We start from the raw sequence: 144,179 nt of genomic DNA, 5'->3' as shown, positions 1-144,179 counted from the left end.
AAAACCAAACCCTCCTAGTTTCTGCTATTGTTACCAAGACCCAGGACACTGGAAAAGAAATTGTTAGAAATTTTAGATCTTCAGACACGTTCAGCCTTCTAACCAGCCTTTCGAACGACCTCCCATTCTCAACGATAAACCTCTGATGAGCTACAGGGGCTTTTCCCAATTCTCCCTCTTAAGTGGCTTGGAGACACATTTCCCCAGATCAGGGATGAATCTATTCCAGTACTAATTGACACTGGTGCTACACTCTCTGTGCTCAACCCCACTATTTATTTACTTTTATTTTTTAATTAATTTATTGGCTGCGTTGGGTCTTCATTGCTGCTCAGGGGCTTTCTCTAGTTGCGGTGAGCAGGGGCTATTCTTGGTTGTGGTTCACAGGCTTCTCAATGCAGTGGCTTCTCTTATTGTGGAGCACGGGCTCTAGGCACGTAGCGTTCAGTAGTTGTGGCATGCGGGTTCAGTAGGTGTGGCTCGTGGGCTCTAGAGCACAGGCTCAGTAGTTGTGATACACAGGCTTAGTTGCTCCATGGCATGTGGGATCTTCCCGGACCAAGGATTGAACCTGTGTCCCCTGCATTGGCAGGTGGATTCTTAACCACTGCGCCACCAGGGAAGTCCCTTAATCCCACTATTTAAAGTAGCCCCTGCCTCGGAGGACTGAAACAGTTCAAATAGTGGGAATCTCTAACATACCTCAAGAGATTCCTGTCTCTGAACCTATTCCCTTTTGTTTAAGTCCTTTGAGAGATACATGCTCCGAAGTTACTCTGCCCCTATCTATCTATTAGGCCAAGATTTCTTAGAGAAGAATCATTGCTGGGATTTCTTTCTCCCAAAGGGAGAAATAATTCTAGAAATAATCCTAGGACTTGACAGTAGTCATCAAAACAGCCCACCAGGTGAATTAAATCACTCTGACGTCTCTTGTTTGTTCCATCTCTTATGGTACTAGAACTGATTCTGGAAACACTGATCATTTGTTCCTGTTGAATCAGCTACCACCACCCTTCTTATGGGAAAAAGCTCCAACTGATATTGGCAAAATTCACAGCGCACCTCCCATCAAGATTCAAACAGACGCCTCAAAGTCTCTTTCCAGCATTAATCAATACTCTGTAAGTAAAGAAGCCTTTGAAGGCATACAGCCCATAACAGAAGATTGGAAGGCTCAAGGCCCAAGTATCCCTGTGCTAGCCCTTGTATCACCCCGGTATTGTCCATGCAGAGACCTAAGGGCTGCGGGTGGAGGTCTGACCAGGACCTCTGACCACCTTCTTATCCCCCAACCCTCAGACTTACTACCATCCATTCCCACCAGAAGTAAATTCTTTACTGTAATTGATTTATGCGGTGCCTTCTTTAGTATTCCAGTTGACAAAGCTACCCAATACCTTTTTGCCTTCACTCGGGAAGAAAAACAATTCATCTGGACGGTAATGCCTCAGAGTTTTACTGAGAATCTTTTTATTTCTCACAAATCCTGAAGGCTGATCTGGATAATATAAAGCTCCTTAGAGGTTCTACTTTGTTGCAGTATATGGATGATTTACTTCTTTGCTCTCCTCAAGTGTTCTCACAGGAAGACAGCATCTACTAGCAACACTTTTAGCCTTAAAGAGACATTCTGTCACCAAAGAAAAATTGCTGTTTGCCCAAACCCAGAGAGACCTTTTTATGCTAGCCATCCTGACAGGTATAAGTGATACCTCACTGTGGTTCTGATTTGCATTTCTCTGATGATTAGCGATGTTGAACACCTTTTCATGTGCCTGCTGGCCATCTACGTATCTTCTTTGGCAGGATGTCTATTCAGGTTTTCTGCCCATTTTTTAATCAGGTTATTTTATTTTTTTTGATATTGATTTCTGTGAGTTGTTTACATATTATGGATATTAACCCCTTATCGATCATACCATTTGCGAGTATTTTCTTCCATTCAGTAGGTTGTCTTTTCATTTTGTCAATAGTTTCCTTTGCTGTGCAATGTTTTTAGGTTAATTAGGTCCCATTTGTTTATTTTTCTTTTGTATCTTTTGCTTTAGGGGACCACCTGGCGAGAATGTGTTACAGTGAGATGAGAAAGGAGTTAAAGATGGGACACTGGGAACAGCAACATGTAACAGACAGCGTTTTATGGACTGAATGTTTGTGTCTCTCCCTGCCCCCAATTTGTATGTTGAAATTCTAACCCCCTATGTGATGGTGTTTGAAGTTGGGGCCTTTGGGAGGTGATTAGCTCAAGAGGGTGGAGCCCTCGTGAATGGGGTTAGTACCCTTATAAGAACAGACAAGATAGCCCCCCCCACCCCACTCTCTCCTTTTTCTCTCGCTCCTTCTCCTTTGAGAGGGTACAGCTAGAAGGTGGCTGTCTGCAAGCCAGGAAGCTGGTCCTCACAAGAGCCCTGAACTGCTGACCTACTGGCACCTTCATCTTAGACTTTGCAGCTCCCAGAACTGGGAGAAATAAGTGTTTTTTTAAGCCACCCAGTCAATGATATTTTTGTTATCGCAGCCTGAACTAAGAAACAGGGTGCAGAAGTGGACTGGCTTGGAAGACAGAGGAGGGGCTGTCAGAAAGATGAGACTTGAGTCAGGAAAGAGTGATGTGCTAGACAGATATCAAGAAGAAATGCATCAGCAGTTGAGACTTCAGTGCTTGTGCAGGATGCAGGAGAAACGTCTAGCCCCGGCAGGGGAAAATCTTAAGGTAAAGAAGGAAAGTGGGAATGATCAGAACACAAACTACACTCTTGAGCTACGCTCTAGACTCTGTTAAACTTCCTGATTACATTTCTACTTGACCCATCAATCTACTGTGTGAGTGTGGGGTGTGTGTGTGTGTGCACGTGCCTGTGTGCGTGCGTGTGTGCGTTTGGGGGAAGGACCACTCTGCATCTCCTCGCCCTCAGCTCCCTGCGCACGTGCCTGCAGTCCTCTCCTGCTGCACCACGGGAGGCCAGGCAGTATGACTCTGGGCAGTGAGGTGTATAGAAATATTGCAGTTTCCTCCACTTTTTCTTCTCTCTCTCGTCTCACCCTTGCTGTTGGCAGCACCAGCCTTAGCTCACCTTTCTCCTTTGGGGAGTGACTGGCAACTTCCTACATCTGCCTGGGATTGATCTTGTTTATTTTGAATTTGTCTTCTTTGGGACACAACCTGATTGCCTGATTGTCTCACTCATAACTAGTGTCACATGCAGATTGACACTGCATGGGATCACCCCTGAGCCATTTCCCAGTGCACGAGTCCGTGCGTGATGGTGGAAGCTTTAAGGATGGGACTTGTCGGTGTTGGACTAGAATGTGGCTGTAGGTTCCCTCCAAGGCACAGAGCAAGGGCTGAGGCATTCTGTAGGGTTCCTAGGTTTGCTGTACATGGTATGTGGAAAAAATCAAGGTATGCAAACGATAAACTCAATGTAACTATAAAATTCGAGGTTTACAACACAGATTGTTCTCTAGGTGAACAATCTTGTCCAGGTCCCTTTAAAGTGTGCTTCTACATCCTTTGGTTTGACAGTGGGGACACTCTCAGGTGCAGGCCTTTTATCTGTAGTCACGATTAGACAATGTTGGTGATGTTTGTAATTGTCAGGTATTGCTCAACAGTGCTGCTCAACAAACCATCCCAAAGCTCATGGTTCATAAAGGTAGTCATTTATTTACGTGTTCACGTTTCTTGCTTATGGGTCTGTGAGTCATCCGGAGGCTTTGCTTCAGGCTGAGTCAGCCGAGGGCCACGCCTCTTACAGAATCTGATTAGAGCACTTCCACTGATCACATCACCTCTCCTGTCCAAATCAAGACACATGGCCAAGCCCAAGGTCAGTAGAGCATGGAAATGTGCTCTGACCCAAGGGCCAAGGGGAGGGGTGTGAATAGTAAATTCATCCTTCTGAATTAAATCCCGACTGAATAGGAATTTAATCCTTCATGGTGCTGGTGCTCAGATCAGAGACCATTTTTAACAAGTGAAATAGAGAAAAGGTGTCTTTTTTTAAATTTTAAACCTTTTGTTACAAAACAAAATACAGACACAAAATTTTCTATACAGAAGCTACAAAACATTACTGTTAATATTATATTACTAATTACTAATTATTAATAAACGAAGGACTAGATCATGTTCATGATGGAAAGACTCAATATTGTAAAAATGTCTATCTTCTCCAAATTATTTACAGATTCAATGTTATCCCAGTAAAAATCCCAGCAAGTTTTTTTTTTTCCTGGAAAGTAAAAAGAATCCTAGTTCTTAAAAACACAAGATGATGGAACAGCCCTGTAATTACTTATTTACAATATCCTACATTATACAACAAAAGTCTGAAAATAACAATGTAATACTACCACTCCAGTACTCAGAGTAGTTTTTTTAAATGCCTGTGCATGCACCTCATTCTTGTAACCCTGTATCTTAATTGATGGAATACATAACCATTTCATGCTACACCCTTGTTTTTAACTTCCATTTAGTTTTAGTCCTACATGTAACTATATTTTTAATGCTTGCCACCATTCCTTATGGTGACAGCTCTCTAGTTGCTTTGATTTCCTGAAGCTCATTTTCTAGTAGATTCCTCAGGTAGGGCACATTGATAATGGTGTGTGCCCTTTATATATTTTTTAAAGCTCTTTATTGGAGTACAGTTGTTTTACACTGTTGTGCCAGTTTCTGCTGTACACCAAAGTGAATCAGCTGCATTTATACATATATGCCCCATCCCCTTCCTCCCATGACTCCCTCCCACTGTACCTATCCCATCCCTCTAAGTCATCACCCATCATCGAGTTGATCTCCCTATGTTATGCAGCAGCTTCCCACCAGCTATCTATTTTGCATCTGGTAGTGTATATATGTCAATGCTACTCTCTCACTTCATCCCAGCTTCCCCTTCACCCCCGCCCCATGTCCTCAAGTCCATTCTCTACATCTGTATCATCTGCATCTTTATTCTTACCCTGTCACTGGGTTCATTTGTACCATTTTTTTAGATTCCATATATATGAGTTAGCATATGGTATTTGTTTTTCTCTTTCTGGCTTACTTTGCTCTGCATGACAGACTCTAGATCCATTCACCTCACTACAAATAACTCAATTTCATTCCTTTTCATGGCTGAGTAATACTCCATTGTATACATGTGCCCAATCTTCTTTATCCATTCATCTGTCAATGGACATTTAAGTTGTTTCCATGTCCTGGCTATTGCACATAGTGCTGCAGTGAACATTGTGGTACATGTTTCTTTTTGGATTATGGCTTTCTCTGGGTATATGCCCAGTAGTGGGATTGGTGGGTCATATGGTAGTTCAATTTTTAGTTTTTTAAGGAACCTCCATACTGTTTTCCATAGTGGCTGTATCAATTTACATTCCCACCAACAGTGCAGGAGGGTTCCCTAGAAAAGGTATCTTTCAACCAAAAACCTTGTTCCAACTGTAAAGAAAACCCCTGAGAAATCTCGAATCACTACCTTAAAAAAAGTGAATACAAAGTACAGAAATTGAGGCAGTGATTAAAAATCTCCCAACACACAAAAGCCCAGGACCAGATGGATTCACAGGCGAATTCTATCAAACATTTCGAGAAGAGTTAACACCTATCCTTCTCAAACTCTTCCAAAATATTGCAGAAGGCGGAGCACTCCCAAACTCATTCTATGAGGCTACCATCACCCTGATACCAAAACCAGGCAAAGATGTCACAAAAAAAGAAAACTACAGACCAATATCACTGATGAATATAGATGCAAAAATCCTCAACAAAATACTAGCTAACAGACTGCAACAGCACATTAAAAAAATCATACACCACGATCAAGTGGGGTTTATCCCTGGGATGCAAGGATTCTTCAATATACGCAAATCAATCAACGTGATACATCATATCAACAAATTGAAGGATAAAAACCATATGATCATTTCAATAGATGCAGAAAAAGCTTTTGACAAAGTTCAACATCCATTTATGATAAAAGCTCTCCAGAAAATGGGCATAGAAGGAAATTACCTCAACATCATAAAAGCCATATATGACAAACCAAAAGCCAACATTGTTCTCAATGGAGAAAAACTGGAAGAATTCCCTCTAAGAACAGGAACAAGACAAGGGTGTCCACTCTCACCACTGTTATTCAACATAGTTTTGGAAGTGTTAGCCACAGCAATCAGAGAAGAAAAAGAAATTAAAGGAATCCAAATTGGAAAAGAAGAAGTAAAATTATCACTCTTTGCAGATGACATGATACTATATATAGAAAACCCTAAAGACTCTACCAGAAAACTGCTAGCACTCATTGATGAGTTTAGTAAAGTAGCAGGATACAAAATTAATGCACAGAAATCTCTTGCATTCCTATACACTAACAACGGAAGAGCAGAAAGAGAAATTAAGGAAACTCTCCCATTCACCATTGCAACCAAAAGAATAAAATACCTAGGAATAAACCTGCCTAAGGAGGCAAAAGATCTGTATGCAGAAAACTTTAAGACATTGATGAAAGAAATCAAAGATGACATAAACAGATGGAGGGACATACCATGTTCCTGGATTGGAAGAATCAACATCGTGAAAATGACTGTACTACCCAAAGCAATTTACAGATTTAATGCAATCCCGATCAGATTGCCAATGGCATTTTTCACAGAACTAGAGCAAGAAATCTTACGATTTGTATGGAAACGCAAAAGACCCCGAATAGCCAAAGCAATCTTGAGAAGGAAAAATGGAGTTGGTGGCATCAGGCTTCCTGACTTCAAACTATACTACAAGGCCATAGTGATCAAGACAGTATGGTACTGGCACAAAAATAGAAAGGAAGATCAATGGAACAGAATAGAGAACTCAGAAGTAAGCCCAAACACATATGGGCACCTTATCTTTGACAAAGGAGGCACGAGTATACAATGGAAAAAAGACAGCCTCTTCAATAAGTGGTGCTGGGAAAATTGGACAGCAACATGTAAAAGAATGAAATTAGAACACTTCCTAACACCATACACAAAAATAAACTCCAAATGGATTAAAGACCTACATATAAGGCCAGACACTATCAAACTCCTAGAGGAAAACATAGGCAGAACACTCTTTGACATACATCAAAGCAACATCCTTTTTGACCCACCTCCTAGAATCATGGAAATAAAATCAAGAATAAACGAATGGGACCTCATGAAACTTAAAAGCTTTTGCACAGCAAAGGAAACCATAAACAAGACTAAAAGGCAACCTTCAGAATGGGAAAAAATAATTGCCTATGAAACAACGGACAAAGGATTAACCTCCAAAATATACAAGCAGCTCAGGCAGCTTCATACCAAAAAAGCAAATAACCCAATCCACAAATGGGCAGAAGACCTAAATAGACATTTCTCCAAAGAAGACATACAGATGGCCAACAAACACATGAAAAGATGCTCAACATCACTCATCATCAGAGAAATGCAAGTCAAAGCCACAATGAGGTATCACCTCACACCAATCAGAATGGCCATCATCACAAAGTCTGGAAACAACCAATGTTGGAGAGGGTGTGGAGAAAAGGGAACTCTCCTGCACTGTTGGTGGGACTGTAAGTTGGTACAGCCACTATGGAAAACAATTTGGAGGTTCCTTAAAAAACTACAAATAGAACTACCATATGATCCAGTAATCCCACTCCTGGGCATATACCCAAAGAAAACCATAATCCCAAAAGAAACTTGTACCATAATGTTTATTGCAGCACTCTTTACAATAGCCAGGACATGGAAGCAACCTAAATGCCCATCAACAAATGAATGGATACAGAAGATGTGGCATATATATACAATGGAATATTACTCAGCTATAAAAAGGGATGAGATGGAGCTATATGTAATGAGGTGGATAGAACTACAATCTGTCATACAGAGTGAAGTAAGTCAGAAAGAGAAAGACAAATATTGCATGCTAACTCACATATACGGAATCTAAAAATGGTACTGATGAACTCAGTGACAAGAACAGGGAAGCAGATACAGGGAATGGACTGGAGAACTCGAGGTATGGGAGGGGGCGGGGGGTGAAGGGGAAACTGAGAAGAAGCGGGAGAGTAGTACAGACATATATATACTACCAACTGTAAAATAGTCAGTGGGAAGTTGTTGTATAACAAAGGGAGTCCAACTCGAGGATGGAAGATGCCTTAGAGGACTGGGGCAGGGAGGGTGGGGGGGAATCGAGGTGGAGGCGTCAAGGAAGGGAGGGAATATGGGGATATGTGTATAAAAACAGTTGATTGAACCTGGTGTACCCCCCAAAAAAATAAAATAAAATAATAGAAAAAAAAAAAAAAGTGAATACAGTATTCCTTGCTTTTCACATTTAACATATTCTTAATAAAATGAGTAAACTTAGAGGGGAAAAAATTACAAACAATATTATTCATCAAAATTCTACTCACATATAACTGCAGTGATACAAGTATTATGAATCTGTAACAATACAAAAAAAATCACTTAAAAATGTGCATATTTCATGATATATGGTATTGCTGTCTAAGCTTCTAGACCGGTCAGGATGCATGACTGACCCTGCCAGGATGGAAGGGGTCTGATGTCATCACTTGCCATGAAGGGCCTGGTTAGTCTCCTTGAGGGTCAGTCTCTGCAGCAGCTGCTAGATCAGCCTCAGCAGGAGGGAGCCCGTGGTGAAAGGCAGCTGCGTTGGGACATGCCTGGCTTTCTTCTTGCTGCCTTTGCTGTCCTATCTATGGCCATCGTGCAGAGGCTGGGGTAGCTGAGGACAGAGGCTGGCTGGCGTCTCCTAGCCAAGTCATCCTGTCTGTTCAGTTTAACGTCCTTTCTAAAGGGATGCTCTGTGGAGGGCATTAACATGGCATAAAAGATCCTCACACTTTATCTCCATGCCCTTCCTCCAGGCCTTCTTGTCTCTGATATCCCAGATTTGCTCCTTCCAGGCCCCATCACCCTCCGAGCCATTTCCACTGCACGAGTCTGCGTGTATCCTGGCTTTGAACCTTTCTCTCACTGGTCCATTGGGATATTTCCATCCTGCTTGGTCTCCTAATACCCACCCCCGCCAAACCCCTACCTCCAATGGGTTGGAGCGAGGCAGTGCTCCTTTGCTGACTTGTACCAACACTGAGCCCTTTCTTATTCTGGGCCACTGAAAATCCCTAGCCTACCCCGGCACACAGTAACTGGGGTGGTTGCTAAAACCTCGGGAGGCACTGAGGGAAGCGGTATAAGGAAGGGGAAAGACCAAGGTGTGGGCATGTCAAGTCTTACCTTGAGCAGCTCCGTTGGGGTGGAGGGGGCACTCTGGAGCTCAAACTGTATCACTGAGTTCATTCCTTGTACTCTGATTCAAACAAACACAGACCTGGAAGGTGGGGGATTGGCTGAGTCAGGCAGGAAGGAGTATGGGGAGAAGGTCACAAGTATCAGCTGCTAGCAGTCCCTTGCAGCAGCTGGGGTGGGCGTATTAGGGGGTAAAGGAGATCTGGGTGGGGCCCCACCAGCATCTATGATAACCTAATTACAGTTTGAGAGATACAGGAAAGAGAAGTAAAAACAAAATTACCCGTAGTCCCATTACCCATGGAGGCAACACCAGACATATTTTGGGTGCATGTCCATAAGCTCTTCTCCAAATGATGTTGTTTTAAATTTTATTTTATATAGTTATGATTATGTACAATTTGTTCCCCTATTTTTAAAGGCCTGTATCATCAGAAGCACTTCTCAATCATAAACGTTTTTAGAAACATAATTTTTAGTGTAATACAAACATGTAACACTTCTCATCACAATAAGTTTAAGAGTTAAGTAGCAAATCTCTGATTTCACTTGCTATTTAAAAAACTAAAGATGTGGACAGGGCTTTTATGAGCATCCAGGTTGACGGCTGTCACTGGGCAGGTATGAGCAGAGAGCAGGGGTGCTAGCCCAAACCTGCAGGACGTGGAGGGTTTGTGCAGAGAAGCTTATGCTTCCTGGTGCTGTATCCATCAAAACAGCAAAGGGACTGTATTCACAGGTGATATGACACCAGAATCCAAAATCTGAATGTCTACCTGGGAAGGTAGGTAACATGAACAGATGAATATCAGGTGAAGGGAAAGGATGCATGCCCCAAGGAGGAACTGACAAAGCACATTGTCATGCAACATCTTCTGATTGCTTTAGCTGGAACCCAGAAGAGAGAGAGAGAGTGTGTGTGTGGGGGGGGGGGGAGGGGGGAGGATCTTGGTAAAAGAAACTCTTGGAAATGTGTGAGATCTTAGTTAAAGAAACTCTTGGAAAATTAGGAAGAAAAGAGAACTTTCTTCACTTGATGAAGTGTTATATACTGAAAGAATTTATACTTGTTGAACTATGTGTTTAAGTGTATAAACTTTATACCTATTGAAGAAGCTTTATGTACATTCCTCTTAAAAGAAATATAAAGCTGTTTTTCTTTGCTATAAGGAAGGTTTTTCTATTTCTGTATTTGGATTTATTAGCCTTTCTTTGAGGCGTAATTAGAAAGGCTTCCCCTACTCCAAGGCTCTATTTGAATTTTCTTACATTCTTCTTCTAGTACTTTCATGTATTTTGAATTAAAATTTCTTGTTTTTCTTTATGAATTGAATTTATAAATAGAATTTTCTCATGTTTTTCTTCTAGTCCACTTAAATCTTCTATTTATTTGAAGTTTGTTCTACTGTTATGAAAGGTATCTAGTTTGTTTTCCTATTGTCCCAGTTCCATTAAGTAAAAATCCCATCTTTCCACTTCTCTGCTGCAGAGCCCTTTCTTACTCTGGGCCACCAAAAACTCCCAGCCTTCCACCCACTCTGCAAATAGATTGGTTGGTTAATACTGAAATAAAATCCAGATAGATTTATAAATGAAATTTTATATGCTTGCTCCAAAAATTTTCTGCAGGAATTCAGACCTAAGATCCATGAGAATCTAAGTCAATCTTCAAAAGAATACACTGATGACTTTCCCACCAGATGCTGAGAAAACTAGAGGCATATCAATTTTGTTGATCTCCTTGGCTGCTTTCTCTGGTTTTGAGCATTTTTTATTATTCCATTTTATCTCCTCTGTTAGCATTGTATTGATTTTTTTCTACTGTTTTCCTCTTTTCAGTTTTATTAATTTCTATTCTAATTTTTACTGTTTCTTTACTTCTGTTTGCTTTAGGCTTAAATTGCTCTTCTCATTTCTGGTTTCCTAAGGTGGAAGCTCAGGTTGTTGACTTGAGAACTTTCTTCTTTTCTTTCTTTATTTTTTTTATTTGAAGAACTTTTATTGAGATACAGTTAACAGACAATAAACAGCATGTATTTAGAGTGTACAATTTGTTATCCCAATCTCCCAATTCATCCCCCCGCCAACCCTCCCCGCTTTCCCCACTTGGTGTCCATGTGTTTGTTCTCTACATCTCTGTCTCTATTTCTGCCTTGCATTTCCTCTTTCATAGTTGTTAGCATTTGCCTTATATATTGAGGTGCTCCTATATTGGGTGCATATATATTTATAATTGTTATCTCCTCTTCTTGATTGGATCCCTCGATCTTTATGTAATGTCCTTTCTTGTCTCTTGTAACATTTTTTATTTTAAAGTCTATTTTATCTGATGTGACTATTGCTGCTCCAGCTTTCTTTTGATTTCCATTTGCATGGAATATCTTTTTCCATCCCCTCACTTTCCGTCTGTATGTGTCCCTAGGTCTGAAGTGGGTCTCTTGTAGACAGCATATATATGGGTCTTGTTTTTGTATCCATTCAGCCAGTCTGTGTCTTTTGGTTGGTGCATTTAGTCCATTTACATTCAAGGTAATTACTGCTATGTATGTTCCTATTACCATTTTCATAATTGTTTTGTTTCTGTTTTTGTAGGTCCTTTTCTTCTCTTATGTTTCCTGCTTAGAGAAGTTCCTTTAGCATTTGTTGTAGGGCTGGTTTGGTGGTGCTGAATTCTCTTAGCTGTTGCTTGTCTGTAAAGCTTTTGATTTCTCCATCGAATCTGAATGAGATCCTTGCTGGGTAGAGTATTCTTGGTTGTAGGTTCTTCCCTTTCATCACTTGAAATATGTCATGCCACTCCCTTCTCGCTTGCAGAGTTTATGCTGAGAAATCATCTTTTACCCTTATGGGAGTTCCCTTGTGTGTTATTTGTCATTTTTCCCTTGTTGCTTCTAATAACTTTTCTCTGTCTTTAATTTTTGTCAGCTTGACTGCTATATGTCTTGGCATGTTTCTCCTTGGGTTTATCCTGCCTGGGACTCTCTGTGTTTCCTGGACTTGGGTAGCTATTTCCTTTCCCATGTTAGGGAAGTTTTCAACTGTAATCTCTTCCAATATTTTCTCTGGTCCTTTCTCTCTCTCTTCTCCTTCTGGGACCCCTATAATGTTGGTGTGTTTAACATTGTCCTGTAGGTCTCTTAGGCTGTCTTCTGTTCTTTTCATTCTTTTTTCCTTATTCTTTTCCACATCAGTGATTTTCACCATTCTGTCTTCCAGGTCGCTTATTCACCCTTCTGCTGTTGGTTTCTTCTAGTGTATTTTTCATTTCCATTATTGTGTTGCATATCTCTGTTTGTTTGCCCTTTAATTCTTCTAGGTCTTTGGTAAACTTTTTGATCTTTGCATCCAGTCTTTTTTCAAAGTCCTGGATCATCTTCACTATCATTATTCTGAATTCTTTTTCTGGAAGGGTGCCTATCTCCTCTTCATTTAGTTGTTTTTCTGGGTTTTTATCCTGTCCCTTCATCTGGTACAAAGTCCTCTGCTTTTTCATTTTCTCTATCTTTCTGTGGCTGTGGTTTTCAGTTCTACAAGAAAAAATACTGCTGATACTGCTTGATACTGCTGTCTGCCTTCTTGTGGAGGAAGCTATCTAGGAGGCTTGTGTGTGCTTCTTGATGGGAGGGACTGGTGGTGGGTAGGGCTGAGTGGGCAGAGCTCAGTAAGCCTTTAATCTGCTTGTCTGCTAATGGGTCGGGCTGTGTTCACACCTTGTTGGTTGTTTGCCCTGAGGCTACTTAGCACTGGAGCTTACAGGCTCTTTGGTGGGGCTAATGGCAGACTCTGGGAGGGCTCACGCCAATGAGCACTTCCCAGAACCCCTGCTGCCAGTGCCCCTGTCTCCTTGGTGAGCCACAGCTGCCCCTCAACTCTGCAGGCAACCCTCCAACACCAGCAGGTAGGCCTGGTTCAGTCTCCTATGGGGTCACTGCCCCTTCCCCCTGGGTCCTAGTGAGCACACTTTTTTGTGTGCCCTCCAAGAGTGGAGTCTCTGTTTCCCCCAGTCCTGTGGAGGTCCTGCAATCAAATCCCACTGGCTTTCAAAGTCTGATTCTCTGGGGATTCCTCCTCCTGTTGCTGGACTCCCAGGTTGGGAAGCCTGACATGGGGCTCAGAACCCTCACTTTAGCGGGTGGACTTCTGCAGTATAACTGTTCTCCAGTTTGTGAGACACCCACGCAGCATTTATGACATTTGATTTTAATGCGATTGTGCCCCTCCTACTGTCTCATTGTGGCTTCTCCTTTGTTTCTGGATGTGGGGTGTCTTTTTTGGTGAGTTCCAGTGTTTTTCTGTCAATGATTGTTCAGCATTTAGTTGTAATTCAGGTGCTCTTGCAAGAGGGAGTGAGCCTCTTCTTTTCTAACTGATACATTTAATGATATAAATTTCCCTCCATACATTTTGGTAAGTTGCATTTTCATTTTCACTTCAAAATATGTTTAAGTTTCTCTAGAGGCTTCTTCTTTGGCTCACAGATTTAGAAATATGTTGTTTAATTTCCAAATATTTGGGGTTTTCCAGATATTTTTCTGTTACTGATTTTGAGTTTAACTCCACTTTGGTCAGAGTACATATTTTGTGTGATTTCCATTTTTGTAAATTTGTTGTGGTATCTTTTACGGCCTGGTATATGGTCTCTCTCGGTGGATATCCCAGATGACTTTGAGAATAATGTATATTCTGCTGTTTCTGGGTGGCATATTTCATAAATGTCAATTAGATCCACTGGTGTGTTGTCCAGATGATCTGAAGCCTTGCTGATTTTCTGTTTGCTTTATCTGTGCATTACTAGTGGAGGGATATTGAAGCCTCTGACTATCATAGTAGATTTTTCTAGTTCTCCTTTCAGTTCTGTCAGTTTTTGCCTTATATGTTTCAACTTTTTGTTGTTAGATCCATACACGTTTAAAATTATGTCTTCAGAGAGAATTGACCCCTTTATCATTAAGTAATGCTTCTCTTTTAACCTGATAATCTTCCTTGTCCTGAAGTCTGTTTTGTCTGAAGTTATATAACTACTCCAGCTTTCTTTTGATTAGTATTAGTGTGGTATATCTTTCTTCATCCCTTTGCTTTCAACTTGTATCTTTATAGTTAATATACAAATTATAAATGTAATATATAGTTGAGTCCTGTTTCTTAATCTATTCTGACAATATCTATGTTTTAATTAGTGTGTTTAACCATTCACACTTAAAGTGATTATTTATATAGATGAATTAATGATTTCTACTGTTGCATTTGTTCTTTGTTTCTTTTTCCCCCTCTTTTTCTGTCTTCTCTGGTTTTAACTGAACATTTTCTATGATTCTATTTTGTCTCTCCACTTATATTGATTATACACCTTAAAATTTTTTTTAATGGTTGCTCTCGAGTTTACAATATGTAGTTACTAATCTAAGTCCACTCTGAAATGACACCATACAGTTTCATGTGGCCTGCAGGTACCTTATAACAGAGTGTTACTAATTCCTTCTTCCTATTCTTTGTGACATTGCTGTTATTCATTTCACTTACCTACATGCTATAATCATATAATACATTGGTGCTATTATTCTTTAAACATACAATTATCTTTTAGGTCAATTAAATAATAAAAATAAAAGATTTTATTTTATCTTCATTTATTCATAATATTCTTCCATTCTTTACATAGATCCAAAGTTCAGACCGATATAGTGTTTTTCTTCTCTCTGAAGAACTTCTGTTAACATTTCTTGCTTAGAGGGTAGGTTTACTGCTGATAAATTCCTTCAGTTTTTGTTTGTGTAAGAAAGTCTTTCTTCTTTACTTTTGAGGGAAATTTTGCTGGCTATAAAGTTCTAGGTTGGTAGTTTTTTTTTCCTTCAACACCTTACATATTTAACTTACACGTTCTTCTTTCTCACATAGTTTCTAATGAAAGCACACTGAAATTCTTATCCTTGTTCCTTTATATGTAAGGTGTTTTTATTCTCTGGCTTCTTTAAAGATTTTTCTTTAAAAATTTTCTCTTTTTTTTTTTGTCTGATTTTTTGCAGTTAGAATATGGGGTGTGTGTGTGTGTGTGTGTGTTTGATATTTATCCTGCTTGTCGTTCCCTGAGATTTCTGAACCTGTTGTTTGGTGTCTGTCAGTTTTGGAAAGTTATTCTGCTCTCTACTCTCTTTCTTTACCTTCTGGTATTCCAGTTATGCATATGATACACATTTGAAACTGCTCCACAGTTCTTGGATGTTCGGTTCTGCTTTTCCCCCCATCTTTTCCTCTTTGTACTTCAGTTTGGGAACTTTCTGTTGACCCATCTTTAATCTCATTCATTCTTTCCTTGGCTGTGTCTAGTCTAATAATTAGCCCATCAAAGGCATTCTTCATTTCTATATGGTGCTTTTGAGTTCTAACCTTTTTTTGGATTCTTTTTTAGAGTTCCCATCTCTCTGTTTACATTACTCTGATGCATGTTTTCCAACACCATCAACTGAGTTGGGAAGACTACCACACTCACAACACTTCTGACCCCAGATGTGTGGGGTTTTTCCCCCCCACACAAAGCAATTTTCCAGTTCTCAGTGGATGCTGACCAGGTGTCTTATAAATTAACACAGTTCTGACACTATCTACCTGGAGATGCCATCTGATCCTACAGGTTATGGACTCAGTCCCATAAGACTGCCCCCATTTCAGATGACAATTGTAAGCACAGGTTGTCACCTGTGTTTCTGACCAACTTGCTTGAAATTGGAGGTTCCCATGACTCCTTTTTCCAGTTTGACTAATTTTCTAGAATGGCTCACAGAAGTCAGAGAAACATTTACTTACATTTATAAGCTTATTATAGAGGATATTATAAAGGATTCAGATGAATAGCCAGAAGAGGTACATAGGGTAGAGTTGGGAAGGGTCTGGAGTGCAGGAGCTTCTGTCCTCTGGAACTGGGGGTGCCCATCCTCCAGCCATGGGGATACAGTCACCAACATGGAAGCTCTCTGAAGCCTGTCCTTTGGGTTTTATGGAGACTTCATTACAGGGGCATGATTGACTACATCATTGGCCATTAGTGATTGGTTCAACCTCCAGCCTCTCCTCCTTCCCCAAAGGTTGAAATTTCCAACCCTCTAATCATGGTTGTTTCCCCTTAGGGGCTTTTCGAAAGTCCTTTCATTACCATAAACTCAGATGTGGGTGAAAGGGACTTGTGAGATGAATAATAGGACACCCATTTCATCTTTATCACTTCTGTCACTTAAGAATTGTAAGGATTTCATCAGCTCTATGCCAGAAATGGGGAAGAGAAATATATATGTCTTTAATATAAATCACAGTATCACAATTACCCATCTATTTGTGCCTGTTATCTACTTTTTCCATTAGAGCCCTTAATATATTAATCATAGTTATTTTAAATTCCTTGCCTGATAAATTGAACATCTGTGTCATACCTGAGTCCGGTTTTGATAATTACTTTGTCTCTTCAGACTGTCTTTTCTTGCTTTTTGGCATGCTTTGTAATTTTTGGTTGAAAGCCAAACATGTTTTATTGGGTTATGGGAACTGGGGTACCTAGGCTTTTGGTGTGAGGGTTGATGTTAATCTATTTAGGAGCTGGGCTGTATTTAATGTTTGCTGTGGCTCTAAGTGCTCGAAGCTTCAAATCCTTTTTGGGCCCTTGTTTTTGTCTCCCCTCTGATCTTTGGATTTTCCTACGTAGTCCTTCTCAGGGAGAGCATTTTCAGCTGTAATCCACTGTTTTCCTTCCCCAGCTGCAGTGCTCCCAATCCAATTCCTTGAAGCCCTGGCCAGAGTTGACTATTTTTTCCTCTTAGGTGAGACAGTAGAGCTGGAGGTGGGTAGAGTGACCTTCCTCCTACTGAGATAAGGCTTTAGCGAAGTCCTTTCCCCTGGAGAGTTTGTATAGGGAAGGCTCTGGGCTTATTTTGCAATGACCCCTCTAGCCCAGAGCCAGGAAGGGCTCTTTTCCAGAACTTCACTGTGAGAACCTTCTGGAGGTAAAGCCCAGTTAGTGTGGGGGCCTTAAGACTTTGATTCCCAGGAGTTTTTCACTGTCATGCTAGCTCATCCTCAGCCTCTAGCATTTTGTCAAAATTGCCATGTAAGTGTTCCTTTTGCCTTACAGCTCCCGTGGTTTCTCCTCCAGGTAAGCAGATCATGGCTGTGTCTCTCTGAACCATCTTCTCCAGGATTTGGAGGGAGTGGTGGTTTGCCTTCAGTTTTGTTCTTCTTCTTTTTCTTTTTTGTTTTGTTTGTGTTAATTTCTTTTTACTGGGAGGTTTAAATCATTAAACTAACGATCTCGTCCATATTTTGCAGGAAGATAATAAACCACATGCAGCTATAATCACATTTAATCCCAAAACTACACAGAATTTGGTAAATTGCTTTTAAAGATTCCATTATATTTTATTTTATTATTTTTTTCTTAACATTTTTTTATTGACGTATAGTGCCGAGACCAGCTTGGCAACTCAGGGCGAATGACGGGTGCCACAAAGCATAAACACAAAGACAGACTTAAGAGAAAGATGGGACCAGGGGACTCAAGACCTCTAGGATCAAGAGCCCCGCTGACTCATCCCACCTTGCTTTTATTGAGCTCTCGGCATTCAGAAGTAAGATAGCATAATGTTCCCATGCTCCCAGTTACGTCCCACAATCAATGTTTTCTTTGAAGTAAGCAACTTTCTCCTTGTACAAAGGGCCTCACATGTCTTTTGCAAGAATAGCAGAAGAACAATCAGTGTGCGCGCAAGCAGCTTTCTAACTTGCGCTGACCTGGCATTCTAAAGTCCGCACGCTTTGCTCCTCCACTGCACAAGCAGGATGTCCTGCCCCCAGGTGCTCAGCCCACCTACTTTAACTAGCCATATTTTCTGTTACATTCTCAAGGCTTCAGAAAAACATCTGAGTGTTTTCCCACAGTATAGTTGATTTACAATGTTGTGTTAGTTTCAGGTGTACAACAAAGTGATTCATTTTACATATATATGTAATATTAAGTGTGTGTGTGTGTGTGTGTATATATATTCTTTTTCAGATTATTTTCCCTTATAGGTTATTACAAAATACTGAATATAGTTCCCCATGCTATACAGTAGGTTTTGCCCTCAGTTTTCTGATAGGTCAAAGAAAAGTAATTTATTTTCAGTTTATCCACATTTTGTTGTTTAAGATGGGAATGATGACTTCATGTCAGAGATGAAACCTGACATTTAGAAGATGAAACCCTAGGGGCTTCCTAGGTGGCACAGTGGTTAAGAATCTGCCTGCCAATGCAGAGGACATAGGTTCGATCCCTGCTCCAGGAAGATCCCACATGCCACGGAGCAACTAAGCCCGTGTGCCAAAAAAAAAAAAAAAAAGTTAGAAGATGAAACCCAACATTTGGAAGATGAAACCTGAAACCAGAAGTTCAGTACTGTTTTTTAGAGCATAAAGACCCTTAACATCCATGTTCTCAGCTACATGACTTCAGCCAAAATTTCAAGATGTCAAGAAGACTTACCATTTAATAACCTATAACGTATAGCATACCTAGTATATACATAGTACTTTGCAAAGTGACTGAAGCATAATGTACATTCAGTACATATTTTTGAAAGGAAGAGATAGAGAAGTTAGAAAAGAGAAAGTCAGGAGGAAAGAGAGAACATATAGGAACCAGAAGGAGAAAGAGAGTCAAGATCCAAAGTTTATCCAAAATTATACCAAAGTAAGTGGCCTACGTAGAGCATACTGAGTAGTAACATGAGTGAAAAAATCAAAGTATAACATTATATATATATTTTTGGTATACTCCCAAAGGCAGGCAAATTCTTTTAGATAACAAAGAATTAAAAGAATATTCTATAAAAATCCATAGCTCTAAATAATTCCACTCCCCACAGTGGAATAGTAAAATATCCTTAACATACAGGTTAAAAAATGTCAACTCAAATGTGTTATAAAGAGATTTCAAGTGGTACAAGACACATTGCTACAAACTAGAAGTTTAAGGTCAGAGTTTACCTAGGGAACATAGTAGAAACTGATGTTTATTGAGTGTTGGTCTCTCCCAAACCTTACATTAGGCATTTTATCACTGTCAACTCATTTAATCTTTATGAGGAATTACACAGGAGGAATTACAGTCATTTGCAGAATTGGAAAAGGGTTTCAGAAAGTTCAAATCATTTGGCCTAAGTTGCGAAGCTAAACTGATTTGAATCTCCACCTGTGACTTGGGAGAGCCCATGGCCAAGGTTACTAATGCCCATCTTCCCACGTTTAGAAACCTCTGCAGTTATTAGATGGAGTCATGGCTGCTGTAATAAAAGCTACAATCCCCAGTCTCACTCGCATCTGACTAAGAATGTTTGAAGAGAGTGTTGTGTGGCTGTTCCTAGAAATATCTTAAAAGGCAAATTGGTGCCTCTGTCCTTTTCATCCTTATCCCCTCCTACATCTGCTGCCTGGAAGGTTCTATGATGGCTGCCATCTTGGTGGTGATGGTGGTGGCCACACTGTGGGGATGGCCGAGGGAGGAGCTGTCCGTAGCCCAGGTTGCTGGAACTTCATGGGGCTGAACCCACCTAGAAGGCATGGTGCACTTGCCCCTGGCCTTTCCCACGACAGAGAGAACACACGCATAGCTCCTAACTCACTGTTATTTTCGATCATTGTTACGGCGGAACCTCATTTTTAAACTAATATAGACCTCAGGACCTTGTCCAGCAGAGCTGCATGTGGCAGAAATGAAAATATGTGGTGTAGGTTCAAGTTCTCAGGTGGGAGGTGGCAAGGGCTCAGAACCGTACATACTAGGAACCTGGTGATCCTCGTCTGGCGGAGGAAGCATTTGGTTCAAATGGACCTTACTCTTCCTTGAAAGCTCTGTCGCTGCTAAGTGAGATTGTAGCATGAGGCAAAAAGGTAAGACAAACTCAGAGTTTTGCTCTGACTTGGATGTTTCTGCTGCTTTAAGTGGAGTCTCCAAGAGGTTGAACCCAGGCTGGAGAGCACTCGTGTGCAAGTGGAGGTGTAAGGGGACAAAAGTCTGTCCCAGGAGGCCCTCTCTACCTGCAACCTAGAGCCTCGGATGGTTGAAACAGCCAACACCCACTGTATCTGACAAGAAGCCCTTGGAAGTGTGGATTCCAGACAATGGCCTTAGCAGAAGTGAGACTGTGGTCCTAAGCCTTTTCCTAGCATAGAAATTAAATGTTGTCTTCCAGACATGGAATCTAGCACAGCAGCAAACATCAAATGATAGGTGTGGCTTTTCTCCTAAAGCTCTGCTTCAGGTGGCTCCCAGAGAGTCTTCACTATGAAGGAGGGGGAGAGAGAGAGAGAGAGAGAGAGCGTGCACATGGGCGAGCACAGGTTGGGGGCAGGGGAGAGGCAAATGTCACTGTTACTGATGTCAGTAACAGCACAATCTTAAGGCTTAAAGCTTTATCTGGGCAAGATCTTTGGCTGTAGTTTAAATGCCCAAGGAGTTGGCTGCAATACGTTTACCTGAAGCCTACTGAGGGAATTGTATTGGCAAAGCAAACAGAGGCCAGGCTCAAAACAGCTTGCAATGTTTGACCTCTGGTTTGAGGCTACACAATCTGTGCCGTCTTGAAGCAGGACATAGTCGGCACAGCTTACCTCAGATGTTGCCTTGGAAAAATTAAGCAACAAATAGGCTCCAGGACCATGGAAGGCAGGGGTAAGGGGACACTGCACAGAGCAGAACCTGGGGACCACCTGAGAACGAGATTCCTTTCTCAAGAGTCCTTGTGGTTCCTGCTCAGTGGGACCCCACCTCCATGGGACATGGCTGTGTCTCCTCTGCCCCCTCCTGTGTTTGAGTGGAAGTTTCTCTTTTTCTTCTCCTCTCCCCTCCCCTTTCCTTTTCTCTCTCTCATCATGGCTCTCTGCTTCCCATGCACCACTGTATATTGAGTGTGATGGGGGTAAATGACTCACCTTTTACCTTCTTGGTCATCAGACTATTTCTGGATCTGACACAGAATGCTTCCTTGCACCAGAAGTTCTGGACTTTGCAAGACATGCAGAGTGGGAAGGACTTTGAGGTGGAACGGGTCTGTGGGTTCCATCTGATAAGAGGATACATAGATATTTGGGGAAGTAGACTGTGACAGAACTGTAAGTTGACATCAACAGCTGTTTTTACCCTTTTCTGCAGTGATAGAACCCCGGCTCTTTAGCTGGCTCTTGCAGTGCAAAACAGGGACCACACTCAGCATTCACTGCAGGCTGGTTTCGTCACATGACTGATTCTGATAGGATGTGGTGTTTGAAGCCCTGATTCCTAGTGTGATGATATCTGGAGATGGAGCCTTGGGGTGGTAACTAGGGTCAGTTAGGTCATGAGGGTGGGGCCCTTGTGATAGGGTTAGTGCCCTTACAGGTCGAGGAAGAGCCTGATCTCTCTCTTCATGGCCACACACGGAGGAAAGCCCACATAAGTGCCGAGACCAGCTTGGTGACTCGAGGTGAGTGACGGGTGCTGCAAGCTTGAAGAAAACACAGACACAGACTCAAGAGAAAGATGGGACCGGGGGACTCAAGACCTCTAGGATCAAGAGCCTTGCTGATTCATCCCACGTTGCTTTTATTTGTTTCCTGGCTAACACTTCCCAGGTTAATCCCATAAACAATCAAAGGCCTCACATGACTGGGGCAATGATCTTTATTTGCCTCCTGGGTCTGATTTGAGCAGGTGTGGATCTGAGCAGGGTGCGGATTTGAGCTGGGCATGGAGAGCAAAACAGCCCTGGGGGCAGGAGACCTCTCTCAGTAGGATTAAGGGTCTGTGCCCCACCCCTGTTGGCCCCTCTGCGGCTGTGCCTGTCTTAGGTTGTTCCTCCCCTGAGGAATCTTACCCGTCTTTGGCTAACCAGTCATCCTGCAGGGCCAAACAGGGTGATATGAGGAAAGGTCTGTGCCCTACCCCTGTTGGCCCCTCTGCGGCTGTGCCTGTCTTAGGTTGTTCCTCCCCTGAGGAATCTTACCCGTCTTTGGCTAACCAGCCATCCTTCAGGGCCAAACAGGGTGATATGAGGTGTGCAAGTGAGAAAGGGGCTGCACCCCCAGAGAGGGTCAACCCTCTGCCTATGCCCCCATAGTCTCCACACCCCGCACCCTCAGCTCCTCCACTGCTCAAGCAGGACATTCTGAATCCCATCGCTTGGCCCACATACTTTAACATTTTCAGGGTTTCAGAAAGACTCCTGAATGTCTTCCCACACATGAGGACACAGAAGAGGGCTGACCACACGCAAGCCAGGAATGGCCCTCACTAGAAACTGAACCCGCTGGCACCTTGATCTTGTCCTTCCCAGCCTCCAGAACTGCGAGGAAATAAATGTCTGTTGTTTAAGCCCCCCAGTCTGTAGTATTTTGTCATGGCAGCCCGAGCTGACTAATACAACATCACAATGAAAACACCAAGCCAAAAAAATCCCCCCAAACCATGGTCACACGTTTTTCCCAACCAAACTCCTTCTAATACTAGGTGTTCTTCCTCATTCTTGAGCAGCATGCTGACCACAGGATGTGAGATGATGCCATCTGGAGGGCAGGGTGCCCACTGCTGGTGGCAGCCCTCGTCTCCCAGCCTTTCCAGTCTTAAAGCCTCCTTAGGTGTTGGGCTGTTGGTCATGGCTTCATTAGGATTAAGTTTCAGAGGGAAGATGCTGGGAAATGCACGCAGAGGACACTTGCTCCCCAGTGGTATTAAATCACCTTGTTCTTTGTCACCCTCTAGAATCCTCTCATTTACATGTGGTCTCTTCTCCCATGAGCACTTCAAGTGAATCTGAATTCATTTAGACAATTGTATGGGTACAGTAAAACCACAGTTAAATTTCAGGCCAGCCAAGATGCACTCCAGTTAGAAATAATTGCTCTTAATGCTGTTACAATGTGGTGGGTGCCCTCTATGCCCCAGACCTTTGTTCTGTGAAATCCCCTGAGAGTCTCTTCTTTATTCTTCAACTAACTAGACAGGCCCCCAGAATATACACTTTTGGAATTGTAATATAGGAGCAATATTGTGCCCCTCTCTTAATTAACCTTGTTAACTAAGGATTTGGAACATGAGTTGGTTGGTGTAAGTGGGCCTTTGATCCTCTGAATTCCCATCTCCGGCCGAGGAGAATGTCACCCTTGTGAAATGCTATGCCCTTTCTTCTTTAGCATACACCAAATGCGCTTATGATTCTTGTTTAATGAAATAACGTGTGTAAGGTGCTTCGCTTCATGCCAGGCGCAGTAAATATGAGCTATCGTTCTTATGATCATAAAATGAGTTTTTTTAAAAGGCTTTCCGAAGGGAAAGGAAATACAGGGGCAGAGTTGTCAGAGCCGTGCAGACAGCTCAAGAGAAATCAGTCCACAATGGATTCCAGACACCACATTCCCTGAGATGGTTGCCCCTTTGAGAGCATCTTACCCCCAAGATATTCAAACCCTCATTTCTTTTGACTTTCACAGGGTCTTCCAACGTACTTCTCATCCCTTCCCGTGCTCCAACAAAGACGGCAAGAGACAAAGGCTGCTGTTTCTCTTGCAAGGCAGATGCCCCCACCAGCCTGGGAAGGAGCTTCAGGGATATGGTAATTAACATTATTTCTCTTAATCTTGTTTTTATAGTTAATCTCTAAAGCATGAAAAGAGTTGGCCAGTTGATTAAACTGTAAGCATACAATAGATCTGAAATGAAGGCTGCCCTGATGAATGCAAATGGATAAAATTGTTCATTCTGTGAAAAAAATACCACTCAAGAACCCCAACTTGAAATACTAAATGAAGCACTTGAAATCACCCACATGAATATGATTTCTGGCTTAATAGGGAACAGTTCATCTAACTCAGTAGAATGTCGTTTCTTCAGGGTAAGAAGTAACCACTCTTGGATCTCTTTTAGGAAAGAAATGTGACCCTATTTAGAGTTTGGTCTAGGATCACTGCCCCTTGGGTCACCCAGGGAATGTCCAGGAAGGCTCCCTGACACGGTGGCCCTGGTTGTGCCTTCAGCAGGATAGCCAGGGCTGTAGAAGTAAGCATGTGTGTGGCTACTGTGGAGAGAAGGACATGGGAAACTGGCCTTTCTACACCAGGAGACAGTTTCAGCAAGGCCAAGGCTGAGAGCAAAGTGATGGGGAATCCAGAGCTGTGTCCTCTTGAGAGAGGGCGCCCCACGCAGGTTCAGCCCCGGCCACCTCCATTGGAGCCACCTCCGCAAAGGCCAAGTGAAGGCCAGTTCACGAGAGAGTATTATCTAATTTCCACATCTGTTGCAAGCAAAAGACAAAAATGGGCTTTTTTTTTTTTTTAATTTAAAAATCTCAACAGAAAAGTAGGGTGCAACATTATTTTCAAAGGCATTGGTTGAAAATACTAGTCCAGACAGCAGATGAAGAATGGCACTTGTGGTTTCCAGGTACATTCTGTCGGACAGAGACACTTCTTCTTTGAAACAGACATTATGTAAATTTGGGTATCAGGTGACGTCGGCTTCAGAGTCAGTCTTTAGTCTTTCTTCTTATTGCCAGTGAAGCCATCCATTACATGAAAGATACCCATGAACTCGACAAAAAGCACTCCCAGCTTGAGGGGCAAGAAACTAAAGAGAACATAAGAGTGAACTTCCTTGGTTATCATTCGCGAAAGCATCTTTAACCGGCTCCGCTGAAAAGCAGGGCCACCGACTTGTTGCAGAAGTCACTTCACACACGCCCACCTGAGCGTCCCTGCCTCACGGTCACTCGGGGCTTGTCCACCACGTGGGAGGACACTGGCCCAGGGTCTCTGTATTTCTCCTTGCTTTATTTATGGTATTCAGTCTCCAAGGCCTCACTACGCTCTGTAATGATGGATAGGAAACTGTGAAGGCTCGTGGCGTCCTGAGCCTGGCTTGCATCCTAGCTCTGTCCCTCACAATGTTACTGGGCTCTGGAGACTCAGTTCCTCCCACTGTCAAAAGAGGTCATCGCTCTTTCTTTCTGGAACCACTGGGAGGATTGGATGCAATAGCTCCTCAGAGCTTTGTCAAGACCAACTAAGACTGTTCATTTTCTCCGCCCTGCTCGCCCCGCCTCCATCCTGATGTCCACACCGCAGGGTGAGGAGAGGCACAGCAAACAAACAGGAGACTTGTCCTAGAGTGGGGTGAAGAAAAGAGCCCTGTGCTCATTGTACTTCTGGGGGGAAGCCCAAGATATCCAGGTGGTTCCTGCCCTCCCCGGCTTCAGATCTCTGGTCAAATGTTACCTTCCCTGTGAGACGCCCGTGTGGACCATGCTGACAATTAAACCCTGATGTGCACTCCTCCACCTCCTGCTTTCTGTTCCTTCAGAGCACTTATGACCATCCAGAATATCTTTCTTTTACTTTACTTTTTCGTGTGTTCCCTCTCCCGCCTCCGCCGCCCCCGAAGAGAATCTCCACGAGAGCCGGGACCCTTGTCCCTCGTGTTCTTCGCCATAGCCCAGGTCCCGGGACGGCCCACAGCGCATGGCCCAGGCTGCCTACTCCAATGCTGGCTGCAGGAACACCTGAAGGAGTGTGTGATGTGGTTCCCTGTCCCCGAACTGCTTCGGGTTTCCAAAGCCTTCTCAGGACCTATGCCGATCTCTCCCCACCTGGGCCCAGAGCTAACAGCTGTGAAAGTAAACGTAACCTCCATTTTCTGAGTCCTGGGAGGCACTGCCACTGTGCAAATTTGAGATCACATCAGCAAATGGGCTCAATCAGGGATCAAAATTCATTCGTTTAACAGATATTTTTTACGCGGCTCCTCTCCGCAGGATCTGGAGTAAGCTACTGATTGGACTGGCACATTACAGAAGTAAAAGAAGCAGATACTGTTACCTTTTTAAAAACATCAGGAAGTAGATAAACCTTGGCATATACAAGTACACTTTTTCTTGCAGGATAGCATCTACTATCTTCCTGGCTGCATATTCTGGTTCCAGAATCGGTAACAGAGAAGGACAGCTAGAGTGGAAGGGGATGGGGTATCAAAAAAATATTAAGATATTAATAAAAGCTATTCTAAAAAAATAAAACATTTGTAAGATTATCATCTATCTGCTTCTTTCCCTTCCCGATTCGACCTTGTTCTATTCTCCCTCCCTTATTGTCAACATGGTGAGTAATAACATAACTGGAATTCAAAATGGGAAACGATAATTCTAATTAATGCACAATATGCACATACGTGAGACCGTACTAAACAAATGGTCTAAACGTTGTAAAGCACATCTTTGAAAAGTAACTGCCAGGCCTTCCCTGGTGGTCCAGTGGTTAAGACTCTGTGCTCCCAATGCAGGGGGCCCGGGTTCCATCCCTGGTCAGGGAACTACATCCCACATGCATGCTGCAACTAAGACCCAGAGCAGATAGATAGATAGATAGATAGATAGATAGATAGATAGATAGATAAATAAATATTTAACAGAAGAGAAAAAAAGAAAAGTAACTGCCTGTCATCGCATGTGTGCAGACTTGATGTTCATGCCCCTTCGACAGTTTGTGGTCCTTCTGTGGAATCAGGGATGAGGGCAGGATGGAGTCGGGTGGTAGAAAGGGGGTGTGACAGGAGTGCCGAGGACATGGGGGAGCAGGTCAGGGCCACAGGGTGGCTGCGACCTAGACACAGCCTTGATAAACCACTGCTATTAAGCCTGATATCTTAAACATGGCCACATTTGAGGACAGAAATTCTGAAACCATTTATAAATCAGGCTGTATGCTGGAAAAATCTTTTTAAACAACTTTAGAAAATAGAACCAAATAAAATGGATGGCCAATCATTTTTCAAAACACAGTTTCTTTGAAATCAAAGGACATGCTTACCCAGTAACACAACCATCAAACATTCCGGTTTTTATAAAAAATGGGCACACAATAGTGGCTTTGATCCCCTTTTGTTTCTTGGCTAATGTTTCCATAAAAATCGATTCAGCAAATCCAAAGGCTGCAAACTTACTTGCACAATAATCTGAAAAAAGACAAGCGATGCTTATGTACACTGTAAAATTTTTAAACGGCATTACAATAAGGTTTGCCCATAACACGAATACCGACAGAGAATGGGACAGCAAGTTCAGAGTTCTTAAGCAGAATGATCTTGGTCTGTTCCACCTGGAAGGGGCAAGGAGCGAGTGGAAGGATCACGGTCACCTCAAGGTCGCATGACAACGACCACGACCACGTGGACTCCAGGAGAAGCAGGGCTGAGGGAAAGCATCCTGGGGGGTGGGGGGGTGGGGGGCAGTCACATAGTTGCCCGTCACTCCCTCCCAGTTTTCCTCCAACACGAATTCTTCCCCTTCTAGGAGACAAAGGACTCTGTCCCTTCAGCCTCAACTGCTCAAGTATCTTCAATGGCAGGGGGAGGAGAAGTGGTATCTGTGTCAGTTTCGAGCTTTGTGTCCTCAGTTACACTCACTTCAAGTAAAAACCTGAACATTCAATTTGCTGAATGGAGATGCTGAGAGAAGAGGAGGCATTTAGGTGGGCTTATCCTTTTCTTTGCCTCACGCATCAGAAGAGGCAGAAGATGCTTCCTTCCTGCTCTGGTGGGAAGCAGCTCCTCCAACCGGCAGGAACCAGGCTGCCCGAGCCAGGCGTGGGGTGGTCAGGCTCTGCTGCTGCCCGAGACGGTGGGAGAGCCAACAGAAATCGGGGGCAGAGGAGGGGTCCTGAGCTACCTCTAGGATCAGAGATGCAGTTCACTGAGCTCCTCCACCCCCGAGATTAGGATGTGCGGGTATGGCCCAGGGCCAGGGAGTCTGCATTCTAAGTAGCACACCTGGAGGTTCTGACACAGGGGAGCCAGCGCCCACACTAGGGGAACTCCAAAGGCTTACACCTATTCCTAATGGGAGCATGGGTAGGAGAGACGTGCATCTGAAGATAGCAATGTTGTTTCCAAAAGAAGAGGATTAATAGGAGCTGTAAATATACTTGTATTATTTCAAAGATCCGTGATTTCTCAGATGTAGGAGAGAGGTAATAAAACACCTGATGACATCCCAGGACAGACGTAGGGAATCCAGGGTACAGGGAGACGTGTACAGACTGCTATTATTTTTGGTGATTCTGGAAACCTCTCCATGTAGCTGAGACGTACTTGCTGAGACTAGTGTTGTGAACCTTGAACTCAAAAGCCCCAGGCAGTGCCCAGTCGGCCAGCTGGCCCATCTGCTACCTGAGTGTTGCAGTTAGGGTTCTGATGGGTGAGCTTCCGGGGGATGCCCTGGCGGGAAGAGCAGGGCTTCCTAGAGCCAGCTCCCCAGGGGGCGGCCTTCCCCAAAGATCCTGGTGTGTGTCTTTGTCCCCTCCCCACTGCTAATCTCAAGTCAGTCGCAAGGGAAACAGAAGCGACAACCACTTCCTGCATGTCTTCAACCAGTGGAAAAGCAAAGAGGTTAATTTCAGGTTTCTTGGAGTGAAGACATTTTCTCCAAACCCACAGCCAGGGGTGATCACTTAATGGAAACTCAGGAGGGATCCGGGTCCTCCTTACCAGCCTGATAACGGTGCCAGGTGAGTCTGGGAGGAAGATGAATATGCTAGTCACTCGTGTAAGAAATTTCTCTGGAGGGTCTCTCTCTGTCTCTCTCTCTTTTTAAACCCAAGGGGTTGCATAAGACCTAATGATTCCAAAGTGCACAATTCAGCTTTGTGGAAGTGGAAGTGCTGGGTAGTCTCGCTGGACCATGATGTTCTCACCCTCTTACCTTATTGGACACCCCTCTTCATCTCTTATCCTTCATGATTAGTGCCTAAGGTCAGTGCTGATGACTCAGAGCCTAAGGTCAGTGCTGATAACTCAAAGTTATACGAAACTCTGCAGTTGTGAAATATCACACTTCTCTTACCTGCTAGTCCATTTATTCCAGTTAATCCAGCTGCACTTGAGATGCAAACCAAATGTCCGTGGTCATTAGCGATCATAGCAGGTAGAAAGGCTTTATAAGTCTAAGAAGATCAAGGTAAAGCGTTTAACATTTTATACCACATTTTATATTTTTTTTTCAGATGTTTATATGATCATTATGGTTGAGAAAAATTGTTTAAGCTCGAAAAAATACCTGAAGGCACTGAGATATTCAGACAAGCATCTGGGAAGTAACCATCTTCACTTGTGTACCCTGTTTAAGTCAATGCTTTCCTGATGGCAATTCCAAGATTATTAAAAATAACTGATTCAGACTAATTGTTTGCTCATATTTGACTTTTAAAAACACAATATTAAGACAGTAATTGAAGCAGTATAGGAAAATCCTAACTGTGGCAACCACAATCCACAAACTAATAAGAGCACTGACGGGTGTGATTACTTAGATTTATGGGCCTTTTTTCCCCCTCCCTCGGTTTATATTTGAGTTTCAAATTTTTCCTGCACAACATTCACAGGACTTGCGGCTCTTGGCTTCAGTTTAAAAATATCACTTTGTTTTTAAACTTATCCCTACTTCTCTGAATACCGGTTTCTTGTTTTATTCCACGTCATAAAGGAGAATACCTGTTAGAGGAGACACACAGGGTGTCTCCGTACACATTACACAGGGTGTCTCCGTACACATTACACAGGAGACCTTCACCTTTCCTGTGGGCGCTGGAGAAAGAAGGTAAAAGAGGAACAAGCTTCGGGACATGTACTCTGCAACAAAGGAGTAGGGACTCAATGTGGAGAGTTGCATATTTATATGAAATAAATTTATATTCATCTTTTCAAATAGGAATACTATGAATAAACAAGAGAAAAGGGATCTCTTATAAAAGTCCAACAACCTCTGTTTGCATTGCCGTGAGTTTCAGAGAGAAACTAATAGAGCGTGCGAGAGAAAATCAAAAGGGAGCCAACAGCCCAGCATGAGCCATGGTGCCCTGAGTTCCCCGACGGTCCGTGATGAGGGACATCCCTGCTCCGTGGGATGTGCCCCTTGGGAGCAGGGTCACCAGGAGCGCTCTGGCCCTCAGCAGTCACGTGCCTACTCTGTGCAGGGGCTCAAAGGGCGCCTGCGAACTTGCCCAGGAAGAGAGTACAGAGTGAGGGGACGGGAAGGGATGACAGGGGCCGGGGAAATGCCAGCAGCTCAGGAACAGCTAGAAGAGGAGAGAGGAAGAGGAGAAAAAGGAGGCCTGGACGGAGACGCGGACAGACAGAGGTGGGGAAGGAACACAAAGCCCCGGGAGTGGACACTTGGGAGATGACATCCTCCTCTTCCTCCTGACTGTATATTCCATCTTGCGAAGGAGTGGGGCATTTGCAACAAGACATCGATCACTTGCGGTTGTTCCTGAAGGAACGTGGTGGCCCCTTAGCTCAGAATCTTTCCATCTTTCTCCCGAAAACTATACAGAACACCGAAACTACCACCAGCAGCATTACATTTTTGGTGAAACCAAGGGACAGAAAACCTACAGATGTCAAATAGCATGTGAAGGCTGTCACAGGAGAGCTGGGCCGGAGTCCCTGTGGTTGGTGTGGGGAGAATGGAGGGGGTCTCAGAAATCAGCAAACACTCACTCTGCGATGGAGAGAGCTGGCCGGGGTGGGGGTGGAGGGGACAGGCTGTGAGCAAGAGCAGGGAGGGGCAGAATGAGGGCGTGTATGTGGCTGGGAGGCTGACGTGACTGGTCTGTGCAAAGGCCAGGAAAATGCAACTCGACTGTGAGCACATCGCCTCAGAAGTCAGGGCGCTGCCTCTTAATGTTTGAGGCACATGGTCAGCAGGCGGGACTGGTGGGACGCTCGTCTCCCTGGTGAGGCACCGAGTAAAGTGACCATGTGTCTTGGTTTGCCCCCAACAGACCTGATCGATGCTTGCTAGTTATGCCTCCTTTCACCTGAGTTCCAGCCTAGGCAAACGACAAGGTCACCTGGTCACATCTAAGCACGGTCACTTTTAACTTCTATGGTCCCTTATCTCACTGGGCTGTATTAAGGCTTCTTCATGAGGTGCCCGGGGTAATACCTGACATGGGCTGGCCATCAGTACATGATTATGACATGAGGACAATTGTGTCTTTGTAGGATTTCCTGAGCAGAGGTGCTGGGAGGTGTAGGTCAAGTTGGACCAGGAGAGGACAGTTCAAGCCTAGAATTGAGAAGTCTGTGCTTTATTTAGAGACCAATAGTATCATAAGAGAGCAAGAGGAAAGTACTTTTAGGTGACAGAGTAACTTTATGATGAAAAGAAAAAATAATTACCCACAGATGTGCTTTGAAATTCACATCGAAAGACTTTTCCATAAGCTCATCTGGGCAGTCGAGGAACGTTCTGCCTGTTACGATTCCGGCATTGTTGATTAGGATGGAAACGTCGCCAACTTCTTTCTTAACCTGAATTGAATAACAAGAGCAGCACCACCAATGTAGCACAGGCAGACCTCCGAGATACTGTGGGTTTGGTTCCAGACCTCCACAGCAAAGCCAATACCGCATAAAGTGAGTCACAGGAGTTTTTTTGTTTCCTGGAGCATATCACACTATATTGTAGTCTATTAAGTGTGCAACAGCATTATGTCTAAAAAAGCAATATACAAGCCTTAATTAAAAATTTTCTTGCCAAAAAATGCTAACCATCATCTGAGCCTTCAGTGAATTGTCATAGTAACAAAGATCACTGATGACAGATTACCAGAACAAACAATAATAATGAAAAAGTGTGAAATACTGTGAGAATTACCAAAATGTGACCCCGAGACCTGAAGTGAGCAAATGCTGTTGGGAAAATGGTGCAGATAGAGTTGTTCGAGGCAGGGTTGCCACAAACTTTCAATTTGTAAAAAACCTTCAAATGGTAAAAAACACAGTATCTTTGAAGTGCAATGAAACTAGGTGTGCTTATAATTCTACATCATCTAGGTTCACTTTCCCATAGTTTTATATGCTTCCTGTCCTTGGTAACTCAGACTGAGTTAATTGCGCTAAAAAAAAGTATATTCATTTCCTTTGCAGAGTTTATGGTGCATCAGAGATCTAAGTCCCATGCCTTTCTACTCATTTCCCCTCTTCTTATGATGGTTCCAACACAGCAGTGCTACTTTCCTTCTACAGGCAGAGCTATTCTCATACTCAGTGATTAGTAACTTTGTCCAATGCTAAAATGAAGTATAAGCGGAACATCATTTTAATGAATGCCATGGCCCATCAGGCATGATAGCCACACCATATAAATCAAGACCTGGCATGCGTAGCGATGGGGGTGGGGGTGGGGCAGGGAGGGAATGGAGGGTGTACATATTCACTTGCATGTTTCAAACACACAGTCGCGCTCAGAACCCGTCGTCCTGTTTCCATCAGCTGGCTGGTTCTCTTCTCGCCAGCACAGACTTTCAGGCGTAAGATTCGGGAGAGGAGGATTGGAGAGGGCCCCGCCGGCTGCTATCACACTGGTGTCAATAACTTTAAGACATAAAAATTCTGGGAGCGCCACTGGAGCCTTCCCCTTAGAGCAAACCTTCAGCATGTGATCCAGACTCTATCAGAAACGAGCAACAGGAGTTTCCAGGCTTGACGGCGGGGGGTGGGGCTGTAATGTTTGTCTTTGTGTTCTGAATTTCATTCCTGTAATTTGTATCACACAGCAGGGGCCCTGTCCCCCTCACCCCCTCCAAATCAGAGGGCACCCCTGGTTGCAGCACCACTTACCTTTCTAGCTCTGTGTGTGCACACGTGTGGGTGTGCACGTGTGGGTGTGACCTGCCCGTACAGATGGTGCAGCTGGGCACAGGGAGGCTGCATGAGTGAAGCCAGGTGACGCTGCCACCCTCCACATCTGCTGTTACAGAAGGCCTGGGTCCCAGCAAGGAGGATGACATGTGCTAGGTATCTACTAGCCAACGAGATCTGTAGCCTGGCAATCGAGGCCAAGGAAAACTCACCTTTCATGTTGAAGTTTTCAGATAAAAGCACTGGAAATAATCTAACTTCAAGTATGATTTGGAGAGTGGCTAAAATATTTAGTCAAATCCAAGTTGAACAGCAGTTAAGAGGAGAAACAACGAGGTGAGCCCTACCTGGGCCAAAAATCACACGCCAGACGGGGCTGCGGGCTGGGAGACAGAGGCTGGCGTCCTAGTTCAGAGTCAGGGATGACGAAACTAGAGGTGACATCTCAGAGAACTAAACGGGTACGCGTATTGCTCCGCCACCTCTCACGTGAATAAAGCATGTCCTCATACACTTGATAAGAGAAGCATTAAACTTAAGCTTCAAAGCAAGCATATAGGGTGTTATTATTCACGACTTGCTTCTTTGCAGTACGGAAGACTGTATCTTTATGAATCCTACTTTAAATGTACTAGACTAAGCATCGCTGACAGCATTTTTCATGTGAATAACCTTCCTTGGTATCATCTAGTTCATATATAGGGTTATATCTTTATTTTTAAAGGGATGTTAGCCCAGGCTAACATCTCAGGCAGGATGCAACAGATTCTAGTTTTTATCTCGTTTTCTTTTTTGCACATGTTATTTTCTTCAGTTTGAGAATGCGGCAACGGTCTGTTCAACCCTGGCCTTAGCTGTGCCTACCTGCCAGCGGGGCTTTCGCTATGAACATCCACACTATGAAAACAAGAATCCACAGGAAGGCCATGCGTGTAGGTGTCTCATCTAACCTGCCTAGGGCAGCTGATTTCACTTTCCCAACTACTACTTACTAGTGGTGGTGGGCCACGGGGAAAGGTCTGCTTCTATCAGGGATCATGTGGTTTAAAAGATGAGACAACCCTGAAATTTGACTTTGGAAATCAGGAATAAACCTTCAGAAATTTTTAAAGATGCTACAAATGAATTTTTTTTCCTGTTGCACCTATGCAGTCAACTCGAGGTATACCAACAAAATCAATGCTGATTTGGCTTGTCTAACTAAATATAGTGTTAGGTCACCCACATGCCACATGAAGGATAAGTGACAACGACATGGCCCCTGTCTGCTCTTGTGTTTATTGTTCAGAATAATGTCTCATCCGGGATGCCAGGCAGCAAGGCTGGACTTTCTGAACTTAGGGCCAAGCTATGATCTAGGGACACGAGATTTCAACATTACTGGACTCTGTGAAGATAAAACACTGTCACACTGGCTCTGAAACTTTGCCCTTTGATCACTCCTCTATGGGATAAAATTTCTCTGGTACCTCCCCTCTAAAAGAACAAGAAGTGCAAATGGTTGGTTTATAGTATGAATATCTTAAGGTCTTTTGCGGGTCAATGTGAACCAGTCACTGCTTAAGAGTGGCCAGAGACGTCACTCGTAGCCGGTGGAAGTCAACGGACCAGGCGATCGGTGCTCCAAGTGCAAAGAGCTTAGTTTGTGAGGGTGGCCGCAGCAGACACCCCTGCACTTTGAAGGGTGGTCCCCACATTTGCCCGTGCCAGCTTGTCAGGTCTGGATCCCCAGACTCTGCCGGGCAGCCTGCGATTGGTAATGGATGCATAAAATGTAAAGACAAAAGACAAAACTTAGAACAAAAGAAACTCACTGGCCAGGGACCAGCAGGCCTCTCTGCTAGGGAGTGAGGTGAGAAGCCACAAGGGGATCCGGAGCAGAGCCGACAAGCTGTGCAGAAGCCTTCCTACAGGCTGGTCGCTTCCTTCCTTCCCACTAAACTGGGGGATTCTGAGAGCCGCAGAGAGCGACGTGTGGAGCACTCCTGCCAATGAGAGGACAGAGAAATCCTTCCGAGGGAAAAGAGGCGGCCACCCGACAGGACAGGTGCCGTATGTGCCTCCACTAGCTAAGAACCCCTGACCCTGGCCTCCTGGAGCTCTGGGCTTCCTGAAAGCCTTCTTTGTAAGCGCATTTGTATCATCACCAAAGGAGCAGCTGCAGTTGAGTCTTTAGGATGAATAAAATATTCTGATTTTCACATGACCACTTAAGAGAAATGCACGTTTCATGGAAAGCACTGTTTGGGGGTCAGGGAAACAGCTGGAGTTGCAATCAGACTAGATAAGGGTTCACATCCTGGCTTGGTCCTCTGCTAGCTCTGTGACCCCAGACAGGTTATTTAATAGCCCTGTTTCTCAGTTTCTTTACCCTCACAGAAGAGTGCTATGGCCCATCTCTTACCCGGTAACGGGGGCCAGCACAGCGCTGGTTAGAGGGTGTTCTTCAGATTCGACAGACTCGAGTCCCAGCTGTAGCTCTGCTAATTATGACCTGTGTTTCTCAGGTAAGCAACTTAGCGGCCCTAAGTCTCCGTTTTCTTATTTGTGGAGATAATAAGAGGAGTGCCTTTATAGGATTATCATGTAATTCACACAGGGTGCTAAGCATGGTGTATTGCATGTTGTGAGAACTCAAAAATCCTAATTCCCACTCTCCATTATCTTTTAAATTAAAGGGCCGTGGAGAGAGGCAGGTGGGCACTGAGGAAGGCAAGCAGACAAAGAAACTGATTTATGCCAAAGAATTTACAGAGTTCTTAGCACCCGCAGGAAACAGCAAGCCCCGGGGTTACCTGGTCGGCCACTCTGTACACGTCCTCCTTCCGGCTGCAGTCGCAGGTGTAGGCATAAGCCCTTGTGGCTCCAGCCTCCCGAGCCATCCTGCAGGTCTCCTCATTCCCTTCCTGGTTGATATCCCAGAGAACAAGCACCGATCCAAGGTGGCCGAACTTGAGGGCTAAGAGCCTTCCAAGTCCACTCCCAGAGCCTGTTATAAGTACGATTTCACCAGCAACATTCTTCCGTGGCTTTGGGATTAAGGCAAAAACCATAATTTCCAGCAGGGCAAACACTAATTTTCCTAAGAAAACAAACAATTTCTTGCCTGAGTGCAGGTTGAGCGCCATGTTCTGGCTGACACCTGTGAAGAAAGGGAGACTCGCGTAAGGACCTAGGTATCCATGCCCTCCGTGCTTGCGTATTCTACGGGGCTCACACTTTCTGCACTAGTGAAAGAACCCCAGAAATGTGATGTAAACGTCTCTCCTGGTAGCAGACTCTGTACGTAGAAAGGGGAGGGAACTCACAGGGACCGTCTCGGCCAACTTGCTTTCGCAGCACCAAGCTCATCACATATCCGTGTGCCCGGTAAGTGTTGTACGTGACAGAAATATTCATTAACCAGGAACTGTAACCATGCCCAAATTGAATCCAAAGGAGAAGTTTCCACTATTTCTCAAAGCTAACCTTTCTTCATAATAATCACGAGTCCTATAGGTTGAGTTCACGTTCAAAGTCTTGACCCTGTGGTGTTTGCGACACAACTGTTCCCTTCTGGTTTTATTTTTGCCTCCTTGTAGGTTTCTGTTTTTCCATTTGCACTGTTGTTCTTTAAAATCCAAGATTCAAGAGGAAAATGTAAAACCCTATTTGTATAATGTACCAGAAGAGGACTAATTAGATGTTCTAAACCTTTCCCTCCCCCAGACTTGCCATCAGCACAGGGTACCCATTCCCCACGCTCTGAGGCCCCTGTGCCACGTCACTTAGCACTCGGCCCTGTGATTGCAGGACATTGCAGGGAGATAGCTAGGCCCTGCCCATGCCTCGCTGTGGAAGCTGAGGCAGGCCACCTAGCCCCTCTGGGCCTCGGTCTCCTCACCTCTACTGGTCCTGTGGCCTCGGGTGGTCTTCCAGATGGGGTGAGAATGCCTGTGTGTGTCTGTGACCACAGTGCTGGCCTGCAGCATGTGCTCTGTGAAGTCACCTTGTTTCTCAGACTCACAACACTGCTCACCAGAAGGTACTCAATAGGTTTGCTGAATCAGTAAAAGGCCTCCCCTTGACAAACTCACACAGGGCTCAAAGCGTCCATCCTATCAGTTACTCACACTTTAGTGAGAATGAGTGTATAAGATGCTTTACTAACAACCAGCTGAGAAAGAAAGGAAGGTCTTATTTCCTCTGGGGACAAGGAGAGAAGGGGCAAATTGTGCTGTGGATGGGGGGCTTCCCTGAATGGGGTGGTCCATTGAGAGGTGGGGATGAGGGCAGAAGATGGACTTTATTAGTGAAGTGAAGCAGTTCCTCACTTACTTCGCAGTGTGGCTGAGGACAGGCTAGTCCTCATACATTCATCTGCAGGGCAGCTTGAAGCAGGGTCAGACTCGTGGGAAACTGTGACCTAAATTGTTGTTTCTTGATTCATTCTATAGATGGGACTGAGGACCAGAAGAATATGTGTGTGGTTTAGCCAAGGTCCCCGTGCTAGTTCCTGCAGGCCAGGTGAGTTCATGACCACGTTTACTGAACACGGACCCTGTGCAGGTAAGATGCTCTGCCCTGGGGCTGACAGGGTGGGCAGCCTCCCATAGTCTCTGTCCTGATAAGCTAAGCATTTAGTGAAGGAATAAATACATCGGTACAAGCTGTAGTATTATAAAGGAAAGTGGAGGGTGCTTCGGAGGGTAGACAGGAGATACACTTTAGATTGGGGTCAGGGGAGGAGGCAACAGGAGAGATTTGTGGGAAAGTGACCTTTGATTGGAGATGCAAATGATGAATGGTGCAAGGCGGAGCGATCTGGGAGCTGTGTGCCTGGCACAGGGACAGAAGACTTTAAGCCTTGAGGTAGGGTTGCCCTGTATGTCCAGGGCGTCCAGGGAATAGGAAGGCTGGCGGTGGGGGTCCTGGACGGTCTGGTCCACCAAGGATATTTCCTGCTGTGGAGGGCTGTGTTTCACCATGCTTTGCATGAAATGGCTCTCAGGCTCTCTGCCATCTTTGCTTGGATTTATGTTCACAGAGTAGCTTTTGGATGGTTGATGGGGCTTTCCAGGTCCTCAGGACTTGGAAAGAAGGTACCTTAATGGGTGAACAGTGGTCTTCAGACTCTTGTTTTAAACACACAGTCAGGGGGTGGGTTCCCTCAGACCTGAAGGAAGACGGTCAGACTTCCTGCAGTAATGTCACACCTTGGGCACGCTCTCCAGGTGGCAGGCAGCCTGGGCACTGCCAACACTCCTTCCATGAGAAAAACCACACCCGGCTGCTGTGCATGCCCCCTTTCAGGGACTCCACGGTGTACGTCCACGCCAGGAGGACAGCGGTTCACCTCTCTCCTCAGTGTCTGCAGCACCACGAGGGTGGCTGGAAGCCTCACCACTGTCCTGGCTGACATGAAGGTTGTTAGTGCCGGGGTTCTAGACTTCAGTCTTCTGCTGTCTCAGTGCCGGCATGGTGCAAACCCTAAGCCCCTTGTTAATCCCTGTCCTGGCAGATGTTCCCTAGGTTCTCCAGAGCCTGGCATCCTGAGGTCTCCCTCGTTTGGGGTTTAGGGCATCTGCTGGGTACCTGCACAGGTAGTGAGGTCTAGAGATTCAAGGTTGGGTTGGAATTCTGGATCTGCCACTGACTTCTCTGCATCCTTGGTAAAAACTGTTCCATCTCTTGTGCTTCAGTTTTCTCCTCTAAATAGGGGGATTCTACTAGCACGTGCCAACATTTATGAAACAGGGAAGGTGTGGAAGTTAAATGAGGTTAATACAGGTAAGGTATTAGGGAGTGTAATATGGTCACTGCTATCCCATATGAAACTTTTGAGCAGATTGGGGAAAATTTTTTTAAAAAGGCTCTGTGCACAGCCCTCTCCAGGAAGTGAGGGGGTGGGGGGGGCGGGGTCAAGAGAAGTTGGGCTGGATCTCAGTGTCCGCCAGGTTACACACCACTGTTACCCCCGCCCGCCCCCCCCGCCCCCCCCCCCGCCCCCCCCCGCCTCCGCCAACGTGGAAATCTTTCCAGATAGTGCCGGCACATGACAGCAAAATAAAGAACAGCCAGGGCTTAGGTCGGTGTTCCTGCTAGCAGATGAATTTTGGGTCCTCGGCTGTACCGAGGGTTAGAGTAAGTATACTTATGAACACAGGTAATTGTCCGGTTCTGTTTTAGTGTAAAGACTCCTCGTAGGAAGTCAGGAAGCATATGTATTAAATTTAATCGGGCTGAAGACTTCTTTGGTGTCTCCCCCATGGCTTACCCACTTACTCCAAAAGCTGAGCTAACGTGGTGCCGCAGAAACAGGTGACTTCCGCTTCCCAGGCCAGGGCGCGGCCGCAACTCTACCCTGGTAAGGGGGGCATGGGGTGAGTGCAGGGGGTGGCTGGGGAGGGACAGGCAGATGCACAGAGCAGCGGAGAGCAGGGCACCTGGGCAGAATGCCCCGAAGACGACGAGGGGACCAGGGATCAATCCCGCTCCTTTCCGGGATGGGGAGAGAGGCTACCGGCTCACTCTTCCGGGACCCGGGGCGCGCGGGCCGCCGAAGGGGTGGGGGCCTCGGGGACCCCGCATCTGGCGCCGCCTCGGGCTCGGCCCCGCCGCCCGGGCTTCCCGGCCGCGCCCCCACCCCACGAAAACCGTAACGCCGCCGGAGGGCCTCGCACGACGCGGGCCTCCCGGAGGTCCGCCTGCCCCCGGCCGGGACCTCTACAACTCACCCGGGACACGCCAACCTCGCTACAGCTCAGAAGCCAGCCTGGTCCGCCCTGGGCACCGCGTCACTGGCTCTCAGCTACGCGAGGCTCGGAGTTTATCCCGGCGCCGCCCGGAGACGAAGTCCAAGGGCGGGGCGGCCGCGGCCGCGCCCACGCGGGGGTGGAGCGCCCCGGCACCCCGCGCGCCACGTGGCCGCGCGCTCTTTTTTCTCCCAGGCCAATAGATGCAGAAGCTGGCGATTCTGTCGCGGAGACCCGGTGCGCGCCTGGATTTCGAGCTCGAGAATCACCAGGGGATGTAAAACTTGCGATTCCCAAGCTGGACCCTGGCTTATTAAAGTCAGAATTGCTGGCGTGGCAGGGGGGCCTGCTTCCAGCGATTAAAATCTCCCCAAGTTTGGGATTGACATGTACACAATGCTATATTTAAAATGTATAACCAACAAGGACCTACTGTGTAGCACAGGGAACTCTCAATGGTATGTGGCAGCCTGGATGGGAGGGGCGTCTGGGGGAGAATGGATACACGTATATGTATGGCTGAGTCGCTTTGCTGTGCACCTGAAACTATCACAACATTGTTAATCGGCTATACTCCAATATAAAATAAAAATTAAAAGAAAATGCTCCCCGGGTATTTTCAAAGCACAACCGGAGGTTGGGACCCCTCCTAGAAGAGAACGAGGGGACAGCAGATGCAGGGTCTGGTGCAGGAGGGAGCCAGGTCCAGCCTCTGCAGCCTGCAGTGCGGGGCACAGATGTCAGTTCTGGGCAGCGGCTGACTCCCGGCTTGTCATCAAGGTCTACCTGGCTCGGGCTTCAGCGTGTGGGCGTGGGAGATGGGTGGGTGCGGAGCTGGCAGGGCGCCGAGGAGAAGCGGGAGAAGTCGGTTCTAACAAGATCAGGTTGTGAAAAAGAAAGTCAGCAGTGCTTCTGATCCAACTGGTGTCTATTGAACGTCTTCTCTGTGTACAACGATCCAGAAGACAAAAGATTGAGTAGGAAGTCCACGAGTGCTGCAGGCGTGGAGGAGAGCTGGTTAGCCAACCTATATCTGGGACTGACCTGGGTGTGTAGGGAACTGCACATTTGTTCTTTATTCTGCTGTGAGAAGAGCCAGGTAGGTTGTATAAGCCTGGAGAACAGGGCAGGTGTGTGTATTCATTTCAAGTCACCAAGCATCACCCAAGGACATGTACCGTGGGGGCCTCTGCATGGCTGGGGGAACTGCAGAGATTTTGGAGGGGGGGTGAGACACAGTCAGGAAATGCATATATGCAGATGCTATAGACATGCAGGGTGGTGCCCCCTGTGCACGGAAAAGGGGCACCTACAGCCTGGATGAGGAGAGGTAGCTTGGAAGAACCATCCCCACTTGGGGACAGAATGGGGCAAGGTGTGGGAGTGACTCAGCGGGGAGTGAGAGTGGATTAAGGCACAGAAAAGTTGGGTGATGGACTCCAGGTCCATGGGGGGATGTTGGAAAACATCAGCCTTATGTCATCTTTGTGGAGATCTCATCTTCTGTGTCCTCTGTGGTTCTCTACACATCTTCATGGTTTCTCTGAGAAAAATCCTGGGCTGTCCCCCTTCTCTCTGGTCAGAAGTTCACAGTAGACCTCAAGAAAGACGTCTCATTAAAAAAAACAGGGATGTAAAGCAGTGGGGCTCTGCCATTGGAAAAGGCCTCCCTTTGACTTGGTGTTGGGGACACTCAGCGGATGACCATAATCCTGAAGATTAAGGATATACTTTTAAAGGGTCATTTGTGGCAAAGGCACAGTTTATGATGGTGGATGTAGAATGGGCTAATGAACATGGGAAAGAAAATGCTCTAACTTTATTCTTAGAGAAATGCATGTTAAATCATTTCTTGTCTTCCAAATTGGCAAATATTAAAAAAAGAGAGAGAGAGAATGTCTTCATATGGCGGTGGTATAAGTTATTTAAATCTGGAGAGCAAGTGTGTATCAGGAACTAGAAAGGTTTGTAACCTCTCACCTGGTTCCACATATGGGATTTATCTTTATAAAACAATCAGATATCATTTGTTGACTCCAGGAAGGGAAACTGGCCACTGGGAGTCAGGGGTTGGAAAGGAGAATCTTGACTGTATTGATTCATGGAAATATATTACTCTTTCTGGAAATATATTATTAAAAATAAACTGATCATTAATTTCTAAGAAATATGTGCGGGTGGAATACTCTACAGTCATTTTTTCATAAAATCATGTTTTCAAGGGTATAGAAAAATACTCTTCACATAATATGAGTTCAAAAAGCATAGTATAAGATGAAATATATGCTATGATCCAACTTTTCTATGAAAACTGTATAAATGCATTAGAAATACTGGTAGTGAATTTGCCAACATCTTGACATTTTTTGATTATTGAACAGTGGAATTTTCGTTGGTTTTTATTTTTTCTTTGTGTCTTTTTGTATTTTCCAAATTTTCTATTATATGCATGTTTTTATTTCATAATAAACAATGTTTCTTAGAACATATCTACACAGACATTTCCATTCAAGATGGCAGACAAGCGTGTACATTTTATATCCTGTTTTCTTCCAAAATTCCATTGAAATGAAAGGGAAGGTATGAAAATGTGAATACAAAAAAAAAAAAAAAACATAGTGCTAGAAAAAAAGAAAGGATCTATCAGTGAGGGCTGACTAGAGGTCGGTAAGCAGATGGATCCCATTTCCAGAAACCAGAGCAAAAGATACTTTAACCTAAAACACACCCGTGGAAGGAACTACAGAAGTGAGTCATTCTTCCCAACACAACCCTGAGTAACTGCAGTTCAGTAAATAAACACCAAGAGTGGAAATAGGACATACGGCATCCGGATGGAATGAGAGTCTTAATATAAAAAACAAAACACTGAAAATACTGAAATAAAATATAGAAAAATTATTTTGTAACTTGGGGCTAGGCCAGCGCCCTCCCCACCACCCCACCCCCCAGCCTCAGAAACCATCAATTATTGATCTGACTCCATAAAAAGTGTAAACTACTAGACAGTGAACAAATATCATAAGCAAAGTAAAATAGCAAGCAACAGACTAAGGAGAAAATATACTCACATAAAGACTCGGCTATTGATAGTTAAGCGTACTTAGAACATTTTTCTGAGGAAGGCAGTCAGAAAATTGGGTAAAGAAATGCATAGGCAATTCATAGGCAAATAAATACAAATGACTGGAAACATATGAAGAGTTGCTAGGTTTCACTAGTATCCAGGAAAATGCAAACTGAAAAAAAAAATCCTTTTTTTATACATTGATATCGAGATATTAAAAAGTTAGATAAAAATCCAGGGATGATGACGGTGTGGGAACACAAGTATTCTCATGCATTGGGCGTGAGAGCAGTCGCTGATGTATTCTTTATGGAAGGCAATTGGGGGGTAGCTACCATGCCTTTAACTCTGCTCTTTCACATCTAGGGATCGATCACATAGGAATATTGACACTTGGGCAGAAAGGATTCTCACTGAAGCTTGTTTGCAATAGCAAAAAACCAGAAACTCCTCAAATGCACATCTACTTCTTTAATCATGATGTAGTCATATAATAGAATTCTATGAAGCAGACAAAAAGAGTGAAGTTAGACCTCTGTATCCTGGCAGGGAAAGATCTCCAGGATATGTTCAGTGAAAAAAAAAAAAGTACAGTCTTAGTCCATTAAAGTTAAATTTAAGATTGCACTCTTTGTGAGTGTGTGTGTGTGTATGTGTGTGTGTGTGTGAATACAGATGGAAACACATAGAAGAATGGGTCTGAGGAAACACACCTGACTGTTCACAGTGGTTACCCCTAGGAGGGGACTGAATTGAGTGAGGGCCATTAACACAGGCTTCCCCTGTTAGGATATATGTTTCTTTTTTTAAAATTAATTTTTGGGACTTCCTAGGTGGCGCAGTGGTTAAGAATCCTTCTGCCAATGCAAGGCACACGGTTCAAGCCCTAGTCTGGGAAGATCCCACATGCCTCGGAGCAACTAAGCCCGTGTGCCACAACTATTGAGCCTGTGTGCCACAACTACTGAAGCCCATGCACCTAGAGCCTGTGCTCTGCAACAAAAGACGCCACTGCAATGAGGAGCCCACGCACCACAATGAAGGGTATCCCTGGCTCACCACAGCTAGAGAAAGCCCGTGTGTAGCAACAAAGACCCAACACAGCCAAAAAACAAATAAAATAAATTAATTAATTTAAAAAATTAATTTTAATTGGAGTATAGTGGATTTACAATGTTGTGTTAGTTTCAGGTGTACAGCAAAGTGAATCAGTTATACATCTATCCACTCTTTTTTAGGTTCTATTTCCATATAGATCATTACAGAGTATTAAATAGAGCTCCCTGTGCTATACAGTAGGTTCTTATTAGTTACTTATTTTATATATAGTACTGTGTGTATGTCAATCCGAGTCTCCCAATTTATCCCTACCTCGCCTTTCCCCCTTGGGAACCATAAGTTTGTTTTCTACATCTGTATGTTTTTTATTATTAGACTTTTTACAAATGTCATGCATTATTTTGTAATCTTAAAAACCAAAATAATGATTAAAATGGACATAATGTCTGTTCAGAAAACTCATTTTAAGAACAGATTGTCGGCGGCGAAGTAGAGAGACGTGGAGTGCATCCCTCTCCACAGATGCATTGGGAATTCACGGAAGGACACAGTGGTTCCCACAGAGAACCAGCTGAACACCAGCAGATGGCCTCGGACACCAGAAAGGGCTGCGGGGAGCCCGACATAGCTGGTAGGGAGGCATCTACGAGGGCTCAAAGAGGGTGAAGCGGCGGAGCTGTGGCAGACAGGAAGGAGTGAGAAACATACGGAGGGTCCGCAGCGCAGCTCAGCGTTCCCGGACCGAGACATCGATCCGCGGCTGAACGGAGGGTCCAGGAGCCGGAGCGTGGGAACTGGAGAGCTGGTTCAGGGGGAGAAACATTGTTGCCGGTAGGGTGACGGACCGAGAGGACAGGAGGGAGGAGGTCCGCGGAGAGGAGTGCCCGTCCCTGAGAGCTGCCCGGCCATGATGGCGGCTGGAGGCTGCAGGCTCCCAGGCGGGGGGGAGGAGCCGCGCGCATAGCCTCTCCCTCTCTTTCGGTGCCTCTGCAACAGGCAGTGGAGAGACGCCCTGTGGGCCACCTAAGGCGCTCAGGGATAACAAGCACCCTCAGGCACTTGGGCGGGGCTAGTTTAAAACTCCTTGCAACGCCAGCAGCAGGGAGGCTGCCGAGAGAAAAAAAAAAAAAAACCAGCATCAAAAAGAAAAAACCCCGAGAGAGGCCCAACTCTAAGACTTTCTGTGTACGCCTGAGCCACCAGCGCCCTCTGCAACAGGCACCTCCAAGCCTGACTGAAACAACAGTGCGCCACTGCTCACTCACTCCCAGGAGAAGGAGCCACTGTTGTACCCTCTCCCTCTCCACACACCGAGCTTACAGACGAACAATAAAGGAACCTCTGCTGGTCACAGAATAACGCAAAAAAAAACCCAAGGCAAGGAGAAGGACACTTACAGCTGAGATGCTAAGGAAACAGAAATAGTAGTATCAATACCTATTGAACTGGTCCATTCTGGGATCAGTTCTGGATTCTTTTTTTTTTTTCTTTCTCTCTCTCTTTTTTTTTTTTTTTTGATTTATTAAATACGATCTTAGCCCTAAGGGATCTACATGTTTTATAACATAATTTTTTAAGGATATTTTTTATTCTTTTTTTTTTTTTTTTTTTTGCCTTTTTATATACTTCTATACCTAGCTAAGTTTTTGGTAGTACGGACAAAATATCTCTCATACTTTCCTTTCATCCCTATCTTTTATAGACTTCTATTCCTTTCTTTTTCTTTGCATATTTCCAACCACATTATGCTCTTCTGTTCCCCTTTCTTCCAGCCATTTTAAGTTTATTTTATCTTAACATACTCATAAGCAACACTATCGGTCTGCTCAGACTCCTTGCTCTATTCTCCAGATGACGCACTGCCTTGGTATTAATATTAGGCTTTTGTCTTTATCTTAGTTCTTAGTACAGTTGTCTAATTACATTCTGAGAATCTCCATTCTCTCTGGTGGTACTCCAGCTCATTTCTATATTTGATCCTAGCTTACAAAACCTCCCTGGATTGATGTTTGTATGTGTAGGGTGTTATTTGTTGTTTGTTTGCTTTTGCTTTTGTCTCTGATTTGTTCTGTTTCAGTTGTCAATTTCTGCTGGGTTTCTCTCTGAATATCTGATAGCACACTGGGGTTCTGTCAGGTCTCTCTAGAGCCTTATGTCCTAACGGATTCAATAATTATGTGTCTTATACATGTATGTGTTTCCTAGACTGAATATTCGTTTAATCCAATACTTGGACATTAGTCTGAGGCTTGGACAGTCTTCTATAAACACCTCTATCACCAGGACAAGCAACCCCAAAAGCTTGGACAACCATGAGGAAACAAAGAAACCCCATGCAGGCAAAGGAGCAGGAAAAAACCCCACAAGACCAAATAAATGAGGAGGAAATAGGAAAAATGCCTGAAAAAGAATTTAGAGTAATGATAGTAAAAATGATACAAAATCTCGATAACAAAATAGAGAAAGTACAAGAAACAGTTCATAAGAACTCAGAAAAACAAACAGCAATGGATAACAAAATAACTGAAATTAAAAATACTCTAGATGCTATAACCAGCAGAATGACTGAGGCAGAAGAACGAATAAGTGAGTTGGAAGATAGAATGGGGGAAATAAACGCCACAGAGCAGGAAAAAGAAAAAAAAATAAAAAGACTAGAAGACAGCCTCAGAGACCTCAGTGATAACCTTAAACGTACCAACATTTGAATTACAGGCATCCCAGAAGAAGAAGAAAACAAGAAAGGGTCTGAGAAAATATTTGAAGAGGTTCTAGTGGAAAACTTCCCCAACATGGGAAAGGAAATAATTCACCAAGTCCAAGAAGCACAGAGAGTCCCATACAGAATAAACCCAAGGAGAAATACACCAAGACACATATTAATCAAACTAATGACAATTAAACACAAAGAAAAAATATTAAAAGCAGCAAGAGAAAAGCAACGAACAACATATAAGGGAAAACCCATCAGGATAACAGCTGACCTTTCTACAGAAACTCTGCAGGCCAGAAGGGAATGGCAGGATATACTGAAAGTCCTGAAAGAGAGAAACCTACAGCCAAGAATACTCTACCCAGCAAGAATCTCATTCAGATTTGAGGGAGAAATCAAAAAGAGCAGAAAGAGAAATTAAGGAACCTCCCATTCACCATTGCAACAAAAAGAATAAAATACCTAGGAATAAACCTGCCAAAGGAGGCAAAAGATCTGTATGCAGAAAACTTTAAGACATTGATGAAAGAAATCAAAGACGACACAAATAGATGGAGGGACATACCTTGTTCCTGGATTGGAAGAATCAACATCATGAAAATGACTGTACTACCCAAAGCAATTTACAGATTCAATGCAATCCCAATCAAATTACCAATGGCATTTTTCACAGAACTAGAGCAAGAAATCTTACGATTTGTATGGAAACGCAAAAGACCCCGAATAGCCAAAGCAATCTTGAGAAGGAAAAATGGAGTTGGTGGAATCAGGCTTCCTGACTTCAAACTATACTACAAGGCCATAGTGATCAAGACAGTATGGTACTGGCACAAAAATAGAAAGGAAGATCAATGGAATAGAATAGAGAACTCAGAAGTAAGCCCAAACACATATGGGCACCTTATCTTTGACAAAGGAGGCACGAGTATACAATGGAAAAAAGACAGCCTCTTCAATAAGTGGTGCTGGGAAAATTGGACAGCAACATGTAAAAGAATGAAATTCGAACACTTCCTAACACCATACACAAAAATAAACTCCAAATGGATTAAAGACCTCCATGTAAGGCCAGACACTATCAAACTCCTAGAGGAAAACATAGGCAGAACACTCTTTGACATACATCAAAGCAACATCCTTTTTGACCCACCTCCTAGAATCATGGAAATAAAATCAAGAATAAACACATGGGACCTCATGAAACTTAAAAGCTTTTGCACAGCAAAAGAAACCATAAACAAGACTAAAAGGCAACCCTCAGAATGGGAAAAAATAATTGCCTATGAAACAACAGACAAAGGATTAACCTCCAAAATATACAAGCAGCTCATGCAGCTTCATACCAAAAAAGCAAATAACCCAATCCACAAATGGGCAGAAGACCTAAATAGACATTTCTCCAAAGAAGACATACAGATGGCCAACACACACATGAAAAGATGCTCAACATCACTCATCATCAGAGAAATGCAAGTCAAAGCCACAATGAGGTATCACCTCACACCAATCAGAATGGCCATCATCACAAAGTCTGGAAACAACAAATGTTGGCGAGGGTGTGGAGAAAAGGGAACTCTCCTGCACTGTTGGTGGGACTGTAAGTTGGTACAGCCACTATGGAAAACAATTTGGAGGTTCCTTAAAAAACTACAAATAGAACTACCATCTGATCCAGTAATCCCACTCCTGGGCATATACCCAAAGAAAACCATAATCCCAAAAGAAACTTGTACCATAATGTTTATTGCAGCACTATTTACGATAGCCAGGACATGGAAGCAACCTAAATGCCCATCAACAAATGAATAGATACAGAAGATGTGGCATATATATACAATGGAATATTACTCAGCTATAAAAAGGGATGAGCTGGAGCTATATGTAATGAGGTGGATAGAACTACAATCTGTCATACAGAGTGAAGTAAGTCAGAAAGAGAAGGACAAATATTGTATGCTAACTCACATATACGGAATCTAAAAATGGTACTGATGAACTCAGTGACAAGAACAAGGATGCAGATACAGAGAATGGACTGGAGAACTCGAGGTATGGGAGGGGGCGGGGGGTGAAGGGGAAACAGATGAAGCGAGAGAGTAGCACAGACATATATATACTACCAATTGTAAAATAGTCAGTGGGAAGTTGTTGTATAACAAAGGGAGTCCAACTCGAGGATGGAAGATGCCTTAGAGGACTGGGGCGGGGAGGGTGGGGGGGACTCGAGGTGGGGGGAGTCAAGGAAGGGAGGGAATACGGGGATATGTGTATAAAAACAGATGATTGAACCTGGTGTACCCCCCCCAAAAAAAATATAGATATAATTATTAATAATCCAGACATTAAAAAAATTCTAGACAAAAAAAAAAAAAAAAGAACAGATTGTCAACACATTGTAAATCAACTATACTTTAATTTAAAAAATAAACATTTTAATTCCAAATCTCCAGGAAAAAAAAAAGACCAGATTGCCTTTGGGGATTGTTTTGCAAAATAGTGGGAGAAGTCTAGTCAACAGGTGACACATTCAAAATATATTTGTTCTACCAAAATGTATTATTTTGGGATACTGTTTGGATTTGGTTAGAAGGAGATTATAAAATTCTCAGAGAAGAACAAAATTAGCTTACAAATAGATTTGTTTGTTCCATGGCGAGAGGAAAGCACTATTATCTGGGACGGAAGTAGGAGACAAGTACATTTGACTCACCTGAGTGAGTAGGAAGAACAATACACATGAACAAGTAATCCAAGAGTTGAAGGAGGCAAGGGACGGTTGTGCTGACACCTGGTTGCGGAGAGTAACCGTATACCACAGAAACTCAGAAGTTTCAGAGAGCTAAGGCTCAGGGAAGACAGTGATAGGACAGGACACAAGGCTGCAATTCCCTGTGTGCTGTATTTCTCAGGGGGCTGGTCACCCACTCCTAATTCCACTTCTCACAGAAAAAGACAAAAGCATGGGTTGTTTTTGCGCCTCTATTTATCCCAATATCATTATCACCTCAACTTTTTTTTTCCGGTGTAATCTGAGTGTGCGTGACGTGGTGGTGAATTTTTGTAGGTCTGACCTGGTTTGTTGTGCCAAGGTTACTTGACTCATGTTGGAAGACAGTTCAGACACAGCCAGCATCTCACGACACGGGTTAAGTTTTCTCCTCTTCCTCTTGCCTTTCTCTTCTTGGATTTCTTTTCCCTTTTGATTCTGTCTTTGGTCAGGAAACACTGCCACGGAAGGGCATTAGCTGCCTGTATTGGCTATAGATACATGATCAGATAGGGAGAAAGACAGGCCATCTGCCTCCCACCCCAGCCCTGTAAAGCTTTATTGATGTGTAATTTACAGGCTATAAAATTCACTCATTTTAAGCGTACAGGTTGGGGTTTAGTAATTTACATAATAATTTACATATGCAAATTTAGTTGATTTAGTGTATTTACATAGTTGTGCAGTTGTGCATTATTGGGGTGCATCCCATCACCCTGATAAGTTGTTGGGAGCATTTTGAATCAAGAGTTTGGCTTAGATGTATTGTAGGGGATAACCCAGCTGCACTGTCTCTCTAGGGCTGTTCTCTAGGGGGAACTCCCTCCCCAGCCCAACACTCTAACAGTGTATCCTTTCTAGGATTCTGGATTCATGTGGACGTTTCCCAGTCCATCCTCCTGACTTTCACAGGCCTCATGTTTTTGTCTTTTCTCCGCACTGTACGAGCACCTAGGGGACCCAGGTACACCCCCCTCCCCTCCTCCTGACAAACACCAGCACAAGAGAGGCTTAACTCTCAGGATTTTCACTATTCTCATCCTCATCTATCCTTTTCAAAACATTTCTACCAATTGTTGTAGAAGATTAAAAAAATTTTATCCAGAATACTTAGATGCGTATTGGAAGGCTTTCTCTGGACATCTAGTTCCTCATATAACCAGAAATGGAAGTCATCACACTCATCCTTAAAACTCTTTTTTTTGGGGGTTTGAAATAATATTTAGCATATTCCAGGAGTCCTCCAGCTGGGTGTATGTGAAGACTTCAAGGAGGTACGATGCAGAGTGGGCTGATTTTAAGGGAATTAATTTCCAGATCTTAAACTCCACACGTGCTTGTTCCTAAAGTGATGTGCCCCAGACTCGCCTGTGCTCTGCTGGTTCTCCTTTCTCACTTTCCCTTATCATCACGCTGGTCCTGGGGTACAAAAAGTGGGGGCACTTCTCACCCTTTCTGAATGTTACTCATGTTTTGCCCTGGGATGCAAACCCCTCCTGGGTAACAACTGGATAATTCTAGAATGCACAGCTCCTGAGGAAGAGATGCACGAGGTCGAAGGAAAGCTGGCACAGCACTGAAGGGGGCAGTGCCTTTTCATCCACGTGGTCAACTCATGACAAGGCTTTCTCCTCTATCTCAGTGCTAGAATTTATGTATTTATTTTTTATTTTTATTTTTTTAAATAAATTTATTTTATCTTTTGGCTGTGTTGGGTCTTCATTGCTGTGCACAGGCTTTCTCTAGCTGTGGTGAGCAGGGGCTACTCTTTGTCATAGTGCGTGGGCTTCTCATTGCAGTGGCTTCCCTTCGAGAGCACAGGCTCTAGGCACATGGGCTTCAGCAGTTGTGGCACGTGGACTCAGTAGTTGTGGCTCACAGGCTTAGTTGCTCTCCAGCCATGTGGGATCTTCCCAGACCAGGGCTCAAACCCATGTCCCCTGCATTGGCAGGCGGATTCTTAAACCACTGAGCCACGAGGGAAGCCCTCAGTGCTAGAATAGCTTTTCAAGCAGGAATGTGAGCTAACACTCTCATTTTCAAATCAAGGTCAGATTTTTTTCTAATAGTACGTGAATGTAACTTTGCTTTGGCTCATTAGTTTGACATGAAGCACTGGCTCTGTCCTTCATAGGGCAGACATTCTCTATCAATTGAGACAGCTCAGCATACAGCTTCAAGGTTATGATGAAAAATATTCTTAAAGTTCATAAAATATATAGTACACAGGAAATTGCATCTTTTTTGGTCACATTTACAATTTTTAAAATGTAGGAATACTTTTAGATTTTCTCTTTGATTTCTTCAGTGACCCATTGGGTATACAGTAGCTATTGTTTAGCTGCACGTGTTTGTGTTTTTTCAGTTTTTTTCTCTGTAATTGATTTCTCTGCATCTGATGAGTTGGTTCCATTTCCTGAACTTGGAGAAGTGGCTTTATGTAGGAGGCATCCTGTGGGCCCAGCAGTGCACTGCCCTCTGGTCACCAGGGCTGTATGTTCTAGGGGTGCCCTCTGTATGGGCTGCACGGGTCCTTCTGTTGTGGCAGGTGACTGCGGTGAGCATGCTGGAGTTGGTCTGGCTAGTTGCCAGGCCATGACGAATGTGGAGGCTGCTGGCCCCCTGGTGGGTGGGGCTGAGTCACAAGGTAGCTGGCCGAGGAGCCCTGCGGGGCCCCAGGGGGCTAGTGCTGGCCCATTGGTGGGCGAAGCCAGGTCCCAGAATGACTGGCTGTGGGGCAGGGGGTCCTGGAACTAGTGTCAGCCTGCTGTTGGGTGGGCTGGGCCCTGACATGGGTGGCTGCAGAGCCACTGTGGTCCTGGGCCTGATGCCCACCCCCCGATGGGTGAGGCCAGATTCTGGGGTCTCTGGCTGTGGGGCCCAAGGGTCCTGGAGCTGGTGTCAACCCGCTGGCACGTGGGACTGGTCCCGGCACTAGTAAACCAGAGGGAGCTTCAGTGTCCTTGTGGTAGAACGAGCTCCCCCGAATGGCTGTGGCCAGCGTCTGTGTCCCCAGGGTGAGTTGCAATTACCTCCTGCCTCTCCAGGCGGGTCTTCAAGATCAGCAAGTGGGTCTGACTCAGGCTCCTGTCAAATGACTGCTTCTGCCCTGGGTCCCGGAGCATGTGAGATTTTATGTCCGCTTTTAAGAATGGAATCTCTATTTCCCAAGTCCTTTGGCTCTCCCAGGAGTGAGCCCTGCTGGCTTTCAAAGACAAACATTCTGGGGGCTCATCTTCTTGGAGTAGGACCCCCGGGCTGGGGAGCCTGCTGCAGGGCACAGACCCCTCGCTCCTTGGGGAGATTATCCTCTTTCCCGTGGATCTTGACTATACCGTGTCCCTGCCCCTCCCATACATCTCCTGGTGCTTCCTTCTTTATATCTTTAGTGGTAGATCTTTTCTGCTAGTCTTCAGCTTATTCTCATGTTGGTTGCTCTGTAAATAGTTGTAACTTTGGTCTGCCTGTGGGTGGAGGTGAGCTCAGGGTCTTACTACTCTGCAATCTCGGCCACGCCTAGGGATATATAATTTAAAAAGTTTTAGGGGTTATTCAAACAAGTTTGAAGACCATTGACATACGCCAGTTTTTCTTTCTCTAACGTTTGTGTATTGCCTTTTTCATTGCTTTTACAGTTACCATTTTATCATTTTATCAGTAGATTCACATGTTCTTCAAGAGATTTGTTCACACACAGCTTCCGTATTATCAAGTTCATAATCATAGGTTTTGCACATCTGCTGCTGCAATCTTATCTTTACAGCTTGAAAAATGACAGCAGTAAGACCCGCAGAAGCACCCTTTTTAGGTTTTCTAAGTGGGAGCACCTCTTTTCCAGAGTGGGAGCAACTCCCGCCCCCGTGAGGACCAGCAGCTGCCAAACCCGACTTCTCTCCTGCCCTGTGGGGATATCCTTCATCCTCTCTCTGCCCCCAGCCACTGGCTGCTCCTCGTGAGTGGGGAGCCCAGCCTGGCCTCTGCTGAAATGTGGCTGTTCCTGAGGAGGGGGTTCCAGGGCACATGGGAGGGAGAGGGAGAGAGGGCAGCAGGGCACAAATGACCCTGGACCCTGGCTCAGCAGAAACGGAGGAGGAAACTGACCTGCTGGTGTGTGGACAGAGGCTGACAGCAGGCAGTCCCATCAGGTGATGGCAGTGGGGGCAGCGCCAGGACCCCAGGTGGAAGGCTGGCTTGGACTTAGTCCTCACAGCCTGTTCCTGAGGCAGCCGCACAAATCTGAACTCTCCCACCTGAGCACCAGAATAGAACCTGCAGCTCCTTCCTGCCTCTTGGTTCAGGGAGGGCTTATTCGTCATTCCAAGACGTTTCTGAAACTCCTTCCAGCTGAAGCACGGTTCATCCTAAGATGACCTTCTCTTCTAAGAAAAGATAGTCTCTGTTTTCTTTTTTGTTTCACTTACCTTTGTTTTTTTTTCCAAATTTTGCAAAATTACCCTCGGATTCTCCTATTTTCCTTTTTTATTACTGAGTCTTGATAGTGAGTCAAAAGTATGTTCAATAATTTCACAAATTATTGTTTTGCACTTAGGTTCTCAATAAAGATTTATTACAGGAATGATCCCTAAATAGAGATTTTCAGGATTGGAAGGCATCCAGATAATTTATTCATTCACCGCCTTTGGTTTTCAGAAATGGGAAACTCCGCTTTTCAAAAGTCAAGCTAAAGTCATTTTTATCTCCAGCAGCTGTTATTATTAGAAAATTCATTCTTTTGTTAAGCCAAAGTCTGCCTCCTTTCCAGTATCAAGGAGAAGAAATGGCTACTATAAAAAATGAACTTACGCATAAGAAACTGCTGTCATTTTCCAAATCCTTGAAGTTTCTAGTCATCTGTTTCAGAGCCATCACAAACTTCTCCTGTCTCTTCAGCCTGTAATATTTTTTTCAAGCATCTCAATTAACAATGGCTAATTCATTCTTAAATATTCTTTGCACATATTTTAATTTTTAACATTTTGACTATTTTTTATTGCATTGGATTAGGAACTTTTGTAGGGTGAGTCACTGTCAACTATAATATTATTCTGTTGCAAAAATAAATCCTCCTTTTCCCACACTGACATACCCAAATGAATCTTCACCTCTCAAAACACGCCCATGAAGTGTTTTAAGTACAAGGAATGGGTGAGGGGGGTTCTTCACATGTAAAGTACTAGGGTAACTGGGGTTTTTGAGAACTCGGTGGAAAGAGCTAATAGACATGACCAAATTTCGGACACAGTAATTCAGTTTTGTTGCTTCTACTGGACAGATTTCATTGCTATATGTGAAAATTTGGAGCAGAGGTACATGGACAGCTGTTATATATTCTCAAATTTCAAAGATACTGAAATAGGAAGGGAAAGTGCAGTGCCCGCCAGGGAGTCTCTTTTAGGTTCAACTCCACAGGCAGACTCAAGGGACAGGTGTCTGCTCCAAGGCGAGAGGAGGAGCTGGGGAGGGGTGGCACTTCCTCAGACCAGGGAGCACTGGGCACAGACATCAGGAAACTTCTCAGGCGCCAGCTGCCAGCTGCAGTGCAGGGAGACGCACACAGGGCAAGTCCAGGACCTGCCGAGGCTTAAAGGCCTCACGTCCCGGAAGGCTCACAACTCCATGGGCCCAGCCTCCAATTTATCCTGGTTACCAGTATCTCCTACTCAGTCCCAACTGTGACGTCCTTCCCCATCAGGTCCTTAGAATTCATTCATAGCTCTTCTCAGCCTGAAGCTAGCTACCAATCAGTGGTCCTTTTCATCACAAGCAACGTTGCTTAGAAACATATTTGACATTTGACTCTTACCAGGTTACCAGAGGAACAGAGCTAGGATGTCAACCTAAGGGAACATTCTCTTGAAGAAAAATAAAAGGTGGGTTAACCTTTTACCCACAATACAAACGAAAGACAACAGAGAAACAGACTATGCAGTTTCTAAACACAGTAAACCTAGGAGATGGGAAGCCAGACTTCCAATGTTATTAACTAGGAAATAGGCAAAACCAAACCAAACTGCAGCCCCTGCGTGCCTGAAAGTTGTCAGGAAGATCTTATACCTTACTGTCTCATTTGCCACTGTGTTTCTAGTGCCACCCCTAGTAGGTCCTCAGGAAATACGGGTGGAATAAATGAACAACTGAATGCATAAAAGACCCTCCTTAGCCTGACGACTGAGAATAAGAAGGGCTCGAATTAGAAGTAGCAGGACCCCTCTTGGCTGAGTGAAGTGGAAGGTGACACAGTGAGGGGGTGCGGATCAGTTTCTTTAGAGATAAATGGCCGTTCAGAAGCCACTACTGAGGGTCCACCCAGGTAGACAGAAATATATTACTGTTCCTTAAAGGAATTAAGGAAAATTTATGGAAACTTATGGAAACTTAAGAAAAATTTAAATAGTTCTTTGAATACTTAGTTTAAGAAGGCAGAGAGATGTCAAAATTTTACAAAGGCGTTACCTACAAAACTGTTAAAAGAGAACCCATTTCCTGAAGATTATTGCATTTTTGGAATTTTTATCCCCTTTAGTTCAAAGAATTTTCTCGTTTGTTCTTCGTAACTTAAACTTACTTTGCATGAATGTAGAAATATTATGTCCCAAATAATGGGATAGGTCTTATATATTGAGTGCTTACTTTTTGGTTAACAAATATATACTTTACTTGATATTTCTTTTGTTGGTTTTACCGTTACTCACTAGCTCCTGACCTGTTAGAGGCAAAGCTAGGTTGCTGTCCTGTGGCTCAGCTCAAGAACATTTCCAAACTCAGAGAGTCATTTAGGAAGGTTTGCTGAAGGCTGGCAGGTGATGTGCACATTTGAATGAGTATATACCTTTTTTAAGGGGGGTGGCTCATATCATGTAAACAGATCCATCAGAGTCAAGGCTATTTTTTTGACTGATTATGAAAATAAATCTCCTCCTCAAACCAGCAGTACATAATCTAATGTGTATTTTTTTCTTACGGAATAAAGAAGTTAGGAATTTTTGGCATGTTCAGATACAAACAAATGTAATTAGTTGTGGACTTATTTTATTGAATAAGCAGATTCCATCTCCCTGCGGACCTTGATATGGTCTTCCAACCTCAGTAGGAATTAATAGGCAAATAGAAAAGTATTATTTTTCTTAATTGCAAAACTAAAATATTTCTTTATGTCTAATGTTGAAAAGTTATCCACCTAAAGCCCTGATTTACAAGGTCATTATTTATAATTACTACCTTTCTAAAAGTATCACATACTGTGTATTTAAAAAGTAAATTATGGTTAATTTGCATTAATATGTTTCTGTTAATACATTATATTCTCTGAGTTCATTGGAATGGCTGCAACATCCTTATTTACCAAACTAAAAAGTGATAGGGAAAACTGTCAAACATTTAATTTGAATGCCTAGGGAAATTATCAGTGTGTGAACCATGTCCTGGGAATTAGGCTGGCACTTCTGAAAGCTTCAGTCACCCTTGGTAGACTGCAGTGCTGCAGGCATGAGGAAGAGTTCCAAATGGCCTATCCTCACAGCACTTTATTTTATTACCACATCTGAGGCTTCAGCTACAGCTGTTTCCTCTCGGTTTCAGTCTGAACTTCATCAGCTTTCTTTTGACCTATCAACAAAGCCGTGGTCATGTCTATTCCAAGGTGCTCAGTCAGGGCGATGATCATGTTTGGAGATATTATTCTAGAGAAAAGCAGAGGAAAAAAAAATCAGAATCCTTTAAAAGGAGTCAGAGACATCTTTAGGGAATTCCCTGGCGGCCCAGTGGTTAGGACTCTGCCCTTCCACTGCACGGGGCACGGGTTCGATCCCTGGTGGAGGAACTAAGATCCCACAAGCCCCACAGTGTGGCCAAAAAAAACCCCCAAAACAAATGAGCAAACAAGAGACATCTTTGTAAAGATTACTTCCAATCACGCCATGTGCGAGTTGCCGGGATGCACAGTGTGCACGTGTCGCTGATGAGCAGGCTGAGCGAGAGGCACTGCGGCGCCAGCGCTGAGCGCAGCGCCACAGCCAGGGAGCCTCTGCAGTCCAGATGCTCAGGCCACAGCCTATCCGCGTGTTTTTTTGGTTGTCATTGTTCTGTTTGTTTGCGTTTGATGTGGACCATCTTTAAAGTCTTTACTGAATTTGTTGCAATATTGCTTCTCTTTTATGTTTTGGTTTTTTGGCCACCAGGCATGTGGAATCTCAGCTCCCCGACCAGGGACCGAACCTGTACACCACGCACTGGAAGGTAAAGTCTTAACCATTGGACCCCCCCACCCCCCGCCCCCCGCCCCAGGGAAGTCCCTTCGTATGTTAACTCACCGAGTTCTGTGGTAAGACTGTGCATATCCTGATTTACTAAACGCACACATGGTAGCAAAACTAGAAAGAAAACCAGACCCATTAAAGCACAATTCCTCGGGAGGGGGCAGGGAGTAGGGCCCAGACATCAATAGTTTTAAGTGATGCCAGTGTATACCCGAGGTGGTGCTTTAGTTCCTTGAAGACAGAGGAAGTGTGCCTTCAGCTGAGTTCTGCTTAGATCAGCTCAGTTCTGCTCAGCTCAAAACAACCTAGTGATTATTTATTGTGTGCTTATTCTGTGTTAGGGACTAAGCCTGGAGCATGGAGCAAGAAACTGTGTCCTGTCCTCGGGGAGTTTGTGCAATCCTGCATGGAGGACAGATGTCACACAAGCAAACCGCAGGTGTGGTGGGTGCTACAAAAGTCAGGGACAGATGTCTGCAACATCAGGGACTTTGACCCAGCCCAGCAGCCCAGCCATCTTCAGGCAGGATGAAGAGGAGGTGGCTTCTTAGAGCTTCCTATGTGCCTACATGTTCAGTGAAAGTGTGAATAAACCCTCAGGTCGCAAAAGTATGTTGAAGAAGGTATAAATAGTAAAGAAAGTCCTACATTTATTAATAACATAATTTTATAATAGCAAATCACTGGTTGTGTTTTCCACTCTGCTAGTAACTTATAGCAGGGGAGGAATATATCCAGATGAGCTTAAGATCTGTAATCAGATTAAAACTTTGTTCCAGCATTTATTAGCTGTTTAACCCTGCAAAAATGACTTATTCTCTTGAAGCCTTACATTCCCTAAGTGTGATAAAATGCGTGCAAGGCTGTCACGCAGAGTTGGGCACATACGGGCTCCTGATGAGTGTTAGACGTTATTCCAGAGAAGACCCTGGGCCTGGCCTGAATCCACCCACAAAGACTCCAGGACTCTTAGTGTGAAGTTGCAGGTGCTCTTTCACTAAAGAAAGTGAGGAACTTGCCAAAATTCCTTAATAGTTTTCCAGCAATGCACTCAGGTTTATTTGTCCTTTGTTTTCAAAATAGAATTTTACATTAACTGAACTAAGAGAATTCACCAAAAGAAACAAAAACAGAAACAAAAGCACCCCAAAAAACTGGCGTTCTATTTGTTTCACTTGAGGTTAATAATTTGTACTCTGTAAGACCCAATAGTTTCTAAATTTTTTTAGTGTCTGGAGTATCCAAGCACAGCTGGAAATAGTCTAAAAAATTGCCCTTGCACAATTTAAATATTACTTTTCCTTTATCACTAAAAAAGATATGAGGTTGCTTTCTTGCAAAAGACATAGCAATGATGAGACAATTTGTTCACAAATAACCAAAATGAGGGACTTCCCTGGTGGCTCAGTGGTTAAGAATCCGCCTGCCAAAGCAGGAGACATGGGTTTCAGCCCTGGGCCAGGAAGATCCCATGTGATGCAGAGCAACTGAGCCCGTGTGCCACAACTACTGAGCCTGTGCCCTAGAGCCCTCGAGGCACAACAAGTGAGCCCACTTGACACAACTACTGAGCCCGTGTGCCTAGAACCCGTGCTCCACAACAACAGAAGCCACCACAATGAGAAGCCCAGGTATCGCAATGAAGAGTAGCCCCCCTCACCACAACTAGAAAAAGCCCGCGTGCAGCAACGAAGACCCAATGCAGCCAAAAATTAAAAACAAACAAGTAACCAGGGCTTCCTAGGTGGCGCAGTGGTTAAGAATCCGCCTGCCAATGCAGAGGTCACGGGTTCGATCCTAGCTCCAGGAAGATCCCACATGTTGCGGAGCAACTAAGCCCGTGTGCCAAAAACAAAAACAAAAACAAAAAGTAACCAAAATGATAGAGAAGTCATTATTAACTTACTTTTTTTTAATAAATTTATTTGTTTGTTTATTTTATTTTATTGGCTGTGTTGGGTCTTCGTTGCTGTACACAGGCTTTCTCTAGTTGCAGTGAGTGGGGGCTACTCTTTATTTTGTGGTGCGCGGGCTTCTCATTGCAGTGGCCTCTCTTGTTGCAGAGCACAGGCTCTAGGCACATGGGCTTCAGTAGTTGTGGCACATGGGCTCAATAGTTGTGGCTCACGGGCTCTATAGCACAGGCTCAATAGTTGTGGCGCACGGGCTTAGTTGCTCCGCGACATGTGGTATCTTCCTGGGGCAGGGATCGAACCCATGTCCCCTGCATTGGCAGGCAGATTCTTACCCACTGCGCCACCTAGGAAGTCCCTAACTTACTTTTTTTTTTTTTTTAATTTTTTTAAATTTTTTTGGGGGTACACCAGGTTCAATCATCTGTTTTTATACACATATCCCCGTATTCCCTCCCTTCCTTGACTCCCCCCGCCTCGAGTCCCCCCCACCCTCCCCACCCCAGTCCTCTAAGGCATCTTCCATCCTCGAGTTGGGCTCCCTTTGTTATACAACAACTTCCCACTGATTATTTTACAGTTGGTAGTATATATATGTCTTTGCTACTCTCTCGCTTCGTCTCAGTTTCCCCTTCACCCCCCACCCCCTCCCATACCTCGAGTTCTCCAGTCCATTCTCTGCATCTGCATCCTTGTTCTTGTCACTGAGTTCATCAGTACCATTTTTATTTTTTATTTATTTTTTATTTTTTTTATTTTTTTGGGGGTACACCAGGTTCAATCATCTGTTTTTATACACATATCCCCGTATTCCCTCCCTTCCTTGACTCCCCCCACCTTGAGTCCCCCCCACCCTCCCCACCCCAGTCCTCTAAGGCATCTTCCATCCTCGAGTTGGGCTCCCTTTGTTATACAACAACTTCCCACTGACTATTTTACAATTGGTAGTATATATATGTCTGTGCTACTCTCTCGCTTCGTCTCAGTTTCCCCTTCACCCCCCACCCCCTCCCATACCTCGAGTTCTCCAGTCCATTCTCTGTATCTGCTTCCTTGTTCTTGTCACTGAGTTCATCAGTACCATTTTTAGATTCCGTATATGTGAGTTAGCATACAATATTTGTCCTTCTCTTTCTGACTTACTTCACTCTGTATGACAGATTGTAGTTCTATCCACCTCATTACATATAGCTCCATCTCATCCCTTTTTATAGCTGAGTAATATTCCATTGTATATATATGCCACATCTTCTGTATCCATTCATTTGTTGATGGGCATTTAGGTTGCTTCCATGTCCTGGCTATCGTAAATAGTGCTGCAATAAACATTATGGTACAAGTTTCTTTTGGGATTATGGTTTTCTTTGGGTATATGCCCAGGAGTGGGATTACTGGATCAGATGGTAGTTCTATTTGTAGTTTTTTAAGGAACCTCCAAATTGTTTTCCATAGTGGCTGTACCAACTTACAGTCCCACCAACAGTGCAGGAGAGTTCCCTTTTCTCCACACCCTCTCCAGCATTTGTTGTTTCCAGACTTTGTGATGATGGCCATTCTGATTGGTGTGAGGTGATACCTCATTGTGGCTTTGACTTGCATTTCTCTGATGATTCGTGATGTGGAGCATCTTTTCATGTGTTTGTTGGCCATCTGTATGTCTTCTTTGGAGAAATGTCTATTTAGGTCTTCTGCCCATTTGTGGATTGGGTTATTGCTTTTTTGGTATTAAGCTTCATGAGCTGCTTGTATATTTTGGAGGTTAATCCTTTGTCCGTTGTTTCATAGGCAACTATTTTTTCCCATTCTGAGGGTTGCCTTTTAGTCTTGTTTATGGTTTCTTTTGCTGTGCAAAAGCTTTTAAGTTTCATGAGGTCCCATTTGTTTATTCTTGATTTTATTTCCATGATTCTAGGAGGTGGGTCAAAAAGGATCTTGCTTTGATGTATGTCATAGAGTATTCTGCCTATGTTTTCCTCTAGGAGTTTTATAGTGTCTGGCCTTACATGTAGGTCTTTAATCCATTTGGAGTTTATTTTTGTGTATGGTGTTAGGAATTGTTCTGATTTCATTCTTTTACATGTTGCTGTCCAATTTTCCCAGCACCACTTATTGAAGAGGCTATCTTTTTTCCATTGTATACTCGTGCCTCCTTTGTCAAAGATAAGGTGCCCATATGTGTTTGGGCTTACTTCTGAGTTCTCTATTCTATTCCATTGATCTTCTTTTCTATTTTTGTGCCAGTACCATACTGTCTTGATCACTATGGCCTTGTAGTATAGTTTGAAGTCAGGAAGCCTGATTCCACCAACTCCATTTTTCCTTCTCAAGATTGCTTTGGCTATTCGGGGTCTTTTGCGTTTCCATACAAATCGTAAGATTTCTTGCTCTAGTTCTGTGAAAAATGCCATTGGTAATTTGATCGGGATTGCATTGAATCTGTAAATTGCTTTGGGTAGTACAGTCATTTTCATGATGTTGATTCTTCCAATCCAGGAACATGGTATGTCTCTCGATCTGTTTGTGTCGTCTTTGATTTCTTTCAGCAATGTCTTAAAGTTTTCTGCATACAGATCTTTTGCCTCCTTAGGCAGGTTTATTCCTAGGTATTTTATTCTTTTTGTTGCAATGGTGAATGGGAGAGTTTCCTTAATTTCTCTTTCTGCTCTTCCGTTGTTCGTGTATAGGAATGCAAGAGATTTCTGTGCATTAATTTTGTATCCTGCTACTTTACTAAACTCATCAATTAGTGCTAGCAGTTTTCTGGTAGAGTCTTTAGGGTTTTCTATATATAATATCATGTCATCTGCAAAGAGTGACAATTTTACTTCTTCTTTTGCAATTTGGATTCCTTTTATTTCTTTTTCTTCTCTGATTGCTGTGGCTAAAACTTCCAAAACTATGTTGAATAATAGTGGTGAGAGTGGACACCCTTGTCTTGTTCCTGTTCTAAGAAGGAATTCTTCCAGTTTTTCCCCATTGAGAATGATGTTGGCTTTTGGTTTGTCATATATGGATTTTATTATGTTGAGGTAATTTCCTTCTATGCCCATTTTCTGGAGAGCTTTTATCATAAATGGATGTTGAACTTTGTCAAAAGCTTTTTCTGCATCTATTGAGATGATCATATGGTTTTTATCCTTCAAGTTGTTGATATGATGTATCATGTTGATTGATTTGCGTATATTGAAGAATCCTTGCATCCCAGGGATAAACCCCACTTGATCATGGTGTATGATTTTTTTAAATGTGCTGTTGGAGTCTGTTAGCTAGTATTTTGTTGAGGATTTTTGCATCTATATTCATCAGTGATATTGGTCTGTAGTTTTCTTTTTTTGTGACATCTTTGCCTGGTTTTGGTATCAGGGTGATGGTAGCCTCGTAGAATGAGTTTGGGAGTGTTCCTCCTTCTGCAATATTTTGGAAGAGTTTGAGAAGGATAGGTGTTAACTCTTCTCGAAATGTTTGATAGAATTCGCCCGTGAACCCATCTGGTCCTGGGCTTTTGTGTGTTGGGAGATTTTTAATCACTGCCTCAATTTCCGTACTTGTGATTGGTCTGTTCATGGTTTCTATTTCTTCCTGGTTCAGTCTTGGAAGATTGTATTTTTCTAAGAATGGATCCATTTCTTCCAGGTTATCCAATTTATTGGCATATAGTTGCTTGTAGTAGTCTCTCATGATCTTTTGTATTTCTGAGGTGTCCGTTGTGACTTCTCCTTTTTCATTTCTAATTCTGTTGATTTGCATCTTCTCCCTTTTTTTCTTGATGAGGCTGGCTAATGGTTTATCAATTTTGTTAATCTTCTCAAAGAACCAGCTTTTAGTTTTATTTATTTTTCTTATGGTTTCTTTCCTTTCTTTTTCATTTATTTCTGCTCTGATCTTTACGATTTCTTTCCTTCTGCTCACTTTGGGGTTCCTTTGTTCTTCTTTCTCTAGTTGTTTTAGGTGTAAGGTTAGGTTGTTTATTCGATCATTTTCTTGTTTCTTAAGGTAGGACTGTATTGCTATAAACTTCCCTCTTAGAACTGCTTTTGCTGCATCCCATAGGTTTTGGGTTGTTGTGTTTTCATTGTCATTTGTTTCTAGATTTTTTTGATTTCCTCTTTGATTTCTTTAGTGATTCCTTGGTTGTTTAAGAGTGAATTGTTTAGCCTCCATGTGTTTGTATTTTTTGCAGTTTTTTTCCTGTAATTGATATCTAGTCTTGTGGCGTTGTGGTCTGAGAAGATGCTTGATATGATTTCAATTTTCTTGAATTTGCTGAGGTTTGATTTGTGACCCAAGATGTGATCTATCCTGGAAAATGTTCCATGTGCACTTGAGAAGAAAGTGTAGTCTGTCGTTTTTGGATGGAATGTCCTCTAAATATCAATTAAGTCAAGATGGTCTAATGTGTCATTTAAAGCTTGTGTGTCTTTATTTATTTTCTCCTAACTTACTTTTTAAGGAGAAACACAACATGCAAAAATTCAGGCATTATCAAGTGAATTTGCTCCTCTAGAATAGCATTTAAAATTTCTGGAGCAGCATATCCTGCTCCAGTATAGGCACTAGAAGAGGTACCTGGAATAAAAACTGCCAAAAGTTGTATTGTCAGAGTGGTATTTTTTTTGCTGCCATCGTGAGCACTAATTATTAAATTTTAGATATCAAGTTATTAACATATGTCTATAAATATGCAAACAGAATGTAAATGTTAGGAAATGCCTCATGCTTTCTCTCATGACCAATATTGGGACCAGTGCTAATACATTTCATTTCCTATGTGAAATGAAATGAGTGCACCCCTGGCCTTTATTGATTTTCTGCTGTGTGACGGTCTAGACCTATGGAAGGAATTGCTTTGAGTTGTTTTTCATTTTTTGTGGGTTTTTTTTTGTATTTTTCTTTTCTCTCTTTCAGTTCAAACATCAAGTAATTGTATACTATTAAGAAGCGAAATTGCAAAATTGTTTTACTAAAAGGAAAAATTTCCTCAGTATGTCTAATGTGTCTTTATTTTAGGCAGACTATTGTTACCACATTGACCAAGTATAGATGGTTGTGAAATCAGTTGGAGTTGAAATGGGATGAGCATGTAATAAAGCTCCCTTAGGCATTGCTTTGACATTTTATACCTTAATATCATGCTTCTTTATTACCTGAACCACACCTCAAAAATTCTCTTTATCTCATCTGATTATTGAAAGCTGATCGATTTCCTTAATTAAATGTTGGTAATTAGTCTTTATATTTTTTCTCCTAAAAGTTCCTTAGAACTATAGCCTAAAGGGTTCCAACATTTACTAAAAAACAGTTTTCCAACGAAGAAATACAAATGGCCAACATGTACATGAAAAAAGTGCTCAATCATGAGGGAAATGCAAAGCAAAACCACAACGAGGTAACAGCTCACACCTGTAGGAGCGGCCATCATCCAAAAGATAAGTGATGACAGATGCTGGTGAGGATGTGGAGCAAAGGGAATCCTGGTGAACTGTTGGTGGGGATGTAATTGGTGCAGCCACTATAGAAAACCTTATGGCAGTCCCTCAAAAAATTAAAAATAGAGCTACCATATGATCCAACAATTCCACTTCCGGGTATAGATCCAAAGGACCTGACATCAGGATCTTGTAGATATATCTGCACTCCCATGTTCATTGCAGCATTATTCACAATAGCCAGGATATGGAAGCATCCTAAGTGTCCACAGGTGGATGAATGAGTAAAGAAAATAATATTCCACCGTGTGGAACGTTATTCAGCCACAAGAAAGAAGGAAATTCTGCCATTGTGACAACTTGGATGAAACCTGAGGGCCTTATGAAGAGTGAAATAATCAAAGACAAATACTGTATGATGTAACTTGTATGTAGAATCTAAAAGAGCTAAACTCATAGAGACGGAGAGTAGAGTGGTGATTACCAAGAGCTGGAGGTTGGGGAAATGGGGAGATATTGATCAAAGGGTTCAAACTTCCAGTTATAATATTAACAAGTTCTGGTGATCTAAAGTACAGCGTGGTGATCATAGCTAACAGTATTGTGTTATATACTTGAATGTAGCTAAGAGAGTAGATCTTAAATATTCTCACCACAAAAAGGAAATGGTAATTGTGTGATGAGGTGGAGGTGTTAGCTAATGCTATGGTGGTAATCATTTTGCAACATATAAGTGTATCATATCAACACATTTGTACACCTTAAACTCAATTTTATATGACAATTATATCTCAATAAATCTGGAAAAAATATAATTGACACAGCATTGTTCATTTCATACTCTACCATTTAGGATTATTCATCTTTCTTTTTCTAGAGACTTTGTTTTTATCTTTCATGAATTAAGTTTACAAGGACCACTGTTTAATATCACTGTTTTCATTGGCTACCATATCACCTCCTCTTGGCTGGTTACATTTATTCTGTGATCTTGACCCTCTAGCTTTTGATACTTATGTTATGTTAAATTGTCAGAAAAAGTTTCTTAGCAAATGGAAAGGTCTCATTCTGCTTTTATCATTTGAAACTCTTCCTGCCATTCACCGCTGTCCTTTCCAACCAGCTATACTTTCTTATCTGCTTTGTCGACTGCTTAATTTCAGAGCTTTTTAATTCTTCTGTGTAGAGTTCTTTTGTAGATGCACTTCTTTCAAATTTTCTGGAAGTTTATTCCCAATAATACATTTTCTCTCTATGGCCATTCCTTCAGCTATTATGAATTTTTAATTCATTATTTTATTTAAAATATTTACGATAAAGAATTTCAAAGAAACAAAAGTAGAAGAGTATAATGAACAGTGATGTGATGGTAAATGGTGAACAATGGTTCCTCTGTGGTGAAAAATGTGTGTATGGTTTCTAACCTCATCTGACTTTACTCTCTACTTTGCTCACTCTGCTAAGACACAGCAGCCTTCTCTCAGGTTCTTTCTGATTCCAAAGGCTGTGTGCAGGGTACCTAGATGCTCTTCCCACTTGCTCTTTACCTGGTTAATTCCTACTTATCTGACTTTTGGGTCATTTTTCTGTTCATTTTTCTCCATTTTATTTTCTCTCTTTTCTCCTGTTTGTATATTCCCTGTTCATCTGTCTTCAAGTTCACTCATTTTTTTTTCTGCCAGCTCAAATCTACTGTTGAGCTGCTCTAGTGGATCTTTCTTTTCAGTTACTTTTCTTTTCCACTCCCAAATTTATATTCGTTCTTTTCCATTCACAAATTTACACTTGCTTCTTTTAAAAAAGTCATTATTTATTTATTATTTGATGAAACATTGTCATCATACTTTCTTTCCACTATAAAAATATGGATTCCTTTAGATCTTTGAATGTACTTATAATAGTTGCTTTGAAGTTTGTCTGCTAAGTCCAACATCTGGGTTCGTTTCAAGGTAATTTCCATTGCCCACATTTTTTTCTTATCTATGGGTCACACTTTCCTGTGTCTTTGTGTATCATACATTTTTATTAAAAAGTAAATATTTTAGGACTTACTAGGTGGTGCAGTGGTTAAGAATCTGCCTGCCAATGCAGGGGACATGGGTGTGATCCCTGGTCCAGGAGAATCCCACATGCCGCCGAGCAACAAAGCCTGTGCACCACAACTATTGAGCCTGCGGTTTAAAGCCCATGAACCACAACTATTGAGCCCATGTGCCACAACTACTGAAGCCCACATGCCTAGAGCCCGTGCTCTGCAACAAGAGAAGCCACGGCAATGAGTAGCCCGCGCACCACAACGAAGAGTAGCCCCCACTTGCCACAACTAGACAAAGCCCGTGTGCAGCAATGAAGACCCAACACAGCCAATAAATAAATAAATACATTTATTAAAAAAAAAGAAAAATTCATAAAAGAGTAAATATTTTAGATGATATATTGTAGCAACTGTTGTTTGCCTGTTTATTTATCCAGTCACCTGGCTGAACTAGTTCTGTGAGGTCTACCTCTCCTGCAATGTGTAGCTTCTGATGTTATTCCTTGAAGGGCTCCACCCTGGGCACACATACAGCCTTCCTGACTGTCAGGGACAACTGTGGTTTTAGCAGACAATCTTTGACTGCCTCTTCCTCTTAAGCCTCTAGCCGGCCTGCCTCTGTTTGTATCACATCCAGCTCTTATGCTCTAATTTGCTGGTGGGTTGTGCTACTTTTTCTTGGACGATGCTCTGATCTACACTCTTATCCAGTTGAAGTTAGGATCCATGGCAGAGGCAGAGAGATGCCAGTCTTCGCTGCTTACCATGACCCTGGCCTGGTGGAATCTCTGTTATGAAGCGGGAGCTGGATGTGATGAGAGACTGACTCTTCACTGGCTTTCTCACCTGAATTGTCCTCATCAAACAGGACCTGGGGGAGTAGCAGGAAGCAGTGCTGCCACCCTGCTGCTGTTACCAGCCTGTGTGGATCTTCCACAGCCCAGATCCTGGGAGATTGGGATCTGCCAGTGTTTACCGGCTGGTATGTCTCCCCAAAACAGGTCTTCTGCCACAGGACTGCTGAAACGACTGGTGCAGCAACCCGACAACAAAGAGCTGTTCTGGAAAGAGGAGTTGCTCTCTTCACCAAGAGCCTCTCCCCAGATCTTTCTTACCTAGTGGGAGTTGGGGTTGGAGGAACGAACACTGTCTCACTGAGTCTATCCTTTCAATATAGGCCTTCCATGGAAAATGGGATCTTCCAGTGTTTACCTGCTGCCAGGTGAACTACCCAGAGGAGTTCTTCCACTCTGGGGGGGTGGGGGGGTGGGGCTGAGGGACACGGGAATTGCCACTGGTTGCAAACCCGTGAAACAGTTATTCTACGAGGCAGAGCTGTGCGTGGGTGGGTGGAGTCCCTAGCCCCAATGCCATGGCGTCTCAGTATTCTTCCTGAATTTCCGTAGATTTTGTCAAATAAATATTTCTCAATGTGTTGCATGCCATTTGGTCAGTCTCCAAAGACTTTAAATGATTGTCTTTGCTAATTTTGACTTGCGTAGTAGACATTTCTTTGTGAGAGATTTTTCCCCTGCTCTATTCTGTCAACTCCACCACCTGTTTTGTCACTTTCTATTTAATTTTATGGTTTTGCTAGACTCTAAATACCCTCACTGGTTTTTAGACAAGCTTTTTGTTGGCTGTCTCTCTTTCCTACAAACATAGCTGATTTATAGCATTTGTTCATATAATCCCCTTTTTAGCACCTATAATGACTATACTTGCCCTAGGTCATGTTTATACTCTAGAGCAATATGGTATTATATATACTCTACTGAGTGGTTCCTTGGTGTAAAAGCCTTTGTATTTCATTTGCATCCTCATTTGGCTGTTCTCCCAAATGTAAACTTTATATCAAAATATCATCCCCCTAAACTTCCCTCCATATATTAATCAATTTTCCAAAATATTTTATCTTTTGGATGATTTTTACTTCACTATTGCTTTTAGAAAAGAAATGATCTGAACACTACAATGCTAAATATTTTAATAACTTCTCACTACCAACTTTTCTGTTGCATTGTAATATTCTGATTAGCAATTTAGTTTTATGTTTTCACAATACCATAGGCTCATGACCATATTATTATCCTTAAATTGAATAAACTCTTTAATACATATTGAATGTTTTCTTTTACTAAATTAGGCATTCAATTTATTTCTTTTGTTTTGCTTTTCATATTTCAAAACTTCAAAATGAAAAGATGATCATTGCCATATATTAGAACATTATTATAAGAGCAGAAGTTTCTGTTTAAGAGTTCACTTTCTCGGTTGTACAGCCATCAAATATTCCAGAGTTGGTAAAATATGGGCAAACTATGATGACTTTAATTTTACTTTTTTGTAGTAGTCTTAACTCAAGGTAGAGAGACTCTGCAAAGCCAAAAGCTGCAAATTTGCTTGCAAAATATTCTGAAACAGAGTGAAAAGCTGTTTGTGATAGAATGTGACAAGTTAATTTATGGAATTACTTTAAAAACTGAACCCCCTTCCCCTTTCTCTGGCTTATTTTAGGGGCAAAGCATGACTGTTAAAGTTATTTTTGTGGCCACTCTACTCCTGTATCTCCACACTACATACCCCCAACAACTAAATGAAAACTATTTCAAGTTCTCTTAACCAAGGACGACTACTGAGCCAACTGTCACCTTCTTCTCTTTGTTTTTTAAAGAGAAGAGGGTATCTTCCATTACCACTGACATTTTAAATAGAGGAGTGGAGCAGCAATGTAGATGGACCTAGAGATGGTCATACGAAGTGACTGTGCCAAACAGAGAAAGACAAATGTCATATGATATCACTTATATGTGGAATCCAAATTTGGGAAATTGGAAGCAGTTCTGACATTACAGAGTCAAATGTACTAGAGATTTCCCCTCGGTGCAGGAAGAGTTCTCTGTACCTTGGAAGAGTCCTAATTTCTGTGTGCTGTAAACTGGGGAATACAAAGGCACAAGGTCAAGTATTCACCCAACAATCTACTGATACCAGCTGTTCCTGCTATACTTGAAATACAGACTAAGTGACCGTGGTTAGCTTTAAGCATGGCAGGAAGGAAGGCCTTACAAGTCTGGAAGATATAAATACACAGTGTCAATATTCATCATTCATTTATTGTTTAATTTGCTCAATGAGCATGTGATCAATATACAGGTTCACTTAGGATGTGTTAAATTCTGTGACAATACAAAATCTTCACTGGTACCATGTAGTCACTGTTCTCAAGGATCTTAACATTTATTACGTGTTAATCTAAAAGAGATACTATTTGACTTGTTTTTGCTTTTCAGTAAATTCTACCAGTTGAATTAAATCAACATTTTACATTTAGAGGTTGGTAAAAAAAAGGTAAAAGCTATTTTTTCTAGTCTGTTGAGCTTTTCCATGTAGTCTTCAGCAATTTGTATTAAAATTTGATCACATTCACCTTCCTGGCTTTACCCTAAACAAGATTCCTCCTCACTGCAGTGGATTTATTGGCAGAATGGGAAAAACTGCTCAAGGAGAGGTGAATGTCAATGCAAGGAAAACATGCTCTGGTAAATAAAGTGCTTTGGAATTGTCTACCATGATTAGCTATATTCTTAGCTATTTTGGTAAAATTGAATCATTTATCCTCAAGTAAGGTGTGAATTCAAGGTTCTAAGTCCCCACGCCATGGAAAAGTCCCAGTTCCCTTAACCCTGTGCTCCTCTCGGGGAACTTGCCCTCCCTTTCTTCCCCTGACATTGGACTCTTTAATCTAACCTTTGTCAGGAAACATTATCCAAAACTTGAAATAAGGAAAAGAGATGACTGCATGACTTTCAACTTGCTAGTGCATTTTCTAATAATCTTGCCTGAGATTTACATAACTCTCTTAGCAATGTAACTTTGACTAATAGTTATTAGGACCCAGAGGTCTCATAATCCTGTAAGATTAGAGGTTAACATGTGGAAAATGAATGTGTGATTTTTTTTTTTTTTGATCCAATAGGAAAGATAATCCCAGAGGTAAGAGTTTAGTGATCTTATTTCAGCATTCTTTTTCATTGTCTATATAGATCCGGACTCCTCACATTAATTTGACAGCAGTATTATTCTTCCGGTTTTCTCATAAATGAGTTAAATAAAACCTTGACAGATAACGGTCACCATCTAGTTCTATGCGATTTATGATTTTAACAATGTCAGAGTTTTGGAGAGTCGACCAAGGTGGGCTTATATACAAGGAACCGGTAGAACACAAAAGCATCTACTGGGATCGAAGAATATCACCTTTGCTTTTGAGATCTTTTGAGTCTCACTAACCTTGTCTCAGAACTGCTACACTGATTGGTGAGTTTCTGCTTGGATGCAGACAATTGGCCTCTTTTGACATTTCATGTCCAAATGTGGTGGCATTTTCTATGTCCGTCTCTTGTGGTTACCACATCTTTGTTTTTCAAAAATTGAAAATTAAAAATATTGTTGCATCAGTCATGACTTCAGGCTAGTTGGAAATAACCAGGGCGGGTTATTGTCTTTCAGCACAAGTGTGTGAAAAATCCAGCCTGAGCCCCACAGGGCTTCTCCAGGGGGATTATCTGGTCGACCTCGTAGGATTCCAGCACTGGGTGCCTGGGTGTGGAGTCCCACTGTAGTGTCACTACGGGTGTCGGAAAGTCTATAAAATGCTCAAGAAGGTGAAGCTGAGCAACGGAGATGAACGTGTGTGCCAGTGTTACTTTTGAGGATGAATTTCAGGGGTTGAGGCAGTGATACTCCCCAGATTAAAGGGTGAGAAGGGACTTCCTAGGTGGCGCGGTGGTTAAGAATCCACCTGCCAATGCAGGGGACACGGGTTTGAGCCCTTCTCTGGGAAGATCCCATATGCCATGGAGCAATTAAGCCCATGCACCACTATTGAGCCTGTGCTCTAGAGCCCATGAGCCACGATTATTGAGCCCATGTACCGCAACTATTGAAGCCTGTGTGCCTAGAGTCCGTGCTCTGCAACCAGAGAAACCACTACAATGAGGAGCCTGTGCACCACAATGAAGAGTAGCCCCAGCTCGTAGCAACTAGAGAAAGCCCATGTGCAGCAACAAAGACTCAACACAACCAATAAAATAAATAAATAAATAAATAAATAAATAAATAAATTTATTTAAAAAAGGGTGAGAAGGTAGTGGCCTATAGCAGCCTGTCACACGGCTGAATAGGGGAGAAATTAAATACGTGATCAGAATAAGCAGTTATCTGCTCACAGAGATCTAACCAGTTGTAGGAGTTCAGTTTTGTTTTCCTGCACAAGGGTTTTTATTTTTCAGATGTACCTGTGTGTGTATTTGCTTTTGAACTGGGGCTGAAGTTGCTACCATTTTTTTCTGTGTTTGCAGTTGAGAAAAATTTTCCTTCACAGGGGAAGGTGACTGGCTACTTCAAGGTCTGTTTGTGTTTCTAGCCCTGTGTGTCAGGGGAGGGTTTTTTTTAGGGCATTCTAGAGGATAAATTTATCATGTAAAAACATTATTTGTTTCTGATATACAGATATCCACCATTAAAGGGAAGAGAAAGGAATGCAAATAAGTGTCTAGTGAACACTTAGTCATCAGAAATGTATTAATGAAACTTTGGGAAAGCATTTTTAACCAGAGAATTATATATGGACCCAGGTTTACATATTACTTACAATCGAGATAAATCTGTAAACTAATGACACTTATTTAATAAATAGCTATATCTATTTTCCCTGATTTTATCATATGTAGGATGTAATACAAAGAAGCATCAGGTTTGCTTGACTTTATTTTATTGCATTTGCTGTAAGACTCAGTTTTTCTTATGCAAAAACCTAATTACCCAACTTCTTAAATTTTTTCACCCTGTTTATGGGTCAGATAAGTTATCATTGTTTCCATAAAATATTTCAGGTTATGAATAAGGCAAATATGTGTTCAGTTAAATTGAATGACAACAAATGATGACTTTATTGTTAAAAAAAGGAATTGGTATTTTTGAACTTCAAACAGGTTTGCCAAGTATTTGGACTTAGTCTCTCCACCTCCATTGGCTTTTACAATTTTTTAAAATTATCTTTTCAACAACCTTTTAATATCACCAGTGATTGTGTTACTCCATAGTGTCAACTTAAATGATTTCAAGGCTTTAGAAGAATACTAAGTTGGGTAAATTTATGAGAAATATTTGGCTCCCCATAAAATTTTTTTTATAAATTTATTTATTTGTTTATTTTATTGGCTGTGTTGGGTCTTTTTGCTGTACACAGGCTTTCTTTAGTTGCAGTGAGTGCGGGCTACTCTTCATTGTGGTGCGCGGGCCCCTTATTGCCGTGGCTTCTCTTGTTGTGGAGCACGGGCTCTAGGCAAGTGGGCTTCAGTAATTGCAGCACATGGGCTCAATAGTTGTGGTGCTCGGGCTTAGTTCTCCGCAGCATGTGGGATCTTCCTGGAGCAGGGATAGAACCCGTGTCCCCTGCATTGGCAGGTGGATTCTTAACCACTGTGCCACCTAGGAAGTCCATAAAATTTTAAAAGACGTTAGAATTCATAGAGCAAAGTTATGGAGTCACTTAGCACAGTGTGGCGTGGACGAGGAATGTTGCCTGCTGTATCCATTGCGGACATCAGGCCATCAGCCACTTAAGCCGCTCTGACTCTGCCCCCTGAGGGGAGTCAGGGCAGAGAAAAGCAGGATGCTGGCCCTAGATAGTTAAGGTTCATATCAAAGGAATTATTTTAATGAGCCCAGACTCTTGCATCTTCCCATACACAGAAAAGCACTAAATTCATAACCTTGAGATGTCTGGCTTTCTTAAATTAACTATAATGTTTTGATGGTCTAACTGCATGTTTTTTTGTTTTTGTTTGTTTTTTTCTTTTCTTTTTCAAAAACTCCCATTTATGCTGGCTTCTCCCTTATCTGTTTGGAATAGTCCCTCAGAGCTATCTGAGAGGCTGTCTCCCGGGCTCAAGTCCTCAGTATATGCACTGAATAAAACATAATTCTCAACTTTCAGGTTGTGTATCTTTTTTCAGTCAAAAGTGGTTTGTTTTTTAAAGCTTGAATAGAGAAAGTCAGTTCAGTGTGGCACATTCCTTATCTTCTAACATGATTTTTAATTAAAAATTTTTTATTGAAACATAGTTGATTTATAATGTTGTGTTAGTTTCAGGTGTACAGCAATGTGATTCAGTTGTACTTAAATACATATATTCTTTTTTTTTCACATTCTCTTCCATCCTAGGTTATTATATACCATAATGTTCGTATGTAATATATTACTAACTACACTCAAGATATTGAGTGTAGTTCCCTGTGACCTGCAGGGCTTGAGAGTGAACAAGAGCACAGGTGTGTCATATTTAAGGCTGTTTCGTGTAATCATGTAGGACAAGCCTACTTTGTAGGGGCTTCTGTGCACAACCAATGCCTATGGAGCTGCCTTCTCAGGAAGCTGGACTAACATCTGTTCTGTGGCTTTCAGAGCCCCTCCCAGACTTTTTGTTTTTGTTTTGTGTTTTTTCTTTTTTCTGGCCCCGCTGTGAGACATGAGGGATCTTAGTTCCCCAACCAGGAATCCAACTCGTGCCCCTCGAAGTGGAAGCACTGAGTCTTAAGCACTGGACCGCCAGGGAAGTCCCACCTTTTTGGTGTTAAGGAAGGTCATTTCCTGGCAGGCCAGGGGCGTTGGCAGGTTTGGGGGACCTCAAGAAGAAGGAACTGTAGGAATTGGAAAAACTGCAGGTGAAACCTGATGGAGACATTTCTTGGTTTTGGCCCCCTGGTCTTGGAATACATGAGCTAATAAAAGCAGTAAAAAATAAAAAGTCTTTGGAGTTTTAGAAGGGTGACTGAAGATTCCTCCCTTAATTGTTGAGGGAAGCCAATTCTCTGGTTTCAGTGGCTGCTCAGCACCATGTCTCAAGATTTGGGGGCATCCGACAAGAAGTCTGTGTGTGCCTATTAATACCCGTTAGTGTAACTATGTAAATGAACCAGGCCAAGTAGAATAGCAAGTATAATATAAAGGTACAAGTTCAGAGACTACAGGAGACCTGAAGGATGAGAAGGAGCCTCTATATGAGAGTCAGGAGAAAAAATATTCTTGTCAGAGAGAACAGCTGGTGCAAAGATCCTCACATGGGAAAGAGCTTGATGTGCTCTGGGGTCTCATCAGGACCCTTGGAGTGTAGGAAGTGAGCAGAAAGTAGAGAAAATGAGAGACGGGGACAGATGAAGGAGGATGTTACCACCTCATGTAGGGATGATGGGCCATGATAAGTAACTGTGTTCCTGCATGAAGAGAGTCTCAAAGGTGCCAGTGCTGGGGATGGACGGCTGTGCTGGGCTGCTGGTGAGAGGTGACACCGGCTTGCACCAGGGGCTGGTAGAAGGGGAGAAATGAGTGTACCTGGATGTGTTTTATAGAAAGAGCCAGGGATGTTGGAGTTAAGGGAAAGGGAGGAACCCAGGATGGCTTCTGGATTTGTGATGTGGTTAGAGATGAGTGTGACCTAGCCTGTTTGCCAAGATGGCATTTCCCCTTCCTGAAAGAAGTTTTGGGTGGGGTGGGTGAGGGAAAGAAATCCGTGATTTTTGCATATGTTTATGTCAAGCACTGTGCTAGGTGCTCAATGCATAGTGTTGGGCTCCAAGGGGGTTCCCAGAAGGAGATCAAGAAAATTGTTCCAAGGACCTCAGAGAGTGAGTATAGAAGCGTTGAGTAGAAAGAAGGAGGAGCCTGGGTACCTAAAGCAAACCCATCCCAAGGCCCTATCCTCAGAGTCACAGAGGGCTGAGGCTCCCTTCCTCATGCTTCCTGAAGCCCTGGTTCCAGCCACCTGTGCCTCCTGCATCCCCATCACTGCTTGTACCTGCTCATTCCATTATAGCTTCAGGTATAAGCCCTCTCAGTGGAAACTCCTCTAGTAATTCAATCTCCTTTGGCCTCCTATCCGTTTTCTACAGTTGTGTTGTCCAAGATGGTAGCATTTAGGCATATGCAGCTATTTAAATAAACATTTAAACGAATTAAATCACATAAAGTTACAAGTTTGGCTCCTCAGTCCCACTAACCACATTTCAAGTGCTTGACAGCAACAAGTGACCAGTGGTTACCATATTGGAGGCACAGAAAAGGAACACTTTCATCACAGCTAGTTGTAGTGGACAACCCTGGTCTAGACACTCCAGCCCCCAAGAAAGACACTCCTAAATTATAAATTTACCATTCCTCTTGATGTAAAGAGTCTTTCCCTCCTCTCTTGCTTCTTCCTTGTATAACATTGGGCCATTCCTTAGCAGTTGAGAGACCTTGGGTAAATCATTTAAAGCCTTTGAACCTCAGTTTCTTTCTTTCTTTTTTTATAAATTTATTTATTTATTTATTGGCTGTATTGGGTCTTTGCTGTGGCACACGGGCTTTCTCTAGTTGCAGAGAGCAGGGGCTACTCTTTGTTGCAGTGCATGGGCGTCTCAATTCAATGACTTCTCTTGTTGTGGAGCATGGGCTTTAGGTGCTCGGGCTTCATGAGTTGTGGCACACGGGCTCAGTAGTTGCGGTGCATGGGCTTAGTTGCTCCACAGCATGTGGGATCTTCCCGGACCAGGGCTCGAACCCATGTCCCCTGCATTGGCAGTCAGATTCTTAACCACTGCGCCACCAGGGAAGCCCCGAACCTCAGTTTCTTTATTTGTAAAATGATAATGAGACTGACATCATGGCTCCCAAGTGCAGGAAAAAACTTAGAGCAGTGCCTGGTGTACAGGAAGAGCTTAATAAGTATTGATAATTATTCCTCCTGCCATTGTTTCCTCTGTTGTGGTACTGCATCTTGCATGCACATAAACCACCACTCTGAAAATAACCCCCTCTCTCTGCACAAACACGTCTTTCTCTCATGAACAATTTAAATCTTTCTTGTGTAATGGCTGTTTGTATTTTGGTAGGGTGATTTCTAGCAACCGAGTGAGTCTTGGGACCAAATTAGAGAGGGTAGAGGGAAGGATCCTGCCTGGGGACTCTGGAGTGGGGCAAGAACAGGAGAAACAAAGGTTAAGTGTGTGGCAACATAATACCTGGACAGGGTGAGAGTGCTATTTCGTCTCTCAGTGGAAACTCATAAACAGTATATTGACAGATAAATGGTTAACTAGTTGTTTATAGAAATACATGGGGGGAGAAAAAGATGGCGGCGAAGTAGAGAGACGTGGAGTGCATCCCTCTCCACAGATGCATTGGGAATGCACGGAAGGACGCAGTCATTCCCACAGAGAACCAGCTGAACACCAGCAGACGGCCTCGGACACCAGAAAGGGCTGCGGGGAGCCCGACACGGCCGGTAGGGAGGCATCTACGAGGGCTCAAAGAGGGTGAAGCGGCGGAGCTGTGGCAGACGGGAGGGAGTGAGAAACATACGGAGGGTCCGCAGCGCAGCTCAGCATTCCCGGACCGAGACATCGATCCGCGGCTGAACGGAGGGTCCAGGAGCGGGAGCGTGGGAACCGGAGAGCTGGTTCAGGGGGAGAAACATTGTTGCCGGTAGGGTGACGGACCGAGAGGACAGGAGGGAGGAGGTCCGCGGAGAGGAGTGCCGGTTCCTGAGAGCTGCCCGGCCATGATGGCGGCTGGAGGCTGCAGGCTCCCGGGCGGGGGGGAGGAGCCGCGCGCATAGCCTCTCCCTCTCTTTCGGTGCCTCTGCAACAGGCAGTGGAGGGAGGACCTGCGGGCCACCTAAGGCGCTCAGGGATAACAAGCACCCTCAGGCGCTCGGGCGGGGCTAGATTAAAACTCCTTGCAACGCCAGCAGCAGGGAGGCTGCCGAGAGAAAAAAAAAAAACCAGCATCAAAAAGAAAAAAACCCCGAGAGAGGCCCAACTCTAAGACTTTCTGTGTACGCCTGAGCCACCAGCGCCCTCTGCAACAGGCACCTCCAAGCCTGACTGAAACAACAGTGCGCCACTGCTCACTCACTCCCAGGAGAAGGAGCCACTATTGTACCCTCTCCCTCCCCACACACTGAGGCTTACAGACGAACAATAAAGGAACCTCTGCTGGTCACAGAATAACGCAAAAAAAAACCCAAGGCAAGGAGAAGGACACTTACAGCTGAGATGCTAAGGAAACAGAAATAGTAGTATCAATACCTATTGAACTGGTCCATTCTGGGATCAGTTCTGGATTTTTTTTTCTTTTTTTCTTTCTCTCTCTCTCTTTTTTTTTTTTTTTTGATTTATTAAATACGATCTTAGCCCTAAGGGATCTACAAGTTTTACAACATAATTTTTTAAGGATATTTTTTATTCTTTTTTTTTTTTTTTTGATTTATTAAATACGATCTTAGCCCTAAGGGATCTACAAGTTTTACAACATAATTTTTTAAGGATATTTTTTATTCTTTTTTTTTTTTTTTTTTTTGCCTTTTTATAAACTTCTATATCTAGCTAAGTTTTTGGTAGTACGGAGAAAATATCTTTCATACTTTCCTTTCATCCCTTTCTTTTATACACTTCTATTCCTTTCTTTTTCTTTGCATATTTCCAACCACATTACGCTCTTCTGTTCCCCTTTCTTCCAGCCATTTTAAGTGTATTTTATCTTAACATACTTATAAGCAACACTATCGGTCTGCTCAGACTCCTTGCTCTATTCTCCAGATGACGCACTGCCTTGGTATTTAATATTAGGCTTTTGTCTTTATCTTAGTTCTTAGTACAGTTGTCTAATTACATTCTGAGAATCTCCATTCTCTCTGGTGGTACTCCAGCTTATTTCTATATTTGATCCTAGCTTACAAAATCTCCCTGGATTGATGTTTGTATGTGTAGGGTGTTATTTGTTGTTTGTTTGCTTTTGCTTTTGTCTCTGATTTGTTCTGTTTCAGTTGTCAATTTCTGCTGGGTTTCTCTCTGAATATCTGATAGCACACTGGGGTTCTGTCAGGTCTCTCTAGAGCCTTATGTCCTAACGGATTCATTAATTGTGTGTCTTATACATGTATGTGTTTCCTAGACTGAATATTCGTTTAATCCAATACTTGGACATTAGTCTGAGGCTTGGACAGTCTTCTATAAACACCTCTATCACCAGGACAAGCAACCCAAAAGCTTGGACAACCATGAGGAAACAAAGAAACCCCATGCAGGCAAAGGAGCAGGAAAAAAACCCACAAGACCAAATAAATGAGGAGGAAATAGGAAAAATGCCTGAAAAAGAATTTAGAGTAATGATAGTAAAAATGATACAAAATCTCGATAACAAAATAGAGAAAGTACAAGAAACAGTTCATAAGAACTCAGAAAAACAAACAGCAATGGATAACAAAATAACTGAAATTAAAAATACTCTAGATGCTATAACCAGCAGAATGACTGAGGCAGAAGAACGAATAAGTGAGTTGGAAGATAGAATGGGAGAAATAAACGCCACAGAGCAGGAAAAAGAAAAAAAAATAAAAAGACTAGAAGACAGCCTCAGAGACCTCAGTGATAACCTTAAACGTACCAACATTCGAATTATAGGCATCCCAGAAGAAGAAGAAAACAAGAAAGGGTCTGAGAAAATATTTGAAGAGGTTCTAGTGGAAAACTTCCCCAACATGCGAAAGGAAATAATTCACCAAGTCCAAGAAGCACAGAGAGTCCCATACAGAATAAACCCAAGGAGAAATACACCAAGACACATATTAATCAAACTAACGACAATTAAACACACAAAAAAATATTAAAAGCAGCAAGAGAAAAGCAACAAACAACATATAAGGGAAAACCCATCAGGATAACAGCTGACCTTTCTACAGAAACTCTGCAGGCCAGAAGGGAATGGCAGGATATACTGAAAGTCCTGAAAGAGAGAAACCTACAGCCAAGAATACTCTACCCAGCAAGAATCTCATTCAGATTTGAGGGAGAAATCAAAAGCTTTCCAGACAAGCAAAAGTTAAGAGAATTCAGCACCACCAAACCAGCCTTACAACAAGTGCTAAAGGAACTTCTCTAAGTAGGAAACACAAGAAAAGGAAAACACCTACAAATACAAACCCAAAACAATGAAGAAAATGGGAATTGGAACACACATGTCAATAATCACTTTAAATGTCAATGGATTAAATGCTCCAACCAAAAGACACAGACTGGCTGAATGGATACAAAAACAAGACCCTTACATATGCTGCCTACAAGAAACCCACTTCAGACCAAGGGATACATATAGACTGAAAATGAAGGGATGGAAAAAGATATTCCATGCAAATGGAAGTCAAAAGAAAGCTGGAGTAGCAATACTCATATCAGACAAATTAGACTTGAAAGTAAAGACTATTACAAGAGACAAGGAAGGACACTACATAATGATCAAGGGATCCATCCGAGAAGAACATATCACAATGGTAAATATCTATGCTCCCAATATAGGAGCACCTCAATACATAAGGCAAATGCTAACAGCTATAAAAGGGAACATCGACAGTAACACAATAATAGTGGGAGACTTGAACACCCCACTTACATCAATGGACAGATCATCCAAACAGAAAATAAATAAAGACACACAAGCTTTAAATGACACATTAGACCATCTCGACTTAATTGATATTTATAGGACATTCCATCCAAAAACGACAGACTACACTTTCTTCTCAAGTGCACACGGAACATTTTCCAGGATAGATCACATCTTGGGTCACAAATCAAACCTCAGCAAATTCAAGAAAATTGAAATCATATCAAGCATCTTCTCAGACCACAACGCCATGAAACTAGATATCAATTACAGGAAAAAACTGCAAAAAATACAAACACATGGAGGCTAAACAATTCACTCTTAAACAACCAAGGAATCACTACAGAAATCAAAGAGGAAATCAAAAAATATCTAGAAACAAATGACAACGAAAACACAAGAACCCAAAACCTATGGGACGCAGGAAAAGCAGTTCTAAGAGGGAAGTTTATAGCAATACAGTCCTACCTTAAGAAACAAGAAAATGATCGAATAAGCAACCTAACCTTACACCTCAAACAACTAGAGAAAGAAGAACAAAGAAACCCCAAAGGGAGCAGAAGGAAAGAAATCGTAAAGATCAGAGCAGAAATAAATGAAAAAGAAAGGAAAGAAACCATAAGAAAAATAAATGAAACTAAAAGCTGGTTCTTTGAGAAGATTAACAAAATTGATAAACCATTAGCCAGACTCATCAAGAAAAAAAGGGAGAAGATGCAAATCAACAGAATTAGAAATGAAAAAGGAGAAGTCACAACAGACACCTCAGAAATACAAAAGATCATGAGAGACTACTACAAGCAACTATATGCCAATCAATTGGATAACCTGGAAGAAATGGATACATTCTTAGAAAAATACAATCTTCCAAGACTGAACCAGGAAGAAATAGAAACCATGAACAGACCAATCACAAGTACAGAAATTGAGGTAGTGATTAAAAATCTCCCAACACACAAAAGCCCAGGACCAGATGGGTTCACGGGCGAATTCTATCAAACATTTCGAGAAGAGTTAACACCTATCCTTCTCAAACTCTTCCAAAATATTGCAGAAGGCGGAGCACTCCCAAACTCATTCTACGAGGCTACCATCACCCTGATACCAAAACCAGGCAAAGATGTCACAAAAAAAGAAAACTACAGACCAATATCACTGATGAATATAGATGCAAAAATCCTCAACAAAATACTAGCTAACAGACTGCAACAGCACATTAAAAAAATCATACACCACGATCAAGTGGGGTTTATCCCTGGGATGCAAGGATTCTTCAATATATGCAAATCAATCAACGTGATACATCATATCAACAAATTGAAGGATAAAAACCATATGATCATTTCAATAGATGCAGAAAAAGCTTTTGACAAAGTTCAACATCCATTTATGATAAAAGCTCTCCAGAAAATGGGCATAGAAGGAAATTACCTCAACATAACAAAAGCCATATATGACAAACCAAAAGCCAACATTGTTCTCAATGGAGAAAAACTGGAAGAATTCCCTCTAAGAACAGGAACAAGACAAGGATGTCCACTCTCACCACTGTTATTCAACATAGTTTTGGAAGTGTTAGCCACAGCAATCAGAGAAGAAAAAGAAATAAAAGGAATCCAAATTGGAAAAGAAGAAGTAAAATTGTCACTCTTTGCAGATGACATGATATTATATATAGAAAACCCTAAAGACTCTACCAGAAAACTGCTAGCACTAATTGATGAGTTTAGTAAAGTAGCAGGATACAAAATTAATGCACAGAAATCTCTTGCATTCCTATACATGAACAATGGAAGAGCAGAAAGAGAAATTAAGGAAACTCTCCCATTCACCATTGCAACAAAAAGAATAAAATACCTAGGAATAAACCTGCCTAAGGAGGCAAAAGGTCTGTATGCAGAAAAGTTTAAGACATTGATGAAAGAAATCAAAGACGACACAAACAGATGGAGGGACATACCATGTTCCTGGATTGGAAGAATCAACATCGTGAAAATGACTGTACTACCCAAAGCAATTCACAGATTCAATGCAATCCCGATCAAATTACCAATGGCATTTTTCACAGAACTAGAGCAAGAAATCTTACGATTTGTATGGAAACGCAAAAGACCCCGAATAGCCAAAGCAATCTTGAGAAGGAAAAATGGAGTTGGTGGAATCAGGCTTCCTGACTTCAAACTCTACTACAAGGCCATAGTGATCAAGACAGTATGGTACTGGCACAAAAATAGAAAGGAAGATCAATGGAATAGAATAGAGAACTCAGAAGTAAGCCCAAACACATATGGGCACCTTATCTTTGACAAAGGAGGCACGAGTATACAATGGAGAAAAGACAGCCTCTTCAGTAAGTGGTGCTGGGAAAATTGGACAGCAACATGTAAAAGAATGAAATTAGAACACTTCCTAACACCATACACAAAAATAAACTCCAAATGGATTAAAGACCTACATGTAAGGCCAGACACTATCAAACTCCTAGAGGAAAACATAGGCAGAACACTCTTTGACATACATCAAAGCAAGATCCTTTTTGACCCACCTCCTAGAATCATGGAAATAAAATCAAGAATAAACACATGGGACCTCATGAAACTTAAAAGCTTTTGCACAGCAAAAGAAACCATAAACAAGACTAAAAGGCAACCCTCAGAATGGGAAAAAATAATTGCCTATGAAACAACGGACAAAGGATTAACCTCCAAAATATACAAGCAGCTCATGCAGCTTCATACCAAAAAAGCAAATAACCCAATCCACAAATGGGCAGAAGACCTAAATAGACATTTCTCCAAAGAAGACATACAGATGGCCAACAAACACATGAAACGATGCTCAACATCACTAATCATCAGAGAAATGCAAGTCAAAGCCACAATGAGGTGTCATCTCACACCAATCAGAATGGCCATCATCACAAAGTCTGGAAACAACAAATGTTGGCGAGGGTGTGGAGAAAAGGGAACTCTCCTGCACTGTTGGTGGGACTGTAAGTTGGTACAGCCACTATGGAAAACAATTTGGAGGTTCCTTAAAAAACTACAAATAGAACTACCATCTGATCCAGTAATCCCACTCCTGGGCATATACCCAAAGAAAACCATAATCCCAAAAGAAACTTGTACCATAATGTTTATTGCAGCACTCTTTACAATAGCCAGGACATGGAAGCAACCTAAATGCCCATCAACAAATGAATAGATACAGAAGATGTGGCATATATATACAATGGAATATTACTCAGCTATAAAAAGGGATGAGATGGAGCTATATGTAATGAGGTGGATAGAACTACAATCTGTCATACAGAGTGAAGTAAGTCAGAAAGAGAAGGACAAATATTGTATGCTAACTCACATATACGGAATCTAAAAATGGTACTGATGAACTCAGTGACAAGAACAAGGAAGCAGATACAGAGAATGGACTGGAGAACTCGAGGTATGGGAGGGGGCGGGGGGTGAAGGGGAAACTGAGACGAAGCGAGAGAGTAGCACAGACATATATATACTACCAACTGTAAAATAGTCAGTGGGAAGTTGTTGTATAACAAAGGGAGTCCAACTCGAGGATGGAAGATGCCTTAGAGGACTGGGGCAGGGAGGGTGGGGGGGACTCGAGGTGGGGGGCGTCCAGGAAGGGAGGGAATATGGGGATATGTGTATAAAAACAGTTGATTGAACCTGGTGTACCCCCCAAAAAATAATAATAAAAATAAATAAATAAATAAATAAATAAATAAAAATAAAATGACATTTCTCATTTAAAAAAAAAAAAAAAAAGAAATACATGAAATTTTCATACGCACCAACAAAAGACAATGAAAGAGAAAGAAGACTTACCTAGAAGTGAGACAGGGCATTTACCAGAAACGATCTTCCCACATTGTGATCTGGGGTGTTGAGAAACAGCTTGCAGGTCACCACCCCTGTGCTGTTAAGGAGGATGGACACATCGCCCACTTTGCTTTTCACCTGGAGGGAGGCGAGGCCAACGGTTCATTTGAGGTGTTACATTTTGATGCCTCTTTTGCCAGGCCACCATTTTTTCTCGCTTTATTCAGGTAGTTTCTTTAAACCTAGCTGTTTTACCTCGCACATAGAAATTCAGCAATTTTAAAGTAGCTTTATGATTGATTATATTAAAAGAAACTTTGATTTGCCAATTTTGGTTAACGAATCTTTTTTTTGTGTGTGTGCAGAGATGACCTGATGTTGCAGTGTATTTTCTCTGCCTCCTATTTATGCCATGTTCCTACCCTTTCCTGCTAGGGGATAATGCCAGCAGTGCTGCATGATGACATCCTGTTCTGTCTCCCTATGTGCCTCTCAACATTGTCCTTCTGATGGCAGCTGGGTCTCCCTTCAACCTAGTGTGTGTGACAGTTACTTCTGCAGGTGTTGTCTTCCCGACTTCCCTGTGACCAGGTGCAAGAGCACATCCTATTCCCCCTAGGGTGTGGCCAGTGCTGAGCACAAAGACATCCCCAGCACAGGCCTCCATGAGACTGTGACCTCTGCCCAAAAGACCTCCCCAAGTCTAATTACTGTCTGTGGCTGATGTTTCCCTGAGTTCCACAGCTATGCTACCATTACTGTGTCCTGAGGGTTTTCCTTCACCCTCCCCTTCTGAATTCCCCACCTCATCTGCTTGCAGAACCCACTATGCACTACCAGCCCGACTCAGAGGAAAGTGGACTCTGGGAAATGCCGTGGTGACATTGATAAAGCTGACTGGGAACAAAACATGATGTGTGTTCAAACAATAATTTGAAGACGTTTTTGCCCCGAACTGGATCTTTTGTGCTGTTACAATGATCTATTTTTTGCTTCTGAACAGGAAGCACTACCTGCCTTGACTTGTTTTCTCACTACTGGTCCATGCGCTGCTCTGTGTTGAGCCTTCCAGATCATACGCTGGGGAGATATTAGGTAAATATTGCTCCCTATGTAGCCAAGTTGAGCAAGCTCTGAAAGGAAGGGTTACTGTTGCTGATATTGCGATGAGTGATTAGATGCCTCTACTTTGGAGACAGGAAAGACAGGGCAAACACCCAGGAGATATGAGCATTTAAAGAACATCCTATTAGCTTGATGAGGGAGCCAGTGTGAGCAATTGCTTGATCTTAGACCAGCTCAGGGAACATGGGCCTGAGGAGGATGGGGAATCTTTGGCATAAGACATTCTCAAATATTTAAGCAAAACCTAATGGTCACTGTCATCCTATCCAAGAAGATCCCTGAGTCTTAGGGACCCCAGAGCTAAGAGGAACTTTATTTAGGTAATGGGATTTAATTTTCACCGCAACTCTGAGAGTTTAGGAAGGCATTCTTACACCAGTTTATAAATGAGAAAACAGAGGTTCTGAGAAGTTAATATTTTGCCAAAAGACTAACTGCTTTTGAGAAGAATCACAGTGATTCACACCCAGTTTGGATTCATACACTGAAGAGTATGAATCTTCGCCTGGATTTGCTACTCTGTAGCTGGAATGACCACTGCTGTAACAAACAAATCTCAGGTGTGTGAACACGGACACAGACATGTGAATAAATATTCATCATTGATTGGACCTGGGTATTTGGGAATTAAGTGTGAGCCTGGTTATTCTAACAAAAACAATTCATTTGTAGACTGGGTGTCTGCGGTGGAGACAAGAAGGTTACCTCAGTCAGATTTGGGGAAGTTTATTACTGGGCCTCTTTAGAAGGCTGTTATTGCTATTCAAGTCTTCTATGAATTTCAGGGGTTTGAGTGATGCCCATGGTTTGTTGAAATTCTGGTAGGTAAAGTCCAACATTAGTATTTGGTTTTCTTGGGAGTGATAAGTAACCAAAGTTAAACAGAAGATCAGATAAAGGTTGACAGAATAATTCTATTTATGGGACTGTGAGAAAAGAAGAAAAGTCTGATACATTCAAATGGTGAAAAGATAATTTTTGGTTAATGTTGTTAGCCTGATATTCTACTAAACAGCAAGAAAATTTTAAACAGGAAGGAAAGATTTCTTGGTGGTTCTGGAGATTACAATAATTTGATAAAAGGAAGAGGATTGTGAGAGTGTCTTTTTATGGCTGACACGTTTGTGGATCACAGTTGGGGATGCAGCAGGGGGCCTGATGCCAGGCGGATGGAATCATAGCTCTGTTCTGTCATTAATTTGCTCTTTGACTTGGTTTCTTGTCATCAGTAGAGTGGACAATGTTATAGTACGTACTTTATTACAAAGATTTTATATGATAACGCTTCAGATTTCAGAGTACTCATCTGTGACTTAGTGGTGGCACTGGGACTAGGCCCCTCCTCCACAAGTTCCTTCCTTGAATTCACCCCAAAGACCTTCATCTGTGAACCTTTCCTGACACGTTGCTTTTACTTTTGCAAAATAAGAACTGATTTTGATTCCATTTGTTCTGTTCTAAAATGATGAACTCAGTGACAAGAACAAGGAAGCAGATACAGAGAATGGACTGGAGAACTCGAGGTATGGGAGGGGGCGGGGGGTGAAGGGGAAACTGAGAAGTTGCCTTCAATTTCTATTGCGTCCTTCTTTGTTTGGGACCCCATAGGATTTGTTTTTTTATAATTCATTACCAGCTAATGAGAATATAACCTAGGGATTATATATAGATCCCTGAGGGTATTTTAGAACAGAACAAATGGAATCAAAATCAGTTCTTATTTGAGAAGAAGCGAGAGAGTAGCACAGACATATATATACTACCAACTGTAAAATAGTCAGTGGGAAGTTGTTGTATAACAAAGGGAGTCCAACTCGAGGATGGAAGATGCCTTAGAGGACTGGGGCAGGGAGGGTGGGGGGGACTCGAGGGGGGGGCATCAAGGAAGGGAGGGAATATGGGGATATGTGTATAAAAACAGTTGATTGAACCTGGTGTACCCCCCCCCAAAAAAAAAATTAAAAAAAAATAAAAAAAAAGAAAAAAAAAAGAAAAAAAGAAATTGAAGGCAAAAAGTGAGGAGGAGGGTTCAGAAGCTAAGTGACCCAGACCAAGGATTCAATCAATATTTTTTGAGTGAATAAGTAAGTGAATTCCGTATTTGGAGCATGGCTTGCCAGAGAGAGGGACAGTCCCTCGGGGATTCTATTATCAAACTGAGTTGTGTGCACCCTTTCAGATCCTAGTGCAGAGGATGAGAGCGATTTTGACCCCAGGTCCTGGGTGGGTTTGGCGTCCCCTATGACCAGTTTCAGGATCTTGGCAACTTTCACGTTCTCCCCACTCCTCAGTTTCCTCATTTATAAATAGGGAGGAGAGTAACCATATACACCCTAGAGGGTTGTGTGTTGATTAAAGGAGTTATCATGTGTATCAAGTGCTTAGAATAGCAGCCGCTGGTAATATAGTGCTTTGTCTTGTTCCGTCTTCACCCAGTTTTGAGGCCCTGGCTAGAGGCCAGTCCATTCCCAGTATTGATCAGCGGATTAAGTCCACACCCCAAGCACCTACCTTACTGGGTTCTCATGCTGCAGGATATGGTACACCTGTCCTAACAGCCCCAGGGTCGGGTACCAGACGGCCAGGGATGGCCCCTACGCCCCAGATCCTGCTGACATGACTCCAATCAGTCCATCCTAAGCCTGCTGACCCTGCCTCACCTGTTCCTACTTGTAGACCAAAATAAGGGCTCTGGCCCACGTTCTCCATTTCACTTGCCTCCTGACCGACTCAGTGTTTCCCCTGGTGGCCCTGCGTGGCATGCCGTGTTCTCCCCAGGGAACTGTGAGTCTAACGAAACTGTCACCTTCTTTCTGGTTTTTCACTCTTGATCTCTGTGTTTAGCTTCACTGAACCTCACCCAAGGCACGTGGTGAAAACACCACTCAGAGACTAGCCCGTTGTTAGGGTACATGGAAACTACACAATAAATAGCTGTTATCATTAAAGTGTTTATCGTTATTTAGTGTGAAGTTAGAATGAATATCCATAGGTTAAATCTAAGAGGACATTTAGTCTAGAAACACGCTAAATGCCTCTTCCCTATCCTCCATGCTTTCTACCCTCAGGACGGGATGACAGTGGATGTGCACCGGAATCACACAATACAGGGACTTAAAGCTGTGTCCTCTTGAAGATCATCTGGTCCAGTCTTTTCATTTTACTGATAACAGGGACCTAGAGAGGACAGGTAACTAGGACAGGTAACTAGGTAAATGAGCAGCAGAGCTGGGGCTAGTTCTAGATTCTACTGACCTCTGATGGCAAATGACTCACCAGAAAAGCCACTGGGAAACAACTGGAAAGGCTCATTGGATTGCCACTTGCACTGCTTCCTTCCATTTCCCCTTCTGGAGGCCACAAGGTCAGAGGCCACAAGGTTGGAGGCCTGGAGTGCAGAATCAAGCCAGAAGCACACAGAGCTCTCAGAGGAAGAGCTGTGTGACCACTTCTCTCCTCTGCTCTTTGTAAAAGCACATGATGCTTTTACATGATGCTTTTCTTGGGCAGAGAAGCTAAGAGAATGCCCATCCGCTCACCTGATCAGCAAGTCTGTAGACATCTTGCCTGTTGCTCCAGTCACATTTGTGGGCAAATGCTTTCACATCCCCCTTTTCTTTGATCATTCGACACGTTTCCATGTTGGCTTCTTCATTAATGCCCCAGAGAGCTAAAATGGCTCCAAGGCTGGCAAATTTTATGGCCAATAGCCTCCCAAGTCCACTTGCAGCTCCTGTTATAAGGACAATCTCTCCAGCGACATTCTTTTTCTTCTTGGGAATTATCTTGTAAACTAAAGATTCTAAAAAATCATATAGAAAGTTTCCCCAAAATATGGAGGTGTCCAAAATCATATTCACGTCAATTCACTGAAGACAGGAATGTCCTAATTAGGAAAAAGGTAACTGATAAACTCATGACGTTACCACAGCAACTGCAACACACATAAAGTACTTAGTCCTGGGGAACTTACCTTTAAGACAACAATTCTTCAAAGTACATGTTTCAGCAACAACTGCTGCCATCGCAAGTGCTTAGATTACATAAATAATGAGTATGAAAATATGTCAGCAAGAATCTTTCCAACTTACAGGGCACTTTCTTACAGGGAATCTAATTTGAACTACAGGTAGATCTCAGGTTACAAGGAGAGCTTCATAGTGAAAGACATAAGGTCTTTGGGTATCGACCTGCCCAACATTATGTGACTTGTAAACCAAGACTTTAGATTCACAGTCTGGTCATTTTTCTATTATATGAACGTGATTCATGATCTCATATTTAATAGAAATTTGCTTTTCATTAGGAAGTTGTTCAATAATGTAGAAATAGTATTTATTGTAATGCAAATAAAGTATTTTTATGTTTTCACATGATCCTTATAATATCCCTGTGAGAGAGTCAAACCAGGTACAGTTATTACTAATGTTTCTAGTAAGGATCTGAGACAAAAAAGATTGCATAGATTTATTCAAGGTCACACAGCCAGGGAATGTCAGGATCAGTGACAGAGGTCTCAAGGCCTTTGCCATTAGAAGAGGCTTTTTCTGGAGCTGATGTGCCCTTTTCCTAGACCCACCTTTTAAAAAATAAAATAATGGAGCATTTTTTTTTTTTGGTGACAATTCCTTGATTTTTGGTAATCATATTCTGTTACACTTGAACATTCTTACACACTCATTTCGTGTAGAAGTTAGATGTGCACATCTGTGAAACCCACACTAAAACAGACCACAGCTCCTACACTGTTAGTGGGAAGGTAAGATGGTGTAGCCACTATGGAAAATGGTATGGAGGTTCCTCAGAAAACTAAACATAGAATTACCATATGATCCAGCAATCCCATTCCTGGGCATATACCAGGAAAAAAATCATAATTCATAAAGATACATGCACCCCTATGTTCATAGCAGCACTATTCACAGTTACCAAAACATGGGAACAACCTAAATGTCCAACGATGGATGAATGGATGAAGAAGGTGTGGTACATATATACAATGGAATACTACTCAGTCATAAAAAAGAACAAAATAATGCCACTTGCAACAGCATGGATGCAACTAGAGATGATCATACTAAGTGAAGTAAGTCAGACACAGAACAACAAATACCATATGATACCACTTATATGTGGAATCTAAAACATGGCACAAATGAACCTATCTACAAAACAGAAACAGACTCACAGACATAGAGATCAGACTTGTGGTTGCCAAGGGGGTGGGGGGTGGGAGAGGGATGCACTGGGAATTTGGGGTTGGTAGATGCAAACTATTACATTTAGAATGAATACACAACAAGGTTCTGCTATATAGCACAGGAAACTATATCCAGTCTCCTGGAATAAACCATAATGGAAAAGAATATTAAAAAAAGAATGTCTATATGTGTATAACTGAGTCACTTTGCTGTACAGCAGAGATTGACACAACATAGTAAATCAACTATACTTCAATATACAAAACAAAACAAAAAAACAGGCCACAGCTTCTTGAGGAAATAAACACTAGCACCATAATAATAATAATAATAATAATAGTAACAATAATAATGACAGCAGTACATTTGGAATCTTCCTCCACACCACGCAAGTTCTAAGGGCTCTGCATGTATCAATTCACTTAATTTTTCCAAGGGTTGCCCCGTTTCACAATTGAGAGAACAGAGTTACTAAGAGGCTAAGCCAATGAGCCGGTGGTCACACAGGTACAAACGATGAGGATGGAATTTGAGCCACACAGTGACTTCACAGGCAGGCTCCAAATGCGAAGAAATATACCACCACCAACAACAACAAAGTAAAAGCTGAGTCTGGTAAGGAGAATAATCTTTGCATTACACCTGCTTTGTTTTAAGTCGGTAAGGAATTAATGCTTGGTGTCCCTGGGACCCATGCGAGGATGCCAAAGAACCCAGGCTACCTTCATCTCGCTGTCAGTCCTGACCAGCCAGAACTTTCCACTGAGAAAAGACAGAAAAGAGCATCACTGCCAGAACACTGTTACAAATATTTATGTGAACTTCCGAGGGGACAAAAAAATCCCCAGGAAAGTATCTGGGCCTTCACTGTGTTAAATGAGTATGTACTGAAACTGAGGCACTTTCAAAACATCAGGCATTGAGTTTTAAAGATGCTCACTTACAGTCCCCGGCCTTAAGGAGCATGGGGTTCCAGTTCTGGAAAATGGCAAGTAAACACAGGTTGCAGAGTGAAAAGTGCTGCAGATAAAATCTGGACAAAGCTTGGTCTGAGGGTTGGGGATAGGGAATGTTGTTCTCAGTAGAGGAGTGAAGAGAACAGGCAGGAGGATGGCATCTGAGTTCTTCTAGAAGGCTGCCTTCAAGATAGAGCAAGAGAAAGGGCATTCCAGGTCTCTCCCATTAACTTATTTGGGTTTATAAAGAATATTAACTATATCCCTAAAGGTATTATCCTTGGAAAAATTTAGAGACTTCCACTTACCTTAAAGTTGACCAAGCATTCATGCAGATTTCAAGTGCTCAGTCAGGAAAAAGATCAAGCTATGGAAAATTGTCTCTTCTCCAAACTTATATAGACTTTTCTGGCTCAAGCACAGTCCTGGGAACATGTAGTGTGTTGCAATCATGAAAGAAAACCATACCTTATAATCTATTAAAAAAAGTACAGGGACTTCCCTGGTGGTACAGTGGATAAGACTCCACTCTCCCAACGCACGGGGTCCGGGTTCGATCCCTAGTCAGGGAACTAGATCCCACATGCATGCTGCAACTAAGTTTGCATGCCACAACTAAGGAGCCAGCGAGCCACAATTAAGGAACCCATGTGCTGCAACTAAGGAGCCAGCACAACCAACTAAATAAATATTAAAAAAAAAAACATGAAGGGGAAGCTGGGACTAAGTGAGAGAGTAGCACTGACATACATACACCACCAAATGTAAAACAGATAGCTAGTGGGAAGCTGCTGCATAACACAGGGATGTCAACTCGATGATGGGTGATGACTTAGAGAGCTGGGATAGGGAGGGTGGGAAGGAGCCATAGGAGGGAGGGTATATGGTGATATATATATAAATACAGCAAAAACTGGCACAACAGTGTAAAGCAATTGTAAAGCAATTATATTCCAATAAAAAGCTTAAAAAAATAAACTACGCAACTATTAAAAATAATGTTGGAAATATACATCCAAAGTCATAGGGGGAAAAATACAAGTACGAATGCAACAGAGAAGTCATTCTGGATCACAAGATTCTTATATGGAGAGCAAGAGAAGATTTCAACTTTCCTCATACTTTGTAGGAAGAAGTTTATTCTCAAAGTAGATGATGTATCTTGAAAGGAGTTCAAGTAGCTTTCTCTTAAAATTATTAAGTTTTAGGAACAGACTGTTATGCTTTGGGACCATTTTGAGGACAAGAGTTTTGACATTTCTCCAATCATTCATTGTTTAAATGTTCCCTGAACTGAGACCACACTCTCGGGCCTCCAAAAGCATTCAATTTTGGAACAAAGGGAAAAAGTACATGTAAGTCCTGGATGTAGGAAGTACTGGCGAGAAACGATGATTACTCCCAGGTGGTCCTTAACCAGGTAGTTAGAAAAAAAATCATGAAGCATTATAATGGGAAAACTTTTATCAAGTTCTAAACCACATCGCATCTTTCCATTTACCTCATTTTTTGTAAACCTCAAAATGGTCCTGTGGGGTGTGTATGAGACTCAGGCAGAGACAAAACTCAGTGGCCCACAGTTTGTGAGTAGAAGTGGGATTTGAACCCAGACTGTGATTCCAGAATTCCTGCTCCTTTGACCACCACACATGTAACTTCCCATTCAGTAAACTGGACTTTGAATCACAAGGACCTTTCATTTTTCAGGCCCTCCTGAACCCTTCAGGTTAAAGGATTGGCTGTGAGCATGGAATATGTATTCGTAGAAATCTCTGACTCTCAGGAATGTTAAAAACATTGAAATCACCCATATAACAAAGTGTTTTGTAAACTGTAAAGTGCTGTGCCAATATTGATTTTATCATTTGCACCATCAACTCTCGGGTGATGATGCTGCATTTTCAGCCAGTCATCCATAAGGATACCCATCAGGGAGGCATGGGAAGCTTTTCTCTACTGTTGAGAGTGTGTCTCCACTGGGACATTGCTGAGCGGGGCTTGGGTTTGCACATGGGTTCACCTGAGTCGCAATCCTCATGTCAGCTGTTGGTAAATGAAGCACCATGTTGCAAGGTCAAACGCATGCACGCACGTACGTGCCTGCACAGCGACGCCCTCAAGCACCTGCCCCTGGGCTCCTTCTTGGCTTTCTCCCCTGTCCTGTCACCACCTCTTCCTTAACCCTGCCTAACCAGAAAAGAACAAAGAAAAAAAACAGAAAAAAACACAGAGACCCTGGAGATGAGAACAGAATGACCGCATGCCGCTATTTGGGAAATAACACTAAATTATGCCCAGAGAAACTGGCTTTCAGCAGCAGGTGCCTAATATTTGCTCCTGAGTGGCCAAGAAGCCCAAGTCTTACCTGCAGAAATATTGCACTCTGGTACACAAGAGTCCTCCTTACTGGGGATGAAGTAACAGAGCTCAGGTCGGCAGCTGGAAGCTGTCTTTTAAATGATTTTGGTTTCATGTGTCCTCCCACGCCTTTGGCTGTCTCTGCCGCTGCCAGATAAAGGAGGGTCAACCTTAAGAATCTGCCTGCATTTCACCCATGTGGACCTCAAGTCAGTGGACGACCTACATTCGAAACTTTCAAATCCCACAGTAGCCTGGAGTGAAGGTGTACCCTGTGAAGGGACGCACGTAAAGTGATTTTCAGTCATAAGCCCTCCTGAGGGTGTCCTGAGATTTCACTGCCAGCTCAGTTAGCAGATGGGAAACAGTGGCTGACTCATCTCAACATCTTGACGATCAGGATACATCATCTTCCCCCAATTTTTATCATGAAAAATTTTCCAACACACGTAAAACTTGAATAGTACATGTGTTTCAAGAACATACATAGACAATTTTAACATTTTTACCATATTTGCTTTTCCTCTCCTTCACTCTTTGGGTGAACTATTTCAATGTACACTGCAGACATGAGCCTTCACGACAAGTACCAAGCATCCATCTCCTGAGAAGGAAGTTATTCATACCACAGTGAAATGGTCACACCTCATGAAATTAATATTCATTCTATAACATCACCTAACATGAATCTATATTTAAATTTCCCCACTCATCCCAAAGATCCAATTAAATTTTACACATTGCTTATGGCTGTTATATCCCTTTAATAACTTTCGCCTAGGATAGCTCTGTCCATCTAAAAATTTTTGAAAGGTATATAGTCATTGACTTTTTGAAACGTCTAGGCCGGGTGTCTTATAGAATGTCCTATAATTCTCCATTTGTCTGTCTTTCCTCATGATGTCATTTAACTTGACCTCCATCCCCTGTATTTTTTGCAAACTTTGTTAGATTTAGAACCTTGATTATATTCAGTTTAAACATTTTTGGGAAAAAAATATCATACACGCTGTTGAACACTTTTTATTGCAACCTGACGTAATGTCTAGAGTCAGGATCTTCCACCACCAGAGATGCTAATCTGGTCCCCAGGAAAAGGCGACCCCATGAGCTTTCTCCAGTGAAAAGGCATATTTCCCCTTTACGATTCCTAGTGGTCTGGGGGATGGCACCTGGGCACCCTGGGATTTTACTGCTTCCTGCAATCTTTCACCAAATGATTTTTAAAAATGTGTAGATTTTATTTTTTGGAGCAGTTTTAGGTTAATAGCAAAATTGAGCAGAAAACACAGAAAATTCCTGTATACTCCTTCTCCTACTGCACAAACAGCTTCCCCACTCTCAACATGTGCACCAGATGGTACATTAGTTGTAACTGATGAGCCTACATTGAAGCATCATTACCACCTCAGGTCCACAATTTACATTAGGGTTCATTCTCTTCTTGGGTTTTGATAGATGTATAATGACATGTATCCACTATTACAGTATCATCCAGGGGTAGTTTTACTGTCCTGAAAATCCTCTGTATTCATCCCTCCCACCTCCAACCCCTGATCTTTTTATTGTCTTCATAGTTTTGCCTTTTCCAGCATGTCATACAGTTGGAATCATATAGTCTGTGGTCTTTTCAGATTGACTTTTTTTTAACCTAGTATTATAGTATGCATTTAAATTTCCTCCTTGTTTTTTATGGCTTGAGAGTTCATTTTTTTTATTACTTTATTTTATTTTTAAATTTCTATTTTATATTGGAGCATAGTTGATTGATGATGCTGTGTTAGTTTCCGGTGTACAGCAAAGTGATTCAGTTATACGTATATATCCATCTATTCTTTTTCAAATTCTTTTCCCATTTCTTTTTATTATGGAATAATATTCCATTGTCTGGATGTACCACAGTTTACTTACCCATAGGAGGACACCTTAGTTGCATCTTAGTTGGCATATATAAGGGAGATTGCTAAAAACATCTGTGTGTGACTTTTTCTGTGGCCATAAGTTTTCGACTTCTGTGAGTAAACACCTAGGAGTGTGATTGCTGGACTGTACGGTGAAAGTATGGTCAGTTTTGTGAGCAGCTGCGGGATTGGGCCATTTTGCATTCCTGTCAGCAGAGAATGAGCTCCTGTAGCTCCACATCTTCACCAGCACGAGAGCTGTCAGTGCACCTTAGTCATTGGAGTAGGTGTGGCTGTACCCACTGAGGTTACCATCCACTCACGACCCTTGCCTGTCTGAGTTTACGCTGGGGCTTGCAAAATGGTGAATTTCTAATCTAGCTTCCTTACTACATGTATTAAATAGCCTGCTTCTGCTACAGGAATCATCTTGCCATCTTCTTCTTCTTTTTTTTTTTTTCTTAATCTCCCTTTCACAGTTGGGAATTCTAAAGAAAAGAATGACTCTCTTGCCCATGTAGCTTTAGCACACTTTGTGCCCCTCTGGGACTCACAGAAAGCTACATGAAGACTGACTGTTACACCATCATTTTTTGTATTCCCCATAAAACCTAGCCCAATGCCTTACATATAACAAGTACTCAGTAATTATTTGTTGAATTGAATTGAATTGAATAATGAGCTTCAAATGTTATTATGGCTGTTGTCAATAAACTCTCCATGTATTTTCAAGGTCTTGGAAAACAGAAAATGACATGAAGGAAATATATGAAATATAAATATACAATAGCTATAGAAGCTCAGCCTTTGCCATATCGTCTTTCAGATTATTTATCATCCCGTAATTGCTGGTTTACACGTCTCTCTCCTCCACTAGACTGTGATGCACTTAAGGGAAAGAACTGCACTGATTCACTCTGTCTACCCAGCACCCGACGAGAGGGGTAACTCACAGTCAGTTCTCCATAACATCTGATGAATCCTTGAGATGAAGATGTGAGATTGGTTCACTGTTGAACTACTGTTTTTTGTAGTCAGTGCTGCTCTTTACTTTTTATTTATTTATTTTTAAAATTTTTATTGGAGTATAGTTGATTTAAAATGTTGTGTTAGTTTCTACTGTACAACAGAGTGAATCAGTTATGCTGTTGAAGGAATCGGTAGAGGTAGGCAGGACACCGAGGCTGGCAATACAGGAAGCAATGTTTATTGTACCGGTACAGGCCCAGTGGACTCACATCCAAAGACTGAGCCCTGAAACAAAGGAAAGTTCCCCCTTTTATAAACCAGTTCCCGTGCTTTTTTTGGGAGCCTATAGCTATGTTTATCTAGGCAGGGGCAAGGTACAGAGGCCAGAGTGCAGAAGTTAGGTTTTCCCTTATCTCCTTGACTCAGATGTCTGGGCTGTTTATGACAGGATCTTTGTGAAAGAGGCCATAAGTTACTTATTCCCTGAGGCTTGCATTCTCTTCTGTTTGCCTCTTCCTTCCCTGCTTTTGTTATTAACCTGCCTCATTCCCCTCTTTGATGCTTGGATCTGACTTAAGGTCCAATAGCATCGTTTTCATCTTGACTTACTGGTTGACATTTCCATAGCATCATTGCATGGGTGGCCGTTTCATTAGTAATGATTTTAACTACCGCCTATAGTTGAATAATTTTGTTAAGCATGTAAATTGGGGTTCGGAGCCCCAGGACCCATCTTTTGCCCAAGCTGATGTCACCAAGTAGGGATTTAGTGCTTTTCTAGATATGAGGAGATGCAAGGGTTGGGCTCATAAAATCAGCTCCTGAAAATATTGAACTATCTAAAGACCTGTTCCACCCATCCTCCAGAGCACAGAGTGCCTCATTTCTGGTCTCCACCCTGAATTTCCTTCAGGGGATGTGGAAGGTCAGTAGCTGCAGCAGCACAAAGTGATTTAGTCCTTGTACAGGCAGATGGCAAGTTCCAATGTGTAGTTGACAGGGGCCCCTCATGGTCATACATTCGACCATGCTTTGGGAGGCATTTCATGACCATTTTGTCCCACAGTGCTAGGAAGGCTCATTCCTAGGTCTGATGAAGAGCTCGCCGATAGGTCACTCAATGTGCCAGTACTGGGCTAGGTCTTTGTAACAAAAGCCAAAGCTCTCTGGACCACCTGTATTCCTAATCTGTTATGGTCCAGGAAAAATTCCCTCTTGTTGCATCTTCCCATATCCAGAGTTGCATTATTACAATCATTGATCACATACAGAACTATATATTTGATCAACTGCTTCAAGTAGTCTAGTCATCATTATTTTTGTTGGCGGTCAGTCACACATTTGATAATACGAGAAGCAATAATATTGAAAAGCAGGCAAAATACAAATAATATAGCTAGTAGCTTCAATAGAGTTATAAGTAAATACTTAAGCAACGAGCTTCCCATGCCAAATCAGTTTTGAAGAGGTCAAGACTTCACAGTGGGTAGCAGAAATTTGAACAAGTATTATTAATTGGCCAGGCGAGGGGACCCCCGAACAGGACTATAGTTTTTTGTTTTGTTTTGTTTTGTTTTTAAAGCAAATTTCCTAAGGGCCATCTAATTAGAGCCTTGGAGGGGAGAAACCCACCAAGGCAGCCCAAAAGTACTAGTCATAGATAACTGATCGCAAACCCAACAATTGGATTGATTTTCAAAATTAGCATAGGATTGTGCCCATGATAGAAAAACATGTGATTTATATGTAAAGGTCCAAGGAATCAAGAAAATATTATAAATGCTTATACGAGTCAGGTCCAGCATCTTGGGCTAGCTGTCTACTTCTGATGTCAGCTTCTTCTCATCCTAGTGTGAGTGTAGTTTCTCCTTTGATAAGTGTCCTTCCGTCTAGGTTGCAGGTTGTCTTTTAAATTACGTCCTTTTAGTATCCATAATCAACCAAAGAGAGATTACTGAGATAAGCTTCAGAAACAAACTTAGAGTGTCCTTTTAAAAACTTAGTTGGATTTTACATTACTATAGCACAACAGCAAGGAACTTTCCAGGGAGTGAATCTTAGTAAATACAGAGCTCCATCAGCAAAACTGGCATTTAGTATTTATTGAAATATAATCTTTTTCTCTCTAAAATTACCCTCATTTTTACCTAATATAACCCGATTAAGGCTAATTTGTTTGCAAAATAAGTCTGGTCTCAAAAGAAACTTGGCCTGATAATTTATGTAACTATAATTGATCATATAGGCTTTTGGCTTTGTTGAAACTTTTATAAGGAGCCTCAGGCTGGACTTTTAAAAGACCTTTCAGGGCTAGGAAAGCCAAGCCAGGGGCTTGGGCTTATCACAGATTTTTGCCTAACAAATGTAGCTGAATTCCTCCCTTTTCAAGGTTCCCAAAATACCTTGAGTTTTCTATACCTGTTAGTGAGGTAGCCTTTCTAATTTATCTGATAAAGCTGCTGGGAACCTAAGAGTTTCCAATGTCTGGAGGGAACAGAGAGAGAAAAGATAAATGTTTCAATCCTGCTTACAAATCCTGCTTACAATCTAACAAATTACTGTAAATCATAATTAGTTTGAAGCAAAGGTTTTCCTTGCACCTGGATAACAGATTTAAACCAGTAATTTTTTAGATAGAAGCCATAAAATTTATAACCATATTCACCAGTTTACTCAGTCCTAGGTAACATCCTTTTGTTAACAGCTTATGCAGCCATCACGTTCCTCATTAGGATTCTTCAATTTTTTTTTTTTTTTTACCCCGTTCAGCATTAGGGTCTGAAAGTCAGAAACTTGTATTTATCCCAAAGTCCTTTTTATAAATCTTCTTGAAGAGGAAGCATTTTACAAAGGCATCAGAATAAAACTAGAAGCGTCTTAAGACATAAGGCTTAAGAAGGAGTGTTTAAAATCTGATTGCAAGGTCAATCAATTTGGTTATTGTTGTGTCATACAACATTTTAAGATAATAACTAGAATTATGACTGATAACATTTTACCAGGACATATCAGAATTTTAGGAACTCCATATAATTTCTAGAGTATCTATATTAATAACAATTACCATGCACTAAAATCTAACATTTATTCATTTGACAATACTTCCTATATAATTTAATGTACCAAATGAACCTAGTTTATATCTCTCTTTGGGATGTTTTAGGGGCCCTTTGAAGCATCTCAAAGTTAGCTAGAGGTCAAAAGGATTTTATCAGAATTTGTTTTAGGAAGTTTTGTCCAAAATACCCAAAAAAAGGGTTTAGAACACTGTCAGATAGGCTCACAGGTAACTGTGAAACAGTAGTTAGTCACTTTGCCAAAGTAACAAGAACAGATCACTTAAAAGGTAAGGAAACTTAAAATCTTTTATCAAAGGGCAGTTCAACATTTTAAGAAAACTTGTCCTCTTAACAGAGAGAAAAGCCAAATTCAAGTTTTGTACCAGCTTACTTTCCAAATTAATTTACTCAACTAAATTTATCTAAACTTAGTCAATCCTGATCATGCACAAAACCCTTTTCTCGGGGTCCACTTTCCACAAACCATCTTATCACTTTCTGTATCATTATTTTATTTCCCATTCAGTCACCTGTAAATCAGACCTGCTTTCTTTCCCTTAATAAAGTGTAATTCCATTCCTCTTTACTGAAAACACACATCCTACTTTCCTTAAGCAACCATGAACTGTCCCTTGTGATAGCATTCTGTAAATTGGTGAACATAAATACCAGTGATATTTTCTAAAAACATTTGCTTTCTCTACAGAACATGGCATCAAGCATATTTATCAATAGTCCTAAATATCTTTTTGTCTCTCTGTAAAAGGAAGCCAATGTTTGGTACTTTATGTTTTAGTCTCTTATTTTATTTGGGAATGATCCAGCTGGTCTATAAGCTTTCATCACTTAATTTAGGGCAACTCCAGAATTTCAAATTACCAGGATCTGGAGAGACTATTTTAGGTAGATATACCTAAAGCATAATTCTTCTTGACAGAGTTTATCTAAAATCTCTTATCTCATTTACATTTTCTTTCCTCAGAAGTTTCTTTACATCAGGTTACTTTCCATGCTGACAAATTTGTTTTTTTGTTTTGTTTTGTTTGTTTGTTTGTTTTTATTTTTTTTTTTCTGACAAATTTGTAACAGACACAACAAGACCTTATTTAGCTTATATTACATCTAGGCACAATGAAAATTTATATAAAAATTATACTTAATGTTGTTGACTCTAAAACATGTCTATATTAATCAAACCAATTAGCTTAAGCCATCTTCAATACCAGATATCAGTTTAATACTAAATTTTTCAGATATCATGAACCTGAAATTCATTCTGGCCAGACTATTTTCTATTTCTGAGTATTTTTAAGCGCTTAATAATTTTTTAAAGCCAATTAGAGCTCTTTTATGAATTCTTTTGGCAATACCACACACCTACAATGAACATATAGATACACATGAACACACACACAAACACAGAGGCCTCATGATTCTCATTCTAAAATTTCAGTACTGAGTCAGGTACAACATGAAAGCCATCAGTCACAAAAGGTTGGATTTAAATTGGCTTCTAGCAGATGGAACAGATGGAGGTCACTTATCTAGATGGCTAAACCCTTTTACTATTTGCAGAAAAGACACTTAGGATTTCTATTTATCTGTGACAAGTCAAGTTTTAAATTATTTTAATTTTAATTTTTTTAAATCTGCATTTAAAAAGATAGCAGAGATAAGTGTTCCTTAGATGACCAGATAAGACATTTACCTCTCAGAGGTACAAGCAAGTTCCTCCTAAGATGTCTTTGTCTCCCCTTTGTTAACAAGTGTAATCTATTTCTTTGACCAGGAAGGAGAGGGGTTTGCACGGAAAGGGCCCCGTCCTAGGGCCTAATAACCCAGGTAGCTCCGATGTCGCCACTCCCAGAAAGCCCAGTATTCCCAGACAGCACCACTATGTGCCTCCCTGAAGATGGCCCTGATCATCAAATTTCTCAGGGAGATGGGACTGAAAGGAGGCGGCCCCTTGCAATGGGGTTCGCGGAGGAATAACTTCAGGTGGGGCTCTGGAGGGGGTCTGGGGTGATTGATCCTCTCGAGGGCACTGAGCAGGCAGAGGAGCAGTATGTGTACTCCTCTAAGGCCTAAGTGAAGAGCCTGAAATCCTTGGGGAATCAGGGGATTATGAAGGAAAGGTGATAGAGGAAGGCAGCCTAGTAATGAGAATCCAAAAGTTTGCAAGGACACAACAGAGTGTGCCGCTCCACACGGACCGGCCCCAGGGACCTAGAGAGAGGTGGAGATCTGTCTGGCAAGAGGGGCAAGTCTTTTTGGGGAAAACCTAATTTCTCAATAAGTCAGCTCAAAGAGTCCGCTGAGGGAAGGGGAGAGTGAGCCTTAAAATTTTAAGAACACTTTGGCGAAGGGCCTTAGGGCAAAAGGGCTGTTTGGACATGCACAATTGCTAAATCAAATCAGTAACCAATTCCCCCCTGTGTCAGTGAAGCAAAGACAAACAAGGATGGGTGTCCCCTCCGAAGAGGAGGCCATTCAGGTGCCCACCTGGCCGTGTCCCCGTGGGGAGCTTAAGTACCTCTTAGCGTTGGCGTGTGGTATAGAGTCCCACTTGAATCTGGCTCATAGAGAGGGACTGGGTCCCCCAGAGACAGATACCACCCTGAGCCATATGAGGTCACCACGGAACCACAGGTTAGGGCCCACTCGGACTCCACAACCACAAAGGCCGTGGAGCCACACAGTTACCCTGGAACGAGGACGTACCAGGGCGCTCCCTCACACACACATTCACACTGGAGTTTATCACAGTGCCTCCCCCCTCTGGGAAGGCCTCTAACTGGTGGGTCCCCTCCCCCCGTGGGAAGGCCCCTGCCTGGTGGGCACCGTCCCGCTCTGGGAAGGCCCCTGCCTGGTGGGTGCCTCCTGTTGTGCCTGTCCTCATATTAATGGTTCCCTTCCCCCCCTTTTGTTGCTTCATATAGGGGTTTTGCCATTATAGAGAAGCTGGGTATCCAAATTCTACAAAAGCCTGCCACCCTGAGGAATTCTCGGACCTGGCGTCGGGTTGTAGGGACTGGGATTGAGCAAACGGCTTGTTTTCTTTCTGGGCCTAACCATCGCTGTCCCTGTGAAAGGTGGAACCCAAGATATTTTACACTTTCCTGGCAGATCTGAGCTTTTCTTTTAGACACTTTATAGCCTGCTTCCCATAAGAGGGTAAGGAGGCACTGGGTTTCCTCCATGCATTTTTTTTTTTTTTCCAGCTAATAAAAGGTCATCCATATACTGGAGCAAGGTGCAGTCCAGCTAGATAAGCCCTTAAATCATTTGCTAGGGCCGTCCCAAAGATAGTCCGGGAATTTTTAAACCCCTGTGGCAATCTGGTCCAAGTCAGCTGGCCCTTATCTCCATTTATAGGGTTTTCTCATTGGAATGCAAAAATGTCCTGACATGGTGGAGCTAGACAAATGCACTGAAGCCAAGGTGGCTTTATCAAAACTACATCCTGCCAAGAGTCTATATAGGGGAATTGGTCTGGGTATCCTGGGTCTCCTGTCACTACTTTATATATTTTATTGATTAGTTCTCTATCCAAGGAGCCCTCCAAGGGCCATCCTACTCTGAATGATGGCCACTGTATTTCACACAAGGTACAGAGTTTTCTAGGGGTCAATTTAACTCCGTAGTCTCCTGAATATCCCTTTTTAAATTTTTTAATCACGCATTCTAAGGGGTGGGTTTCCTTTGCTTACCACCCATTTCCTCCGGTCCTAGCATCAGACGACACGCACACACACAAGGGAGGGCAGGAGTAGGAAAATCAGGTTTGGGAAATGCACTTCGTCCATCTCCGGCCGCTTCCCTCGCGGAAATTTCAGGCACCTCTTAGCATGTGGTGAGACGGAATAAGCCCCACGTCAGGATTTCTCTGAAGAGAATCACCTTAAGCCATAGGAGGATTGCCACGGAACCGGATCAGGACTCAACACTCGCTTCGATCTTAATTGATCGTCTCATTCCCTCGCATTCATTCAACAAGCTCCAGCCCTCCGCCCAATCCTTTAACCTTAAGAGTCACGGTTTCGCCTCCTCCTCTCCCCCTGAGAGGGTCTTGGAGGTTACTCGGGTGACTCTTGGGAGGTGATCAGGCTCCCCTTCCGTCACTTAAGGACGGGCCTATTAAACCAAAATGAACCCGGGTTCTTACCAGTCTATCGGGCGGTGCTCCCTGCACTGGTTCCTGTGCCTCTCCGGGTTCTGTTGTGCTCTCGGAAGTCTCACCCTGACACGCCGGGAGGGCTAGTCTCCTACGGCTCAATTGGTCCGCTGGCGCCAGGCGATGTCACCACCCCCGGCGTCCCAGGGCTAACACTCCGGAGACAAGGGAGGTGAAAGCACCGTCTCTGTATACCGTCTCCCGATCCTGGACGAGTCCCCAGAAATGTTGAAGGAATCGGTAGAGGTAGGCAGGACACCGAGGCTGGCAATACAGGAAGCAATGTTTATTGTACCGGTACAGGCCCAGTGGACTCACATCCAAAGACTGCGCCCCGAAACAAAGAAAAGTTCCCCCTTTTATAAACCAGTTCCCGTGTTTTTTGGGGAGCCTATAGCTATGTTTATCTAGGCAGGGGCAAGGTACAGAGGCCAGAGTGCAGACGTTAGGTTTTCCCTTATCTCCTTGACTCAGATGTCTGGGCTGTTTATGACAGGATCTTTGAGAAAGAGGCCATAAGTTACTTATTCCCTGAGGCTTGCATTCTCTTCTGTTTGCCTCTTCCTTCCCTGCTTTTGTTATTAACCTGCCTCAATGCATGTACATATATCCCCTCTTTTTCAGATTCTTGAGTTAGACAGAGAAAGACAAATATCATATGATATCACTTATATGTGGAATCCAAACAAATGGTGTAAATGAACTTATTTACAAAACAGAAATAGAATCACAGACTTAGAAGACAAACTTATGGTCACCAGGGGGGTAAGGGGAGGAGGGATAAATTGGGAGATTGGGATTGACATATGCACACTGCTATGTATAAAACAGCTAACTAATAAGGACCCACTGTATAGCACAGGCGCTGCTCTTTAAATGTAGATACACACACAATGGCTAAGTGTTCCTGAACTAGAACCATCACTCCCCAAAGTCATCAGGATTCAAGGCTCCCTCTGTCTTTGAGTCTGTCTTTTCAGCCCCGGCTTCAGTATATACTTATTTCTTGCTATGAGCCAGTTTTCCAAATCGTCACTTTGCTTTCCCCTCTAATTAGCATCATCAGAGTACCATGTGTCCACGTGCAAGGCGAGGCAGGCCTCTACTCTGGCCAATGAACAAGGACACTGGGGAGCCCAACGTCCAGTTCCAGAGGAGGCCTAAGCTCAATGAGGGGGCCTCTCTGTGCCTCCAGACACCACTGGGCAGAGGAGGGAGGCCACAGACAGACGGGTTGTCTGCCCTGCTTCTTCTACCCTTTGGCCGTGGAAGTCTGTCCTCGAAAGCCCACTGCCCCAAAGACGCTTCCCCTCTGCCACTGACATCTTCATCATCAACTAACCACTGCACACCTAATCCCGACGCTTTCTCCATGAGCCACAGAACCCAGGTGCAAAAACAGCACTTTATTCCCCTAGAAATAAACTATCTTAGTTCTCAAGGCTTCATTTCCACCAATGGCAGATAACTCATTTTATCAATTCAAAATGATGCCCCATTTCTTCTAGGTTAAAGCCTAGTCTTTTTAGTAAATGCAGTCAGTTCACGACACTACACCTGCCGCACACTGTTGGGCGGCCTTAGGGCACTGCAGGGAACCCCCGGCCCTCTCCTTGCGTGTCTCTCCATGGCTTTTGCCACTGATGTAACTGCCCTTTTTATCCTTGTGGGCTTCTACCCCACGATGCCTCCTGCTGGGCCCCCCACCCGGTGCTGCTCCCCAGGGGCCAGGCCTCCTGTCAGCCATCAGCGTCTCCCTCTATTTTCTCTCTGGGTTCCCTGGGGGCCTTTCCTGCAAAAAGGGGTTGCCGGGTCCTGTCCATGCCGTGGGCCGCTTGTACTTGCTTCAGCCAAACGTCTTCCTTTTAGGAAAGGAAGTGGAGTCCTTCAGGCTCAACCTCCAGAAGCTCAAAACACGTTTTCTCATTCGTTTGTTTCTTTTAGATTCCCCATCTAAGTGATGACAACAGTGTTTGTCTTTCAACGTATTTCACTTAGCCTGATACCCTCTAGGTCCGACCACATTGTTGCAAATGGCAAAACTTCATCCTTTGTAATGGCTGAGTAACATTCCACTGTCTATATGTACCACATCTTCATCCATTCATCTGTTGACACTTAAGTTGCTTCCATGTCTTGGCTGCTGTAAATAATGCAGCTGTGAATGTAGGGGTGTAGCCATCTTTTTTGTTTTCTTCAGATATATACCCAGGAGTAGAACAAATCGGTGAACGTAACAAAACAGAAAAAGGTTCAGAGATACAGAGAACAAGCTCGTGGCTCCCAGTGGGGAAAGGGTGGGGGAAGCCGCAAGACAGAGATAGGGGATTAGGAGGTGAAAACTACGATGCATAGAATAAGTAAGACACAAGGACATATTGTACAGCACAGGGAATACAGCCAATATTTTATAATAACTTTAACTGGAGTATAAACTTTAAAATATTGAATCACTGTTTTACAACCGAAACTAATATAACATTGTACATCAACTGTACCTCAATTTAAAAAAAAGTTTTCTTTCCCAGGTTCAGGTCTCCAACACTGCCTTCGAAGGCCTGTTGATCAACTCAAAGCCCCGAATTTGAGGCTTTGTTCCTGTTAAGTAATTTTTTCTCCTTCTTTCATTTGGACGATAAACCTGGGAGGTTCAGAACATCCCAAGGGGAATGCTGCCTTGGGCAACGTTTCAGTTCCAGAGGGCAGCTGGGGAGAGCCTCTCAGAGTCTAGTGCTGCTTTGCTATTGTTAACTGGGAAGTGAGGTTACAGAAGCAATGCCTTAGGAGGAGAGATGGCACTTGAGGAAAAACCTAGAAATAACCTTATCAGAGCCTCTTGGGGAAGACCCTTGCCCTTGATCTGGGATAGGGATGCAGGAGGCAAAACATCAGAGGCAGAAAAGTTCAGCGCAGGGAGGGATCTGAGAAGTGGAATATTTCCTGCCTTATCAGTAAACAAGGGATGTCACAGTCATCAGTGATTAAGGTGAGCCTGTGAGCCCCCAGGGAACTCAGGAAGAAGAAGAATACCAGCCATCTAGCAGCCATCAGACTGCTGCCACTCCCTATGTGAGCCCTGAGGGAACTGAGGATGTGAAAACACGGGATCCTGGCCCGATAGCTGAGGGGCACAGCGAAGGAAAGATTTCAGTGAGCCCAGACCCTTGCATCTTACTGTATAGAGAAAATCACTAAATTCTTTAACTTGACCTATCTGGGTTTTTTAATTAACAATAATCTTTTGACTTTCAGACTACCTGCCCTTACAAAATGTCTATATAACCTGGCTCCCCACTTGCCTGCTCAGAGCAGTTCTCTGAGGGTTACTTTAGATGCTGCCTCCAGGCTTGAAGTTCTAAAAATTCCAGCTGAATAAAACATAACTCACAACTTCTAGGTGGTGCACATTTTTTTAAGTCGACAAATCCAAACCCAGCAAAGCCTGTCTCCCATCTAAGATGAGCCAACCTCCCAGGGGACCCTGGCTGCCTCCCCACCCCACTCCCAATGGGCTTCCAGCAGCTTGATCAGGGATTGCGGTGTGCACGTAAAGCTCTTTAAATTTAAAGTGTAATTACATCAAATCAGATAATAAATCGAAAATTCAGTTCTCAGCTGTACCAGCCACGTTTAAAATGTTCAGTCCCTCAGTGTGGCTTGTGACTACCTTGTTGGATAGCAGAGATGTTCACCGTTCTAGGGCCTTTTAAAGCCAAGGAGAACCTGCCTGACAGGAGGAGGGCAGGCCCTTGGACGAGATGTGCATTGCCTTTGATAAATGGCTGCTTCTGAAATGAAGCAACTTTAACCACAGAAAGACTCCCTGGGATTCTTTTCCTAGCGTTCTTTTCAGGTTTTAACCCTGTTCCGTTCTCATATTTGTTTCTTGGGCAGAACTTGGTTTACCTGGACCCCACCCCTATTTGTGACTGTTGAAGAACAAGACAGCAGGTCCCCAAGAGAGTCACTCATGCTAAGCCTGTTGGAGGAATCGGTAGAGGTAGGCAGGACACCGAGACTTGTAATGCAGGAAGCAATGCTTATTGTACTGGTACAGGCCCCGTGGATTCATATCCAAAGACTGAGCCCCCAACTAAAGGAAAGCGCCTCCTTTTATAGACCAGTTCCCACTTTTGGGAGCCTATAGCTAGGTTTATCTATGCAGAAGCAATGTACAGAAGCCAGAGTGCATATGTTAGTTTTTTTTTCTTTTTTTTCTTAGCTCATTGACCCAGGGGTTTGTGCTGCCCCTGACAGGGTCCTGTGAAAGAGGCCACAACTTGTTTATTCCCTGGGGCTTGCATTTTCTTATTTTTGCTTTGTCCTTCCCTGTTTTGTTATTGACCTGCCTCATTCCCCCCTTTGATGCTTGGATCTGACTTAAGGACCAATAGCATCATTTTCATCTTGACTTACTGGTTGATATTTCCATAGCATCATTGCATGGGTGGCCGTTTTCCTCTCGACTACATTTTCAATGAAGTTTGAAATTATCCGGATAATTAAGGGGACAAAACAGGGAAGTAATAAGAGAATTCCCAACATTGTAAGCACACTTATCATTAGAGTCTTGTAACCATCTAAAGTTGAGAACCATTTTTCCAGCCAGCCAGTGACAGGGTGTTTAATTCCTGAATTTCTAGCCAGTTCGTCTGCCAATGATGATAATCCCTTGAGGGCCTTAGTTATGGTGCCATCCGGGGCGGTGTTATTGGGGATAAAGGTACAGCAGTTCCCTCCCAGCCTGACACACACTCCCCCTTTCTCTGCTAACAGCATGTCTAAGGCAATTCTATTTTCCCAGCTCATGCGGCTAGTGGTGTCTAACTGGCTAGCCACCCCTTCTAGGGCCTCTCTAGTGTCATTAATACATCTTTGCTGGTTGTAGTAAATATAGTTTATCCAATCTACATTTTTGTTAATTGTTACCCATCAGAAAAGGAACAACTCAAATCCTGCTGCTATCTGATCTCTGGCCTTGAACTCACTGGGGACTCCACTGGGCACTCCTATTGAATCTCGATATATCTCTGGGTCGAAAGATCCCGGTATGGATCTTTTGGCCCTTGTAGGGGGGCAGAATGCCAGGATGAATGGTATAGCCAATTGAACCAAGACACATGTTCCCATCCATTGGTGGGCAATCTGTCCAAGAGAGTCCGGTTCCCGCAGTACCACCAGAGATCGGCCCGAGGAATATTTAAGTTAGAGTAATTGGCTCCCAGTTCGTGCGACACGTCTCTTGGCTTTATGCAGTCTGACAGGTCTCCCACAGGAGGAGTGAACTTTTCTCCCCGTCTAGAGAGACACGAAGAGTAGTTCACCTTTCCCACAGAGAAGGAGGATGTTACCCTTGAGTCTGACTTGAGGATCACCGGGTAGAGCAGGGCCAAACTCCTCCATGTCTCATTTCCCCAGGCCTTTTTGTCTTGATAGAGCACCATCATGCAGCCAAATCCGGAAGGATCGTTGTCCAACCCGAGAGGGAACGGGACTACCTGTGCCTGTGGTCGCCCTGGAGCATGTGTGTAACAGTCACTTTTGTTTAGGGCCAACACTGAGAATTTTACCCATTCTATCCAGGCATTTGGCCCCCATATTCTGTTTCAATTTCTAGGGTCTGTCTCAAATCCTTTACTTCAATCACCTTTACTTGTTTTGGATTATTTACAGGCTGGCGTTTTGATTTCTCTGTTTTTGGGTTAGATGCTATGGTAGTAGATTTAACTACTGGACCACTGACTAAAGCTATTTTGAATTTTCCGCGGGGTCCCTTCCAGACATATCAGCTCCCAGTCCATAAGTCCGAGGGGCTACTACAGGGAAGTTGTTTATTTCAGCAGGGTTATTAATAGAAGGGATTATCAATTACATTGTAACGGCTGGCAGTTAGGGGGTGTAGTTCCTTTGTAAATATGTAATTTTGGCCTCAGGCGGTCCCATCCCTGCCTAAGTTGCCACCTGAGTGGACTTGTGCTGGCTGTCCACCCTTGATACTGAGTGGTCCACCATATGTCATTGCAAGTCGGACAGGGTGGCCCCATGCTATTATCTGTCTCAGGACAGAGGTATTTATCTACCAGGGAAAGTTGTTTTTGTGCATTTAGATCTCTACATGGTATGACCTGGCAAGCATCAAACTTCACAGAAAAGGGAGTAGCTGATCTAGGCACATTAACAATCAGCTTGATAGGGAAATAGGGGTTTTGGGTACTTCCTATCGCAACAATTATCCCAAGCATCCAATAGCAAGCAAGCAACTTATAAGCACGAGGAAAAACAGCGCGAGGAAAGTCCTTTCCCCCCATGTCCAATCTTCAGGAGCAGTAGATGCTAATCCCACAGCTAGATTTAGTGCTAAAAGTGCAGCTAGAATCAAGGAAAAGGGATTCCAGTCCGTGGGGAGGTAATAGTCGTCTCTTCTGTCCTTTTGCTGTGGCGTCCTTTCTCAGGCCTCCGCCCTGCGTAGATCAGTCAGCCTCTGGAGTGGCTGCGGCAGGGCTGCTGTCTTCCGGGGCTCCAAGCGCCGCAGCTCGTTCCGTCTGAACAGTCAGTTTACACGGGCCGTTGGATCAGGGATGCACGCCCAGTCTGGAGAGGCCGGCTTCACTCTGCTGTGGTGAAGCCAAGGTGTCACCCCAGCCACCTTTACTGCAGTAGGAGTGGATAGAATAACAGTGAATGGTCCCCTCCAGAGGGGCTTCAAAGGCTGGACATTCCATTCCTTCACCCATACAGTATCCCCTGGTTTGAAGGAATGGACGTCAGTAGTTAGACCTACAGGCAGTCGTTCCCCAACCCAGTGATGTATATCGGTTAGGGGCGAGCCAAGAGCCTGCATTTGTTGCCTTAAAGTGATATGTCCTATTTCTTTTAAATCTCCCCTTACGCTCTTAACTGTAGGGGGCGGTGGCCCATAAAGAATTTCAAATGGAGAAAACCCAGTCCGTTTTGTGCGGGTTGTCCTAATTCTCAACAGGGCAATAGGTAGCAGTTGATCCCAATGTAAATGAGTCTCCTGACATAACATCCTTAGCTTCTTGGTCTCGATTAATATAGACCTTGGTGGCTACCTCCAGCAATTGACTGATATTCATCCCAGAGAAAACCTCAAGCTTCTGCGGTTTTCGCTGGACATCCCCTCGGGCCTGGCTCACAAAGTCTGCATTAAGCATCCTCTGGTTCTCTGTGGCTTCGGGATCAAATGGGGTGTAAAGGCGTAACGCCTCACACAGTCTCTCATAGTATTGGCTCGGGCTTTCCCCAGGCTCCCGGAGCAACTCACTGGTCTTACTCATGTTCATAGCCTTTCCCCCTCCTTCTTTCATCCCATGTAACAGGGCCTCCTGGTATCGTTTTAGCATTCGAAGGCCCTGGATTTCATTGGGGTCCCACTGGGGGTCTTCCTTAGCAAAATAGCATTGGACACATGCATGGGTGTTAAGAGTGCCTTCTGGTGGATGTTTCTCTAGCCACCACAGGACAGCTTGTGTGACTCTGTGGCGCTCTTTGGTGTTAAATAATGTTAATAAAAGCTGACGACAGTCTGCCCAAGTGGGCTTATGAGTTTGAATTGTGGACTGCATCAAATCAATCATAGCTTGGGGCTTTTCTGTATATGAGGGGGTATGGTTTTTCCAATTCAGGAGGTCTGTTGTGGTGAAGGGCTGATACACGAATATACGTTGTCCCCCCTGCATCTGTCCATCCTGATCATAGTAGAGAGGTCCCTGTGTTACCCTCAATGGCACCTCTAGGGCCGCCCGTCCGTCCCGAGTGAGGAGTGGGCTGCTCTCATTTCCCTTCTGCTCTCCTGGGTTCAAGGTCTTGCCCCTAGGAGGTGGTTTGCAGTCTGATGTCTGGGGCATAATGGGTAAGGAGGCTTCGGATGAGCTACAGACTTCACTATTCCTTGCTGAGTCAGTAGCGGGTAGGGGAGGGTATAAGGGCACATATGGTGGGGACACTTCCTCTGGCTCTCCCGCTAGGACCAGCTTTTTTGGTTTAGGCTTGTATCTAGAGGAGGCTATTACCTGTGCCATCAGGATCTTACAATTTTCCTCTAGGCATAACTGAAGCCAAGGTGGCTTTATCAGGACTACATCCTGCCATGAGTCTATAAATGGGAATTGGTCTGTGTATCCGGGGTCCCCTGTCACTACTTTATTTATCTTATTGATTAGTTCCCTGTCCAAGGAGCCCTCCAAGGGGGGGCCCATCCTACTCCGAAAGATGGCCACTATATTTCACATAAGGTATGGAGTTTTCTAGGGGTCCGTTTAACTCCGTAGTCTCCTGAGTATCCCTTTTAAAAGTTCTTAATCATGCATTCTAAAGGGGTGGGGTTACTTTGCTTGCCCCCCATTTCCTCCTGTCCTAACAGACAACACACAAGGGAGGGTAGGAGTAGGAAAATTGGGTTTTGGGAATGTGCTTCATCCGTCTCCGGCTGCTTCCCTCATGGAAATTTTCAGGCACCTCTTAGCATTGGTGGGATGGAATAAACCCCACATCAGGACTTCTCCAGAGAACCACCCTAAGCCATATGAGGATTGCCACAGAACCGGATCAGGACTCAACACTCGCTTCGACCTTAATTGATCATCTCATTCACTCGCATTCATTCAACAAGCTCCAGCCCTCTGCCCAATCCTTTAACCTTAGAGTCGCAGTTTTGCCTCCTCCCCTCCCCCTGAGAGGGTCTTGGAGGTTACTCAGGTGACTCTTGGGAGGTGATCAGGCTCCTCTTCTGTCACTTAAGGACAGGCCTATTAAACAAGAATGAATCGGGTTCTTACCAGTCTGTTGGGCGGTGCTCCCTGCACTAGTTCCTGTGCCTCTCTGGGTTCTGTTGTGCTCTTGGAAGTCTCACCCCGACATGCCAGGAGGGCTAGTCTCCTATGGATCAGTTGGTCCGCTGGTTGCAGGTGATGTCACCATCCCCAGCGTCCCAGGGCTCATACCCTGGGAGACAAGGGAGGTGAAAACACTGTCTCTGTATACCATCTCCCGATCCCGGATGAGCCCCCAGAAATGTTGGAGGAACTGGTAGAGGTAGGCAGGACACCGAGGCTTGTAATGCAGGAAGCAATGTTTATTGTACTGGTACAGGCCCCGTGGATTCATATCCAAAGACTGAGCCCCCAACTAAAGGAGAGTTCCTCCTTTTATAGACTAATCCCCACGCTTTTGGGAGCCTATAGCTAGGTTTATCTATGCAGAAGCAATGTACAGAAGCCAGAGTGCATACATTAGTTTTTTTTTCTTTTTTTTCTTATCTCATTGACCCAGAGGTTTGTGCTGTCCCTGGCAGGGTCCTGTGAAAGAGGCCACAACTTGTTTATTCCCTGGGGCTTGCATTTTCTTATTTTTGCTTTGTCCTTCCCTGTTTTGTTATTAACCTGCCTCAAGCCCCCCATGACCAAACCGAGAATTAATTACAGTTTGTGTTTCCCCAGAAATGGAATCTGAGCCCAGTCAATCACGAATCACCTGATTAGCGCGAGTGGGGTCATCTGTCTGCTGGACCTCTGATGTCCCCTAAAGGAAAGTGCCACAACTAGTCCACTTTTTTCCAGCATAACTTCCTTGTTCTGCTGCCTTCTGTCTATTAAATTCTTTCACTTTGTGCAGCTCCTTGGAGTGCCTTTTATCTGCTGGATGAGATGCTGTCTGATTCATGAATCGCTAAACAAAGCCATTAAGATCTTTAAAATTTACTCAGTTGATTTTTTTTAACATGACCAAGCATAATGCCACAGTCTTATCATTAAAATTTTATTTTTAATTAAAAAATAGCCTTTTAATGTAAACTGCTTTTATGAAAGCAGTTATTGAGGATTAGCAAAAGTAAGAAAATAAAAAAACTATATCCCAAATTTGCCACTGTTAACACCCTATGTTATCAGTGCAAATGTGCGTATGTTCACACACACAATATACAAATAATATCATACCACAAAATTTGTTTCCTAACTTTTTTTAATTTACTGACCTCCAACTTTGCATGTAAAATTTTTACACCCTGCCAAGCATCCAGTCCATATTTGAATCTCTCCAATGGACTCCTAAATGTCTTTTCTAGCAGTTTATCCAGGATTTTAGCACTCCAGTCCAGAAGCATGCAGTGTATCTGTTGCTTGCCCATATGTCCCTTTGAATTTAGCACAGGCTCTGCCTACACTGGAGAAGAATGATTGATGCAGCTATTGCAGCTAACAAAGCTGAAGTCAACAAAGTCAACAAAGTTTGTGTGGCCCTCCCCTACCCTGCGTTGACTGTTGGCCGTCTGGATCGGGGTGGTGGCCTCCAAGAGAGGAACTGAGAAGGGCCACTGGCTCTTAACTGCCTTGGCCCAGAATTGACACCCCCGCTGGCTGCATGGTCCCAACCTAATAGTGAGGGAAGCTGGACAATGTAGGGGATCATCTGGAATGGTAGGTGAGCATGTCTCCCACAGGACAGCACCTGAGTCTCTTCCACATGACAGGTCAGGGGCTTAAAAAGAAGAAGCCTAGGGGTTCCTTTTTAAGCCCCTGACCTGTCATGTTGAAGAGGCTCAGGTGCTATACTGTGGGTGTCACATCTTTTACTTTCTCTGGTGCACTTTAAGTAGTTTTTCTATCTCCTGCATTTTCTTGTAAACTACAAGTTAGATGTAGAAGCTTAAGGGTTGTAAAAGAAAAAAGTCTTCTACCTCCTGAGTAGGGAAAAGCCCAGTTCTTCCCTAGTCTAAGTTTCTTCCCTGTGAGTTTCCTTTATTACTTACATAAAATAGTTCATTTCTGGTCACCAAGCGTGTGGAGGTTTTTCCCCCATCAATCAATTCTCCAAGACACCAGCTGGATGTCTTATAATTTAATTCAGTTCTGACACTAACTACCCTGAGATGGAGTCCGATTTCCATGTTAAGGGCTCACTTCTACATGACTGCCCCACATCCCCAAACTTCAGATGCAAGTTGCAAGCCCAGGTGACCTGTGCTTCTGCGCAGCTGGCTGTAGATCAGAGGTCCCCATGACCACCTCCTTGGGTTCCATTAATTTGCTAGAGCAGCTCACAGAACTCAGGGAGATGCTTATTTACATTTACTGATTTATTAAAGGATGTGATAAAGGACACAGAAGAACAGCCAGTTGAAAAGACAGACAGGCTGAGGTCTGGGAGGGTCCCAAGTGCAGGACTTCGGGTGCATCACCCTCCCAGCACCTACCTGGGATGTGTTCCTCCACCTGGAAGTGCCCTGAGCCCCATATTATTGGGGTTTTATGGGGGCTTCCTTACACAGGCGTGATCAGTTGTTAACTCCGTCCCTAGCGCCCCCCTCTCTGGAGGATGGGGGCAGGCTGAAAATGCCAAGCTTCTAATCTTGGTTTGGTCTTTCTAGTGACCAGCCCTCATCCAGGAGCCCACCCAGAGCTGCCACAACAGAACAAAAGATGCGCCTGGTGTTCTTATTGGTTTGGAAATTACAAGTTTCAGGAGCTCTGTGCCAGGAATTGGGGGTGACACTGAGTAGGGCCCTGTGGGGCTCCTGGACACAAAGTCTTTCTGTGTCCCCTATTTCTTTGATTATAGGAAACAGCCTTCATTCAGCCTCCATGACCTTCCCTGAGTTCCAATGGGCAGATTCAAGCAGTTAATTAGTGAAGGGAGGGGATGCACGAGACCTGGGAGAAACAGTCAAGGGCAGCCTTGGGGCAGGTCCTGTTTCCCCAGCAACAATACACACAACAATACCTTTGAGCTATTTTGCAAAAGTTGAAACCCCCTCCAGATGGGAGAAGTTAATGACTGATGAGATTATGTTGCCCACAAGCATGTAGACCCCAGACCAGTTGGACCTGAAGTTTGAGAATGCTGACTCCTAGTTACCTCACCACCAACCCATCAGAAGAATGCAAGACTGTTACTGCCTTGATCCTTATCACCTACCCCTGACCATGAGCCATGACTATAAGACCTCTCCCTATTCCCCAGAGAGGGGGCACAGTTCTTGTGGCACGAGCCTACTGTGTACCCCCTTTGCCTAGCAAAGCAATTAAGCTATCCTTTTCTACTTCACCCAAAACTCTGTCTCCAAGATTTGATTAGGCACTGGTGTACAGAGAAGCTGAGCTTTCAGCAACAGGGGCAGAGACCAATGTATATTTTCTATTATCTCACAGGACATACGTCAAGCATTTTTATCTAGACAAAGGATAGGCAATGTGCAATTTGTATTATATCACATCAGGAAATATAAATATCTGAGATGGTCAGTTGATTAGTGAAATGAGCCTCAGTTACTTCATTAGATAGTTACATTTTCCCATTTATGAGTAGTAAAAATACACAATACATTTGACATTGACATAATTTTTGTATGAGTCAGTAATCTTGTTCGGGGTTACAGAAAGATGATTTTCCAATTCGATTACTCCTTCTACATTGTTAGCTTACTTTTTCTGCAAAGATCCGTCTTCATTTGGTTTCCCTGAAATACAGTGCCTATGGGAAATGCTTATTTATTTCTCTTTAGTTACTGATTTTCTAAGTAAGGAGTTGATTTATTAGATACCTCAAATAGAGACTGTTTTTGAGTTCTCTCTTTTTTTAAACTGAATTTTTGATTGAGATAATGGTAGATTCACATGCAGTTGTAATAAACAATACAGAGAGATCCTGGGTACCCTTTACCAAGTTTCCTACCATGGAAACCACTGTCCAATATCATAGCCAAAATATTGACATTAATACAATCTACCTCATCTTTCTCAGATTCCCTGAATTTTGCTTGTACTCATTTGTGAGTGTGTTTGCGAGCATCTACTTTTACACAATTTTCTCACATATATTTACACCACGGTTCAGGCATTCACTACAAGGATCCCCTGAAGTTGCCCTTTTGTAACCACACCCACCACAACCCCACACCCGATCACCTCCTCCTGATCCCTACCCCTACAATCACTAATCTGTTCTCCACGTCTAGAATGCTGGCATTTCAAAAATGTCATATCAAGGTTGCCATATGGTATGTAGCATTTTGGGACTTTTTTTTCACTTAGTGTAATTCCCTAGCAATTCATCTGATTTCTTGTTACATGTATCAATAGTTAAAATTCTCTTATTTGGGGGGATTATTATAAACTCATAAATTTTCATTGATTAAGTGCACTTGAATCAACTAAACTCATGAATATTTTTGATGCTGCAATTGTCACAACGTTGATGTGTGGGGTCACCTTCCAACTGCTGCCTAAATACCTTTTATGTAATGGCCCCATCATTTTAAAACAATAAATTTATTTACTAGAGTATGCTGTGATTACCAAACAGTGCACATCATAAATGTATGGGTCAGTGGATCTTCAAAAGGACACAAAGTTAAGATCAGGAAAAAAAAATTACGAGCCCTCCAAAATCCTTTGTGTGCCCATTCCTTGTCACTCTTCCCCAAACCCCACTGGCCTGACATGACAGTCCTGTTTTGGGACTTTATGTAAGTGGAATTTTACAGCATGTATTTTTGTTGTTGTTCTTTCTCTCTTCTTTTGCTGAACATTATGTTCATGAAATTCATGTTGTTGCCTGTAGTAGTATGAGGGTGAGTCAAAAATTATCCACACTCCAGTTATATTAAAACTTCTGTAAAGTCTACAGCCAGAGTGTGGGTAATTTTTGACTCACCCTCGTGTTTTGTTCATTTTCATTGCAGTGTTAATACTCAGCTGTGTTAATGTACCATTCTACTACTGAGGGACGTTTGAGTCATTACCAGGTTTGGGTACTACACACAATGCTATGAACATTCTTATACATGTCTTTGGGCACACATAAATATGAACTTCTGTTGGATAGGAACGGAAGAATAGAATTGCTGAATCAAAGAGCAGGTGTATATTGTGATTAGGGAAATGTTGCCAAAGAGTTTTACAAAGAAATTGTACCAAGATATACTTCTGCCAGCAGTGTATGAGAGTTCCAGTTGCCCTGTATCCTGACTAGCACTTGGTATTGTCTGTCTTTTAAATTTTAGCCATTCTGGTAAATACAGGCAGTCTTCTGATACTTATGGATTTTAGGTACCACAGTTTACTTAAATCACTCTAGTCCCCCCAAAACATCATTGAAATTTCAGTTATCGTGGTATATCGACAGTGAGTAATTGCATAAAGCACAGACTTGGTTGCTAGCTCTTGAGTCTGAAAATCATTATGTAAATAACAAATGTGCCTCGTAATCCATGATGGATCATGGGTCTCCTTTCATAGTCTGCTGGTGACGGGTCACTGTGTATCTACTATTCGGAGCTTGTGTAGACAGCAAATTATGTAGTTGTGTTACATCCTTATCTCCCAGTGATCAACTCAAGTGTTTTATATAAATAGATAACTGAAGAGAGAATTCACCAAAAAGCTTAAAGTACAGCAAAGAAATGAAAACTGGTAGCATCAACAGTAAATTGGATGTGATAAGAAGATTTGAAAGGGATGACAGTAAAGTGAAGGTAGGACAAGACCTAGGCCTGCATGCCACTGGGTACAAACCATATTGAAATACTCTATAAATATGAAACCATGGTGAAGAGGCTTCAGCATCTTTCAGTTTAAATTGCATTATGAATAGAGAGCTGTTTACGGTTGAAATGGAGTGTTTACTTCTACTTTGGAATGAAGACTGTGAAAAACTCAACCACTTTGGCCAGCAGACAAGCTAAGGTGTTGAATTGCCACATTGAAAGAAAACAGTAATTACAAGGGGACTGAGGAGACCCCTTATGCCAGCATGGGCTGGTTTCATTGGTTCAGCAGCTGGCATGAATTAATAGCTGTGAAGGGATCTGGTGACCCTGACAGTGCCGGCTAGGACGCTGCTGTGAAATTCGACCCATATTCTAAGAGTTGAGGCAGATGGGAGCGATGATCATCAGATATTTATTGTAGATCAGACAAGTCTTTTTTAGAAGGTGCTGAAAGGTGGTCCCAAAGCTATGCCCATACCCAAGTCCCAGCAGCCTTTGAATATTAATATGGCAGAAGGAAGTTGTGATTAAATAGAGATGTTGAGAGGAGATTTTGCCTATACATATCTGGGTGGGCCCAAAATGCAATGGCATATATGCTTATAAGAGAGAGGCAGAGGGAGTTTTGCAACAGACACCCAGAGGAGGACAGACAGACATGTAGAGAAGAGGCTGAGATAGGATGCTATGTGACCTCAGTGGCAGAGACTGGAGTGATGTGGCCAAAAACCAAGGATCGCTTGGAGCCAAGAGAAGCTGGAAAAGGCAAGGACAGCATTCTCCCCTAGAGCCTCAAGAAGGGGGCACAGACTTCTGTCCTCAGAACCAGGAACTCGCTCCGATGAGAAAGGTAATGCTGCAAAACTGTGTGCTTTGGACGTGTGCCTTAATCAGGCAGGAAAACATTCATACCTACACCTTCATACGAATGAATCCTACATGATTGGTTTGCTCTCCCACATGAAACCAGTCATTAATCAAGTAGATAACGATTTCCTTTGCTGAAGCTTTTGCTCCCTGGCTTACTTCCTTCTGGGTAAATGGGGAACCATAGTTCTTAGTATTTTTTTTTTTAAAATTGTTTTATTTTTTACTTTAATTAACTACTTAATTAAATTATTGATTTATTTATTGGCTATGTTGGGTCTTCATTGCTGCACATGGGCGCTCTCTAATTGTGGTGAGCAGGGTCTACTCTTCGTTGTGGTGCAGGGACTCCTCATTGTGGTGGCCTCTCTTGTTGCAGAGCACGGGCTATAGGCACATAGGCTTCAGTAGTTGCAGCACGTGGGCTCAGTAGTTGTGGTCCATGGCTTAGTTGCTCTGAGGCATATGAGATCTTCCTGGGGCAGGGCTTGAACCCATATCCCCTGCATTGGCAGGTGGATTGTTAACCACTATGCCACCTTCAAGTTTGGTAGGACTCCTTTGCTCTTACTGCTGCTCACATGGTTGCTGCAGGCTCGAGATGGAAGCCACCTCCTGATATCTGGCCCTACGGTCTACCGGGAAGAATGACGGATCAAATCGCACTGATGGATAAGCTTACATGGGCTCTCAGGATGTGGGGCGTGGAGTGTATGGGTGTTAGCGTTCCCGACACCGTCTTGGGCCCTTAGTTTCACCTGTCCCTCCGAAGACCCTACCCAGGAGCATACGGTGCAGTGAATCACTTCTCTGTTGTCTAGGGCTTTGTAGTTAATATATATTGTTTAATTATCGTTAGGGCCAGGTGGCCTCTATGCTCCGTTAGTCCCCAGACAATGATGAAAAGCTTCCCTGATGTATTCCCAGCGCCCACAGGACCAGTTACCCCTTTATAAATCTCGACTGAGGATGAACGTCCTGTTTCTCGGCACCTGTCCTCGTACCCTAGGTTAACCATCAGATGGTCCCCGTGACCCCCCAGCGGCATGGAGGGCAGCAGCCAGTGCTTCTGGGTGGTTGTCACTGATCCCACCCTGCGAGCAAGTTCCCCCATAAGAAACCGACCCATCAGTTATATGGAGCTGCCTACCTTGTTTTCTGGTCTCAAGATGTCTTGTCAGCTCAGTGGATATTTTTCATTCCTCTGTCCTCCAGCAGAGAGAATGTATTTCTGTGTTAAGCCACCCCGTTTGTGGTAATTTGTTATGGCATCCCTAGGAAACTAACACAGAAGGCAACGCTGGTAGGAGGAAGAATGGCCCCAGAAAGTGCCCACCCGCTCCCTGGAACCTGTATGGCAAAGGGGAACTAAGACTGCTAATGGAATGAAGGGCGCTCATCAGCCGGCCTATAAATAGAGAGGTTATTCTGTATGTGTTGAGTGGGCCCAGCTTTATCACAAGGGTCTCTCAGTGTGGAAGAGGGAGGCAGGAGAGTACGGAAATTTAAAGTTTCTTTGAGTTTCTTCTCATCTGTTGCAAATATTCTGCTATGCCTGTATAAAGCACTCTATTCTAAAGTCAGCTGGGATCAGTCTTTTCCTGTGTGATTTGTGTTATCCGTTTGAGATACATATAGGTGCATTTGTTTCATCTTGCTTGAAAGTAAAAGCATTTTGAAAAAATTTGGTTTTATTTATTTTTTTGCAATAGGTAGTTTATCTTCATTATTTAGAAGACAAAATTATACATAAATGTCCTGCCTCCACTGAAGCTATGCCTACTCCTACCCTGGTTTTTCCTGCTTCCTGTTTACATACAAACACACATACACACACACACATGTGCACAGACATGCATACACACATATGCACACAGACATGCATACACACGCTTGCACACAATGCACGTACATGCTTGCACACATATGTATGTGTACATTACACATATATATCTATAAATATGATTTTTTTTAGTATTTTCTGATTTCTCATTCTTGTGTTTATTTTTACAAATACTAATCCTTGTGTTTGCATGTGGATATTTGTATGTTCATATTCTTAGTTCCACTTGCTCCGCACACAGAAATAGCATCGTATGTAATGGCTGGTGCTTTGATTTTTTTCCCCTTAAGAATATATCCCAGTGATACTCTCATATTAGCACACAGAGACTTTGCTATTTCTGCTGTTTTTTCACTCTGCATAGTATTCCATGGTGTGGGTTGTTTCCAATCTTTTGCAGTCTCCAGCAATAGCACACTAATAGCTTTGAATAAATTTCAGTTTGTACTTTTGCAGGCACACCTGTAGGGGAGATTCCTAGATGTGGGCTTAATGGGTCAAAGGGTAAATGCATTGAATAATGTCAGATATTGCCAAACTCTTTTTTTTTTTAAGAACTTTTATTGAGATACAGTTAACAGACAATAAACTGCATATATTTAGAGTGTACAATTTGGTATGCCAATCTCCTGATTCATTCCCCCCCAACCCTCCCTGCTTTTCCCACTTGGTGTCCATATGTTTGTTCTCTACATCTGTGTCTGTATTTCTGCCTTGCAAACCTGTTGATTTGTACCATTTTTCTATAGTCCACATATATGTGTTAATATACGATATTTGTTTTTCTCTATCTGTCTCACTTCACTCTGTATGACAGTCTCTAGGTCCATCCATGTCTACAAATGTCCCAGTTTCATTGCTTTTTACAGCTGAGTAATATTGCATTGTATATATGTACCACATCTTTTGTATCCATTCATCTGTTGATGGACATTTAGGTTGCTTCCATGTCCTGGCTATTGTAAATAGTGCTGCCATGACCATTGGAGTGCATGTGTCTTTTTGAATGATGGTGTTCTCTGGGTATACGCCCAGCAGTGGGATTGCTGGGTCATATGGTAACTCTATTTTTAGTTTTGCAAAGAACCTCCAAACTGTTCTCCATAGTGGCTGAATCAATTTACATTCCCACCAACAGTGCAAGAGCATTCCCTTTTCTCCACCCCCTCTCCAGCATTTACTGTTTGTAGATTTTCTGATGATGCCCATTCTGACCAGTGTGAGGTGATACCTCATTGTTGTTTCGATTTGCATGTCTCTAATAATGAGTGATGTTGAGCAGCTTTTCATGTGCCTCTTGGCCATCTGTATGTCTTCTTTGGAGAAATGCCTATTTAGGTCTTCTGCCCATTTTTGGATTGGGTTGTTTGTTTTTTTTTGATATTGAGCTGGATGAACTGTTTATATATTTCAGCCATTAATCCTTTGTCTGTTGATTCGTTTGCAAATATTCTCTCCCATTCTGAGGGTTGTATTTTCATCTTGCTTATAGTTTCCTTTGCTGTGCAGAAGCTCTGAGGTTTCATTAGGTCCCACTTATTTATTTTTGTTTTTATTTCCATCACTCTAGGGGGTGGATCAAAAAAGATCTTGCTGTGATTTACGTTGAAGAGTGTTCTTCTTATGTTTTCCTCTAGGAGTTTTATAGTGTCTGGCCTTACATTTAGGTCTTTAATCCATTTAGAATGTATTTTTGTGTATGGTGTTAAGGAGTGTTCTAATATCATTCTTTTACATGTAGCTGTCCAGTTTTCCCAACACCACTTATGGAAGAGGCTGCCTTTTCTCCATTGTATATCCTTGCCTCCTTTGTCATGGATTTAGTTGTCCATAGTTTATCTCTGGGTTTTCTATCCTGTTCCATTGATCTATATTTCTGTTTTTGTGCCAGTACCATGCTGTCCTGATCACTGTAGCCTTGTAGTATAGACTGAAGTCAGGAAGCCTGATTCTACCAACTCCATCTTCCCTTCTCAAGATTGCTTTGGCTATTCGTTTTTGCATTTCCATACAAATTGTAAAATTTCTTGTTCTAGTTCTGTGAAAAATACCATTGGTAATTTGATAGGGATTGCATTGAAACTGTAAATTGCTTTGGGTAATATAGTCATTTTCACAATGTTGATTCTTCCAATCCAAGAACATGGTATGTTCTCTACCTGTTTGTGTCATCTTTGATTTCTTTCATTAGTGTCTTATAGTTTTCTGAGTACAGGTCTTTTACCTCCTTGGTTAGGTTTATTCTTAGGTATTTTATTCTTTTTGTTGCAATGGTGAATGGGATTGTTTCCTTAATTTCTCTTTCTGATCTTTCATTGCTAGTGTATAGAAATGCAAGAGATTTCTGTGTGTTAATTTTGTATCCTGCAACTTTACCGAATTCATTGATTAGCTCAGGTAGTTTTCTGGTGGCATCTTTAGGATTTTCTATGTATAGTATCATGTCATCTGCGAACAGTGACAGTTTTACTTCTTGTTTTCCAATTTGGATTCCTTTCATTTCTTTTTCTTCTCTGATTGCTGTGGCAAGGACTTCCAAAACTATCTTCAATAGTAGTGGTGAGAGTGGACATCCTTGTCTTGTTCCTGATCTTAGAGGGAATGCTTCCAGTTTTTCACCATTGAGAATGATGTTTGCTGTGGGTTGGTCATATATGGCCTTTAATATGTGGAGGTAGTTTCCCTCTATGCCCACCTTCTGGAGAGTTTTTATCATAAATGGATGTTGAATTTTGTCAAAAGCTTTTCCTGCATCTATTGAGATGATCATGTGGTTTTTATCCTTCCATTTGTTAATATGGTGTATCACATTGATTGATTTGCATATATTGAAGAATCCTTGCATTCCAGGGATAAACCCCACTTGATCATGGTGTATGATCCTTTTAATGTGTTGTTGGATTCTGTTGGCTAGTATTTTGTTGATGATTTTTTCAATTAAATTCATCAGTGATATTGGCCTGTAATTTTCTTTTTTTGTAGTCTCTTTGTCTGGTTTTGGTATCAGGGTGATGGTGGCCTCATAAAATGAGTTTGGGAGTGTTCCTTCTTCTACAATTTTTTGGAAGAGCTTGAGAAGGATGGGTGTTAGCTCTTCTTTAAATGTTTGATAAAATTCACCTGTGAATCCATCTGGTCCTGGACTTTTGTTTGTTGGGAGAGTTTTAATCACAGTTTCAATTTCATTACTTGTGACTGGTTTGTTCATATTTTCTATTTCTTCCTGATTCAGTCTTGGAAGTTTATTCCTTTCTAAGAATCTGTCCATTTCATCCAGGTTATCCAATTTATTGGCATATAGTTGCTTGTAGTAATCTTTTATGGTGCTTTTTATCTCTGCAGTGTCCGTTGTAACTTCTGTTTCATTTCTAATTTTATTGATTTGAGTCCTCTCCCTCTTTGTCTTGATGAGTCTTGCTAGAGGTTTATCAATTTTACTTATCTTCTCAAAGAACCAGCTTTTAGCTTTATTGATTTTTGCTATTGTTTTCTGTGTTTCTTTTTCATTTATTTCTGCTCTGATCTTTATGATTTCTCTCTGTCTACTAACTTTGGGTTTTCTTTGCTCTTCTTTCTCTAGTTTCTTTAGGTGTAAGGTTAGATTATTTATTTGGGATTTTTCTTGTTTCTTGAGGTAGGATTGTATTGCTATAAACTTCCCTCTTAGAACTGCCTTTGCTGCATCCCGTAGGTTTTGGGTTGTTGTGTTTTCATTGTCATTTGTCTCTAGGTACTTTGTGATTTCCTCTTTGATTTCTTCACTAATCCCTTGGTTATTTAGTAGCATATTTTTCAGCCTCCATGTGTTTATGTTTTTTACAGTTTTTTTCCTGTAATTGATTTCTAATCTCATAGCATTGTGGTCAGAAAAGATGCTTGATACGATTTCAATTTTCTTGAATTTACCAAGGCTTGATTTATGACCCAAAATGTGATCTATCCTGGAGAATGTTCCATGTGCACTTGAAAAGAACGTGTAATCTGCTGTTTTTGGATGTAATGTCCTATAGATATTAATTAAATCAAGCTGATTTATTGTGTCATTTAAGGCTTGTGTTTCCTTATTAATTTTCTGTGTTGATGATCTGTCCATTGGTGTAAGTGGGGTGTTAAAGTCCCCCACTATGATTGTGTTACTGTTGACTTCCTCTTTCACAGTTGTTAGCATTTGCCTTATGTATTGAGATGCTCCTATATTGGATGCATATATTTTTATAATTGTTATCTCTTCTTGGATTGATCCTTTGATCTTTATGTAGTGTCCTTTCTTGTCTCTTGTAACATTTTTTATTTTAAAGTCTATTTTATCTGATATGAGTATCGCTACTCCAGCTTTCTTTTGATTTCCATTTGCATGGAATATGATTTCCGTCCCCTCACTTTCCGTCTGCATGTGTCCCTAGGTCTGAAGTGGGTCTCTTGTAGACAGCATGTATATGGGTCTTGTTTTTGTATCCATTCAGCCAGTCTATGTCTTTTGGTTGGTGCATTTAGTCCATTTACATTCAAGGCGATTATCAATAGGTCCCTATTACCATTTTCTTAATTGTTTTGTTTTTGTTTTTGTAGATCCCTTTCTTCTCTTATGTTTCCCGCTTAGAGAAGTTCCTTTAGCATTTGTTGTAGGGCTGGTTTGGTGGTGCTGAATTCTCTTAGCTGTTGCTTGTCTGTAAAGCTTTTGATTTCTCCATCAAATCTGAATGAGATTCTTGCTGAGTAGAGTATTCTTGGTTGTAGCTTCTTCCCGTTCATCACTTGAAATATATCATGCCACTCCCTTCTGGCTTGCAGAGTTTCTGCTGAGAAATCAGATGTTACCCTTATGGGAGTTCCCTTGTATGTTATTTGTTGTTTTTCCCTTGTTGCTTTTAATAACTTTTCTCTGTCTTTCATTTTTGTCAATCTGATTACTATATGTCTTGGCATGTTTCTCCTTGGGTTCATCCTGCCTGAGACTCTCTGCGTTTCCTGGACTTGGGCAGCTATTTCCTTTCCCATGTTAGGGAAGTTTTCAACTATAATCTCTTCCAATATTTTCTCAGGTCCTTTCTCTCTCTCTTCTCCTTCTGGGACCCCTCTAATGTGAATGTTGGTGTGTTTAACATTGTCCCAGAGGTCTCTGAGGCTGTCTTCAGTTCTTTTCATTCCTTTTTCTTTATTCTTTTCCACACCAGTGATTATCACCATTCTGTCTTCCAGGTCGCTTATTTGCCCTTCTGGCTCAGTTAATCTGCTATGAGTTCCTTCTAGCGTATTTTTCATTTCAGTTATTACATTGCATATCTCTCTTTGTTTGCCCTTTAATTCTTCTAGGTCTTTGGTAAACTTTTTGATCTTTGCATCCAGTCCTTTTTCAAAGTCCTGGATCATCTTCACTATCATTATTCTGAATTCTTTTTCTGGAAGGGTGCCTATCTCCTCTTCATTTAGTTGTTTTTCTGGGGTTTTACCTTGTCCCTTCATCTGGTACAAAGTCCTCTGCTTTTTCATTTTCTCTGTCTTTCTGTGGCTGTGGTTTTCAGTTCCACAAGATGAAATACTGCTGATACTGCTGTCTGCCCTCTTGTGGAGGAAGCTATCTAGGAGGCTTGTGCATGCTTCCTGGTGGGAGGGACTGATGGTAGGTAGGGCAGAGCTCAGTAAAACTTTAATCTGTTTGTCTGCCAATGGGTGGGGCTGTGTCCCCACCTTGTTGGTTGTTTGGCCTGAGGCTACCCAGCACTGGAGCTTACAGGCTCTTTGATGGGGCTAATGGTGGACTCTGGGAGGGCTCACGCCAATGAGCCCTTCCTAGAACCCCTGCCTCCAGTGCCCCTGTCTCCTTGGTGAGCCACAGCTGCCCCCCACCTCTGCAGGCAACCCTCCAACAGCAGCAGGGAGGTCTGGTTCAGTCTCCTATGGAGTCACTGCTCCTTCCCCCTGGGTCCTGGTGAGCACACTGTTTTGTGTGCCCTCCAAGAGTGGAGTCTCTGTTTCCCCCAGTCCTGTGGACATCCTGCAATCAAATCCCACTGGCTTTCAAAGTCTGATTCTCTGGGGATTCTTCCTCCCGTTGCTGGACTCCCAGATTGGAAAGCCTGATGTGGGGCTCAGGACCCTCACTTTAGTGGGTGGACTTCTGCAGTATAACTGTTCTCCAGTTTGTGAGTCACACACCCAGCATTTATGGGATTTGATTTTAACACGATTGCGCCCCTCCTACCATCTCATTGTGGCTTCTCCTTTGTCTCTGGATGTGGGGTGTCTTTTTTGGTGAGTTCCAGTGTCTTTCTGTCAATGATTGTTCAGCAGTTAGTTGCAATTCAAGTGCTCTTGCAAGAGGCAGTGAGCGCATGTCCTCCTACCCCCTCCATTTTTAAAATATCTCAAAATTCTTAATGAACCTTCTAACCATGCTCTTAGGACACTAATATAGATCTTGCTCAAATTTGCTGTTAGAGAACACATCACTTTGACCTCTGGAAGTGAATCACAATTTTAAAAGGAGTCAATTGCCAGCATTTTCTAACAACTTAGCTGAGTGGTTATTATTAACAGGTTAATAAGCATACTTTTCATAGATTATACAAAACAGCCTCCCTCTCTGAAAAGAGAGGGCTCCTCTAGTTTGCTCCAGGTCTGAACTAGAGTAAAGGCTAACATTTTTTCTGATGCACGGACATGACTTAAAGGGTTCAGGCAGTGATCACTGCTTTTAATATTTTTTCTTTTTGTTTAATTTTCATTAGTTTGATTAATATGTGCCTCAGTGTGTTTCTCCTTGGGTTTATTCTGCATGGGACTCTCTGCGCTTCTTGGACTTGATTAATTATTTCCTTTTCCGTGTTGGGGAAGCTTTCCACTATAAACTCTTCAAATATTTTCTCAGACCCTTTCTTTTTCTCTTCTTCTTCTGGGATGCCTGTGATTCGAATGTTTGTGAGCTTAATGTTTTCACCAAGGTCTCTGAGACTGTCTTCCATTTGTTTCTATTCTTTTTTCTCTTTCCTGCTCTGTGGCAGTTATTTCCTCCATTCTACCTTCCAACTCACTTATTTGTTCTTCTGCCTCAGTTATTCTGCTGTTTCTACCTTGTAGAGTATTTTTAATTTCATTTATTTTGTTGTCCATTACTGTTTGTTTGCTCTTTAGTTCTTCTGAGTCCTTATTAACTGTTTCTTATATTTTCTCTATTTTGTTATCAAGATTTTGGATCATCTTTACTATCATTACTCTGAATTCTTTTTCAGGCAATTTTCCTATTTCCTCTTCACTCATTTGGTCTTGTGTATTTTTACCTCATTCCTTCATCCGTGACATATTTTTTTCTTGTCTCATTTTCCCCTCATTTGGATGGGCAAGATTGTGTTCCTGTCCCACTTGGTGTTTGGCTTGAGGTTTCAAGCACTGGAGTTTGTAAGCTGTTGAGTACAGCTGGGTCTTGGTGTTGAGGTGAGAACCTCTGGGAGACCTCACTCTGATGAATATTCCCTGGGAACTGGGTTTTGCTGTTAGTCCAATGTTTTGGACTCAGAGCACCCACCTCAGGAGCTCAGGGCTGACCCCGGGCTTGTGAATCAAGATCCCACAAGCCGTGTGGAGCAGGAAAATGAAAATAATTTTTTAAAAAAAGTAAGGGAACAGCAGAACAATAGCAAGATAAAAAATACAATAAGAATAGGAAACTAACAGATGTTTTAGAAAAAAATTTTTTAAAAAAATAGATGGAGCAACAACTGGAAGGTAAAACAACTGCAATAGCCAAAGTGAGGAGGTGGGAAGGGAAAAAAAGCCATAAAAGGCCTTGGCTGTGGGCACAGGGCTTAGACAAGGGAGGGGAGGTAGGCAATGGGCAGGGCCTATTCTTAGAAAAGGCCCTGGGGGTGGTGGGGAATGGGGCTTAGGCCCAATGAGGCAGAGAGGCCCAGGAATGCCTCTGGTCCTGGGGACAAAGGACCAGGTCCAGGTACCCAGTAGGCTCCCTGGGCCCGAGTTGGTGGGAGAAATGCTAGGCACCTCCCCTAGTCCTCCAGTCTTGAAGTGTCCCTCCCCCCTTGGGTTCTCTTCTTCCTCACCCCCTCCCTCCTATTGCCTTAAGACCCTCATAGCTGGAGGGGGCACTGGAATGCAGGAGATCAGACTCTGATCCCCAACAGTCTTCCTAGGGCCAACTGGACTAGGGAAACGCCTGTGGCACTTCCCCAGATATCCCAGTCTCCTAGGGTCCCTGTCTGCCTCTCTTCCTCTCCCCTACCCCCCATTCTCCTAAGTTCCAAGCAGCTGGAGAGGGCCCTGGAGTGTGAAAGACCAGGGCCGTGAGCCTAGCAGATTTCCCAGGGCTAGTGGGCAGGGGAAATATCTTCCCCGCCTCCCTTGATTTGCCTCCCCTGCCTGCCTCTCCTCTTCTCCCCTGCTTTCCTTCTACACCCCTAGGACCAGTGAGACCTGGAGGACCGAAGATCAGGCCTGGGGGCACAACAGGCCTCCTGGTGCCAAGTGGGTAGGGAAATTTCCCGCAGCATCTCCCCTGATCCTCTGATCTTGCAAGGTTCCCCCCACCACTGTCTGCCACTCTTACTCTTCCCCTCTCCTTCCTCCCTCCCACGCCTGTATGACCCATGCAGCCGGAGAGGGCCCCAGAGACCGAGGGACCAGATGGGGGAGCCCAGCAGGCCCACCAGGCCCAAGCGGGCAGGGGAAAGGTCCTCCGCACTTCCCCTGGTCCTCTGATCCTGGAACATCCCACCACCGGTCTGCCTCTCTTCCTCTTCCCCTGTCAGGCTCCTACACCCCCAGGACCAACGCATCTGGGAAGGGACCCTGGAGAGTTGGAGACCAGGCCCGGGAGCCCAACAGGCTTACCGGGCCACTGGGCAGTGGAAATACCTTCTGCTCCTCCCCCGATCCTCTGATCCCAGAGGGTCCCTCCCCCTTCTGCCTTTCTTCTTCTCCCCCCACCGCTTCCCTCCTGTACTTTGAGGACCAACAGTCCAGAGAGGCCTTGGAAGGTGGAGGACCTGCTGGGAAGAAATACCCAGCAGCACCTCCCTTATTCTTCTGAGCTGGAGAAATCCTTTCCCACCCCCACAGTCTGCCTCTCTCCCTCCCCCATCCCCCTCCCCCCCACACCCCCAGGACCCACATGCTGGAGGTGGGACCGGAGAGTGAAGGACCAGGCCTGGGAGCCCAGGCCTACCTGGCCAAGAGGGCAGGTGAAACGCCCTCTCACCTCCCTGTCCCCGGATCTCAAAGCCCCCACCCCCACCAGTGTGCTTCTCCACCTCCTCGCCCTCCTCCCTTCCTCCCACACCCCCAGGACCCAGGCGGCCAAGAGGGGGCCTTGGAGGTTGGAGGACCCCCCTGGGGAGCCCAGCAGGCTCCCAGGCCCAGGAGCTCATCAGGCCTCCTGGGTGGGAGAAACCCAGTTGCAGTTTCCTGATCTCCCCAGCCCCCAAGTGTCTCTCCAGGTGGGAACCTCCCCCCTCACCCAGCCACCTCCCAGGGGCTCTGGTCCCCTCCGCTTCCCCTTTCCTGCCCCCCAACTTCCCCCTCGTCCTACCTGGTTGCTCCAGGGTTCCTCGGGTCTCCTTGTGCCTCAGGTCCCCCGCCGGCATCTGGCACCGATCTATTTGTGGGGAGACGCAATTTCCCTGTCTTCCCACTCCACCATCTTGACTCCGCCCCTCCTCTGGCTGCTTTTAATTTGACCTTGATGTGTTTTGTTGTATTTTTCTTCTTTTTTTGTGAATGGAATTTGTTGCATTCTGTGAACCTATGGGTTTATAGTTTTCACCAGAGCTGGGAAATTTGGGGCCAGTATATCTTCAAATATTTTATTATGACCACTCCCTCCTTCCTTTGGAAACTCCAAAGTACATACATTTGTCTCCTTAAAGTTGTCCCACAGTTCGTTGATGTTCTATTAATTTTTTTCAGGATTTTATCTTTATTAAACACTTTATCTATATTGTCTCACTTTCTCTCACAACAAACATACAAGTTAGGCAATATTATCACCCCATTTAGAGCACTAAATCGTAGATAACTTGCCAAGATTACTCTGAATTAGTTATTGGAATACCAGCATTCTAACCTAGGCAGTCCACTTCCAAGGCATGTAATTACTTTTATCCACAGCAAAAGAGAAAGCAGGTCCCATCTAGGGTGTCTGTGGCAACCAACTACCCCTTCCTTCTCTTGTTTGCCTCAGGGACCTGTCACTCAACGTGCATCAGAAGTGAAATCTGACCATAATGTGGAAGCATACTGCCAGGCTTGTACTGTCCTTTCTGAAACATTCAAGGGGTCTGATGCTAAATGCCATCAACCATGAGCTCCGAGCCCTCCCTGGTAGCATCCTCAGGTGTCATTGTAGGTCCAGGGGAGAGCTGAAAGAACAGCGGGAGTTTGACTCAGCCCATGAACCAACCAACCAGGTCAACCCGAGGCCTTTCATCCGGTTCGTGACAACCAGTGAACTAAATCCAGTATCAGAAGATGTGAGGATGAGATGTTATAATCCATATCCAACTCTTCGTTTCTTAAAACGTGTTTTGACATCTGCCCCACTTTAAAAGTTCGGAGAGGAGTTTCTGTCCAGAATAAGAAAGTATTATGTATGAAAATTGTCTCAAAATGTATAGCAGAGAGTTCAATACAAGTCACAGCATCTTTCATATAAAGACATTAACATAATAGCTACACTGGAAATATGCTTCCAAAAGTGGGAATCTGGGGGAGGAGGTAAAAATTCTTAAAAGAATAAGAAAAAAAGGTAGAAAGACCAAGATTTCTAGGACTTTGGTCTTCTCACACGCGTCTTGCCCAGAAGTGACCTCTTGCCACCCATTCAGGACAGAGATAGAATAAAAACATACAACCCAAGAGAAGCATCAAGGACCATTAACCAAGGAAGAACCTGCCTTACAGGAACCAAGAGTGCCGACCACACCAGAGTGACAGGTTGAACAGAGGATTAGTCAAGACAAGACCAAACTAGTTATGTCTACTCATTCCTTTAACAGGTATTTATTAGGCATTCTTGTAGGTTGCGCGTACCTAAAGAAGTATTCAAAGTGGTAACAGAAGGTCACAAAACCAAACCAAGCTTGCTCAACAGATATTGGAGCAGGGAGGACAAAGGGAGGGCCAGAAGCTGGGAACTGGGGCAAAGCAAACTGTACCAGAGCTCAGAGGCCATTGTGTTGAAGCATCAAGCTTTGCCCCAACTGATGGCCACAACTTGCCTCCCTCCAAGTTGCAGGTTTTGCTACAGGTGTGTGAGCAATGGTCAGATAACAGCCTCTGTGCAGCAATGCCCTGCTTTCCCCTCCACATTCTCCACTGTGCACTGTGCCCCCAGGAAGCTACCTGAATGGAATCCTTCACTGGGAGGCATCACTCCCTGGCTTGCTGCTGGGGTTCACCTGGCAGAAGCACCTGAAGATCAGAGTAACTGGTGAATGATTTACACCTCCGGCTTCCTCCCTGCAGGGTTCCTTCTGGCTCAATAGGTCCCTGAACTAACTGTCTCAGATTCCAGAGCACACGCAGCCCTCTCCCTGCAGCTCTCTGCCTTCTGTTCTGGTGACGTTCCCTCCTTTGCCCCTTTGGATCTAGCGGTGGCAAAGTGCCTGCTGTTTCCAGCCACTGTACTCTGCACTCTCCTGTATGGGTTTCTCAAGCCCTGCCCACACCTCTGTAAAAGGTCTCTTTATTCAACTCTCCTTGAATTATCCTAATTTTGAGGATTTCCTACTGGGACTTTGACCGTACAGTTGCTGGTACCCAGGATGCAATGATATGAAAATAGAAATCCCTGGTACACAAAATAAATAAATGAAATAAAAGAAAAGTGAGGTAATATGCTAAAAAAAAAAAAAAGGAAAGAAGGGGGAAGGGAGGGAAGAAGGAAGGGAGGAAGCGGAGGGCAAGGAGGAGAGGAAGAAAGAAATTCTGAGAAATTCAGGGTAAGAAGAAAAGACCCTGAGAAGCTGTACCCATGATGGGGCTGGCACCTGCAGTCAGAACACATTACTCAGTACGATTCTGTGTGGGTCACCATTTCCATAGCCATGCTAATCAGGAAGCTAGAAAAGTGTGACTGTGAGATCACTGTGGGGACAGAGGAGATTTGAAATTCCTCAGATGCCCAGAATTACAACCATTTCAAAATATTCTGTGATTAGAGTGAACAAGGCCACTCAGAATCCCACCTTGGGTCAATTCTCCGGATCTTAGAGGGCATCAAAATATAACAGCGGGAAGGAATATGCAACTCCAAGAAAGAGATCATATTTTCTGAATAAAAACCTACATGCAGTAATTTTAGTGGATTATTTTAACAAACCATAACTCTGGAATGCCCTTAAGCCCTTGGAATTTACCAGATCTGAATTGCTATAGAGTGCTATGTTCCACAACCCTGCTTCTCTTAAGTGGACTTTGTTCTATTAGAGTTGTTTTTACCTATAGATGTGTTTCCGATTTTATAGATATTTAACTGTGTGCGTTTTTCAGATATGCTGGAGTGGAAAGAGTACTAGGCTGTGAATGAGGAGACTGGTCCAGCTTTGGGTCACCTATCCAACCCGGTCATCATCTCCCCAAGTTCCAGGCTCCTTGTTGGTCAACTAGGGATGAATGGTAGCGATCAACCTCATTTGGGGCATTTTTACAATGATGTCTTCATTCTAGTTCTACAAGCTACTCGTGCTCTGCCTAGAATAGGATACTGTCTGTGTAAATGCAAAGCCCAGTCTTCTCAGAAGGGAAAATTCCTTTGTAAATTTTATTAAAGTGGATCACACGTATATTTCTATTGTCAGCTAAAAATACTTCTTGGAAATGAGGTTAATTGTCTGCTACCACTATCAGTTTAGCTTAAGTAATTTGAGCAAAATACAATTGTTGCAATTAACTTTGTACCTATTATGCTGTAAGAATTTCAAAAATGACTTGTGCAATTATGAAAATTTCACAACAGCCCCAAGTATTGAGTGCCCTGTCAAGACTTCTGTGCCACCACATTAGCAAATGCTGTCTCTTCGTGTTGGGCTTCATCTATCAAACTTTAACCTGATCTGTCAAACTTATGGCAAAAGATCAAGTAACTTCAAAAGAGCAATCACTGTCCTACAATTCCAATTTCAGAATCATGGGACTTATTTCAGTAAATTCCAGAAGGCAAAGGGAAACCACACTTCTACACACACTAAACTTTTAAGAAACTCCCAGAGGTGTTTATCTTTAAATCTATTGTCATTTTTTCCTCTATTTGTCTCCAAGAATTAGGCTTTACATGCTTTATGGATGACATAAATCCTGATTTGCTCATTAATCAATTAATAAATAGCTATTATATACTGTGATGTGAAAGATGCTACAGCGTAACAAAGTACATGTATCTTACTAGGAAAGATCTATTTCAGATTCTCCGAGTACCCTGCCTCTTTCCTCTCATATAATTAAATATTTTTGCTCAATTCACATTGTTTTCTACTTGACTTCCACTCAGATTCTGAGAAAAAGTAATCCTTGGTTCTTTGTCATAGATGTATCCTGCAAGCCTAGCACATAGGTCTCAATAAAACAGGTGTTTGAAAAATATTTGTTGAACAAATGAATGGCTTACAAATTAGTTGGGAGGACAATGCATATTTGTATTTAGAGTTAATTATCAATATGAGGGAGAATGATGGGCTTAGACAGCAATTCAGGGGGAGTGGTGTCACCGTGTGCTGTGCAGAGGATGAATTTGAGATGTGAGTGGACAGAGGACCTGCCCATTCCAGACGTGCTGTGGGGAGGGCAGAGGGGGTGCTAGGGAGGGAATCTGGCCTGGGCCTCATGTAACTGTCTGCATATATTCAGTCACAGAGGTCCATCCAAGTTTTGGAAGAAGATTACGCTTATTACAGGACATGTCACCTGAAGAGCACCAAGAATTAGTATTTTTTATTAAGTTCAGGAGTTGTGTCATTATCAAAATTATACTTCAGTGTGTCTTCTGGGTTAAAAATATGACCCATGAAGTGCAACTTTGAAGCCACAGCTTGCATTTAATCATAGGATGGCACATAGACTTCACCCCAGTTGTCAGGTATGATTGACACCTAGTAAGGGTTGAAAGGCTGGAAGACATATCAGGGTTCAGTGGACACTGGGTATCAATATCTGTCACGAGTGTGGGATAGGAGAATGGCTACAAGTGATCCCTGATTTAGACCAGAGGCAAGTTTTCACAGGTGAGGACTGTGGGCAAAGCATCCAACCAAATGGGAAATCACAGCCGGCAGGGACCAGGCAAGAAAGCCAACCATCACCACCGCCACGATTACCACCGCCACAACTACCACCACCATGATTACCACTGCTACGACTACTACCGCTATTATTACCACCACTACTATTACCACCACTACTTATCATTGTCCTGGAGGCAACGAGTGAATTTGACAAGAGAAGTCACAAGTGTAAGCACTACGTGTCCGGAGGGCCAGACTGTGGGTCTCTCCATGCAGTGGCGCCATGAGAGCAGAATACCAACTGCGGCATCCAGAGTCATGGCAGGACGGGCATTCAGAAAGTTTCTTCCCCTCTTTGACCAAGTATTAGTTGAAAGAAGTGCAGCTGAAATTGTAACCAAAGGAGGCATTATGCTTCCAGAAGAATCACAAGGAAAAGTATTGCAAGCAATGGTAGTAGCTGTTGGACTGGGCTCTAAAGGAAAGGGTGGAGAGATTCAACCAGAAAGTTGGAGATAAAGTCCTTCTCCCAGAGTATGGAGGCACTAAAGTAGTTCTAGACGACAAGGATAATTTATTTAGAGATGGTGACATTCTTGGAAAATATGTCGACTGAAGTATGTCGCTACTGAAATTGCATCACGTGAGGCTGCCCATTCCACTGGAGTTCTGAAATCTTTCATCATGTAAATAATTTCCATGTTTCTCTTTTACAATAAACTAATGATATCCAAACTAATGACTTCTAGTGTCCCTAAAATTTAGTTTTCACTGTACTTATATAAACAATTCCAAATAAAAATATATACATGAAAAAAAACTGTAAGGATTGAAAAGGAAGAGATAAAACTATGCCTATCTATAGATGCTCCAAATGCAAGAATGTGAACTGAAAAGTGACAGCCAGAAAAGTCACTACAAAAATAGGCTATAAAGTTAACATAGAGAAATTAATGCTACAGTATACAACTTGTTACAAGATATAATTAAGAGAATACAGGCTTCACACAGGAAAACTGGGCATCCTAGCCCCTTCCCCCTCCAAAGGCAGGCAAGACCATGGGACTAATTCCAGTGTGAGGTCAACTGTGAGCTGATAGAAACTTAGAAACAAATAAATATACATGAGAATTTAGAATGTGATAGGCATAATTTCAACTGTGTTAAAAAGGCCTTTGGAAAGAAATGCTGTGGGTATGAATGGTAAGATTTAAAAAGGTAAACGTGAGCCCACACTTCACACCATGAACATAAATTGGAGATTGTCGAGCGAAAGAGGAGATGCATCCCTGGTGTGGTTAGACACTGCTGAGTTCTGGGCTGGAGGGTCCTATCACTTTATGTGAATAATCAAAGATCTAAAAGTAAATAATAAAACTATACACCATCAGAAGAAAATGTGTGATTTCCTTTACTTTTAAAGTTGGACTGTGGTAGGCCTTTCTAGCTAGGACTCAAAATTCAGAAACCATAAAAGGAAACATTGATAAATTCAACTACTTCTAAAAAATTATTCACGGCCAAAAAAATCATAAACAATCGAAAGACAAAAAGCAAACTGAGAAAAAATATTTACTACACTTGTCACAGTTCAAGGGTGAATCTGACTAGTATTCAATAAGTGCTAGTGAAAATCAGGAAGGAAAACCAATATCATACAGAAAAATAGGCAAAGAGCATAGATACCAAGTCACAAAAAAAGAATTATAAGTGGCACTTGAACAAATGAAAAATACCCAACTGATAACTACAAAAAAGAAACTTAAAACTACTCCTGGACCCTGCTTTTCATTCATCAGATTTTTTAAAACTCCCAAAAGTGAACAGTGCAGCCTATTGGCCACACCAGGTAGCAGCACCTTCATACATTGGAACCGAAATAAAACAAACGTAGAGGCAAGATTTTGGCAATATCGAAATAGGATCAAGATGGTGGAGGAGGAGGACGTGCGCTCACTCCCTCTTGCAAGAGCACCAGAATTACAACTAACTGCTGAACAATCATTGACAGAAAGACACTGGAACTCACCAAAAAAGACACCCCACATCCAGAGACAAAGGAGAAGCCACAATGAGATGGTAGGAGGGGCGCAATCGTGTTAAAATCAAATCCCATAAATGCTGGGTGTGTGACTCACAAACTGGAGAACAGTTATACTGCAGAAGTCCACCCACTAAAGTGAGGGTCCTGAGCCCCACATCAGGCTTTCCAATCTGGGAGTCCAGCAACGGGAGGAAGAATCCCCAGAGAATCAGACTTTGAAAGCCAGTGGGATTTGATTGCAGGATGTCCACAGGACTGGGGGAAACAGAGACTCCACTCTTGGAGGGCACACAAAACAGTGTGCTCACCAGGACCCAGGGGGAAGGAGCAGTGACTCCATAGGAGACTGAACCAGACCTCCCTGCTGCTGTTGGAGGGTTGCCTGCAGAGGTGGGGGGCAGCTGTGGCTCACCAAGGAGACAGGGGCACTGGAGGCAGGGGTTCTAGGAAGGGCTCATTGGCGTGAGCCCTCCCAGAGTCCACCATTAGCCCCATCAAAGAGCCTGTAAGCTCCAGTGCTGGGTAGCCTCAGGCCAAACAACCAACAAGGTGGGGACACAGCCCCACCCATTGGCAGACAAACAGATTAAAGTTTTACTGAGCTCTGCCCTACCTACCATCAGTCCCTCCCACCAGGAAGCATGCACAAGCCTCCTAGATAGCTTCCTCCACAAGAGGGCAGACAGCAGTATCAGCAGTATTTCATCTTGTGGAACTGAAAACCACAGCCACAGAAAGACAGAGAAAATGAAAAAGCAGAGGACTTTGTACCAGATGAAGGGACAAGGTAAAACCCCAGAAAAACAACTAAATGAAGAGGAGATAGGCACCCTTCCAGAAAAAGAATTCAGAATAATGATAGTGAAGATGATCCAGGACTTTGAAAAAGGACTGGATGCAAAGATCAAAAAGTTTACCAAAGACCTAGAAGAATTAAAGGGCAAACAAAGAGAGATATGCAATGTAATAACTGAAATGAAAAATACGCTAGAAGGAACTCATAGCAGATTAACTGAGCCAGAAGGGCAAATAAGCGACCTGGAAGACAGAATGGTGATAATCACTGGTGTGGAAAAGAATAAAGAAAAAGGAATGAAAAGAACTGAAGACAGCCTCAGAGACCTCTGGGACAATGTTAAACACACCAACATTCACATTAGAGGGGTCCCAGAAGGAGAAGAGAGAGAGAAAGGACCTGAGAAAATATTGGAAGAGATTATAGTTGAAAACTTCCCTAACATGGGAAAGGAAATAGCTGCCCAAGTCCAGGAAACGCAGAGAGTCTCAGGCAGGATGAACCCAAGGAGAAACATGCCAAGACATATAGTAATCAGATTGACAAAAATGAAAGACAGAGAAAAGTTATTAAAAGCAACAAGGGAAAAACAACAAATAACATACAAGGGAACTCCCATAAGGGTAACATCTGATTTCTCAGCAGAAACTCTGCAAGCCAGAAGGGAGTGGCATGATATATTTCAAGTGATGAACGGGAAGAAGCTACAACCAAGAATACTCTACTCAGCAAGAATCTCATTCAGATTTGATGGAGAAATCAAAAGCTTTACAGACAAGCAACAGCTAAGAGAATTCAGCACCACCAAACCAGCCCTACAACAAATGCTAAAGGAACTTCTCTAAGCGGGAAACATAAGAGAAGAAAGGGATCTACAAAAACAAAAACAAAACAATTAAGAAAATGGTAATAGGGACCTATTGATAATCGCCTTGAATGTAAATGGACTAAATGCACCAACCAAAAGACATAGACTGGCTGAATGGATACAAAAACAAGACCCATATACATGCTGTCTACAAGAGACCCACTTCAGACCTAGGGACACATGCAGACGGAAAGTGAGGGGACGGAAATCATATTCCATGCAAATGGAAATCAAAAGAAAGCTGGAGTAGCGATACTCATATCAGATAAAATAGACTTTAAAATAAAAAATGTTACAAGAGACAAGAAAGGACACTACATAAAGATCAAAGGATCAATCCAAGAAGAGATAACAATTATAAAAATATATGCATCCAATATAGGAGCATCTCAATACATAAGGCAAATGCTAACAACTGTGAAAGAGGAAGTCAACAGTAACACAATCATAGTGGGGGACTTTAACACCCCACTTACACCAATGGACAGATCATCAACACAGAAAATTAATAAGGAAACACAAGCCTTAAATGACACAATAAATCAGCTTGATTTAATTAATATCTATAGGACATTACATCCAAAAACAGCAGATTACACGTTCTTTTCAAGTGCACATGGAACATTCTCCAGGATAGATCACATTTTGGGTCATAAATCAAGCCTTGGTAAATTCAAGAAAATTGAAATCGTATCAAGCATCTTTTCTGACCACAATGCTATGAGATTAGAAATCAATTACAGGAAAAAAACTGTAAAAAACATAAACACATGGAGGCTGAAAAATATGCTACTAAATAACCAAGGGATTAGTGAAGAAATCAAAGAGGAAATCACAAAGTACCTAGAGACAAATGACAATGAAAACACAACAACCCAAAACCTACGGGATGCAGCAAAGGCAGTTCTAAGAGGGAAGTTTATAGCAATACAATCCTACCTCAAGAAACAAGAAAAATCCCAAATAAATAATCTAACCTTACACCTAAAGAAACTAGAGAAAGAAGAGCAAAGAAAACCCAAAGTTAGTAGACAGAGAGAAATCATAAAGATCAGAGCAGAAATAAATGAAAAAGAAACACAGAAAACAATAGCAAAAATCAATAAAGCTAAAAGCTGGTTCTTTGAGAAGATAAGTAAAATTGATAAACCTCTAGCAAGACTCATCAAGACAAAGAGGGAGAGGACTCAAATCAATAAAATTAGAAATGAAACAGAAGTTACAACGGACACTGCAGAGATAAAAAGCACCATAAAAGATTACTACAAGCAACTATATGCCAATAAATTGGATAACCTGGATGAAATGGACAGATTCTTAGAAAGGAATAAACTTCCAAGACTGAATCAGGAAGAAATAGAAAATATGAACAAACCAGTCACAAGTAATGAAATTGAAACTGTGATTAAAACTCTCCCAACAAACAAAAGTCCAGGACCAGATGGATTCACAGGTGAATTTTATCAAACATTTAAAGAAGAGCTAACACCCATCCTTCTCAAGCTCTTCCAAAAAATTGTAGAAGAAGGAACACTCCCAAACTCATTTTATGAGGCCACCATCACCCTGATACCAAAACCAGACAAAGAGACTACAAAAAAAGAAAATTACAGGCCAATATCACTGATGAATTTAATTGAAAAAATCATCAACAAAATACTAGCCAACAGAATCCAACAACACATTAAAAGGATCATACACCATGATCAAGTGGGGTTTATCCCTGGAATGCAAGGATTCTTCAATATATGCAAATCAATCAATGTGATACACCATATTAACAAATGGAAGGATAAAAACCACATGATCATCTCAATAGATGCAGGAAAAGCTTTTGACAAAATTCAACATCCATTTATGATAAAAACTCTCCAGAAGGTGGGCATAGAGGGAAACTACCTCCACATATTAAAGGCCATATATGACCAACCCACAGCAAACATCATTCTCAATGGTGAAAAACTGGAAGCATTCCCTCTAAGATCAGGAACAAGACAAGGATGTCCACTCTCACCACTACTATTGAAGATAGTTTTGGAAGTCCTTGCCACAGCAATCAGAGAAGAAAAAGAAATGAAAGGAATCCAAATTGGAAAACAAGAAGTAAAACTGTCACTGTTCGCAGATGACATGATACTATACATAGAAAATCCTAAAGATGCCACCAGAAAACTACCTGAGCTAATCAATGAATTCGGTAAAGTTGCAGGATACAAAATTAACACACAGAAATCTCTTGCATTTCTATACACTAGCAATGAAAGATCAGAAAGAGAAATTAAGGAAACAATCCCATTCACCATTGCAACAAAAAGAATAAAATACCTAAGAATAAACCTAACCAAGGAGGTAAAAGACCTGTACTCAGAAAACTATAAGACACTAATGAAAGAAATCAAAGATGACACAAACAGGTAGAGAACATACCATGTTCTTGGATTGGAAGAATCAACATTGTGAAAATGACTATATTACCCAAAGCAATTTACAGTTTCAATGCAATCCCTATCAAATTACCAATGGTATTTTTCACAGAACTAGAACAAGAAATTTTACAATTTGTATGGAAATGCAAAAACGAATAGCCAAAGCAATCTTGAGAAGGGAAGATGGAGTTGGTAGAATCAGGCTTCCTGACTTCAGTCTATACTACAAGGCTACAGTGATCAGGACAGCATGGTACTGGCACAAAAACAGAAATATAGATCAATGGAACAGGATAGAAAACCCAGAGATAAACTATGGACAACTAAATCCATGACAAAGGAGGCAAGGATATACAATGGAGAAAAGGCAGCCTCTTCCATAAGTGGTGTTGGGAAAACTGGACAGCTACATGTAAAAGAATGATATTAGAACACTCCTTAACACCATACACAAAAATACATTCTAAATGGATTAAAGACCTAAATGTAAGGCCAGACACTATAAAACTCCTAGAGGAAAACATAAGAAGAACACTCTTCAACGTAAATCACAGCAAGATCTTTTTTGATCCACCCCCTAGAGTGATGGAAATAAAAACAAAAATAAATAAGTGGGACCTAATGAAACCTCAGAGCTTCTGCACAGCAAAGGAAACTATAAGCAAGATGAAAATACAACCCTCAGAATGGGAGAGAATATTTGCAAACGAATCAACAGACAAAGGATTAATGGCTGAAATATATAAACAGTTCATCCAGCTCAATATCAAAAAAAAACAAACAACCCAATCCAAAAATGGGCAGAAGACCTAAATAGGCATTTCTCCAAAGAAGACATACAGATGGCCAAGAGGCACATGAAAAGCTGCTCAACATCACTCATTATTAGAGACATGCAAATCGAAACAACAATGAGGTATCACCTCACACTGGTCAGAATGGGCATCATCAGAAAATCTACAAACAGTAAATGCTGGAGAGGGGGTGGAGAAAAGGGAATGCTCTTGCACTGTTGGTGGGAATGTAAATTGATTCAGCCACTATGGAGAACAGTTTGGAGGTTCTTTGCAAAACTAAAAATAGAGTTACCATATGACCCAGCAATCCCACTGCTGGGCGTATACCCAGAGAACACCATCATTCAAAAAGACACATGCACTCCAATGGTCATGGCAGCACTATTTACAATAGCCAGGACATGGAAGCAACCTAAATGTCCATCAACAGATGAATGGATACAAAAGATGTGGTACATATATACAATGCAATATTACTCAGCTGTAAAAAGCAATGAAACTGGGACATTTGTAGACATGGATGGACCTAGAGACTGTCATACAGAGTGAAGTGAGACAGATAGAGAAAAACAAATATCGTATATTAACACATATATGTGGACTATAGAAAAATGGTACAAATCAACAGGTTTGCAAGGCAGAAATACAGACACAGATGTAGAGAACAAACATATGGACACCAAGTGGGAAAAGCAGGGAGGGTTGGGGGGGAATGAATCGGGAGATTGGCATACCAAATTGTACACTCTAAATATATGCAGTTTATTGTCTGTTAACTGTATCTCAATAAAAGTTCTTAAAAAAAAAAAGAGTTTGGCAATATCTGACATTATTCAATGCATTTACCCTTTGACCCATTAAGCCCACATCTAGGAATCTCCCCTACAGGTGTGCCTGCAAAAGTACAAACTGAAATTTATTCAAAGCTATTAGTGTGCTATTGCTGGAGACTGCAAAAGATTGGAAACAACCCACACCATGGAATACTATGCAGAGTGAAAAAACAGCAGAAATAGCAAAGTCTCTGTGTGCTAATATGAGAGTATCACTGGGATATATTCTTAAGGGGAAAAAAATCAAAGCACCAGCCATTACATACGATGCTATTTCTGTGTGCGGAGCAAGTGGAACTAAGAATATGAACATACAAATATCCACATGCAAACACAAGGATTAGTATTTGTAAAAATAAACACAAGAATGAGAAATCAGAAAATACTAAAAAAAATCATATTTATAGATATATATGTGTAATGTACACATACATATGTGTGCAAGCATGTACGTGCATTGTGTGCAAGCGTGTGTATGCATGTCTGTGTGCATATGTGTGTATGCATGTCTGTGCACATGTGTGTGTGTGTATGTGTGTTTGTATGTAAACAGGAAGCAGGAAAAACCAGGGTAGGAGTAGGCATAGCTTCAGTGGAGGCAGGACATTTATGTATAATTTTGTCTTCTAAATAATGAAGATAAACTACCTATTGCAAAAAAATAAATAAAACCAAATTTTTTCAAAATGCTTTTACTTTCAAGCAAGATGAAACAAATGCACCTATATGTATCTCAAACGGATAACACAAATCACACAGGAAAAGACTGATCCCAGCTGACTTTAGAATAGAGTGCTTTATACAGGCATAGCAGAATATTTGCAACAGATGAGAAGAAACTCAAAGAAACTTTAAATTTCCGTACTCTCCTGCCTCCCTCTTCCACACTGAGAGACCCTTGTGATAAAGCTGGGCCCACTCAACACATACAGAATAACCTCTCTATTTATAGGCCGGCTGATG

At 42.7% G+C, this 144,179-nt stretch overlaps 2 protein-coding genes and 1 pseudogene across 3 annotated transcripts; 1 reads left to right on the top strand and 2 right to left on the bottom strand.

Annotated features, from left to right (window-relative positions):
* Nucleotides 1-24,604: 24,604 nt before the first annotated feature.
* On the bottom strand, nt 24,605-39,801 carry LOC130853631 (epidermal retinol dehydrogenase 2). Of its 2 annotated transcripts, none has more exons than XM_057735820.1 (7): nt 39,691-39,801; nt 35,770-36,116; nt 31,511-31,642; nt 29,172-29,271; nt 27,142-27,286; nt 26,155-26,280; nt 24,605-24,907 (listed from the first exon to the last, which is right to left on the bottom strand). In XM_057735820.1, the coding sequence occupies exons 2-7, from the start codon at nt 36,100-36,102 to the stop codon at nt 24,814-24,816; spliced, it is 930 nt and encodes a 309-aa protein (XP_057591803.1). In that variant the 5' UTR covers nt 36,103-36,116; nt 39,691-39,801; the 3' UTR covers nt 24,605-24,813. The 2 variants fall into 2 exon arrangements, with proteins under 2 accessions (XP_057591803.1, XP_057591802.1); XM_057735819.1 differs by lacking the exon at nt 24,605-24,907 and adding an exon at nt 24,914-25,442.
* Nucleotides 39,802-56,866: 17,065 nt separating this feature from the next.
* On the bottom strand, nt 56,867-89,259 carry LOC130854288 (short-chain dehydrogenase/reductase family 16C member 6-like; the record flags this gene model as incomplete). The annotated part of the gene is given in 7 exon segments (XM_057736996.1): nt 56,867-56,993; nt 63,925-64,018; nt 64,021-64,048; nt 69,210-69,358; nt 69,917-70,016; nt 84,275-84,406; nt 88,933-89,259. Coding segments are annotated over 7 exon segments (957 nt in total), but the record flags the coding sequence as incomplete, so codon positions are not given.
* Nucleotides 89,260-135,770: 46,511 nt separating this feature from the next.
* LOC130854550 (10 kDa heat shock protein, mitochondrial-like) lies at nt 135,771-136,068 on the top strand (annotated as a pseudogene).
* Nucleotides 136,069-144,179: the final 8,111 nt, after the last annotated feature.

Source organism: Hippopotamus amphibius, chromosome 5, assembly GCF_030028045.1.
Source record: "Hippopotamus amphibius kiboko isolate mHipAmp2 chromosome 5, mHipAmp2.hap2, whole genome shotgun sequence".
Lineage (NCBI taxonomy): Eukaryota > Metazoa > Chordata > Mammalia > Artiodactyla > Hippopotamidae > Hippopotamus > Hippopotamus amphibius.
Note: the sequence above shows the minus strand (reverse complement) of the source record. Positions and strands in the feature narration are given on the sequence as shown.

Excerpts from the sequence above, each read along its gene's own strand:
- LOC130853631 (XM_057735819.1), bottom strand. The coding sequence starts at position 36,102 with ATGGCGCTCAACCTGCACTCAGGCAAGAAATTGTTTGTTTTCTTAGGA. Across the intron at positions 27,287-29,171 it reads TGGAATAAATGGACTAGCAG|ATTATTGTGCAAGTAAGTTT; the intron begins GTAAGAGAAGTG and ends GTCTTTTTTCAG. Across the intron at positions 25,443-26,154 it reads TTCCTGATGTTTTTAAAAAG|GACAAGTCTCCTGTTTGTTT; the intron begins GTAACAGTATCT and ends ACCCCACTCTAG.